This window comes from Microtus pennsylvanicus, chromosome 12, assembly GCF_037038515.1.
Source record: "Microtus pennsylvanicus isolate mMicPen1 chromosome 12, mMicPen1.hap1, whole genome shotgun sequence".
Classification (NCBI taxonomy): Eukaryota; Metazoa; Chordata; class Mammalia; order Rodentia; family Cricetidae; genus Microtus; species Microtus pennsylvanicus.
In genome coordinates, this window is record NC_134590.1 from 92874173 (window position 1) to 93003655 (window position 129483).

Sequence of the window (129483 nt, forward strand, 5' to 3'; positions counted from 1 at the left end):
CAAGGAAGAAAATACAAACTGAGGACGAGCCGGATATGGAAAATCTAGGTCAATGAGCAGAGTCTACAGAAACAAGCATAATCAATAGAATACAAGAGATAGAAGAAAGAATCTCAGATGCTGAGGACACCATAGAGAAAATAAACGAACAGATCAGAGAAAACAGCAAAGCCAACAAATTCTCAACACAAAACATTCAGGAAATATGGGACACAATAAAAAAACCAAACTTAAGAATAATAGGAATAGAAGAAGGAGAAGAGTCACAGCTCAAAGGCCCAGAAAATATTTTCAACAAAATTATGGAAGAAAACTTTCCCAACTTAAAGAAAGATATTCATTTAAATATTCAAGAAGCATACAGAACACCAAACAGACTGGATCAAAGAAAAACATCTCCTCGCCATATAATAATCAAAACACAAAATATACAGGTTAAAGAAAAAATATTAAGAGCTGCAAAGGAAAAAGGGCAAGTAACTTATAAAGGTAAACCGATCAGACTTACACCTGACTTCTCTATGGAAACTATGAAAGCCAGAAGGTCCTGGATAGAAGTACTGCAGAAGCTAAGAGACCATGGATGCAAACCCAAACTACTATACCCAGCCAAGCTATCGTTCATTATCAATGGAGAAAACAAGACATTCCAGGATAAGAATAAATTTAAACAATACGTAGCCACAAATCCAGCCCTACAGAAAGTAATAGAAGGAAAATCACAACCCAAGGAATCCAACACTGCCAACACTGCCTACAATAACCCAGGCATCTAGTGACCCTTCACCAACACATCTCAAAGAAGGGAGACACACAGTCTCTACTACCAAAATGCAATAAGAATAACCAGAGTAAACAACCACTGGTCATTAATATCACTTAACATTAATGGGCTCAATTCACCTATAAAAAGGCACAGGCTAAGAGATTGGATACAAAAACAGGATCCAACATTCTGCTGTTTGCAAGAAACACATCTCAACCACAAAGACAGGCACCTACTCAGAGTAAAGGGTTGGGAAAAGGTGCTTCAAGCAAATGGTCCTAAGAAAAAAGCAGGTGTGGCCATATTAATTTCTAACAAAACTGACTTCAAACTAAAATCAATCAGAAGAGACCGAGATGGACACTTTATACTCATAACAGGAACAATTCATCAGGATGACGTCTCAATTCTGAATATCTACACCCCCAATATAAAAGCACCTACTTATGTAAAAGAAATATTACTAGAACTCAAAGCAGATATTAAACCACACACACTAGTAGTAGGAGACTTCAACACACCTCTCTCTCCAAGGGACAGGTCAATCAGACAGAAACCTAATAGAGAATTAAGAGAATTATTGGAGGTAATGAAGCAAATGGACTTAACAGACATCTATAGAACATTCCACCCAAATAGGAAAGAATATACCTTCTTCTCTGCAGCTCATGGAACCTTCTCGAAAATTGACCATATACTTGGAAACAAAGGAAACCTCCACAGATACAAAAAAATATCAGTGTCCACCTGTGTCCTATCTGATCACCACGGATTAAAGTTAGAAGGCAACATCAATGCTACCTACAGAAAGCCGACAAACTCATGGAAACTGAACAGTCAACTACTGAACCACAACTGGGTCAAGGAAGAAATTAAGAAAGAAATTAAAGTCTTCCTTGAATTTAATGAAAATAAAGAGACAACATACTCAAACCTATGGGACACAATGAAAGCAGTGCTAAGAGGAAAGTTCATAGCACTAAGTGCCCACTTAAAGAAAACGGAAAATGCATACATTGGGGACTTAACAACACACCTGAAAGCTCTAGAAAAAAAGAAGCAGACGTGCCCAGGAGAAGTAGAAGACTGGAAATGATAAAACTGAGGGCCGAAATCAACAAAATAGAAACACAGAAAACAGTCCAAAGAATCAATGAAACAAAAAGCTGGTTCTTGGAGAAAGTCAACAAGATCGACAAACCCCTATCCAAACTAATTAAACGACAGAGAGAGAACACACAAATAAATAAGATCAGAAATGAAAAGGGGGGCATAACCACAGACACAGAGGAAATTCAGAGACTCATTAGATCTTACTACAAAAGACTGTATAACACAAAATTGGAAAATATAAAAGAAATGGACACTTTTTTAGATAAATACCATATACCAAAGTTAAACCAGGACCAGGTGAACAATCTAAACAGACCTGTTAGTCGTGAAGAATTAGAAGAGGTTATCAAAAACCTCCCTACCAAAAAAAGCACAGGACCAGATGGTTTCAATGCGGAATTCTACCAGAACTTCCAAGAAGAGCTAATTCCTATACTCCTTAATATATTCCACAATATAGAAACAGAAGGGTCATTACCAAACTCCTTCTATGAAGCTACAGTTACTTTGATACCAAAACCACACAAAGACTCAACCAGGAAAGAGAATTACAGGCCAATCTCAGTCATGAACATCGACGCAAAAATCCTCAACAAAATACTGGCAAACCGAATCCAAGAACACATTAGAAAAATTATCCATTATGATCAAGTAGGCTTCATCCCAGAGATGCAGGGCTGGTTCAACATACGAAAATCTATCAATGTAATCCACCATATAAATAAACTGAAAGAAAAAAATCATATTATCATTTCATTAGATGCTGAAAAAGCATTCGACAAAATTCAACACCCCTTTATGATAAAGGTCTTGGAGAGAATAGGGATACAAGGATCCTACCTAAATATAATAAAAGCTATTTACAGCAAGCCAACAGCTAACATTAAATTGAACGGAGAAAAACTCAAAGCCATCCCACTAAAATCAGGAACACGACAAGGATGTTTAGTCTCTCCATACCTCTTCAATATAGTGCTTGAAGTTCTAGCAATAGCAATAAGACAACATAAGGAGATCAAGGGGATTTGTATTGGAAAGGAAGAAGTTAAGCTTTCGTTATTTGCAGATGATATGATAGTTTACATAAGTGACCCCAAAAATTCTACCAAAGAACTCCTACAGCTGATAAACACCTTTAGTAATGTGGCAGGATACAAGATCAACTCCAAAAACTCAGTTGCCTTCCTTTACACTAAGGATAAGGAAGCAGAGAGGGAAATCAGAGAAGCATCACCTTTCACGATAGCCACAAATAGCATAAAATATCTAGGGGTAACCCTGACCAAGGAAGTGAAAGACCTATTCGACAAGAACTATAAGTCTTTGAAGAAAGATATTGAAGAAGACACCAGAAAATGGAAGGACCTCCCTTGCTCTTGGATTGGGAGGATCAACATAGTAAAAATGGCAATTCTACCAAAAGCAATCTATAGATTCAATGCAATCCCCATCAAAATCCCATCAAAATTCTTCACAGATCTGTAGAAGACAATTATCAACTTTATATGGAGGAACAAAAAACCCAGGATAGCCAGAACAATCTTATACAATAAAGGATTGTCTGGAGGCATTACCATCCCTGTCTTCAAACTCTATTACAGAGCTACAGTATTGAAAACAGCCTGGTATTGGCATAAAAACAGAGAAGTCGACCAATGGAATCATATAGAAGACCCTGACTTTAACCCACAAACCTTTGAGCACCTGATTTTCGATAAAGGAGCTAAAAGTATACAATGGAAAAAAGACAGCATTTTCAACAAATTGTGCTGGCAAAACTGGATGTCAATCTGTAAAAGAATGAAAATAGATCCATATCTATCACAATGCACAAAACTCAAGTCCAAATGGATTAAAGACCTCAATATCAGTCCGAACACACTGAACCTGATAGAAAAGGAAGTGGGAAATACTCTACAGCACATGGGCACAGGAGACCACTTCCTACGTATAACCCCAGCAGCACAGACACTAAGGGCATCATTGAATAAATGGGACCTCCTGAGGCTGAGAAGCTTCTGTAAGGCAAAGGACACTGTCACTAAGACAAAAAGGCAACCCACTTACTGGGAGAAGATTTTCACCAACCCCGCAACTGACAAAGGTCTGATCTCCAAAATATATAAAGAAATCAAGAAACTAGACCATAAAAGGCTAATCAACCCAATTATAAAATGGGGCACTGAGCTGAACAGAGAATTTTCAACAGAAGAACTTCAAATGGCCAAAAGACACTTAAGGTCATGCTCAACTTCCCTAGCAATCAGGGAAATGCAAATCAAGACAACTTTAAGATACCATCTTACACCTGTCAGAATGGCTAAAATCAAAAACACCAATGATAGCCTTTGCTGGAGAGGTTGTGGAGAAAGGGGGACACTCACCCATTGCTGGTGGGAATGCAAACTTGTGCAACCACTCTGGAAATCAGTGTTTCGGTTTCTCAGGAAATTCGGGATCAACCTACCACTGGATCCAGCAATACCACTCTTGGGAATATACCCAAGAGAGGCCCTAAATATGACATAAGCATTTGTTCAACTATGTTCTTAGCAGCATTATTTGTAGTAACCAGAACCTGGAAACAACCTAGATGCCCTTCAACGGAAGAATGGATGAAGAAAGTATGGAATATATACATATTAGAGTATTACTCAGCAGTAAAAAGAAGGACTTCTTGAATTTTGAATACAAATGGATGGAAATAGAAAACACTATCCTGAGTGAGGTAAGCCACCCAAAGAAGAACATGGGATGTACTCACTCATATTTGGTTTCTAGCCATAAATAAAGGACATTGGGCTTATAATGCATGTTCCTAGAGAAGCTAAGTAAGAAGGTGAACCCAAAGACAAACACATAGGCATCCTCATGAATATTAACCTTCATCAGGCGATGAAAGGAGACAGAGACAGAGGAGCACGGGACAGAAATCTCAAGGTCCAAATCAGGAGCAGAAGGAGACGGAGAACAAGCAAGGAACTCAGGACCGCGAGGGGCACACCCACACACTGAGACAATGGGGATGTTCTATCAGGAACTCACCAAGGCCAGCTAGCCTGGGTCTGAGAAAGCATGGGATAAATCCGGACTAGCTGAACACAGAGGACAATGAGGAATACTGAGAACTCAAGAACAATCGCAGTGGGTTTTTGATCCTACTGCACGTACTGGCTTTGAGGGAGCCTAGGCAGTTTGGATGCTCACCTTAGGAGACCTGGATAGAGGTGGGTGGTCCTTGGGCTTCCCACAGGTCAGGGAACCCTGATTGCTCTTCGAGCAGATGAGGGAGGGTGACTTGATAGGGGGAGGGGGAGGGAAATGGGAGGCGGTTGCGGGGAGGAGGCAGAAATCCTTAATAAATAAATAAATTAAAAAAAAAGAAAAAAAGGCAGAAAATCGGGCCAAAGGAAAGGGTCTTATGAATACAGGCACTTGCATGCCAAACCTGAAGACCTTAGTTCCACCCACTACCTCCATGGAAGGAGAGAACAGCCACCCCACCACATATATCTGTGTAGACAGTACACACAGAGAGAACCAGAAATGGGTGTAAGTTATGCAGGATTGGGCAAATTACTGAACCACATTGAGCATGTCTCTTCTTTTATACAACATACCTGTTTGCAAGAAGTCATTTTATCTGAAGAAAAATTAAAATACCCCTGGGAGAATTCTGTCCCTCCTGCACCTCTCAGCATACCCACTCCAAAGAAACCTACTGACCAGCACATATAATCTTTAACACTGGACACTGACCACTCAATCCTTGGCTGCTATTCCTTTCATACACAGAAAAATCTTTCTGTTTTAAATCAAAACTCCTGTCACCATCAATATACAGATGACCCAAGAGCCTCTAAATGCTCTTAAAGCCTAGAGGGTTTGTTTGTTTTTGTGTTTGAAGACAGGGTTTCTCTGTGTAACAGCTCTCCCTGTCCTGGAACTTGCTCTGTAGACCAGGCTGCCCTCCCACTCACCTGCCTCTGCCCCTAGAGTACTGGGATTGCGGGCATGCTCCATCACTGCATCCCCAGCTCCATCAGCGTCACTGGTTTACTCAGCATCCAGGGCATCGCAGCATTCACTACATGGTCAGCATTCTGGGCTTTTACAGCATCCTCAACCCTCTCAGTGTCCAGCTTTGTAGCACCCCGACTTTCAGAGTCCAGGGCTTCACAGCATCACCGTCACAGTCAGTGCCCTTGGCTTTGCAGCATCCCAGAATCACATCATCCCCTATTTCACAGCGTCCCCAACGAGGTCTGGGTCCTTGACTTAGCAGCATCCCCTGTCCAGCCCAATCCTCTCTCTGCCACCACTCACCTCTGGAACCCTCGCTCTCCATAGTCAGCAGCTCCCTGGACACCAAGACAGGCATGCAGTCCCCAGAAGATGACAAAGTTGTGGGAAGAGACAGGAGTTGGTCAGCTTTGGAGATCCTCACTTCTAAAGCAGCAGGAGAGAAATGAACCCAGGTGGAGGAAAACACGGGGGTGGAGGGGGGAGGGACCAAGGGGGTTGAAACTCTGAGGTGGGCGGTGACAATGGGGGAGGGGGGCAGAATCTCGTGCAGTGGGCGTGTCTGAAACCTGGGTTGACTGAGGAGAGATGCAGGGGTGGACACTGGGTGAGCGGAACACTACAGAAGTTCACCTGGGACCTAGTCCACCCCCATGGGGATCCAGAACACAGCACAAAGGTCTCCCTTGTTATTGATGGAAAAGTATCCATGAGGGCCTCGGTTTAACAAACAAATTCTAGTTGAACAATGTCCTGTGAGGTCTTTGTGATTCTATTTTTGTTCTTGTTTGGGGAAGTTTCTATAGTCTTGAGTTTGTGGCAATCCTGCTTGTCTCCAAAATTCCGGAATTATAAGTGAGAACCAGCACACCAAAGTTCTCTATCAAGTTGTGTGTGTGTATATGTGTGTGTGTGTGTATAATACGTATATATGATACATATGTATGTTTACACATACATACATACACAAACGCACACACAAGCACACACACACACACATACACACAACCTCAAGACTACAGAAAGAACAAGGCCTCACAGGACAGTCTTCATCTTGAGTTTGTTTTGCTAAACCAAGCCCCTCATGGACTCTTCCAGCAATAACAAGGGAGACCTTTGTGCTGGATCCTGGTGGGGGTGGACTAGGCCCACAGGAGAGCTTCTGAAGTGTTCTGCCCAAGCTGTGTCCTACATCCAAGACACCTCCTAAAGGAATGCCTCATCTTCATAAAAATGCTCTATTCTTTTATGCCTCTGCCATTTGCTAGCCCTGATAAAACAATTAAGACTGTCGAGTCAGAGCAGGTACCCAAGTCACCCTCAATCTGCAAGCAAACTAACTGGAGAACCAGAGTGATTCTTTAAGCTACTGGTACCATTACAATTTGAAGACAAGGTTTACACGAATTCATAATCGTACAGAAACACAATGATAGAGCACACAGAGATCCGTTAAAACTTAACTTCTTTACAGCAAGAACAAAAATCAATCTCCCCTTACAGAAGGTCAAATGCTGTCAGTTGCAAATCTTTAGAATGCAGCTTGGCTTCTTTGAATAAAATATGGCCACCATGGTACTTTAAATGGCAGGGCCCCATTATCCTGGGCTGCTCGCTAGTACCCAGTTCCTATAGAACAAACTGAACACACCTTGGTACAGGAACAAACCAAAACCAATGTACCCTGTGTAACCAAAGGTCTGATTTTAGTAAGGATGAGCTTCCCTGAGTCACAAGCCACACTGCTCAGAATACACCAACTTGGGTAAATGGCTGCATGTAACCAATTGATTTATTTCTTCCGTATTTACCTTTTCAGTATTTAAGTACACAATCCTTTCTGCAGTCTGAACACTTTCTATTTAGAAGATGCCCAGATTCATCAATTTTCCTTTTTAACACTTAAGAAATAGAACAGGAACAAAGCAGCTCCTCACCTAGGGGACTGACTTTCCCCATAAGCCACAGGTGTGGAGCACATGTCACTCAGGCAGTACATTATTTACAGTTTCCAAAACAAGGAAAAATGCGTTCTGAAGAAAGAACTGCAGGCAGTGGTGACTATGGAAATCCTACTCCTGAGACAATGTCTTACACAGTGTAAGACTGCAGGCAGGAGTGACTATGGAAATCCTACTCCTGAGACAATGTCTTACACAGTGTAAGACTGCAGGCAGGGGTGACTATGGAAATCCTACTCCTGAGACAATGTCTTACACAGTGTAAGACTGCAGGCAGGAGTGACTATGGAAATCCTACTCCTGAGACAATGTCTTACACAGTGTAAGACTGCAGGCAGGGGTGACTATGGACATCCTACTCCTGAGACAATGTCTTACACAGTGTAAGATTGATGTATTTGACTCTACATTTTGACATGAATCATGATGACAGTCTCTCCCATCAAACAAGGAATTAATTAGCGTAACGTGGGGAAACATCCCCTGTAAACGGAAAGGCAGTACTTACAAGGGCTCCTTGCATCTGAACTCTAAAAGGAGAGGTCATCCTGGACCGAGGCGTAGAGCTGATAAGCAACTGGTCCCAGATACCTGAAAACACACACACCATTTACACCATAAATCCAGCTGAACCAGGAGTACAACTCAATGATGGGACCATTTACACCATTAATACAGCTGAACCAGGAGTACAACTCAATGATGGGACAACCCTAGCACTTCAGAATTGTGAGAGGAGACCATCGGTAACATTTAATGGGGCTGTCTTCAATCTGGACCATTCCATACCCTGACGGAGAAGGGACAAACACCCTCTCTACAGCACTGTGATTCTTTATGTACATTAATCTCCCTCTGTTCAGTCCACCTCACTCACCTCCATTACTCATCTGTAACAAAGGTACATCAGGTCCCACCTTCTGAATTGATAGTAACAATAATAAATAATAAGCTGGCACGGTTGGCCAGACCTCTCATTCTGGCACTCAGAAGACAGGCAGGTGAATCTCTGCGCTCTAGGATAGCCAGGACCACACAGGGAAACCTTTTTAGCACTAGCTGCTCTTGCAGAACAACAGGGATTGCTTCCTGCAACCCACATGGTAGCTCAAAATTGGTCTGCATCTTTAGTTCCAGAGGATCAGACACCTGGGACCTCTTTGGGTATCAGGCATGCACAATATACATTAAAGTTTAGACAAAAAAAGTTAACAAAATGTGGACCTGTAATGATAGTCTTCACAGAGTTTATTAGGTAGGTTAAGAAAATCAGAAATGCCAGGAGGTAGTGGAACATGCTTAATACACAGAAGCAGGTGGATTTCTCTATTCAAGGCCAACCTGGTCTATAGAACAAGTTCCAGAAGAGACAGAACTTCAGAGAAACACTGTCTCATGACACCAAAAGAAAAAAAGGCAGAAAATCGGGCCAAAGGAAAGGGTCTTATGAGTACAGGCACTTGCATGCCAAACCTGAAGACCTTAGTTCCACCCACTACCTCCATGGAAGGAGAGAACAGCCACCCCACCACATATATCTGTGTAGACAGTACACACAGAGAGAACCAGAAATGGGTGTAAGTTATGCAGGATTGGGCAAATTACTGAACCACATTGAGCATGTCTCTTCTTTTATACAACATACCTGTTTGCAAGAAGTCATTTTATCTGAAGAAAAATTAAAATACCCCTGGGAGAATTCTGTCCCTCCTGCACCTCTCAGCATACCCACTCCAAAGAAACCTACTGACCAGCACATATAATCTTTAACACTGGACACTGACCACTCAATCCTTGGCTGCTATTCCTTTCATACACAGAAAAATCTTTCTGTTTTAAATCAAAACTCCTGTCACCATCAATATACAGATGACCCAAGAGCCTCTAAATGCTCTTAAAGCCTAGAGGGTTTGTTTGTTTTTGTGTTTGAAGACAGGGTTTCTCTGTGTAACAGCTCTCCCTGTCCTGGAACTTGCTCTGTAGACCAGGCTGCCCTCCCACTCACCTGCCTCTGCCCCTAGAGTACTGGGATTGCGGGCATGCTCCATCACTGCATCCCCAGCTCCATCAGCGTCACTGGTTTACTCAGCATCCAGGGCATCGCAGCATTCACTACATGGTCAGCATTCTGGGCTTTTACAGCATCCTCAACCCTCTCAGTGTCCAGCTTTGTAGCACCCCGACTTTCAGAGTCCAGGGCTTCACAGCATCACCGTCACAGTCAGTGCCCTTGGCTTTGCAGCATCCCAGAATCACATCATCCCCTATTTCACAGCGTCCCCAACGAGGTCTGGGTCCTTGACTTAGCAGCATCCCCTGTCCAGCCCAATCCTCTCTCTGCCACCACTCACCTCTGGAACCCTCGCTCTCCATAGTCAGCAGCTCCCTGGACACCAAGACAGGCATGCAGTCCCCAGAAGATGACAAAGTTGTGGGAAGAGACAGGAGTTGGTCAGCTTTGGAGATCCTCACTTCTAAAGCAGCAGGAGAGAAATGAACCCAGGTGGAGGAAAACACGGGGGTGGAGGGGGGAGGGACCAAGGGGGTTGAAACTCTGAGGTGGGCGGTGACAATGGGGGAGGGGGGCAGAATCTCGTGCAGTGGGCGTGTCTGAAACCTGGGTTGACTGAGGAGAGATGCAGGGGTGGACACTGGGTGGGCGGAACACTACAGAAGTTCACCTGGGACCTAGTCCACCCCCATGGGGATCCAGAACACAGCACAACGGTCTCCCTTGTTATTGCTGGAAGAGTCCATGAGGGGCTTGGTTTAACAAACAAATTCAAGATGAAGAATGTCCTGTGAGGTCTTTGTGATTCTATTTTTGTTCTTGTTTGGGGAGGTTTCTATAGTCTTGAGTTTGTGGCAATCCTGCTTGTCTCCAAAATTCCGGAATTATAAGTGAGAACCAGCACACCAAAGTTCTCTATCAAGTTGTGTGTGTGTATAATACGTATATATGATACATATGTATGTATACACATACACACGCACACACACGCACACACGCACACATATACACACAACCTCAAAACTACAGAAAGAACAAGGCCTCACAGGACAGTCTTCATCTTGAGTTTGTTTTGCTAAACCAAGCCCCGCATGGACTTTTCCAGCAATAACAAGGGAGACCTTTGTGCTGGATCCCGGTGGGGGTGGACTAGGCCCACAGGAGAGCTTCTGAAGTGTTCTGCCCATGCTTTAGCCTCCCCTACCCCCACACCCGGCCTCTGCCAACCTAGGTTTCAAACCTGCCCCCTGCAAGAGTTTCCCCCTCTTCCCCCATTGTCACCGCCCACCTCTTAGTTTCCACCAATTCCCTGCATTAGTTGCGTGCCCTTCCCCTGCCCCCCTTGCTTTTTCCCTCCTGAGTTCATTTCTCTCCTGATGTTTTGGGAGTGAGGATCTATGTCCAAGGTGATCTAACTCTATTCTGTTTCCACAGCTTTGTCTTCTGGAGACTGCAAGCCTGTTTTGGTGTCCAGGGAGCTACTGACTGCTGTGAGCGAGGGTTACAGAAGTGAGCTGCAACTAAGAAAGGGTTGGACTGGGGATGCAAAGGGTGGCTGGACCAGGGACACTGCTAAGCCAAAGAGACTGACCTTTTTGGGGATTCTATGAAGACTGGGATGCTGATGGTGTTGGGGTTGCTGTGAAGCCCGGAATGTTGACAGTGTCGCGGATGCTGCAAAGCCTAAGACACAGACAGTGTCTGGGATGCTTCAGAGCCAGAGATGCTGCTAAATCCAGGATGCTGAGGATGTCGGGGATGCTGTGAAGGCAGGGAAGGTGACTGTGTCAGGGATGCTCCAAAGCCTTGGATGCTGACAGTGTTGGGGATACTATTAAGCCAAGGATGGTGAATTTGTCAGGGATAGGGGACACTGCATAGCCCAGGATGGTGATGGTGTTGGGGATGCTGGGAAGCCATGGACGCTGGTGGTGACAGGGATGCTATGAAACCGGGGATGCTGACAAGCCCTGGACACTGATGGGATTGGGGATGCTAGCAAACCATGGATGCTATGATCCATGGATGTTGGTGGTTTTAGGGATGCCTCAAAGATTTGGAATAAAACACTGTCAGGGATTGGGGATGAGATGCTGTAAAACCCAGGATACTGATGGTGTCCAGGATACTACAAAGCCCTGGTTTCTGACGGTGTTGGGGTTGCTGCAAAGCCAGGGATGCTGCAAAGTCTGGAACTCTAAAAGTGTCAGAGATGCTGCAGATTTAGGGATGCTGTGAAGCCCAGGTCACTGATGATGTCAGGAATGCTGTGAAGCCCAGGATGGTGACTGGGTTGGGGACAAGGGATTCTGTGAAGCCTAGGACTTGATGGTGTTGGGAATGCTGTGAAGCCCTGGATGTGAATGTGTCAAGGATGCTTCATCCAGGTCAGTGATGGTATAGGGGATGATGGAAAGCCAGGGCAGGTGGCTGAGTCAGGGCTAAGGGATCTGCGATGCCCAAGATGTTTATGGTGTTATCCAGGGATGTTGTAAAGCCCTGGACGCCTGGATGCTGATATTTCGAGAATGCTGTGTAGCCCACAATGGTAAAGCTGTTGGGAATGTTGCAAACCCAGGGATGCTGTGAAGCCCAGGAAGGGGAATGTGTAAGGGGGTTGGAGATACTGCAAATCCAAGGATGGTGATAGTGTCAGGGATGCTGTGAAGCCCTGGACGAGGATGATATCAGGGATACTTCATAGTCCGGGACATTGATGGTATGGGGTATGATGGGAAGCCAGGGAAGGTGACTGTGTAAGGGCAATGCTTCAAATCCCAGGATGGTGATGGTGCCAGGGATTCCCTGAATCCAAGGATACTGTGAAGCCATGCATGTGGATGATGTCGGGGATGCTTCATAGTCTGGGACATTGATGGTGTGGAGGATGCTATGAAGTCAGGGAAGGTGACTGTGTAAGGGGAGCAGGGATACTGAGAAGCCCAGAGTGTTGACTGAGTTGGGAAGAAGGGATTCTATGAATCCCAGGATGCTGAGAGTTTTGGGGTTCAAGGAAGTTATGAAGCTCTGGGCATTGATGGTGGTGAGGATGCTGTGAAGCCCTGCATGCTGAAGGTGTCTGGGATACTGCAAAGTCAGATACCCTGAAGGTATCAGAGATGCTGAGAATCCAGGGATACTGTGATCCCTGACCCTGATATTTTGGGGATGCCGTGAAGCCCAAGATGGTGAATGTTTTGGAAATGCTGCAAAGCCAGGGATACTGTGCAGCACGGAGGGGTGACTTTGTGAGATGATGGAGGATGCTGCAAAGCCCAGGACGTTGATGGTGTCAGGGATGCTGTGAACTCATGCAAGATGTGAAGCCCAATATGTAGATGATACTGGAAATGCCACATAGCCCCAGACATCGACAACATGTGGGATGCCGTGAAGCCAGGGAAGATGATTGCGTAAGGAGATCAGGGATGCTGCAAAGCATAGGATGGCGACTGAGTGAGGCATAAGGGATTCTGGGAATTGGAGGACACTGATAGTTTTGAGGTTCAGGGATGCTAGGAGGCCCTGCACACTGATGGAGTGAGGATGCAGCAAAACCCTGAATGCTGAAGTTGGCCCTCAGGCTGCAACACCATGGATGCCACAAGGCCTGGTACTCTGAAGGTGTCTGAGATGCTGCGAATCCAGGGATGCTGGGAAGCCCTGTAAATTGATGATGTTGTGCAACTGTTAGCTCAGGACAGTGACTGAGTCATGCATGATAGATTCTGCATAAGCCAGAACTAGGATGGAGTTGGGAATGCTGTGATGCCAGGAATGATGTGATGCCCCAGACCTGGATGATACTGGTGGTGCTTCCTAGCTTGGGACATTGACGTATAGGGGATGCTGTGAAGCCGGGTAAGGTGTCTGTGTAAGAGGATCAGAGGTACCGTGAATCCCAGGACTGTGACTGAGTTGGGGATAAGGGATTCTTTGAATCCCAGGACATTGAAATTTTAGGGTTCAGGGATAGAATGAAGCCTTGAATGCTCATGGGATTGAGTATGCTGACAAGACCCTCACTGTGATGGTGTCAGTGAGGCTAAAATGCCAGGAGTGCAGCAAAGTGAGGGACTCCGAAGGTGTCACAGATGCTGGTAATCCACAGATGCTGCAAAGGACTCAACGCTGAAGGTGTCATGGATGCTGCCATGCCAGGGATTCTGCAAAGCCTGGGACTCTGAAGCTGTCAGAGATACCGTGAATCCAGGGATGCTGTTTGCCCTGTACAATGATATTTTAGAGATGTTGTGATGCCCAGGGTGGTGAAGGTGTTGATAATTCTGTGAAGCAAGTGATGGTCTGCATCCCGGGAAGGTGACTGTGCAAGAGGATTGGGATGCCTCAAAGCCCAAGATGGTAATGGTGTCAGGGATGCTGTGAAGACAGGCATACTGTAAAGCCCACTAAGTGGATGATGTCTGGGATGCCACATATCCTGGGATATTGACAGTATCAGGGATGCTTCGAAGACAGAGAAGGTGACTGTGTAGATGGATTGGGGATGCTGCAAAGCCCAGGACAGTGACTGAGATGGGGATAAGGGATTCGGTGGATCCCAAAATGCTTAGAGGTTTGGGGTTTAGGGAGACAACAAAGCTCTGGAAGCTGATGGTCATGAGGATGCTGAGAATTCTGGCATACTGAAGGTATCAGGGATGCTGCAAACCAGAGATGCTGCAAAGCCTGGGATCTGAAGCTGTCGGAGATGCTGCAAATCCAGGGACGCTGTAATTCCTGAACACTGATATTTGGGGATGCTCAGGAGCCAAGGATGGTGAAGGTGTTTCAGATTCAGTGAATTTTCCTGTAGTAATCTTTGAAGTTTCCAGGAAGAAGATGGGGTCTGACAACAACAACTCCACCTGGTTGATATGATGTCATGATGCTGATAGCGCTACTTTAAGACCTGTTTTGGGTACCAGCTGCTCAAGATGTTTCCATCTTGGTTAGCTGAAATGGTGCACTTTTTTTTTACAATGTTCTGACCAGACCTCAAAATAGGAACCTCAGAAAACCCCTACCAAATACTCAGAGACTATTTACAGTTATACCAGACAGTAATCTTGGAACTGTACCATCATTTTTGCCTTCACAGGATCCCATAGAAAGAACATTGCCTCCATGACAGCTGGAAGTAATTCTACAAGACAACATTCCCTCTCCCAACAAAGTTTGTCCTCAGGGTTAGGGACATTATTTAGGGGTTGACTATAATTGGTAAGGGTTGGGGGTTGGGGTAAAATCTTAAATGCTCAGGGACCTCTTTGAAAAAAAAAGATAATAGATTAGTGTGAGCTTACACTAATAATAGTAGTGAGTAATAGAGTGAATACTTGTGAGTTATTATTTATAGGCAATTACATTGGTATAGATTCTTGTATATTGATACAAATTAATTTACATTGAATGTTGTATGCATGCTTTTATCTTTGCTTAAAACATTTTATATATATTAAAAATATATATAATATATATTGATATATATCATATTGCAAGGTACATTTCTACTTCTGATCAAGATACTTCTACATTTTGAGGTCATTGTTCTCATTTGTTGCACAGTTGTGAATTGTATAATATTCTAATATGAACTCTTAGTCTTTAAGTTGCTTAGGTACTAAGAATTATAGATCAATAGTCATCTACATTTGTCATACTTATTGTTAGACTAATCAGGATCTTTAGATACATAGAGATTATATTCTGCATAGATAGGTAAGCTTCAACCACTTCAAAGAGCTGTAGGATATGGCATTTAAATAACTTAAGGTTCTGTTGAAGTGAGACACAATTGCTCCCTGGCCGCACTGTTCTATTTCTGAGAGAATGTTGAGCACTGAAACACTCCATTCGGAGTTTGTTTTCTTCTTGGCAAGACTGGCCTTTGGAAAAAAAACAAAATGCCCATGCCTAAACCACTGACAAGGTACATGGTATCTGGAAATGGATAAGCAGGACTGTCAGATCTTGCCAAGACAGGGTAAGACAGTCTTGAAAAATTTCATGCCTCTGAAAATGGTCTGTCAATTATTCTAGACCTTAGCCCAAGTTGATTGCTTCAACATTGCCAATGAATTTTGGGTGATTGCCCAGGTAGTCAGTTGTCTCTGTCATTTGTTGCACATTTTCAAAGTTGCTTGATGGCATTTACTACTTACTCAAGTAATATTATTTCCCTTCTTGGGTCTTCGATGGGGTTGAAGACTAGACAGTTGCAGTTACATTCTTCTCATGACTTGGCGGCCAAGTTATTTATTATAAAAGACTTAAACTAGCTAGGATAGGATAATTATTGAATTTATTTGTTCTTATTGTATATAATTTTTATTAGACTTAGAACTCTCTTATTTAAACAAAAGGAGGAGGTGTTATAGGAAGTCTTACAGACAGTGGATACACACCCCACTGGGGTGTGGCCTCTTATACTATTTACGACTATGTAGAACATTCATTAAGTCTCTTTTCCAGCTGTGGGATTCAGTTTCTGTTCTCCATTCCAGCAGAGGATTCTAATTTGTGAGTCTACCCCTAAATAAATGTCTATTTTTCTCAATTCTGAGCTAGTGTAGGATTTCTCTTAAGCATCCTTCATCATTATGTTGTGTAGTGTCTTATTGCTGCAATGAAACACCATGACCCAAAGCAAATTGGGGTGGAAGAGGTTTATTTGACTTACATTTCTGCATTGCTGTTCATCCCTGAAGGACGTCTGGACAGAAATCCAAGCAGAGCAGGATTGGAGAGGCCTAGGAGCTGATGCAGAGGGCATGGAGTGGAGATGCTTATTGACTTTCTTCGCATAGCTAGCTTTTTGTTGAGGTCTTTGATCCATTTGGACTTGAGTTTTCTGCATGGTTATAGATAAGGATCTATTTTCATTCTTCAACATGTTGAAACCCAGTTATGCCAGCACCATTTGTTAAATATGCTTTCTTTTTTCCATTTGATATTTTTTGCTTCTTTGTCAAAAATCAGGTGTTCTAAGGAGTGTGGATTAATATCTGTGTCTTCTATTCAGTTCCATTCATCCTCCTGTCTGTTCTTATATGAATAGCAGACTGTTTTCAGTATTGTGTTCTGTAATAGAGTTTGAAGTCAGGAATTTTGATGCCTCCAGAAGTTCTTTTATTGTACAGGATTGATTTGGCTATCCTGGGTTTTTTGCTTTTCCATATGAAGTTGAGTACCATTCTTTTGAAGTCTGTGAATAATTTTGCTGGAATTTTTATGGGCATTGCATTGAATCTGTAGATTGCTCTTGGTAAGATTGCCGTTTATTTATTTATTTATCTATTTATTTATTTATTTATTTAAGATTTCTGCCTCCTCCCCAACACCGCCTCCCATTTTCCTCCCCCTCCCCCGATCAAGTCCCCCTCCCTCGTCAGCCTGAAGAGCTATCAGGGTTCCCTGCCCTGTGGGAAGTCCAAGGACCACCCACCTCCATCCAGGTCTAGTAAGGTGAGCATCCAAACTGCCTAAGCTCCCACAAAGCCAGTACATGCAGTAGGATCAAAAACCCATTGCCATTGTTCTTGAGTTCTCAGTAGTCCTCATCGTCCGCCATTTTTACTTTGTTATTGCCGCCTATCCAAGATCTTTTCACTTTCTGGTGTCTTCTTCAATTTCTTTCTTCAAAGATTTAAAGTTCTTGTCATACAAGTCTTTCACTTGTTTGGTTAGAGTTACTCCAGGATATTTTATGCTATTTGTGGCTATTGTGAAGGGTGTTGTTTCTCTGATTTCTTTCCCAGCCCTTTTATCATCTGTGTACAGGAGGGCTACTGATTTTTGAGTTAATCTTGTATCCTGCTACATTACAATAAAAAGTATTTATGAGTTGTAGAAGTTCCTTGATAGCATTTTTTAGATTGCTTACATATGCTATCATATTATGAGCAAACAGTGAGAGTTTGACTTCTTCTTTTCCGATTTGTATCATCTTGATCTCCTTTTGTTATCTTATTGCTCTAGTGAGGACCTCAAGTACTATATTGAATAGATATGGAGAGAGTGGACAACCTTGTCTTGTTCCTGATTTCAGTGGAACCGCTGGGAGTTTGTCTCCATGTAGTTTGATATTGGCTGTTGGCTTGTTGTATATTTCCTTTATTATGTTTAGGTATGTTCCTTGCATCCCTGCTCCCTCCAAGACCTTTATCATGAAGGTTTGTTGTATTTTGTCAGAAGCATTTTCGAAATCTAATAAGATGATCATGTAGTTTTTATTTTTCAGTTTGTTTATATGGTGGATTACATTAAAAGATTTTCATATGTTGAACCATCCCTGCATCTCTAGGATGAAGTTGACTTGATCATGGTGGGTAATGGTTCTGATGTTTTCTTGGATTCGATTTTATTTAGTATTTTTGCATCAAGTTCATGAGTGAGATTGGTCAGTAATTGTCTTTCTTAGTAATGTCTTTCTGTGGTTGGAGTATCAGGGTAATTGTAGCCTCAAAAAAGAGTTTGGCAATGTTCCTTCTGTTTCTATTGTGTGGAAAAATTTGAGGAGTACTGGTATTAGTTCTTCTTTGAAAATCTTGTAGAATTCTGAACTGAAACCATCTAGTTTTGGCCTTCTTTTTTGTTGGGTGATTTTTGATGGGTGTTTCTATTTCTTCAGCAGTTATAGGTCTGTTTAATTTGCTTATCTGGTCATGATTTAATTTTGGTAAGTGATATTTATCCAGAAAGTTGTTCATTTCTTTTAAGTTTTCCAATTTTGTGGAGTCCAGGTTTTCAAAATATGACCTGATGATTATCTGTATTTCTTCTCTGTTTGTTATTATGTCCCCATTTTCATTCCTGATTTTGTAAATTTGGATATTCTCTCTCTACCTTTTGGTTAGTTTGGATAAAGGTTTGTCTATTTTGATGATTTTCTCAAATAACCAACTTAGTCTCATTGATTCTTTGTATTGTTTTCTTTGTTTCTATTGTTTTGATTTCATCTCTCAATATTATTATTCCCTGCCATCTACTTCTCTTAGGTGAGTTTGCTTCTTTTTGTTCTAAAGTTTTCAAATGTTTTGTTAATTCACTAGTGTGGGATTATTCCAGCTTCTTTATGTAGGCTATTAGTGCTATAAACTTTCTTCTTAACATTGTTTTCATTGTGTTCCATAAATTTGGGTATGTTTTGCGGTCATTTTCATTGAACTTTAGGAAGTCTTTAATTTCTCCCTTTATTTCTTCCTTGACCCATTGATGATTCAAGTAAACATTGTTTAATTTCCACAAGATTGTGGGCTTTGAAATTAGTGTTGCTGTTGACCTTGAGTTTTAAACCGTGGTGATCTGATAAGGTACATTGGGTTATTCTAATTTTTTTGCATTTGTTGATGTTTGTTTTGTTATTGAGTATGTTGTCAACTTTGAGAAGGTTTTATGAGGTGCTGAGAAGCAGGCGTATTCTTTTCTGTTTGGATGGAATATTATATAGATGTCTGTTATGGACATTTGAATCATAATATCTATTAGTTCCCTTATTTCTCTCTTAATTTTTTGTCTGCTTGACCTGTCCAGTCATGAAAGTGGAGTGTTGAAGTCTCCCACTATTAGTGTGTGGGGTTTAATGTATGATTTAAGCTTTAGAAGTGTTTCTTTTACATATGAGTGTGCTCTTGTATTTGGGGCATAGATGTTCAATATTGATATTTTTTCTTGACGAATTGTTCCAGTGACTAATATGAAATGACCTTCTTTGTCTCTTTTGATTGATTTTAGCTTGTAGACTATTCTGTTAGATATTAGGATAGCTATACCTGCTTGTTTCTTAGGTTTATTTGATTGGGATACTTTTCCCAACCTTTTATTCTGAGATGATATCTGTCTTTGAAGTTGAGATGTGTGTCTTATATGCAGAAGAAGGATGGATTCTGTTTTTGTATCCATTCTGTTAGCCTGTTCTTATTTATAAATGAGTTGAGTCCATTTATATTAGGGATATTAATGACCAGGGTTTGCTATCTCCTGTTAATTTAGTTTTCATTGTTGGTGATGTTAATTTGTGTGTTTTTCCCTTCTGTGTGATTTGCTATGATGAGACCATCACTTGTCTGTGTTTTGTTTGTGTAGTCAAATTCCTTGGGTTGAAGTTTTCCTTCTAGCATTTTGTAGGGCTGAGTTTGTAGCTAGGTATTGGTTAAATATGGTTTTGTCATGTAATATCTTGTTTTGTCCTTCTATGGTGATTGAAAGTTTTGCTGGGTATTGTAGTCTGGACTGGCATATGTGGTCTCTTAATGTCTGCATAATGCTTGACCTTGACTTTCTGGTTTTCAATGTCTCCAATGAGAAGTCAGGTGTAATTCTGATAGGTCTGCCTTTATATGTTACTTGGCCTTTTTCCTTTGAAGCTCTTATTATTTTTTCTTTGCTCTGTATGTTTAGTGCTTTGATTATTATGTGGTGAGGGGACTTTTTTGGATACAGTCTATTTGGTGTTCTGTAAGCTTCTTGTATCTTCATAGGCATATCTTTCTTTAGGTTGGAAAGTTTTCCTCTGTGATTTTGTTAAATATATTTTATGTGCTTTTGAGTTGAACTTCTCCTTCTTCTATACCTATTATTTGATTTGACCTTTTCATCATGTCCCATATTTTCTGGATATTTTGTGTTAAGCTTTCATTAGATTTAATATTTTCTTTAACTGATGAGTCTATTTCCTCTATTGTATCTTGAGCACTTGAGACATTTTTCTTCCATCTCTTGTATTCTGTTGTTTATGCTTGTGTTTGTGGTTCCTGATTGTTTTCTCATGATTTCTGTTTCTATAATTCCCTTGGTTATTTATTGTCTCTATTTTAGTTTTCAAGTCTTGAATAGTTTCTTTCATATGTTTGATTGCTCTTGGTTTTCTTTAAGGAATTTGCTGATTTGTCTTTTCCTCCATTTCTTTGAGGGAATTTCTCATTTCCTCTTTAAGAGTTTCAAACATTCTCCTGAAGTTATTTTTAGGTCATTTTTTTCTGCTTCATTTATAGTTGGTTGTTCAAGTATTGTTGTTGTAGGGTCTTTAGGTTTTACTGGTGTTGTGTTGATCTTTGTAGCGTTGTGTGTGTTCTTTCCTTTTCTACTCATCTTTTCCTCTAATGGGCGTGGTTGGGACTGTCTGAGATTCTGTTGATTCTTTTAGTTGCCAGTGAATCCAAATCTCAGATGGTTGTTCCTCGTGGTACGGTCAGTGCCACAGTTCCAGTTACCTTATTGGTTATTCTGTATTCTTAGAGATAGCTCAGCACTCCTGGGCTTTGCTCCACTCCTTTGGAGTTTTCTGTCTCAGGCTTACTTTGGCCTAGGTTACTGGCTTTGACCTATTTCTGCAAATCCTGGTGGGCAACCCCTCCTGCAGAATTCCCTGGCTTGGAGTTGGTCGTGCAAGGGTCTCTGGCTCTGGTCTACTGCTTTGGAGTTCCCAGGCTTGGGTGCGCCCAAACCCAAGGACCTGGCTCTGGCTTTCTCCCTCAGAGGTCCCAGACTCATGCTCAGATACACAGAGGTTTCTGGTTCCTGCCTATTTTCTTGATGTCCCAGACCAATGCCCAGACTCACAGAGGTCCTGGCTCAAGCCTACTCTCTCTGAGGTCCCAGACGTATACCTGGCCCCAAGAGATCTCTGATTTCTGCCTACTCCCTCGGAGGTCCTAGATTCATACCCAGACTGGCAGAGGTCCTGGCTCAGTCCTAGTTCCATGGAGGCCCTAGACTCACACCCAGACCCACAGGGGTCCTGGCTTAGGTCTACTCCCTTGAAAGTCCCAGAATTGTGTCTGTACCCTCAGTGGTCTCTGGCTCTGGCTCACTCAGTGGTTACTCCCCTGTACCTGTCCCAGTAAAATTTGGTGTTTCCTGTCTTCTATGGACCAAGTCCCTGGCTCAGCCCTGGTCAACCAGTGTCTTAGGACTGGATTGGCTCCCTGCTCCCATTCCAATGGAGTGTCTGCTCTTAATAGCTGAGCTTTCTCAGCAGTCAGAAATTCAAATATTAAATCTCTGTAATCATTTTTTTATTAAAAATTTCTGCCTCCTTGTTGCCTCCCATTTCCTTCCCCATCTCTTCACTCCCCTCCCCCTCACTCTCCAGTCCTAAGAGCAGTCGGGGCTTCCTGCCCTGTGGGAAGTCCTAGACCTCCATCCAGGTCTAGGAAGGTAAGCATCCAAAGAAACTAGGTTTCCACAAAGCCAGTACATGCAGTAGGATCAAAACCCAGTGCCATTGTCCTTGGCTTCTCAGCAGCCCTCATTTCCCGCCATGTTCAGAGAGTCCGGTTTTATCCAGTGTTTTTTCAGTCCCAGTCCAGCTGGCCTTGGTGAGCTTTCATTAGATCAGCCCCACCGTCTCAGTGGGTGGGTGCACCCCTCACAGTCTTGACTTCCTTGCTCATGTTCTCCCTCCTTCTGCTCCTCATTGGGACCTTGGGAGCTCAATCTGGTGCTCCAATGTGGGTCTCTGTCTCTATCTCCATCCATCGCCAGATGAAGGTTCTATGGTGGTATGCAAGATATTCATCAGTATGGCTATAGGATAGGGCCATTTCAGGCTCCCTCTCCTCAGCTGCCTAAGGATCTAGCTGGGGACATCTCCCTGGACCCCTGGGACCCCTCTAGAGTCAAGACTCTTACCAACCCTAAAATAGCTCCCATAATTAAGATATTTTCTCTCCTGATCACATATCCACCTTTCCTTTATCCCAACCATCCCACTCCCCCAAGCTCTCCCCTATCCTCCCCTTCTCACTTTTCTCTCCCCATCTCCCATTTCCCCCATCCCACCCCACACCCAAGTTCCCAATTTTTGCCCGGCACTCTTGTCTACTTCCAATATCAAGGAGAATAACTATATGTTTTTCTTTGTGTTCATCTTCTTATTTAGCTTCTCTAGGATCACAAATTATAGGCTCAATGTCCTTTATTTATGGCTAAATACCAATTATGAGTGAGTACATCCCATGTTCATCTTTTGGGGTCTGGGTTACCTCACTCAGGATAGTGTTTTCTATTTCCATCCATTTGCATGCAAAATCCAAGATGTCATTGTTTTTTTTTTACCGCTGAGTAGTACTCTAATATGTATATAATCCACACTTTCTTCAACCATTATTCTCTTGAAGGGCATCTAGGCTGTTTCCAGGTTCTGGTTACTACAAATAATGCTGCTAAGAACATAGTTGAACAAATGCTTATGTCATATTTAGGGCATCTCTTGGATATATTCCCAAGAGTGGTATTGCTGGGTCCAGGGGTAGGTTAATCCCGAATTTCCCGAGAAACCACCACACTGATTTCCAAAGTGGTTGCACAAGTTTGCATTCCCACCAGCAATGTATGAGTGTACCCCTTACTGCACAAGCTCTCCAGCAAAGGCTATCATTGGGGTTTTTGATTTTAGCCATTCTGACAGGTGTAAGATGGTATCTTAAAGTTGTTTTGATTTGCATTTCCCTGATCGCTAAGGAGGTTGAGCATGACCTTAAGTGTCTTTTGGCCATTTGAATTTCTTCTGTTGAGAATTCTCTGTTCAGCTCAGTGCCCCATTTTATAGTTGGGTTGATTAACCTTTTATGGTCTAGTTTCTTGAGTTCTTTATATATTTTGGAGATCAGACCTTTGTCTGTTGTGGGGTTGGTGAAGATCTTGTCCCAATCAGTGGGTTGCCTTTGTGTCTTAGTGACAATGTCCTTTGCTTTACAGAAGCTTCTCAGATTCAGGTGGTCCCATTTATTCAATGTTGCCCTTAATGTCTGTGCTTCTGGGGTTATACATAGAAAGTGGTCTCCTGTGCCCATGTGTTGTAGAGTGCTTTCCACTTTCTCTTCTATCAGGTTCAGTGTGTTCAGACTGATATTGAGGTCTTTAATCCATTTGGACTTGAGTTTTGTGCATGGTGATAGATATGGCTCAATTTTCATTCATCTACAGGTTGACATCCAGTTGTGCCAGCACCATTTGTTGAAGATGCTTTCTTTCTTCCATTGTATACTTTTAGCTTCTTTATCAAAAATGAGGTGTTCATAGGTTTGTGGGTTAAAATCCGAGTCTTCTATTCGATTCCGTGGTTCGACTTCTCTGTTTTTATGCCAATACCAAGCTGTTTTCAATACTGTAGCTCTGTAATACAGTTTGAACTCAGGGATGGATATACCTCCAGAAGTTCCTTTATTGTATACGTTGTGGCTATCCTTGGTTTTTTGTTTTTCCATATAAAGTTATTGTCCTCTCAAGGTCTGTGAAGAATTTTGTTGGGATTTTGATGGTGATTGCATTGAATCTATAGATTGCTTTGGGTAGGATTGCCATTTTTACTATGTTGATCCTCCCAATCCAAGAGCAAGGGAGATCCTTCCATTTTCTCGTATTGTCTTCAATTTCTTTCTTCAAAGACTTAAAGTTCTTGTCAAATAGATCCTTCACTTCCTTGGTCAGAGTTATCCCAACATTTTTTATGCTGTTTGTGGCAATTGTGAAAGGTGATGCTTCTCTGATTTCTCTCTCTGTTTCCTTATCCTTTGTGTATAGGAGGGCAACTGATTTTTTGGAATTGATCTTGTATCCTGCCACATTACTAAAGGTGTTTATCAGCTGTAGGAGTTCTTTGGTAGAGTTTTTGGGGTCGCTTATGTACACTATGATATCATCTGCAAATAATGAAAGTTTAACTTTTCTTTCCAATTCGAATCCTATTTATCCCCTTATGTTGTATTATTGCTATTGCTAGAACTTCAAGCACTATATATATTGAAGAGGTATGGAGAGAGTGGACAGCCTTGTCGTGTTTGTGATTTTATTTAGATGTCTTTGAGTTTCTCTCCGTTTAATTTGATGTTAGCTGCTGGCTTGCTGTAAATACCTTTTATTATATTTAGGTAGGATCCTTGTATCCCTAATCTCTCCAAGACCTTATCATAAAGGGGTGTTGAATTTTGTCAAATTCTTTTTTAGCATGTAATGAAAGGATCATATGGTTTTTTTTCTTTCAGTTTATTTATATGATGGATTACATTGATAGATTTTCGTATGTTGAACCAGCCCTGCATCTCTGGGATGAAGCCTACTTGATCATAATGGATAATTTTTCTAATATGTACTTGGATTCGGTTTGTCAGTCTTTTATCGAGAATTTTTGCGTCGATGTTCATGAGTGAGATTGGCCTGTAATTCTCTTTCTTGGTTTTGTCTTTGTGTGGTTTTGGTATCAGAGTAACTGTAGCTTCATAAAAGGATTTTGGCAATGACTCTTCTGTTTTTATATTGTGAAATACATTAAGGAGTATAGGAATTAGCTCTTCTTGGAAGTTCTGGTAGAATTCCGCATTGAAACCATGTGGTCCTGGGCTTTTTTTTGGTAGGGAGGTCTTTGATAACAGATTCTAATTCTTCATGACTAACAGGTCTATTTAGATTGTTCATCTGGTCCTGGTTTAACTTTGGTATATGGTACTTATCTTAAAAAATGTCCATTTCTTTTACATTTTTCAATTTTGTGTCATACAGGCTTTTGCAGTAAGATCTAATGATTCTCTGAATTTCCTCTGTGTCTGTGGTTATGTCCCCCTTTTCATTTCTGATCTCTTAATTTGCGTGTTCTCTTTCTGCCATTTGATTAATTTGGACAGGGGTTTGTCAATCTTGTTGATTTTCTCCAAGAATCAGCTTTTTGTTTCATTGATTCTTTGGACTGTTTTCTGTGTTTCTATTTTGTTGATTTCAACCCTCAGTTTGATTATTTCCAGTCTTCTACTTCTCCTGGGTTAATCTGCTTCTTTTTTTCCAGAGCTTTCAGGTGTGTTGTTAAGTCTCCAATGTGTGCTTTCTCCATTTTCTCTAAGTGGGCACTAGTGCTATGAACTTTCCTCTTAGCACTGCTTTCATTGTGTCCCATAGGTTTGAGTATGTTGTCTCTTTATTTTCATTAAATTCAAGGAAGACTTTAATTTCTTTCTTTGTTTCTTCCTTGACTCAGGTGTGGTTCAGTAGTTGACTGTTCAGTTTCCATGAGTTTGTAGGCTTTCTGGGGTTAGCATTGTTGTTGAATTCTAACTTTAATCCAAGGTGATCCGATAAGACAGAGGTGGTTACTAATATTTTTTTGTAACTGTGGAAGTTTGCTTTGTTATGAGTATGTGGTCAATTTTTGAGAAGGTTCCATGAGCTGCGGAGAAGAAGGTATATTCTTTCCTATTTGGGTGGAATGTTCTATAGATGTCTGTTAAGTCCATTACCTCCAATAATTCTCTTATTTCTCTGTTAGGTTTCTGTCTGATTGACCTGTCCATTGGTGAGAGAGGTGTGCTGAAGTCTCCTACTACTAGTGTGTGTGGTTTGATATTTTCCTTGAGTTCTAGTAGTGTTGCTTTTACAGAAGTTGGTGCTTTTATATTAGGGGCATAGATATTCAGGATTGAGACTTCATCCTGATGAGTTGTTCCTGTTATGAGTATAAAATGTGCCTCTCCATCTCTTCTGATTGATTTTAGTTTGAAGTCAACTTTTTTAGAGATTAGTATGGCCACACCTGCTTGTTTCTTAGGTCCAGTTGCTTGAAAAACCTTTTCCCAACCTTTTACTCTGAGTAGATGTCTGTCTTTGTGGTTGAGGAGTGTTTCCTGTAAACAGCAGTATGTTGGATCCTGTTTTCATATCCAATCTCTTAGCCTGTGCCTCTTTATAGGTGAATGAGTCCATTGATATTAAGTGATTTTAATGACCAGTGGTTGTTGACTCTGATTATTCTCTTTTTTTTGTAGTAGTGTTTGTGTGTTTCCCTTCTTTGAGTTGTGCTGGTGAAGGGTCGCTTGATGTCTGAGTTATTGTAGGCAGTGTTGGCAATGTTGGATTCCTTGAGTTGTGATTTTCCTTCTATTACTTTCTGTAAGGCTGGATTTGTGGCTACCTATTGTTTAAATTTCTTCTTATCCTGGAATATTTTTTTTCCTCTGTCTGGGCTTGCATCCCATGGTCTCTTAATTTCTGCAGTACCTCTATCTAGGACCTTCTGGCTTTCATAGTTTCCATGGAGAAGTCCGGTGGAAGTCTGATCGGTTTACCTTTATAAGTTACTTGCCCTTTTCCCTTTGCAGCTCTTAATATTCTTTCTTTAATCTGTATATTTTGTGTTTGATTATTATATACCGAGGGAATTTTTTTTGATCCAGTCTATTTGGTGTTCTGTATGCTTCTTTTTTTTTGATTATTTATTTATTTATTTATTTATTTATTAAGGATTTCTGCCTCCTCCCCGCAACCGCCTCCCATTTCCCTCCCCCTCCCCCAATCAAGTCACCCTCCCTCATCTGCTCTAAGAGCAATAAGGGTTCCCTGACCTGTGGGAGGCCCAAGGACCGCCCACCTCTATCCAGGTCTCCTAAGGTGAGCATCCAGACTGCCTAGGCTCCCCCAAAGCCAGTACGTGCAGTAGGATCAAAAACCCACTGCGATTGTTCTTGAGTTCTCAGTATTCCTCATTGTCCTCTATGTTCAGCTAGTCCGGATTTGTCCCATGTTTTTTCAGACCCAGGCCAGCTGGCCTTGGTGAGTTCCCGATAGAACATCCCCATTGTCTCAGTGAGTGGGTGCACCCCTCGCGGTCCTGAGTTCCTTGCTCGTGCTCCGTCTCCTTCTGCTCCTGATTTGGACCTTGAGATTTCTGTCCCGTGCTCCTCTGTCTCTGTCTCCTTTCATCGCCTGATGAAGGTTAATATTCATGAGGATGCCTATGTGTTTGTCTTTGGGTTCACCTTCTTACTTAGCTTCTCTAGGAACATGCATTATAAGCCCAATGTCCTTTATTTATGGCTAGAAACCAAATATGAGTGAGTACATCCCATGTTCCTCTTTTTGGGTCTGGCTTACCTCACTCAGGATAGTGTTTTCTATTTCCATCCATTTGTATGCAAAATTCAAGAAGTCCTTGTTTTTTTACTGCTGAGTAATACTCTAATATGTATATATTCCATACTTTCTTCATCCATTCTTCCGTTGAAGGGCATCTAGGTTGTTTCCAGGTTCTGGCTATTACAAACAATGCTGCCATGAACATAGTTGAGCATATACTTTTGTTGTATGATAGGGCCTCTCTTGGGTATATTCCCAAGAGTGGTATTGCTGGATCCAGGGGTAGGTTGAGTCCGAATTTCCTGAGAAACCGAAACACTGCTTTCCAGAGTGGTTGCACAAGTTTGCATTCCCACCAGCAATGGGTGAGTGTACCCCTTTCTCCACAACCTCTCCAGCAAAGGCTATCATTGGTGTTTTTTATTTTAGCCATTCTGACAGGTGTAAGATGGTATCTTAAAGTTGTCTTGATTTGCATTTCCCTGATCACTAGGGAAGTTGAGCATGACCTTAAGTGTCTTTTGGCCATTTGAAGTTCTTCTGTTGAGAATTCTCTGTTCAGCTCAGTGCCCCATTTTATAATTGGATTGATTAGCCTTTTACGGTCTAGTTTCTTGATTTCTTTATATATTTTGGAGATCAGACCTTTGTCAGTTGCGGGGTTGGTGAAAATCTTCTCCCAGTAAGTGGGTTGCCTTTTTGTCTTAGTGACAGTGTCCTTTGCTTTACAGAAGCTTCTCAGCCTCAGGAGGTCCCATTTATTCAATGATGCCCTTAGTGTCTGTGCTGCTGGGGTTATACGTAGGAAGTAGTCTCCTGTGCCCATGTGTTGTAGAGTACTTCCCACTTTCTCTTCTATTAGGTTCAGTGTGTTCGGACTGATATTGAGGTCTTTAATCCATTTGGACTTGAGTTTTGTGCATGGTGATAGATATGGAACTATTTTCATTCTTTTACAGATTGTCATCCAGTTTTGCCAGCACAATTTGTTGAAAATGCTGTCTTTTTTTCCATTGTATACTTTTAGCTCCTTTATCGAAAATCAGGTGCTCATAGGTTTGTGGGTTAAAGTCAGGGTCTTCTATTCGATTCCATTGGTCGACTTCTCTGTTTTTATGCCAATACCAGGCTGTTTTCAATACTGTAGCTCTATAATAGAGTTTGAAGTCAGGGATGGTAATGCCTCCAGACAATCCTTTATTGTATAAGATTGTTCTGGCTATCCTGGGTTTTTTGTTCCTCCATATAAAGTTGATTATTGTCTTCTCCAGATCTGTGAAGAATTTTGATGGGATTGCATTGAATCTATAGATTGCTTTTGGTAGAATTGCCATTTTTACTATGTTGATCCTCCCAATCCAAGAGCAAGGGAGGTCCTTCCATTTTCTGGTGTCTTCTTCAATTTCTTTCTTCAAAGACTTATAGTTCTTGTCGAATAGGTCTTTCACTTCCTTGGTCAGGGTTACCCCTAGATATTTTGTGCTATTTGTGGCAATCGTGAAAGGTGATGCTTCTCTGATTTCCCTCTCTGTTTCCTTATCCTTAGTGTAAAGGAAGGCTACTGATTTTTTGGAGTTGATCTTGTATCCTGCCACATTACTAAAGGTGTTTATCAGCTGTAGGAGTTCTTTGGTAGAATTTTTGGGGTCACTTATGTATACTATCATATCATCTGCAAATAACGAAAGCTTAACTTCTTCCTTTCCAATACAAATCCCCTTGAACTCCTTATGTTGTCTTATTGCTATTGCTAGAACTTCAAGCACTATATTGAAGAGGTATGGAGAGAGTGGACATCCTTGTCGTGTTCCTGATTTTAGTGGGATGGCTTTGAGTTTTTCTCCGTTCAATTTAATGTTAGCTGTTGGCTTGCTGTAAATAGCTTTTATTATATTTAGGTAGGATCCTTGTATCCCTATTCTCTCCAAGACCTTTATCATGAAGGGGTGTTGAACTTTGTCGAATGCTTTTTCAGCATCTAATGAAATGATCATATGATTTTTTTCTTTCAGTTTATTTATATGGTGGTACATTGATAGATTTTCGTATGTTGACCCAGCCCTGCATCTCTGGGATGAAGCCTACTTGATCATAATGGATAATTTTTCTAATGTGTTCTTGGATTCGGTTTGCCAGTATTTTGTTGAGGATTTTTGCATCGATGTTCATGAGTGAGATTGGCCTGTAATTCTCCTTCCTGGTTGAGTCTTTGTGTGGTTTTGGTATCAAAGGAACTGTAGCTTCATAGAAGGAGTTTGGTAATGTCCCTTCTGTTTCTATACTGTTGAATACATTAAGGAGTATAGGTATTAGGTCTTCTTGGAAGTTCTGGTAGAATTCCGCATTGAAACCATCTGGTCCTGGGCTTTTTCTGGTAGGGAGGTTTTTGATAACCTCTTCTAATTCTTCGCGACTAACAGGTCTGTTTAGATTGTTCACCTGGTCCTGGTTTAACTTTGGTATATGGTATTTATCTAAAAAAGTGTCCATTTCTTTTACATTTTCCAGTTTTGTGGCATACAGGCTTTTGTAGTAAGATCTAATGATTCTCTGAATTTCCTCTGTGTCTGTGGTTATGTCCCCCTTTTCATTTCTGATCTTATTTATTTGTGTGTTCTCTCTCTGTCGTTTAATTAGTTTGGATAGGGGTTTGTCGATCTTGTTGACTTTCTCCAAGAACCAGCTTTTTGTTTCATTGATTCTTTGGACTATTTCTGTGTTTCTATTTTGTTGATTTCAGCCCTCAGTTTTATTATTTCCAATCTTCTACTTCTCCTGGGCGTGTCTGCTTCTTTTTTTTCTAGAGCTTTCAGGTGTGTTGTTAAGTCCCCAATGTATGCATTTTCCATTTTCTTTAAGTGGGCACTTAGTGCTATGAACTTTCCTCTTATCACTGCTTTCATAGTGTCCCATAGGTTTGAGTATGTTGTCTCTTTATTTTCATTAAATTCAAGGAAGACTTTAATTTCTTTCTTAATTTCTTCCTTGACCCAGGTGTGGTTCAGTAGTTGACAGTTCAGTTTCCATGAGTTTGTCGGCTTTCTGTGGGTAGCATTGTTGTTGCCTTCTAACTTTAATCCGTGGTGATCAGATAGGACACAGGTGGACACTGATATTTTTTTGTATCTGTGGAGGTTTCCTTTGTTTCCAAGTATGTGGTCAATTTTTGAGAAGGTTCCATGAGCTGCAGAGAAGAAGGTATATTCTTTCCTATTTGGGTGGAATGTTCTATATATGTCTGTTAAGTCCATTTGCTTCATTACCTCCAATAATTCTCTTAATTCTCTATTAGGTTTCTGTCTGATTGACCTGTCCCTTGGAGAGAGAGGTGTGTTGAAGTCTCCTACTACTAGTGTGTGTGGTTTGATGTCTGCTTTGAGTTCTAGTAATATTTCTTTTACATAAGTAGGTGCTTTTATATTGGGGGCGTAGATATTCAGAATTGAGACGTCATCCTGATGAATTGTTCCTGTTATGAGTATAAAGTGACCATCTCGGTCTCTTCTGATTGATTTTAGTTTGAAGTCAGTTTTGTTAGAAATTAATATGGCCACACCTGCTTTTTTCTTAGGACCATTTGCTTGAAACACCTTTTCCCAACCCTTTACTCTGAGTAGGTGCCTGTCTTTGTGGTTGAGATGTGTTTCTTGCAAACAGCAGAATGTTGGATCCTGTTTTTGTATCCAATCTCTTAGCCTGTGCCTTTTTATAGGTGAATTGAGCCCATTAATATTAAGTGATATTAATGACCAGTGGTTGTTTACTCCGGTTATTCTTATTGCTTTTGGTCGTAGAGATTGTGTGTCTCCCTTCTTTGAGATGTGCTGGTGAAGGGTCACTAGATGCCTGGGTTATTGTAGGCAGTGTTGGCTTTGTTGAATTCCTTGCGTTGTGATTTTTCTTCTATTACTTTCTGTAGGGCTGGATTTGTGGCTACGTATTGTTTAAATTTATTCTTATCCTGGAATGTCTTGATTTCTCCATTTATAGTGAACGAAAGCTTGGCTGGGTATAGTAGTCTGGGCTTGCATCCATGGTCTCTTAGCTTCTGCAGAACATCTATCCAGGACCTTCTGGCTTTCATAGTTTCCATAGAGAAGTCAGGTGTAAGTCTGATCGGTTTACCTTTATAAGTTACTTGCCCTTTTTCCTTTGCAGCTCTTAATATTCTTTCTTTAACCTGTATATTTTGTGTTTTGATTATTATATGGCGAGGAGATGTTTTTCTTTGATCCAGTCTGTTTGGTGTTCTGTATGCTTCTTGAATATTTAAGTGAATATCTTTCTTTAAGCTGGGAAAGTTTTCTTCCATAATTTTGTTGAATATATTTTCTGGGCCTTTGAGCTGTGACTCTTCTCCTTCATCAATACCTATTATTCTTATGTTTGGTTTTTTTATTGTGTCCCATATTTCCTGAATGTTTTGTGTTGAGAATTTGTTGGTTTTGCTGTTTTCTTTGATCTGTTCGTTTATTTTCTCTATGGTGTCCTCAGCATCTGAGATTCTTTCTTCTATCTCTTGTATTCTATTGATTATGCTTGTTTCTGTAGACTCTGCTTGTTGACCTAGATTTTCCATATCCGGCTGGTCCTCAGTTTGTATTTTCTTCCTTGCCTTCATTTCAGTTTTCAATTCTTGAACTGTTTCCATTACCTGTTTGATCGTTTTATCTTGGTTTCCCAGGGTATCATGTACATATTTACTCATTTCTTCAAACTTTTTGTTATACTTCTCATCCATTTCTATAAGGGCATTTTTTACATGTTGTTTAAGGGACTCTATTGCGTTCATAAAGTCAATTTTTTCCACTTCTTCTGTGTTAGATTGCTCAAATACTTCTGTTGTAAGATCCTTGGGTTCTGGTGTTTTCATGTTGTTTTTCAGATTATTGGGTGAGTTCTTGCCTTGGCGTCTGCCCATCTCCTCCTATTAATCCTATCTAATGGGTCTTTTAAAAACCGGATCAGGTTTCCCTGCTGGCCCAGGGCTCCACTTACAAAATGCCCTTGCTCTGTTTCCTGGTTCCTGCCACAGGCCAAGAACCCTCTCACCCCTCCGAAGGGTCTTCCGGACAGGACCAGGCTCCCCGTTTGCCAGTGACCTGGCCAAACAAAGGCCTACCTCTTTGATTTGATTGTAGTAGGGCGATCTGCTCTCCTTATTGCCCGCCTGACCCTGCCGCTTGCTTCTGCTGCTGCGCTGGTCTCCCAAAGCCTCTTCCTGAATGTGGTGTCGCTCCGCCGCGTCTGGGCGCCGCTGCTCCGCCGCGTCTGGGCCTCTGTATGCTTCTTGAATATTCATAGGAATATCTTTTTTTATGTTGGGAAAGTTTTCTTCCATAATTTTGTTAAATATATTCTGGGCCTTTTAGCTGTAATTCTCCTTCTTCTATCCCTATTTATCTTAGGTTTGGTCTATCTATTGTGTCTCATATTTCCTGAATGTTTTTTGATGAGAATTTGTTGGATTTGCTGTTTTCTTTGATCAATGCGTTTATTTTCTCTATTGTGTTCAGAGTCTGTGATTCTTTCTTCTATCTCTTGTATTCTACTGGTCATGCTTGTTTCTATAATCTCTGTTCATTGACCTAGATTTTCCATATCCAGCCAGCCCTCAGTTTATGTTTTAATCCTTGCCTCCATTTCGGTTTTCAATTCTTGAACTGTTTCCATTAACTGTTTCAGTGTTTTTTCTTGGTTTCCCAGGGTATCATTTACCTATTTATTAATTTCTTCAAACTTTTTGTTAAACTTCTCATCCATTTCTATAAGGGCATTTTTTACATGATGTTTAAGGGACTCTCTCTTTCATAATGTCAAATTTTCCCCTTCTTCTGGATTAGGGTGTTCAAGACCTTCTGTTGTAAGATCACTGGGTTCTGGTATTTTCATGTTGTTTTTCAGGTTTGTGGAGAAATTCTTGCCTTGGCGCCTACCCCATCTCTTCCTTTAAATGCTTTCCAGTGGATCTTATGGAACAGGATCAGCTTCCCTTGCTTGCCAGGAACCTCAGTGACAAAAGGCCTACCTTGTTGCAGGCAGGCTATTGAAGCAAAGGAACTCCCGCCCACCCTGTTGCCCTCAGCAACCCATCCCAGCACCCAAACAGGCTGAACTGGAGGATCTTGTGGCCCCGTGGAAGGGAGAAAGAAGGGAGGAGGTTCATGGGTGCAAGCTGGGATGGGTTAGGGAGAGAGAGGCCTTAGCAGAGGGGAGCAGCCCCTGCCGAATGACTGAGGAGTGAAGGGGGTCCCAGGCTCCTGCCATGGGTCAAGAACACACTCACCCCTCTAATGGGTCTTCCGAAACCTCTCTGAATTATTTATAAAGGGAAAATTGAGATTTTGCCAACTAGCAGGGATAGACCCAGCAGAGATTATACTACTTTTTAATACTGGTATAATTTTAAAAATTATTTGAAGACAATGAACGATAGCAAGGAGAATGTGCTATATTTTGAGAGAAATTAATAGCAATTATCCCAAAAGTGGTAGAATTAACCTTATAAAGAGAAAAACCTGGATTCTTCCCAAATTGTATGTAATGCACCAAAAACTGGAGCCTGTACATTTTATACAGATTAAAATAAATCAGGAAAGGCAAGTTACAAACCAGAAGAATTAAGTAAGGTGGAACAAAGCCCTTATAATTCTGTCCAAAAGGCAGACTTATATGCTATTTTCATAGTATCAAAGAATTTTAAATAAACTCTCAATATAGTTAATGATTTGCAATATGCAGAAAGAGTTGTCTTGCATATTGAAACCACTAAATTTATACCAGATGATACAGAATTGACTTCATTATTTATTCAGGTTGAAGATATAATCAGGAATAGGCTTTGTCCCATATACATAACACACATCTGATCCCATTTGATCTGCCAGGTTCTCTAGCTCAAGGCAATGCATAAATTGACTGATTATTGATTGGAATTGTGAAGAAGGCCTCAGAATTTCATAAAAAACATCATGTCAATAGCAAAGGTTTAAAGAAATAGTTTTCTATTACATGGCACAACCTAAGAAGATTATAAAGAGATGTCCTAATTACTCTTTCTATAACCAAATACTATTACCTGCAGGGAGTAACCAAAATGATACTCAAAGGAATGAGATCTGGCATATGGATGTGTTTCACTTTACAGAATTTGGAAAATTAAAATATGTACACCACAGCATTGACACTTATTCAGGTTTTCAATGGGAAACTGCCTTGAACTCAGAAAAAGCTGATTCAGTAATCACACATTTATTAGAAGTTATGGAAATCATAGGTTGTAGATTTACAGATAAAGACAGGCAATGGTCCAGCATGTTTCTAAGAAAATGAAAAAGGTTTTTGTTTATTATAATATAAAGCATATTGCAGGCAGTTATAGAAAGAGCAAATCGAACTATAAAGGATTTGCTAAACAAACAGAAAAAGATAAAAAAATAGTCCCATAAATAGATCGCATAATGTTTTATTAATATTGAATTTTCTTAATGCTAATGAGAAAGGAACAATGGTAGTGGAGAGACATTGAATAATAGAAAAAAACTTCTGAATTAAATAAGCCAGTACATTTCAAGGATGTGTTGATCTCACAATGGAAACCAGGAGATCTCTATGTTAGGGAAGGGATCTTGCTCTTGTTTCCACAAGAAAAGAAAAGCTATGGATATCATCAAAATTAACAAGTATTTGTTTTGGAAAAGAGGAAACGCCTAAGAAAGAGAAATAACAGTTCATTCACAGAGATGACAATCATACAGGTGGTAAGGAAAACTCATAAGGGTTGGGGCAGGGTTCTGTTCTTGTCTTTGCAGAAAAATACTCATCTTCAAAGAGTTGAGAGACCTTGGCCATCTAGATGACAAAAATGAAAAGATAGCTATCCAGAAAGAATCAACAAGCTAAGAGAAATCTGACTTATTATTCTGTATCATCTGCACAGCAAAATTTGATTATCTAGACATGTATACATCTCTGCTTAAAAATCAAAGCTGGCTTTGGATTTGGACAATGACTATCCTCCTTTAAATCAAACAAGTTGTTAAAAGAAAAATTCAAAATTTCTGTCTCATGTCAGGGTTCATCTGGTATGGAACAGAAAAAAAAGATAGATTATAAGGAAATATTTTATTTTTCCATATCATATCTTTCATTGATTACATGACTATATGAATAATGTTTAAGTTTTCAACAATGAATAGTAGATTTTACTGCAGTAATCTTTGAAGCTTCCAGGAAGAAAATGGGGCCCCACAACAATGACTCCACCTGGTTGATATAATATCATGATGTTGATAGTGCTACTATGAGCCTGGTTTTTGAGTACCAGATGCAGAAATGGTGCACCTTCTTACAATGTTCTGGACAGAACTCCAAGTAATAACTTCTAAAAATCCCTACTGACTACTCAGAGACCATTTGCAATTATACAAAACATCAATCTTGGAACTTAACCATCATTTTACTTTTACACGATCCCATAGAAAGAACGTTTACCCCATGACAGCTGGAAGAAATTCTAGAACATGACGTCCTCTCTTCCAACAAAGTTTGTCCTCAGGGTTTGGGACACCATTAAGGGTTGATTATGACTCATATAGGGTTGGGATGGAAATTATGTAGGCCCAGAGATAAAAAAAGAGGGAAAACCAAATGGGATAATAGGTAGATTAGTGTAAACTTACACTAATAATAATAATGAGTAATAGCGTGATTACTTGTGAGGTATCATTTATGGACAATTTAGATTGGTATAGATTTTTGTATATTAATACAAGTTCAAATTATATTTCTTATATTGAATATGTGCCTAATTCTGTTTACAATATTTGTTCACCTAAGTAAATTTATTTTGCCAGATTGTATGCATTCATGTTTCTACCTCTGTTTAAGACATTTTGTATATTGATACAATGTTAGGATATATTTATCATATTGCCTTATATATTTCTACCTCTAATCAAGGTATTTATATATTGTTTACATTTTGAGGTTATTGTTCTCCTTTACTGCACAGTTGTTTAAAGCTTGGTTAACATTCTGATATGAAGTCTTAATAATCTTTAAATTATATAGGTATTAAGTATTATAGGTCAATAGTTATTCATGTTTGTTATATTTTCGTCAGACTAATGAGGTTCTTTAGATACATAGAGATTATATTCTGCATAAATAGCTACTCTTCAACCACTTCAAAGATATGTAGAACATGGCATTGAACTAACTTCAGATTTTGTTGACATGAGACATGATTGCCCTTGACAATACCAAACTATTCTTGAGAGAGTGTTGAGAACCAAAGACACTCCACTTAGAGTTTGCTTTCTTCTTGGCACAACTGCCCTTTGGGCAAGGAACTGTCCATGTCTTGCCCATTGACAAAGTACATGATGTCCAAACTGGATAAGCAGGATACAAGAAAAAAGACTGCCAAAACTTGCCAAGACAGAGTAAGGTGGTTTTGAAATTTTTTCTGTCTCTGAAAATGGTCTGTGTGTTACTCTTGGTTTTAGTCAAAGTTGGTTGTTTATACATTGCAAATGAAATTTTGGGTGATTGCTCAGGAAGCCAGTTGTTTCTCTCATCTGTTGCACATTTTGGAAGCTGCTTGATTGCACTTCCTGCCTACTCAAGTAATATTACCTCCCTACTCAGGCCTTTGATAAGGTTGAAGATTAGATAATCATAGTTACTGTACTCTTATGATCTAGCCAAGCCATTTCCAATACAAGACATAGACTCCTTGGGATAGAATGTTTATTAAAACAGGATATATTCCTTGCTTAATATTGTTTATGCTGGTTGTAATTCTAAATTTATACTTGATATCTGCTTCTAGTATGCATAGTTTTGTATTGGGTTTGGAACTCTCTTATTTAAAGAAGGGGGAGGTGCTGTGGGAGCTCCTTCAGCCAAGAGCCTTTAAGATACCAGCCCACTTTTACGTGATCTCTTATATTATAAGTGTAGCTGTAGTGTGTGTTTGCTCTCTTGCTTCCACCTCTCACTTACTGTTGCTAGATTTGGTTCCTGTTCCCTATTCATGCAGAGGACTGTGATCTAGTACTGTGATATGTGAGTTTATCCCTAAATAAATAACTCTTTATTATACATAATTCTGAACTAGTGTGGGATTATTTTGAAACTTTCGGCATCAAAGAGCCCAGGCCACAGCATGGCACATGAAAATAGTCCTCCAACATTCCCACAGTTAGGTCTGCCTGGGGTTCCTGATTGTCAGAGTGAAGCTTGAGACACAGAAGCAGCTTCCTTAAAGACTAGAGTGCAGTGAAAGGACACAGCACTTCCAGTCCAGGCACAGAACTTTTCCAGACCTGCAGAAATTAGCTCTGCCCTAGGACTTGCTCCTGGCCTCGAAGAGTCAGCCCTTTAGTCTTCCTGAACTCAAACATCTTCCTCCTGCAGACACTATCTCTAAAATACACAGACCTTTACTTATTGTGCAGTGGAAATGTCCACGTGCCTCACAGTGGAATTGGCATCCAGCCTATTCAGGTCAAATATAAACCACCTGATTGATCAGTAAGAGACAGACAATTTCTATATGCGCACCAAGGATTGCTCACACCTCTCTTAACTACACATTGATAACCCAAACATGAACACTCTTCAAGACTTCTGTGGTGGTTCAAAGATAGCATGCCAGAAAGCAGGAGGTGGAGGGAGGGCATCAAAATTTTAGAATAGGCTGGTCTATGACAAAATACCAACAATTATGCTCTTTTTTTTTTACCAGTAAAGTCTAAGGAGCCAGATGCTGGAGTGAAAGCCTGCCAGCACAGAGAGGCAGAGAAATCACCTAGCTGACCTTCCTTCTCCACTGATGTCCCTGAGAAAGTTCCATTTCTTCTCCTCTATCTCATATAAACAAACGGAATACTCCTCCATTCTACTTCCCCATGCATCTTTCTATCTGACCTCCTGACTCCCTCTTACTCTCTATGGTTCTTTTTTCTTTTTCACTTCCTGTCAACTGGTTGCTTGCTTCACCTTGTGAACTATGTTTGACTTTATTTAATACTATTTACAACAATCAGAAAACATATGGAGTGTAACCCTACCTGCACCTGGAGGATATTAGTATCTGGGCTTCTGACCAGATGGTGCTACTGTCTAGTCCCTAGCTACCAGTGGCACATCCTGAGCCCCACTCCCACACACTGAAGACTCAGAGACCTATCAGCAGCCTATCTACATTCTCAAGATGTCCCACAGCATCAGAGACCACTGGAGACGTTGCCATGCCTGCACCTAGAGGAGGTGAGTGTCTGGGCTCCCAGCTGAACGGGGTCCTGCTCTCTAGGCCTAGACTCTGGGGTAACATCCCATGTTCCCCAAAGCACTGAATCCCCGGAGAAGTGGCAGCAGCCTCCCCACAAACAAACCATCCCCTTCTACATCAGCAAGCACTGAAGGCCCTGTCTGCACCTGAGGGAGTGATCACCAGAGACACAGGCCACATTGCATCCTGTAATTTCTTTTCTCTCTCAGCCTCAGCTGATAATTTTCTTGGACTATTTAAGTCTTTATCACATGGTAAGATTTGAAACAATTTACTTACCTCTTGAGTAGTCAATCCAAATTTGTGCTATAGCCAGTTAATATCACCCAGCAATTTTTGAAAACCATTAAGAGTTCATAATTCATTTCTTCTGACTTGTACTTTTGTGGTTGAATTTTCTCTAAATCTAATTCATAACCTATAAAACTGAGAGAATTTCCTCTTTGTGTTTTCTCATAAGCAATTTATAATTCCCATTAAGGCAAAGATTTCTTCATCAAATAGATTGCTAAAGTGTGTGTCTGACTCAACAAATAAGATATGATACACAAATTGATAAATTTTAAATTGAGGAAACTTTTTAGGAATTATTTCCAGTGGCTGTTTTACAAAATGTTACCACAAGGTTGGGCTGTGTAACATTCCCTGTAGAAGTTTCCACTGATACCTTTTAACAGGTTGAGAATTTTTTTATTAAATTTATTTATTTATTAAGGATTTCTGCCTCCTCCCCACCACCGCCTCCCATTTCCCTCCCCTCCCCCGATCAAGTCACCCTCCCTCATCTGCTCGAAAAGTAGGCACTGTAAAGGCAAATTTTTCTCTGTCCTGTTCTTGTAGATGTGTAATCAAAAAGCAGTCTTTTAAACCAATCACTATAATAGATCATAATTTATGCAATAAGGAAGGCAAGTGAATTCCAGGCTTTAAAGAGTCCATTGGCTGGATCACCTTAAGTTTAGCCCTTAAACCCGTTAACATTCTCCATTTTCTTTTTAATGAAAAATGTAGGAGAATTCCAAGGACTAGACTGTTTTGCAATATGTTCAGCATTTAGTTGCTTTTATATCAGTTGTTCTAGTGTTTGTAATTTTTTCAGCTATCAAATGTCATTGTTAGACCCAGACAGGTTCGTCAGATGTTTTAAAGTTAGGGTGGTGGGCACCCTTGAAATACTAAGTTATTTCACCCTACGTTTGTACAATATGAAAGGTCTGATTTTTCTTAATATTTTTCTCAGAAGCATTTTTATGGATTGTTTGTGAGATTGGAGAATTGCTAATCTGTGTTTTCCATTGCTGCAACAAATCATTCCCACATAAATTCATAGCTATCTTAGCCACATGTGAATTTAATTTTTCTATGTATACTTCTGGCCCATCTTGCACTTTGTTGTACCTGGCATAAAGCTCTGATCCCTCAAAGCTGAATGTTTATCTCCTGAAGAGGTCAATCAGAATGCAAAAAAAATTTTCGTGAAATTACTATTACATCTGCTTCTGTGTGTACTAAACCTTTAAATCCAAAGCCGTTTATACTTTTAGTCTGTCTCTCCTTAATTTTTTGTTTTCTCTACTGAACTTTGAATACATTGTGCCCTTGAATATATCCAAGGCAGTGCTCTTTTTAACAGGAATTAAATGTTTTCATTGATCTATGGATGATTTTCTCTGATGCAGATAGGGTACTATCTGATTGAATTTGATATGAGGCCTCCAGATCCCTCAGGGAATTTTTTTAATGGAAAAGGGTTATCTTGCCTGTCCCTTGTTGATCTACATTCATTAGTCCAAAGTCTTTTCCAAACTTTCTGCATGCTTTGGAAGACTGGGCCCTTTGTTATGAATTATCTCTTGAAAAAAATTTTTTTCTAGGAATGTTTTGCCTACAATCCCTTTTCAGAGGACCTTGCTTACCACAATTAAAGCATCTGACATTTTGATTTTTCTTTTAAAACCTTTGAGAAATTACATCTACCAGAGTAGTATCATAACTGTTTGATCCAATATCAGATGGATTTCTAATCCACTCATCTATTATTGCTGATGTTTCCTTTAAAGGACTAATCACTATTTTGCATTGTAAATTAGCATTTTCAAAAACCAAATATTCCATTAATATTTATCTAACTTCTGGATCTGATGCCATTTTATTTACAACTGATGACAATTTTTATACAACATCAGAAAAGTCTTCTTTTAGGCCTTGTATACTTTAAGTAAGTGACTCAGGCCTCTGTCCTGAATTTTCAATGTTGTCCAAAGCATTTAAAGCTGCTAAACAATATAGCACCAAGGAGTGGTTATGAAGTTCAAGCTGCCCTTATAACTGAGCATATTGACCTGCAACTTGAAAGTGATGTTGGGAAATACTATTACCTCTAACCCTAATTCATTGTTCTATGACCTTAGTTTCTTCTTTTAACTATGCTAGTCATTGTAAATGAGGACCAGCTTCTAATAATGCTGTTGAAATATTGGGGGGCAATTCCCTTCTGAGTTGCCCATGAACTTATATGATTCACATGGTAAGAATACATACCATGTGAAATGACTGCTTGTTTAAATCTCATCAAATCTAACATTTCTATAGGATTCCATTTAACTTCTTCATAAACTTGGGAGTACCTTTCATTTGGTGGTAGTTCTTATATGAGTTAAACTAAGGTAGGTTCTTGCATAAATTCCACTGTGTGTCTGAGTATTTTTATTTTTGAGGCTTGTATCTTATCAATTCATTTTTTATATTTGGCACAAAAATCACCATGGCTATTAAGAATAAAATATGAATTATGAGACTGATAGTAATTATAACTAATATTGTGTCAATCTCCTTTAATACATGGCGATAGAAAATTAAGGCATAAAATGAAAATATAAATTATCTCAAAGTTCACTGTGTGATCAAATATCCTCCAACACAATTAGGGTCTAAAAAGAGTGAAGTGTCCAAACTGAGAAACTGCAATGAGAAGATAAATATAGAAAGTTTGGGATCAGTAGATTAGGGTCTAAAAAGAGTGGAGTGTCCAAACTGAGAAACTGCAATGAGAAGATAAACATAGAAAGTTTGGGATCAGTAGATTTTGCATAAGCTTATGACTCATACTAGTCAGAACATGGTCCAGACATGGAGTCATGTGGAAATTCAAAGTGTGCGTGAGAACTTGCAAAGAAAACAAGACAGGAGTCTGTATTGCAGATTCTTCAAAACACATGTAGTTGAATGTGTTTTTGTGCTCCTGCCAAGTGACTAGAAGAGAATTTATTTCAAATTATTATTGATTGCTGCTATTATTCAATCAAATGGTTATGGCCCTATAGAAGAAAACATAGTTTTGACACTTGGGGCTTATCCTTGAGTGTATACAGCTTGAACTCAAAAGAACTTTACTCCTGTGATAGTTCTTGACCCTCAGAGTATATACTCTCTGGTACTGCAAATGTTGCTGACTATTGTATACACTTTAGTGCACCTCAAATGTCAGCTCCATTGTCTTAGGTGCCACTGCCTGGAGAGCAGTGACAGGGTTCCACCCCTGTACCCATCATGGAGAGATTCTACATAGGAGCTCAGTGCCTAAGGCATGCCCCCAACAACCTCATTGGGAAATCTAGTCAGAGGCATCACCCCTAACAAATGCCAAAAGATCTACATTGGGATTTACTAGTCAGGGGCTTAGCCCTAAGCCACAATAACTTTTCCTTATTTTTAAAAAATACTGCATTGTACTCATGTATATTGCCATAACTTGTTTTGGGTACAAAAGCTCAAACTATCTTCTGAGTCAATCTACCCACTTCCTGTTCTTAACCAGTGTTGCACACTGATAATGAATCACTTCTGCAGTGAGGATATACTTATGGTGGATGGTTTGATGTAGGTGGCATAACAGAAGTTGTAACATGTTACAAGTTGGAGAGTCATGGGAACAAGAGGGCCACAGTGTAAGGAGCACTGATACAGGATGAGCAGGGTACCACTGGTAAGGTCCAGGCTAATCTCCCAGTGAATGATAAGTCTCATTCATCACCCTGTAGCTAGGGAAGATAGTACCTTAGGGTTAAGCTTGCAGAGGTGAAGGATGGAGTTTGAAAAGCACATCTGTGTCCTCAGCAGCCCTGGGCCCACATTAGCTACACTTACAGCTAGATCTACCCATACCACACTGCTGCACCAGAATCAAAACCCTCGTTCATTGGCTGAAGATGGTTGAAGAGGCCACCCTGAGCCAGGGAGGAACCAGAGACCTCTTCACTTGGCAGCTTGGTACAGTGTCATAGATTCAAGACGAGGCTAAACCAAATCAGAAATTTTATTTGTATACCCCAGGTACTGAAAATCTTCCTCATATTTTTAAATGTTTAGGGAGAGAAAAATCCAAGGAAATAATTATTTTTTGACCCTGGAAAGGATTAAAGATCATCTTTTGATGCTTATAAGTAAAGCTTTAGTTATTCATAGCTCTGTCTATTCACTACACAGAGACTATTGTGTGGCCTGAATGTCAGCAAATACTGCATAGAAAGCCACCAGGCCTACCCTGTTCTCTGGGTTTTTTTTTTTTGGCACATTCTGGGAACATTAGAGTATAGAAATTCCTGGTTATGCCCAGTAACCCATAAAGTCAACTTGGAAGTCTAGCTATGACTTCCTTCCTTCTGTGTGTCAGTTTTCCATGTGAGAGGAGGGGGGATTTTACAATATCTTGCTATCTGGGAGGTTTGTCAGTTTTGTCTAACCTTGGCTTAGGGAGTTTCAACATTGAAAGAGGGAACTTTCCTATTTGTTATTCTCCTTGTCCTTTTTTCAGGGACTCCTGGGCACAGCTGTGGCTCACTAAGACTCTATATGAAGCCACTGGAGCTGCAACCTGGCCATGACCTCAAGCTACATTTGTTGCTCTAGTACACATATTATAAATCCAGCTATAAAGGATATTCAGACCACAAAGAGCATTAAATCCTGGCCCTCTTCCCATCCTCTGACATGTGACTGATGGCATTCAACACCAGAGAAGTTCTGCATTCCAACCCAATCCTAGGATTATTCTGATCTTGCCCAAGCATGTCTGGCAGCTAGCTGTGTCCCCAGACATATAGTTAAGCCTCTTTGTGCCATGACTTCCTTGTGCAGTAATGCAGGCTTGTTTTCTTGGTACTTAAGAGGCTGAGGTCAATAACAGCATTAAAAACTTTCTCTCTCTGTCTCTGTCTCTGTCTCTGTCTCTGTCTCTCTCTCTCTCTCTCTCTCTCTCTCTCTCTCTCTCTCTCTCTCTCTCTCTCACACACACACACACACACACCGACAATTTTTAACAAAAAGGTTTTGTGATTTTTGCTTTTAAGAGAGGGTCTCAGTGTACCTATGTATCACTAAGGGGGTTACAGCAATGTTTTCAGCTCATATGTGTCTCATTGGTTAGAGTGCTAACCTAGAATGTACCAGGCATCTGCATAAACAGGGCATGATAGTAAAACCTGTCACCCCAGTAATTGGGGGGGAGAGGCAGGAAGGTCATGATTTAAAAGTCAGCCTGAACTTCATGATCCTGTTTTAAAAACAAAATCCCAAAACAATGATTAATAAAAATGACCAGGGTTCACTGTAACAATCCTTTTGTACACCATGAAAATGTGTTTCTCTCATTGTTAATAAGAAGTTGATTGGACAATAGCAAGGCCAGATTTTAGGGGCAGAGAGAGTACTGGTAAAGACAGTCTGAGTACTCTCAGGAGAAATGCTGAAAGAAGGTATAGTCATGTGGCAAATGATAAAAGCAATGTATTAATTTAAAATGTAAGAGCTAGTTTTAATAATAAGCCTGAGCTATTGGTCAACCATTTATAATTAGTAATATGTATCTGAGTGGTTATTTGGGAAGCAGTTGGTTGAACAGAGCTGATTGCAGACCTAACTAAAACCAAAACTCCAGTTATAATCAGGGCTCAGTGGATATCCTGGTATGGTTTAACAGGTAAAGGTGTTTGCAACCAAACCTGTGGATATAGTTTAGCCCGTAAGACTGATATCGTAGAAGGAGAGGACCAAGTCACATAGGCTGTCTTCTGAGTTTTGAACAAAGATGAGAATAATAAATTAAATCTTAGAAAAAATAAAATAGGATGAGAGATGGTTCAGGCTTTTAATATCTGGCATGAACTGAATGGTGACCATTGCTGCTTGACAAAGTTTTAGCATTTTAACATTGCAGATCGCAATTCTCTAGCATCTTTTGTCTTTCAGTTTTAATATTTCTAACTATGTGTTATGGAAGTTTCCTTATAAGTTTTCCTTTGGAAAATTTTGTGTGGGCTTCATTGGAGGATGAGGATGTATACATTGGTAATATCTTTAAACAAAATAAATCTTTGGATAAGATCCCGTGACCATGGAACCATATCTAATGAAAATTCTGCCTACTCACACACAAGAATCCCCATTGTGTCCCCTGATTACACTAAGAATAGAGTATTTAAAGGTTTACTACCTGGACACACCTGGTACCAAAGATGAAAGCACGCCATATGTAGGGGAATGTATTACAGTTGTAGTGTTGCAGAGATATCTTGACTTATTGGGAATCCAGGCTATATTTAGAGCTGCAATAGGACATCTCTGGAGGCTAGAGTCATGATAGTACAGCTCAGCCCTGGAGGACAGAGTCACAATAAGACCGCTGTGGAGGCTGGAACCACAATAGGACAGCTCAGCCCTGAAGGACAGGTGTCATGACTATTGGAAGACAGGATACCTGAAGCTGGGGTGCAGTGGGGAATGGTTTGCAGGATGTAGTGGTCTTGCTCTTCTCCTGGAGAGTGGCTACAGATGTGTGCTGCTCTGTCCCTTTAAGGGAACATCCTAGCAGAGATATCTGCTTCTTCTTCAGCCTAAGAGGTTTCTTCTTTTGCTAACACTCTGCTAAAGGGGAAGCCCCCTGCAGAAATGTAACAATCTCCTCTGGTTCCAGCAAAGTTTTACTCTTTTCTGCCCAGCCTTGCTCAGTTCCCCTTAAGGAACATCCTAGCAAGGTTCATTTGTTCTGCTCTGTCTTGCTCAGGCCTACTAGGGGAGTATCTCAGGAAGGTTTTTCACCTCTGTCCCCTAAGGGAGGTCTCAGCCAGGTTCTTCTAGTCTGCACTGACAAACTAGTTGAAGGTCTAGTCGAAAGTCATCACCCAACACTCCTTTGAGTGTAGTAATAGGAGGAGTGGCGGCGGGGCTACGTCCCCAAAACCCCAGCCGCCCGCCCGGCTAGCTTATGCCCCGAAATAATTACACGGACACTGTATTCATTTATTTATTTATTTATTTATTTATTTTTTGGCATTTTGAGAGTTACTCTGTGTTTCTTTTTTTTTGTTTTTATTTTTTTTATTTTTTTTAATTTATATATTTATTAAAGAATTCTGTCTCTTCCCCGCCACCGCCTCCCATTTCCCTCCCCCTCCCCCAATTAAGTCTCCCCCCAGCCCGAAAAGCAATCAGGGTTCCCTGTCCTGTGGGAAGTCCAAGGAACCCCCACCTCCATCCAGGTCTAGTAAGTTGAGCATCCAACCTGCCTAGGCTCCCACAAAGCCAGTGCGTGCAGTAGGATCAGAAACCCATTGCCATTGTTCTTGAGTTCTCAGTAGTCCTCATTGTCCGCTATGTTCAGAGAGTCCGGTTTAATCCCAGGCTTTTCCAGACCCAGGCCAGCTGGCCTTGGTGAGTTCCCAATAGAACATCCCCATTGTTTCAGTGTGTGGGTGCACCCCTCGTGGTCCTGAGATCCATGCTCGTGCTCTCTCTCCTTCTGCTCCTGATTTGGACCTTGAGATTTCAGTCCTGTGCTCCAATTTGGGTCTCTGTCTCTGTCTCCTTTCATCGCTTGCTGAAGGTTAATATTCATGAGGATGCCTATATGTTTTTCTTTGGGTTCTCCTTATTTAGCTTCTCTAGGATCACTAATTATAAGCTCAATGTCCTTGGTTTATGGCTAGAAACCAAATATGAGTGAGTACATCCCATGTTCCTCTTTTTGGGTCTGGCTTACCTCACTCAGGATAGTGTTTTCTATTTCCATCCATTTGTATGCAAAATTCATGAAGTCCTTGTTTTTTATTGCTGAGTAGTACTCTAATATGTATAAATTCCATACTTTCTTCATCCATTCTTCCATTGAAGGGCATCTAGGTTGTTTCCAGGTTCTGGCTATCACAAACAATGCTGCTATGAACATTGTAGAGCATATACTTTTGTTGTATGATAAGGCCTCTCTTGGGTATATTCCCAAGAGTGGTATTGCTGGGTCCAAGGGTAAGTTGATCCCGAATTTCCTGAGAAACCGCCATACTGCCTTCCAAAGTGGTTGCACAAGTTTGCATTCCCACCAGCAATGGATGAGTGTACCCCTTTCTCCACAACCTCTCCAACAAAGGCTATCATTGGTATTTTTGATTTTAGCCATTCTGACAGGTGTAAGATGGTATCTTAAAGTTGTCTTGATTTGCATTTCTCTGATCGCTAATGAAGTTGAGCATGACCTTAAGTGTCTTTTGGCCATTTGAAGTTCTTCTGTTGAGAATTCTCTGTTCAGCTCAATGCCCCATTTTATAATTGGGTTGATTAGCCTTTTACGGTCTAGTTTCTTGAGTTCTTTATATATTTTGGAGATCAGACCTTTGTCAGTTGCGGGGTTGGTGAAGATCTTCTCCCAGTTGGTGGGTTGCCTTTGTGTCTTAGTGACAGTGTCCTTTGCTTTACAGAAGCTTCTCAGTCTCAGGAGGTCCCATTTATTCAATGAGGTCCTTAATGTCTGTGCTGCTGGGGTTATACGTAAGAAGTGGTCTCCTGTGCCCATGTGTTGTAGAGTACTTCCCATTTTCTCTTCTATCAGGTTCACTGTGTTCAAACTGATATTGAGGTCTTTAATCCATTTGGACTTGAGTTTTGTGCATGGTGATAGATATGGATCTATTTTCATTCTTCTACAGGTTGACATCCAGTTTTGCCAGCACCATTTGTTGAAGATGCTTTCTTTTTTCCATTGTATACTTTTAGCTCCTTTATCGAAAATCAGGTGGTCATAGGTTTGTGGGTTAATTTCAGGGTCTTCTATTCGATTCCATTGGTCAACTTCTCTGTTTTTGTGCCAATACCAAGCTGTTTTCAATACTGTAGCTCTGTAGTAGAGTTTGAAGTCAGGGATGGTAATGCCTCCAGACGCTCCTTTGTTGTATAAGATTGTTTTGGCTATCCTGGGTTTTTTGTTTTTCCGTATAAAGTTGATTATTGTCTTCTCCAGATCTGTGAAGAATTTTGATGGGATTTTGATGGGGATTGCATTGAATCTATAGATTGCTTTTGGTAGAATTGCCATTTTTACTATGTTGATCCTCCCAATCCAGGAGCAAGGAAGATCTTTCCATTTTCTGGTGTCCTCTTCAATTTCTTTCTTCAAAGACTTAAAGTTCTTGTCAAATAGATCTTTCACATCCTTGGTCAGAGTTACCCCAAGATATTTTATGCTATTTGTGGCTATCGTGAAAGGTGATGCTTCTCTAATTTCCCTCTCTGTTTCCTTATCCTTAGTGTATAGGAAGGCCACTGATTTTTTGGAATTGATCTTGTATCCTGCCACATTACTAAAGGTGTTTATCAGCTGTAGGAGTTCTTTGGTAGAGTTTTTGGGGTCGCTTATGTATACTATCATATCATCTGCAAATAACGAGAGCTTAACTTCTTCTTTTCCGATACGAATCCCCTTGATCCCTTTATGTTGTCTTATTGCTATTGCTAGAACTTCCAGCACTATATTGAAGAGGTATGGAGAGAGTGGACAGCCTTGTCGTGTTCCTGAGTTTAATGGGATGGCTTTGAGTTTTTCTCCATTTAATTTAATGTTAGCTGACGGCTTGCTGTAAATAGCTTTTATTATATTTAGGTATGACCCTTGTATCCCTAATCTCTCCAAGACTTTTATCATAAAGGGGTGTTGAATTTTGTCAAATGCTTTTTCAGCATCTAATGAAATGATCATATGGTTTTTTTCTTTCAGTTTATTTATATGGTGGATTACATTGATAGATTTTCGTATGTTGAACCAGCCCTGCATCTCTGGGATGAAGCCTACTTGATCATAATGGATAATTTCTAATGTGTTCTTGGATTCGGTTTGCCAGTATTTTATTGAGAATTTTTGCATCGATATTCATGAGTGAGATCGGCCTGTAATTTTCTTTCTTGGTTGGGTCTTTGTGTGGTTTTGGTATCAGGGTAACTGTAGCTTCATAAAAGGAATTTGGCAATGACTCTTCTGTTTCTATATTGTGAAATACATTAAGGAGTATAGGTATTAGCTCTTCTTGGAAGTTCTGGTAGAATTCTGCATTGAAACCATCTGGTCCTGGGCTTTTTTTGGAAGGTAGATTTTTGATAACGGTTTCTAGCTCTTCGCGAATAACAGGTCTATTTAGATCGTTCACCTGGTCTTGGTTTAGCTTTGGTATGTGGTACTTATCTAAAAAAATGTCCATTTCTTTTGCTTTTTCTAGTTTTGTGGCATACAGGCTTTTGTAGTAAGATCTCATGAGTCTCTGAATTTCCTCTGTGTCTGTGGTTATGTCCCCCTTTTCATTTCTGATCTTATTTATTTGCGTGTTCTCTCTCTGTCGTTTAATTAGTTTGGATAGGGGTTTGTCGATCTTGTTGATTTTCTCCAAGAACCAACTTTTTGTTTCATTGATTCTTTGGACTGTTTTCTGTGTTTCTATTTTGTTGATTTCCGCCCTCAGTTTTATCATTTCCAGTCTTCTACTCCTCCTGGGCACATCTGCTTCTTTTTTTTCTAAAGCTTTCAGGTGTGCTGTTAAGTCTCCGATGTATGCTTTCTCTGTTTTCTTTAAGTGGGCACTTAGTGCTATGAACTTTCCTCTTAGCACTGCTTTCATAGTGTCCCATAGGTTTGAGTATGTTGTCCCTTTATTTTCATTAAATTCAAGGAAGACTTTAATTTCTTTCTTGATTTCTTCCTTGACCCAGGTGTGGTTCAGTAGTTGACTGTTCAGTTTCCATGAGTTTGTCGGCTTTCTGGAGGTAGGATTGTTGTTGAATTCTAACTTTAATCCGTGGTGATCTGATAAGACACAGGTGGACACTGATATTTTTTTGTATCTGTGGAGGTTTCCTTTGTTTCCGAGTATGTGGTCAATTTTCGAGAAGGTTCCATGGGCTGCAGAGAAGAAGGTATATTCTTTCCTATTTGGGTGGAATATTCTATAGATGTCTGTTAAGTCCATTTGCTTCATTACCTCCAGTAGTTCTCTTACTTCTCTATTAGGTTTCTGTCTGATTGACCTGTCCATTGCTGAGAGAAGTGTATTGAAGTCTCCTACTACTAGTGTGTGTGGTTTGATGTCTCCTTGAGTTTTAGTAATATTTCTTTTACATACGTGGGTGCTTTTATATTAGGGGCGTAAATATTCAGGATTGAGACGTCATCCTGACAAATTGTTCCTGTTATGAGTATAAAGTGTCCATCTCGATCTCTTCGGATTGATTTTAGTTTGAAGTCAGTTTTGTTAGAAATTAATATGGCCACACCTGCTTTTTTCTTAGGACCATTTGCTTGAAAGATCTTTTCCCAGCCCTTTACTCTGAGTAGATGCCTGTCTTTGTGGTTGAGATGTGTTTCTTGCAAACAGCAGAATGTTGGATCCTGTTTTCGTATCCAATCTTTTAGCCTGTGCCTTTTTATAGGTGAATTGAGACCATTAATATTAAGTGATATTAATGACCAGTGGTTGTTTACGCCAGATATTCTTATTGTTTTTGGAAGTAGAGTTTGTGTGTCTCCCTTCTTTGAGTTGTGCTAGTGAAGGGTCGCTAGATGCCTGAGTTATTGTAAGCAGTGTTGGCAATGTTGGATTCCTTGGGTTGCGATTTTCCTTCTATTACTTTCTGTAGGGCTGGATTTGTGGCTACGTATTGTTTAAATTTGTTTTTATCCTGGAATGTCTTGATTTCTCCATTTATAGTGAACGAAAGCTTGGCTGGGTATAGTAGTCTGGGCTTGCATCCATGGTCTCTTAGCTTCTGCAGTACTTCTATCCAGGACCTTCTGGCTTTCATAGTTTCCATAGAGAAATCAGGTGTAAGTCTGATCGGTTTACCTTTATAAGTTACTTGCCCTTTTTCCTTTGCAGCTCTTAGTATTCTTTCTTTAACCTGTATATTTTGTGTTTTGATTATTATATGGCGAGGGGATGTTTTCCTTTGATCCAGTCTGTTTGGTGTTCTATATGCTTCTTGAATATTCAAAGGAATATCTTTCTTTAAGTTGGGAAAGTTTTCTTCCATAATTTTGTTCAAAATATTTTCTGGGCCTTTGAGCTGTGACTCTTCTCCTTCTTCTATTCCTATTATTCTGAGATTTGGTCTTTTTATTGTGTCCCATATTTCCTGAATGTTTTGTGATGAGAATTTGTTGGCTTTGCAGTTTTCTTTGATCAGAGCGTTTATTTTCTCTATGGTGTCCTCAGAATCTGAGATTCTTTCTTCTATTTCTTGTATTCTATTGATTATGCTTGTTTCTGTAGGCTCTGCTCGTTGACCTAGATTTTCCATATCCAGCTGGTCCTCAGTTTGTGTTTTCTTCCTTGCTTCCATTTCAGTTTTCAATTCTTGAACTGTTTCCATTACCTGTTTGATCGTTCTTTCTTTGTTTCCCAGGGTATTATGTACGCATTTACTCATTTCTTCAAATTTTTGGTTATACTTCTCATCCATTTCTATAAGGGCATTTTTCACATGTTGTTTAAGGGACTCTACAGCTTTCATAAAGTCAATTTTTTCCACTTCTTCTGTGTTATGGTGTTGGAGACCTTCTGGTGTAAGATCATTGGGTTCTGGTGTTTTCATGTTGTTTTTCAGATTATTGGGTGAATTCTTTCCTTGGTGCCTGCCCATCTCCTCCTATCGATGCTATCTAAGGGGTCTTTTAAAACTGGTTCAGGTTCCCCTGCTGGCTAGGGGCTCCTCTTACAAAATGCCCTTGCTCTGTTTCCTGGTTCCTGCCGGGGGCCAAGATCCCTCTCACCCCTCAGAAAGGTCTTCAGGAATAGGACCCGGCTCCTCCTTTGCCAGGGACCTCCCCAATCGAAGGCCTACCTCTTTGGTTTAATTGTAGTGGGGCGATCTGTTCTTGGTGTTGCGCGCGGTCCCTGCAGCCTGCTTCTGCTGCTGGGACGGTTCCCGCTGCCAGCAGCCTGTGTCCTCTGCTGCCGCTCTGGTCCCAGTGGGTCCCCGCCGGCTGCGCTGGGCATCCTCCGGCCGCGTTCCGCCGCCCGGTGTTCCGGCCGCGTTCCGTTCCGCCGCCCGGTGTTCCGGCTGCGTTCCGTTCCGCCGCCCGGTGTTCCCCACTGTATTCATTTAAACACTGCTTTGGCCCATTCCTATCTAGCCTCTTCTAGGCTAACTCTCGCACCTGGACTAGCCCATTTCTTATCATCTATATAGCACCGGTCTTACCGGGAAGATTCTAGCCTAAGTCCATCCTGGGTCAGAGCTTCATAGCGTGCGTCTTCCCTGGAGCAGGTAGCATGGCGTCTCTCTTGCGTCTGCTCCGGAGAGGAGAGCTGTGGAGTCTGACCTCACTTCCTCTTCCTCCCGGCATTCTGTTCTGTTTACTCCTCCCACCTATCTCCTAACCAATGAGATGGGCCAAAGCAGTTTCTTTTAATTTAACCAATGACCTTCCTCCATCATTGAGAAAGAGATTTATTTGGGAAGGAAGGAGTCCAGGAGAGTGGCTGCCTCTGCCAGAGAGGGATAAATGGTGGCCTCTAACTGAAGGAACACAATGGCTTATATAGGGCTTCTTAGGGGCAGAGTTTTCCCAGGGAAAGAAGGGATTAGTTAGTTTTTCCCTGCCCAGAGATTGCTAGTTTAGTTGGTCAGGGGAAGAGAGGACTCTGATTTTATGGCAAAACTGTTTATTTTGCTAGTTCTTTTTATCTTTTTGACTCTACTCTTAGGATCAGGATATATTTCTTTAACTGGCTCTGATTCTAGGAACAAAGTGTGTTTCTTTGACACTAGTTTCAGAGTTAGGACACATGTCTTTAGTCCTGGGTTCAGGGATAAAAAATATTTCTTTCCCTTGCCCAGGTCTCAGATCCAAGGTGTTTCTTTTACTGACTCTGGGTTCAAAGTCAGGGTGCTCGGTGATTGATTGGTTTCCTGCTCCAGCTTTTCCTTTTACCCTATACCACAGAGGGAAACAACAGACTCCAGGTAGGTATTTAGATTCTTGATGAAATCATCACCACGTGCCTCCGAAAAAAAATGCTGTGATAAAGTTGGTGGCTATTTTCATCTGGGAATCATTAAGTTTGCTTTCAATCTTGCTTATGGCTAAACTTTTGTGTAATTATGGAGTGTTCAAAATATAGCTTCTATTTTCAATAAAGCAGCAGCTATCCTGATTCACACTCAGATCATTTCAATATCCTTCCTTCACTGACTCCACAACTTCCCTTTGAGACCTGATGCCTGTTGGAGCTGGTCTCTGGCAAGTACTCTTGTATAAAACATAGTTCAGTTCCCAACACCCACTTGGCTGCTCCCTTCTGTAACACCAAAGTTACAGGGGAACCAACCAATTCTTCTGACCTAATGGCAGTGTTCTTATAAGAGGACAGATATACAGATATATATGTGCAACTATACCTGAAGGAGACCCTATTGGGAGGAATCATTCATGTGAAAAAACTCACTCTTGTGTTCTAATGTCTGGATCCCAGATACACCAGCTGCCTCTGGAGCTCAGTCATGTGTTCGGGTAGGGGAACATTGGAACAAGGTATGAATAAAGCTACCCTCTCCCAACAGATGAGTATTTCATCATGTTTCTGTAGTTATGTACTTCTAAAGATATTTTGTCACATTTTATTTCTTTGGGGTGCATCTATAAAATGTGGGGAAAAAAGTACACTAGTGACAGAGAACACCTTGAGAAATGGTTTTCTCCTTCCATTATGTGAAGAACAATTCATGTAAGTAGGGTTATAAGGAGCTATTCTCTACATTGACAGTTTTCAAATAATGATATGGAGACATTTATGACTTAAAAGCTTGCCCTTAGCATAGACTTTTCAGCCAGCTCTTGTAACTTAAATTAACCCATAATTTTAAGTCTACCATGAGTCATGTGCTCTAGTACCTCATCTCCACACTGTTCATACTGCTTCCTCTGCTTCTGACTGGTGACTTCATGTTTCTTCTTCCCATTGTCCCCTCTCTCCCCAGAAATCCTGGCTAGATTCTCCTGCCCAGCTATTGGTCATTTATTTTTTAATTAACCCAATAACAGCAGCACATCTTCACACAGTGTAAATAAGAAGGAAAGGTTTTAACTCTAACATAGTAGAATTAAATACAATTAGAACAATTGTCAGGTAAGAATTACATTTACAACATCCAGTCCATTTGTATCTGCCAAACTCAGAGAAAGTGCCGTATTGCCTATCCTATCTTAGTGACTCCAAAGTTTTATGCCTAAACTACTTTCTACCATAATTTGTGTTACCACTTTAAAAATTGTTTTAGAATTTAAAGCATCATACACAAACAACTTAAGATTTTATGTTCTTCAATCTTATAAACTTTACATCTCTTATGTAAACTTTTTTATTGGGTAACAAAAAAAATCTGCAACAATCCAGTTTTCAACCCTATCAAAGACCCAAGAAAGATATATTACCTGAGTGCAGATCCAGCTACTTCATAAAGTATAGGAATGACAGAAACAGCTGTCCCAAGGTTCCTCTGCAGTTCTGAGGCATTCAGACTATCTGACAGACCTTTTTAAGAATTGGGATATTTTAAAGGACTATCCCACCTTGTCTTGGCAGAGTTTGGACAGCACACTGTCAGCAGCTGAAGCAAAGGCAGTTCTTCACCCACTGGTAGCTTTGCCGCAAAGGACACAAACTCCATATGGGGGTTCTTTGATCCCCATCATCCTTTCTTGAAATAGTCTGGTACTGCCAGTAGCAGATGTGTCTCATATTTTCTGCTATTAAAACATTTTCAATTTCATATTCTGTAGGTCTCTGAAGTGTTTGAAGTCATTTAAAATATTTCTGTCTAATTTTGAAACCATACCTAACATTCACTCAAACTTTGATTGTTATAGATGACTAACTACTGTCTTTCTGTATTAACCTAAATAGATATCAAGGACTAAAAGTTCACACTACATTTTTAAACAAGCTTCATAGGTACAATACCTTAAAAAGTATAGAAACATACCCATAACAATAAAAAATATTTGAAATTATTAATTGCTTCTTAGTTTAAAGCAGATCCATCTACACCTGTTTTTCTATCATTTCTAAATACCATCCATTTCTTTTCAGAAAGAGATCTCTGAATATAAGCTCCCTTGCTTAGTTTCCTCCCTTATCAAAACCAGTAACAATTTGCAACCAACCCCCCAAAACATGATAAACATCCATAATCCATTGAAGGACAAAGATCCACCCACCTCAACTCTCGGAAATGTGGATGTTGTGTTCTTTAAATTACTTTTTATTGCCTGGGGCAACAAATCTTTAGGGAATCCTGAGAAAATTGCAATAATGGTCAAGTCCTGGGAAAACTAAGTGTAACATTTATTGTCCAGCCTCTGTGTAATAGAACAGTGCAGGGCTTATCTAAAGTCTTGACTGGGTAATCTGTGAGACTGAATCATCTCAGTTTGATTTTGGATGTATATATTTTTTCTTTTTTTTTTCCAGCTGGCCTGGGTCTGAAAAAACCTGGGATAAAACTGGACTCGCTGAACATAGCGGACAATGAGGACTACTAAGAACTCAAGAACAATGGCAGTGGGTTTTTGATCCTACTGCACGTACTGGCTTTGTGGGAGCCTAGGCAGTTTGGATGCTCACCTTACTAGACCTGGATGGAGGTGGGTGGTCCTTGGACTTTTCACTGGGCAGGGAACCCTGATAGCTCTATGGGCTGACAAGGGAGGGGAACTTGATTGGGGGAGCGGGAGGGAAATGGGAGGAGGTGGCGGGAAAGAGACAGAAATCTTTAATAAATAAATAAACGAAAAAAAATTAAAAAATATACATTCATTTCTTCTGTTGAGAGCTGAACAGAGAATTATCAACAGAGGAAATGGATGCATATTTTTTGAATAATCTGTAATAGGGGCATTTTAGGAGGCTGGATCACCCGGGCTACTTGTATTCATTGGTATCTGGTCATTTTTTCTGAAAACATACAATATTTTTAAAAACACACAAACTTTTAAACTTAAAATACATATCTGCATTAAGACAAGCATATAAAATGTGTGTTGTAAACAAGTCAACTGAAGATGATTTTTTGTTCGATATTTGAGCAGATAAAGGCATTTGTCAACTTTATAAGTCTATTTGTACTATATAACCAAATTGTAATGTCATTATGGCATTTTTGGCCCCCATACTCTCATAGGGAGTGCCATTATTAGGAAGTGTGGCTTTGTTGGGGTGGATATGCCTTGTTGGAGGGAATGTGTCACTGTAGGGGTAGCCTTTGAGGTTTCCTGTGCTCAGGACACTGTTGAATGTCTGTTGACTTCCTGTTGCCTGCAAGATGTAGCACTCTCAACTCCAGTACCACATCTGCCTACACACCACCATGCTCCATCATAAAGATAATGGATGAACTTCTGAAACTATAAGAAAGTCATCTCAATCGAATGTTTTCTTTATAATAGTTAGTGTAGCCATAATATCTCTTCACAGCAATGAAAACCCAAACTAAGACAACAGCAAAAATAGCATTTTGCACTGGTGAGATAGATAGGAAAAATGTATGTGGACTGCAAGGCTATACCTCATGGGGATTTTCATGACTGTGAATTTGTTTTAATTTTGAATGCTACTGCAATATGCAAAAACTCTGTTACTTTAACGTTCATAGGATTTCTATCTAGTATGACTTTTTTCATGTCTATAAAGATTACACTTATCTGCAAAAACTTTACTACATTGATTACATTTATAGGGTTTCTCTCCCCTATGACTTCTTTCATGACGGTAAAGATTGTACTTCTGTAAAAAGGCTTTACCACATTGAATACATTCAAAGGGTTTCTCACCAGTATGCCTTCTTTTATGCATGTAAAGAGCACTATTACATGCAAAAGCTTTACCACATTGATTACATTCATAGGGTTTCTCTCCAGTGTGAATTCTTTCATGACTGTGAAGATTGTTCTTCTGTGCAAAGGCTTTTCCACATTGGTTACATTCATAGGGTTTCTCTCCTCTATGACTTCTTTCATGATTGTAAAGATTATTCTTTTGTGCAAAAACTTTACCACATTGATTACATTCATGGGGTTTCTCTCCAGTATGACTTCTTTCATGCCTGTGAAGATGACTTTTATGTGCAAATGCTTTACCACACTTATTACATCCATAGGGTTTCTCTCCAGTATGAGTTCTTTCATGACTGAGAAGATGACTTTTATGAGCAAAGGATTTACCACATTGATTACATCCATGGGGCTTCTCCCCAGGATGATTTTTTGTATGTATTTGAAGATAAGGAGGCAATGCGAAGTCTTTACCACAGCAAAGATATCCACACCTTTTCTCTCTAACATGAGTTCTATGTACTTGCTGAAGACTATGACATTCATAGGTTTTATCACTGTTATCATATTCACAGGGATTTTTTTCCAAATGAGTTCTTTCATGTACATCTAAAGAGGAATCAGATATAAAGGTTTTACATTCATAGAGATCCTCTTCAGTATTGGTTGTTTTGTGTGTTTGGAGACATTTGTAACAGCTGAAGTCTTTAGGAGATGGTTCACATTTATTATTTCCTCTTCCCATATGAGTTTTTAAATGCCTTTGAAGAGAACTGGAAGGACTCACAGTCTTACCACACTGATTGCATTCATAGCATTTTCCTATCATATGAGTCACATGACCTGTGCAAAGTGATCCAGTATAGACAGACACATTTTCATATTCCTTGTACTCAGAAGGTTTTTCTTCAATATGAGTTTGTTGATATATTCCCACTGAAGTTGGAATACCAATTACTTGTAAGCTTATTTCACAGTCACCATGTCTTTTCATAGAGGGAACTATTACACATCTTTTATTTGTTCTGAGAGAGACAGGAGTGCCATGTTTCTTTCCACATCCCATATGCTCACATGGCTTGCATCCACAGTGACAGATGATAAACCTATTAACAAGAGAATAACCAAGAATTTTACATTGCATTCACATAGTCTAATGTTTTGTGTCTCATACAGATGTAGTATAGGGATTCAGGTTTCTACACCACAATAAATTTCTTGTCTCTCATCAACTGCTCCTTTTACTGAACTATGGTAAGTCATTCTATGACTTATGAGGAACACTAGCTTTAATATGGAAGACTTGTTTATGAAAGGTCTTGGACGTTCACTAATCCACCTATCAATGTGAATAACCTTTATGATAATTGAATGGTATGCAAGCAAGTAGATACATAGATCTACAACATGCCTTTCATATGCCTATGATTAAAACTGTGACACCTTTTAGGACATTGATTTCTTGTCTTATTCTTAATAGAAGGCTTTGCAAACAATGATCAGCTACTTAACATTGGAGTACAGGATGTTGTGGGAATTTAATAATTGTCACAGAGCTGTGCTTGTTTACACTGCTGCTTTTCATTAAAACTTCACGGTATATTAACATCTCTCTAGAGGTACATATGTATCAGCTTGAACATGAAGATTACCTTCCAGGTCTTCCAGAACTTTGAAAATGTTCTTCAGTATTGTGGTCTTCCCATTTGTACCCTAAAATACAGTACCAGAAAATGTATATGATATATCACCCAAAATTAAGCACAACTGAAATTACTCTCTTTTGTGAACCTTAGAAAAATGCTTGATTTATTTACTTGATTATACCTCTTTTGCATTTGAAATTACATAATAGCAATGATCTCAAAGAAAGGCATGACTCCTTAAGTTAAAAAGTGACATAAAGCTCACATTATTACCTATAGAAGTGAGGTTCCAGTAGGTTTCCAGCATCACATCTTTGTAGAGACTCTTCTGAGATGGATCCAGCAAAGTCCACTCTTCATGAGTGAAGTTCACATGCACATCCTCATAGGTCACTGCATCCTAAAGTATCCCAAATATGTATATAATAGAAAGGTTGAGACAAACTGTATTTCAAATGTCCACTTCATTGAAAATATAGTTACATAATTCTGTATACTCAATGCATTCTATGAAATGGAGCATAGAATTTCAAATGCAGCCACCAACTTATTTCATAAGAAAATAGAAAAGGAGAATGATGTTTTTTATTTCTGTGCTCACCAAATAGAATATGGCATTGAAAGAGAAATAATATATTATTCCTATATAGTAATATATACAGGGAGATATACAAACAGTTTAACACTATTTATAATATATCAGAAAAATTGTATCCAATTTGTTAACTACAAAAAAGGGTAGACAATATGGACATGGTGGTACACACCTTTAACCCCAAACCTCAGGAGGCAGAGATAGAAACTATTATTCCATGCCAGCCTAATCTATGTAGACATTTCCAGGACAACCAAAGTTACATAGTGAGATCTTGTCTGAAACAACAACAGCAAAAAAAAAAAAAAAAAAACCAGGAAGCACTCAAGGGCTTCTTCAAAATTGCTCCATAGTGTTAAACATTCCTTCCAATTCTGTATTGGTGTATTACAAACTGGAGTGACCTCTTGTAAATTGTAAGGCTAATAAATCCTAGAAAGGTAATTCTTTTTAATAAGTTATAGACTGACAGATCAAAATTTCTCAAGAATATTAGCAAATGCTTATCCTAAAACAATAAAACAATAACAATAAAAATGATGAGGTATATAAAGAATAGTCATCAGATAAGATCACCTTTTGCTTTTGAAGAGATCCCAGATCAATCCCTATCACTCACTGGAGGCACTAAAGTGCTCAACTGAAGGACCTGGTTTTAGCTCTGAGCACCCATATTGCTCAAAATGACCTGTAATTCCAGTTCCAGATGATTTTCTAGTCTCCATGGGTATCAGTCATACACACTATACATATAATTAAAATTCTATTAAAACAAAGGGGCACAACTCAACCTCAAGACAGATATAACCTCAGAGTAAAAAATTGAGAAAAGATTTTCCAATCAAATGAACCTAAGAAACAAGCAGGTGTAGTTATTGGACTATCTAATAAAATAGACTTCAAACTAAATTCAATCAAAAGAGATGGAGGAGGACAGTTCATATTCATCACAGGGAAAATCCATAAGATGAAGTCTCAATTATGTACATATATGCCCCAAATACAAGGACACCCACATTTGTAAATTAAACATTACTACAGTTTAAATCAAACCCCCCACACTAGTAATAGGAGACTTCAATACCTCAACTCACCAATGGACAGGTCTGCAAGACAAAGTTTAATGGAGAAATAAGGGAAGTAACAGATATTATGACTCAAGTGGACCTAACAGACATCTATATATCATTTGACCCAAACACCAAAGACTATATCTTCTTAGCACCTCATGGATCCTTCTCTAAAAGTAACTACATACCCGGTAACAAAGCAAACATCAACAGATACAAAAAAAAATGGTATAACTCCCTGATTCTTAAGAAATCACCATGGCTTAAAGTTATAATTCAACAACAACACTAATGGCAGAAAGCCTACAAACTCATGGAAACTGAACAGTGTTCAACTAATTCATAGCTGGGTCAAGAAAGAAATAAAGAAAAAAATTCGAAAATTCCTAGAATTCAACAAAAATGAAAAAACAACATATACAAATATATGGGATGCTATGAAAGCAGTGCTAAGATGAAAACTCCAAGCACTAAGTGCTTACATAAATAACATGAAGAAAGATCACACTAGTAACTTTTTATTTCATTGTATGGGCTGCTAAGTTAAACCAACATAAAGGTATCTTGCTTCCGAAATTTGAGTTTAAGGATATGTTGCATTGGAAAATAGATTCTTCTTTTGTCTCCACAGAGGATGAGAACCTGTGGATTGCTTCCAGACCAATGTGGTTTGATGCAACAAAGGCAATTTATAGATTCAATGCAATCCCCATCAAGGTCCCATCAAAATTCTTCACAGATCTTGAGAGGTCAATAATCAACTTTATATGGAAAAACAAAAAACCCAGGATAGCCAAAACAGTCTTATATAATAAAGGAACTTCTGGAGGCATTACCATCCCTGACTTCAAACTCTACTACAGAGCTACAGTATTGAAAAAAGCTTGGTATTGGTATAAAAACAGAGAAGTCGAACAATGGAATCGTATAGAAAACCCAGATTTTAACCCACAAACCTATGAACACCTCATTTTCGATAAAGGAGCTAACAGTATACAATGGAAGAAAGAAAGCATCTTCAACAAATGGTGCTGGCACAACTGGATGTCAACCTGTAGAAGAATGAAAATTGGCCCATATCTATCACCATGCACAAAACTCAAGTCCAAATGGATCAAAGACCTCAATATCAGTCCGAGCACACTGAACCTGATAGAAGAGAAATTGGGAGGTACTGTACAAAAGATGGGCACAGGCGATCGCTTCCTAGGTATAACCCCAGCAGCACAGACATTAAGGGCAACATTGAATAAATGGGAACTACTGAAACTGAGAAGCTTCTGTAAAGCAAAGGACACTGTCACTAAGACAAAAAGGCAACCCACTGACTGGGAGAAGATCTTCACCAACCCCAAAACAGACAAAGGTCTGATCTCCAAAATATATAAAGAACTCAAGAAACAAGACTTTAAAATGCTAATTAACCCAATTATAAAATGGGGCACTGAACTGAACAGAGAATTCGCAACAGAAGAAATTCAAATGGCCAAAAGACACTTAAGATCATGCTCAACCTCCACAGCGATCAGGGAAATGCAAATCAAAACAACTTTGAGATATCATCTTACACCTGTCAGAATGGCTAAAATCAAAAACACCAATGATAGCCTCTGCTGAAGAGGTTGTGGAGGAAGGGGTTCCCTCATCCATTGCTGGTGGGAATGCAAACTTGTGCAACCACTTTGGAAATCAGTGTGGCGGTTTCTCAGGAAATTCGGGATCAACCTACCCCTGGACCCAGCAATACCACTCCTGGGAATATACCCAAGAAATGCCAGATCATATGACAAGGGCATTTGTTCAACTATGTTCATAGCAGCATTATTTGTAATAGCCAGAACGTGGAAACAACCTAGATGTCCTTCAATGGAAGAATGGATGAAGAAAGTGTGGAATATATACACATTAGAGTACTACTCAGCGGTAAAAAACAATGACTTCTCAAATTTTGCATGCGAATGGATGGAAATAGAAAATACTATCCTGAGTGAGGTAACCCAGACCCAAAAAGATGAACACGGTATGTACTCACTCATAATTGGTTTCTAGCCATAAATAAGGGTCATGGAGTCTACAATTTGATATCCTAAAGAAGCTAAATAAGAAGGTGAACCCAAAGAAAAACATATAGTTATTCTCCTGGGTAGGGGAAGTAGACAAGATTGCCAGGCAAAAAATCGGGATCTTAAGGGTGGGGTGGGAGGGGGTAAGGGGAGATGGGGAGAGAAAAGTGAGAAGGTTAGGATGGGGAGAACATGGGGGAAAAGGATGATTGGGATAAAGGAAGGTTGGATAGGGGAGCAGGGAAGCACATATCTTAATTAAGGGAGCCATCTTAGGGTTGGGAAGAGACTTGGACCTAGAGGGGCTTCCAGGTGCCCAAGGCGAGGTCCCCAGTTAGTTCCTGGGGCAGCTGAGGATAGGGAACCTGAAATGATCCTATCCTATAGCCATACTGATGAATATTTTGCATATCACCATAGAACCTTCATCTGGCGATGGATGGAGATAGAGACAGAGACCCACACTGGAGCACTGGACTGAGCTCCCAAGGTCCCAATGAGGAGCAGAAGGAGGGAGAAGATGAGCAAGGAAGTCAGGACCAAGAGGGGTGCACCCACCCAATGAGACAGTGGAGCTGATCTACTGGGAGCTCACCAAGGCCAGGTGGACTGTGACTGAAAACGCAGGGGATAAAACCGGACTCTCTGAACATGGCGGACAATGAGGGCTGACGAGAAGCCAAGGACAATGGCACTGGGTTTTGATCCTACTTCAAGTTCTCGCTTTGTGGGAGCCTAGCCAGGTTGGATGTTCACCTTCCTAGACCAGGATGGAGGGGGGAGGACCTTGGACTTTCCACAGGGCAGGGAACCCTGACTGCTCTTCAGACTTGAGAGGGAGGGGGAGAGAAGTGGGGGAAGGGGGAGAGGAGTGGGGGAATGGGGGGAGGAGTGGGAGGCTGGGAGGAGGCAGAATTTTTTTTTTCAATAAAAAAAAGATAAAAAAAAGAAAATACGCAGCCAAGAGGAGATGAAAAAAAAGGAAGAGGAACTGAGACAGCTTCCAGAAACACAAAATGCATTACAGGGGCAAATAACCAGGTGACTGGAAATCAATAGGGCCATGAGACCATCTAGCGGCTTGGGACCCTTTTCCTCCTGCTGGGTTGCCTTGTCCCACCTTGATATGAGGGGTTATGCCTAGTATTATTCTATATTGTGTTCAGTTAATATTCCTGGTAGGCCTGTTTTTTTTTATTTTTAATTTGGAAAATGGAAGAGGAGAGAGAAACCGGGAAGAGTGGAGGAAGGGGAAACTGTAGTCGGGATGTAGTGATTGGGATGAATTATATGAGGAAAAAATACATTTAAAAAAATCACTGAATGAATTTGAGCTTTGAATTAAAATAGAATTCCCAACAATTTATAAAATGTCCCTAAATGTACTGCTTCCATTTTGTACTTTATATTTATGCAAAGTGGTGCTTTCAGTACTGGCAACTATAAAATCAAAATATTGGTGCTGGGTGGCCCACAGCTTGAAACATTCAGTCAAGATATACAAACATACTTATGCAAATAATAAATATACTTATGCAAATAAAAAAAGATTACCTCACTCAATAAACAGCAGGAAGAACTTTGGAGATAACTACACCCATATTCCCAAATAATGACTATAAATGTTTATTTATACTTAAAGGGGGATATGATATAGATATGAATAATTTGCATTGGTATAGATCTTGATTTATAGATACAAATTTAAGGTCAATTTTGTTATATGTATATTTCTGCTCTTGATTAAGATATTGCATTTGTCTAGCTCATTTTACAATGTAATGTATAATTTAAAAATATAGGTTAATAGATAATCAACTATAATAGTCAAGCTTGTCGTCATGATAGATTTGTTAGATTTTCTAGGTGTATAGAAATATATTTCAGTTAGATAAGTATTCTTCAAATCTTTCAGAGACCTTCAGAATATGGCATTTAAAATGTTTAAGAACTTAAGACTTTTCGTGACAGTGAGACACATCTGCACCTGGCAGCACAAGCAACTTCAAGAGAAAGATGGGCATCAACAAGGCTCCTTATGGAGTTGGCTAGCCGTTTGGGCAGAAACTGCTATTGCCTGGACATGCAGGGCCTGCAGAAAAATGACTGCTGAACTTACCTAAAGGTGAGAACATTTTTGGGGGTTCTTGCTACATGAAAAAGTCTGCTAGACATTCTGCAGAACACAGAAAAAAATGTTACGGACAAACTGCCAATATAGGCAAAACTTTCTTTGAAATTTCCTGCTTCAGGGAAAAGTCTGTTCCATACTATGGGCCTGTAGGCTGAAGATGGATGTCCCACTGGTACAGAAAAACATTTGGTGACTGTCCAGGCAATGAGATGTCTGTCAATTCTACAGTTTTGGAAGTTGCTTACAATGCACTTCCTGTTTACTTAGGTACTATTATATCCTTCTGCAGTCTTTGATGTACTTGAAATTTATAGTTATAGTTTTACTTAGTTCTGATAAAAGATAAAGTAAGTAAAAATATTGTAACTGTAATTCTTGCTTGATAATTGTTTTGTTATATGTAATTTTACTGTTAAAGTTAAAACCTTCCTTTTTATTTAAACAGAAAAGGGGAGGTGATGTGGTAGTCCCCTCTGTGTGCTGTGACTACCATTAATAAGTAAAGAAACTGCTTTGAACCTATAGCAGAGCAAAACTTGGGTAGTCAGGAAAGATGAAAGTGAATGCTAGGAGGAAGAAGGCAGGGTTGGGGAGATGCCATGGATCCACCACCTGAGACAGACATGCTGAAACTTTGCTGGTAGGCCACAACCTCATGGTGATACACAGATTAATGGAGATTGGTTAAATTAATATATAAGAGTTAGTCAATAAGAAGTTAGAGCTAATGGGCCAAGCAGTGATTTAATTCATACAGTTTCCATGTGGTTATTTTAGTTCTGGGCAGCTGGGATGAACAAGCATTTCCTCCTACAACAAAGCACACATAATATGACACACCTTAACAAACAAGACACGACTACTCACAAAAGGGCACGACACTTACTTTTACACAATTACTAACTGGAGACCAGGCATTCAAAGATGGGAGCCTTGGGGTGTTGAGCAAATATAAACCATGACAAGAACATAACCTAAGAAGAAAGAGCTCTGCTATCAGGTTCAATGTGTTCTGACTGATATTGAGGTCTTTAATCCATTTGGACTTGAGTTTGGTGCATGGTGATAGATATGGGTCTATTTTCATTCTTCTACAGGTTGACATCCAGTTGTGCCAGCACCATTTGTTGAAGATGCTTTTTTTCTTCCATTGTAGACTTTTGGCTCCTTAATTGAAAATGAGGTATTCATAGGTTTGTGGGTTAAAATTCGGGTCTTCTATATGATTCCATTGGTCGATTTCTCTGTTTTTATGCCAGTACCACACTGTTTTCATCACTGTAGCTCTGTAATAGAGTTTGAAGTCAGGGATGGTAATGCCTCCAGAAGATCCTTTATTGTATAGGATTGTTTTGGCTATCCTGGGTTTTTTGTTTTTCCATATAAAGTTAATTATTGACCTCTCAAGATCTGTGAAGAATTTTGATGGGACCTTGATGGGGATTGCATTGAATCTATAAATTGCCTTTGGTAGAATTGCCATTTTTACTATGTTGATCCTCCCAATCCAAGAGCAAGGGAGGTCCTTCCATTTTCTGGTATCCTCTTCAATTTCTTTCTTCAATGCCTTAAAGTTCTTGTCAAATAGATCTTTCACTTCCTTGGTTAGAGTTACCCCAAGATATTTTATGCTATTTGTGGCTATTGTGAAAGGTGAAGCTTGTCTGATTTCCCTCTCTGCTTCCATATCCTCTGTGTATAAGAGGGCGACTGATTTTTTGGAGTTGATCTTGTATCCTGCCATATTACTAAAGGTGTTTATCAACTGTAAAAGTTCTTTGGTAGAGTTTTGGGGGTCGCTTATGTACACTGTCATATCATCTGCAAATAACGAAAGTTTCACTTCTTCCTTTCCAATTCGAATCCCCTTGATCCCCTTATGTTGTCTTATTGCTATTGCTAGAACTTCAAGCACTATATTGAAGAGGTATGGAGAGATGGACAGCCTTGTCGTGTTCCTGAGTTTAGTGGGATGGCTTAGAGTTTCTCTCCGTTTAATTTGATGTTAGCTGTCGGCTTGTTGTATATAGCTTTTATTATATTTAGGTATGACCCTTGTATCCCTAATCTCTCCAATACTTTTATCATAAAGGGATGTTGAATTTTTTAAAATGCTTTTTCAGCATCTAATGAAATGATCATATGGTTTTTTTCTTTCAGTTTATTTATATGATGGATTACATTGATAGATTTTCGTATGTTGAACCAGCCCTGCATCTCTGGGATGAAGCCTACTTGATCATAATGGATAATTTTTCTAATGTGTTCTTGGATTTGGTTTGCCAGTATTTTGTTGATGATTTTTACGTCGATGTTCATGAGTGAGATTGACCTATAATTCTCTTTCTTGGTTGAGTCTTTGTGGGGTTTTGGTATCAGAGTAACTGTAGCTTCATGAAAGGAATTTGGCAAAGCCTCTTCTGTTTCTATATTGTGAAATACATTAAGGAGTATAGGTATTAGGTCTTCTTGGAAATTCTGGTAGAATTCCGCATTGAAACCATCTGGTCCTGTGCTTTTTTTGGTAGGGAGGTTTTTGATAACCGCTTCTAATTCTTTGCGAGTACCCTACAACAGATGAGCACAGGAGATCACTTCCTATGTATAACCCCAGCAGCACAGACATTAAGGGCAACATTGAATAAATGGGACCTACTAAAACTGAAAAGCTTCTGTAAAGCAAAGGACACTGTCACTAAGACAAAAAGGCAACCCACTGACTGGGAGAAGATCTTCACCAACCCCCAAACAGGCAAAGGTCTGATCTCCAAAATATATAGAGAACTCAGGAAACTAGACTTTAAAATACTAATTAACCCAATTAAAAAATGGGACACTGAACTGAACAGAGAATTCTCAAGAGAAGAAGTTCAAATGGCCAAAAGACACTTAAGGTCATGTTCAACCTCCTTAGCGATCAGGGAAATGCAAATCAAAACAACTTTGAGATATCATCTTACACCTGTCAGAATGGCTAAAATCAAAAACACCAATGATAGCCTTTGCTGGAGAGGTTGTCGGGTGAAAGGGGTACACTCATACATTGCTGGTGGGAATGCAAACTTTTGCAACCACTTTGGAAATCAGTGTGGCGGTTTCTCAGGAAATTCGGGATCAACCTACCCCTGGACCCAGCAATACCACTCCTGGGAATATACCCAAGAGATGCCCTATCATATGACAAGAGCATTTGTTCAACTATGTTCATAGCAGTATTATTTGTAATAGCCAGAACCTAGAAACAACCTAGATGCCCTTCAATGGAAGAATGGATGAAGAAAGTGTGGAATATATACACATTAGAATACTACGCTGCGGTAAAAAACAATGACTTCTCGAATTTTGCATGCAAATGGATGGAAATAGAAAACACTATACTGAGTGAGGTAACCCATACCCAAAAAGATGAACATGAGATGTACTCACTCATAATTGGTTTCTAGCCATAAATAAGGGTCATGGAGTCTACAATTGGTGAACCTAAAGAAGCGAAGTAAGAAGGTGAACCCAAGGAAAAACATATATTTATCCTCTTGGCTATGGGAAGTAGACAAAATTGCTGGGGAAGAAATTGGGATCTTGGGGGTGGGGTGGGATGGAGGTAAGGGGAGATGGGGAGAGAAAAGGGAGAAGGGGAGGATGGGGAGAACTTGGGGGAAAAGGATGATTGGGATAAAGGAAGGTTGGATAGGGGAGCACGGAAGCACAATTCTTAGTTAAAGGAGCCACCTTAGGGTTGGCAAAAGACTTGAACCTAGAATGGCTCCCAGGAGCCCAAGGCGATGTCCCCAGTTAGTTCCCTGGGCAGCTGAAGATAAGGAACCTGAAATGACCCTATCCTATAGCAATACTGACGAATATCTTGCATATCACCATAGAACCTTCATCTGGTGATGGATGGAGATAGAGACAGAGACCCATATTGGAGCACTGGACTGAGCTCCCAAGGTCCCAATGAGGAGCACAAGAAGGAAGAACATGAGCAAGGAAGTCGGGACCACGAGGGGTGCATCCACCCACTGAGACAGTGGAGCTGATCTATTGGGACCTCACCAAGGCCAGCTGGACTGTGACTGAAAACGCAGGGGATAAAACCGGACTCTCTGAACATGGTGGACAATGAGGGCTGATGAGAAGCCAAGGACAATGGCATGGGGTTTTGTTCCTATTTCATGTTCTGGCTTTGTGGGATCCTAGCTAGGTTGGATGTTCACCTTCCTAGACCTGGATGGAGGGGGGAGGACCTTGGACTTTCCACAGGGCAGGGAACCCTGACTGCTCTTTGGACTGGAGAGGGAGGGGGAGAGGAGTAGGGGGAGGGGAAGAAGGGTGGGAGGAGGGGGAGGGAAATGGGTGGCTGGGAGGAGGCAGAAACTTGTTTTTTTTTCCTTTTCTCAATAAAAAAATGAAAAAAAAAGAAGAGCTCTAAAGGAAAAGAGTGAATGCTATTAAGGCAAAGAGAGATAGGAAGAGAGAGAGAGAGAAAGAGACAGGAAGGGGGGGATATTTCCAAAAATTAGAGGGAGCCAAGTTCTCTGGTTGGATTACGGGCTTTTTAAATACAACCTTCCTATCACATCTAAAAAGAGACCAATGCATTTCATACCACTCAGGCCATCTGGTAAGGGCTGCTCAAATGAAGCGATCTCATTGATGGAAACTGTGCAGATTTACCTATGAAAAATTATATAATTGCAGGAACCCATTAAGCATTGCATTTACATTGTGATTTGCTCATTCAAACACTCTTTGTCTTCAAGTTTCTGGCACAAGAAATTCCCTTGTTCAGAAAACAGAGGGAAACCAGTAAAACTGATATACTTCCACGGGTATTTAAATGATAATTTATCAGATACTCCTAGTGAAATCAAAGATGTGGTTGACTGTTTTGATGATTCTGGAGATGATTCTCTTAATTCTACTGACAGTAAAATTATTAGATCTGGAGAAAAGACAAAGTGGTGATGTCCTGAAGTGATTATAGCACTGATGAAGCTACTGATAATCGTTGGTCTGAAATTGACATACAACCATGCTTACAGATGGTTTTTTTTTTTTTTGCATTTTTCCCTTACAGATGTTTTAAGGTCATGCTTGGATCACTACATTCTGTCACAGTGTGACTCTGTATTCTCTTTTTGGTGAAGAATTGTTGAGGTGTTGTGGAAAGAGCTGTCCAACTACCTCAATTAAATTGCAATGAATCATAGAACACCATCTAGAACAAAAAACATGTCTCCAGTTACAGAGAAGGACATCAAGAAATTTCTTGGCCTAATTATTCTGATGGGTCAAACAAGAAAAGATAGCCTGAAAGATTACTGGTCAACAGATTCTTTCATATGTATCCCACTATTTCCACAGATAATAAATCACCATAGGTTTGAGCAAATAAGGATATTCTGGCATTTTAATAATAATGACAAAATGGACAGTTGCTTGGGAAGATGTTTCAAGATCCAACCTGTGCTGGATTTTCTGCAAAAAAAAATTGAACAATATACAGACCAAAGCAAAGCAACAGTTGTCTTTGGACAAGATAATGATACCATGGAGACGACATTTAAATTTTCACATGTACAACCCAACAAAACGAACAAATGTTACCTTTTAAGATGGTGTGTGAGAGTGACACTGGCTGTATCTGCAATATGGAGATATACATAGCGGAAGGAAAGAAATTTGAGAAATTTTTCTTTTTGTTCTTGGACCCTGTCTTGGCATAGGACACCATACTTATCAGGATAGTTATTACAATGCCGCATCTACTTCTGAGTTACTGCTACAGAGCAAAACTACAGTCTGTGGGACTGTTATGGAGAGTAGGGATTTAACACCAAATTTGAAAATGAAAACATCAAGAATGAAGATAGGTGACATACTTTCCAGAAAAGGTAATATTTTTCTCCAAACAGGGAAATACAAGTGGATTGTCCAAATTATATATCAATGATCCATGACACTTCTGTCTTGACAACAGGAAAAAAATAAATTAATTTGAGAGAATATTGTAAAAACTACCTGCATCAAGGAATACAATGCTTATATGAAAAGCACTGACCAGGTGGATCAATTCCTTTTGTGTTGTTCAGTTCTAAGGAAAATCATGACATGGACAAAAACGGTAATGTTGTACCCTATGAACTGTGGACTTTTCAATTTCTTAAACTGTACAATTTCCTCAATACATAGGCAAAAATGACGTATAAAGTTTCTGTCAGAGAACAGCTTCGATAAGAATATCACTTATAATTATTGAAAAACAACACCTAAAGTGCATTATAATGTGCAATTATGATTATTTAAGTAAGGTGAAGTTTGCCCCAAAATATGCAGTTCCTGGCATATGTATTAGAGATTTCTATGCAGTACGAAGTATGTTAAAGAATTTGAGGCTTCCAAAATTAGGTTTCAGTCCATATCTTTTCTCTCAGTGCGTGGCATTTTCCCTTGTTTCTCTCCCTACCCAACTTCCTCAGAGAACCTGGAAAACTTTGGATCAGATCTGGTGGAAGCAAAAAAGGCAGTCTTTTGGTGTGGTTATGTGTGACTGTTATAGATAATGCCATAAAGAAGCTGTATTTCATACTGGGTAGAAAGCCCATGCAAGGCTTCTAAGGTTGGAAATTTTGCTATGGGAGCACATTCTGTTCCTGAAGCCAATAGCCTTTAAGACACCAGCCCACTTGGGCAAGGTCTCTGATACTGTAAAAGCAGCTGTAAAGCATGCACTCACTCTCTTGCTTCCGGCTCCAACTTCTGGCTGCTAGACACTGTTCCTGTTCACTCAGAAGACTGATATCTAGAACAGTGATCTGTAAGTTTTCCCTTATAAATAATAACCCTTTATTATTCATAATTATGAACTGGTGTGGGATTATTTTGTAACTTCTGTCATCAAAATTTGCTTTTACTATTTTAACAAGTTGAAATCTTAAAGTCTTCTATTCCAGACTTTTCTGGATAATCATCAGCAACATCAGGATAAGTATATCTCTGCTCCACACATTGTATCAATTGAACTTCAATTTCATCCTGTGAGGAAAAGAAACACAAGCATGTCCTCTCTCCATACCAAAACAGTGTCAGGACCAGAAAAACCAGAGTGAGACCTATTGTGCCCTTTACTGATCTACTTATTTTAAACCCTGTTGTGTGGGAAGGAAAAGAAATTGTGGTGACAGTCAGCAATACACATCTTTTAGGTTGACCTGCCACACAAGAAGTCCTGATGACTTAAAATTTTTCTTATGTTGGGTATGGTAAATTAATTCCTGTATGTTTAGCAAAGAATACTGCTTTGTAGGGATGTCTTGGAGTGTTTCTAAAAGTAATTATGGGACATGATAAACATTGTACTTATTTTACAAAGTTATTGCTTCCTCAAGGTAATTCAGTAAATGATACTTCACCCCCTCGACAATTTCCTCCAGACATGAAGAAACCGCAAGAATTTAATAGAATTGTGTTTTGAAGACAATGTACTGGCATTATTCCATTAAAGTACAACATCAGAGGGACATCACAGTAAATTCTTGACTGGTCTGAAAATCAAAAAGATTATAGTGACTCTTATGCTTTGTTTACAGCAGAATCTTGGGACCAAGGACTGTCCACTGTAATTTAGTATTCTAGTACAAAATTCTCACAGACATACATTTGGAAACTTGTTCAGCCATAGGAACAGTGGCAGGACAATCCAGTTCTTCAAAACTATTTACCCCTGAAAGGAACTGTCTTGGCTTGTGTTCTTTTGGTGGGGGAGATAAAACTCTATTTGTAAGGTTTTGTGTTTAATGTATCATGTCTGGGTTGTATTTTGACTAACTGTATTTCTCAAGTGGATGATCATACCTGTATATTAGTGTTGAAAGAACCTTCTTTTGTAATGTTGCCTATGATGTGAATGATCCATGGTTTGATAACAAAGCATTGCGAGTAATTGAAGAAATCAAGAAATCTTTAAGTAGACAGAAAAATGTTTCTTGATTAGTTGAAACAGCGACTTCATCTCCTGTTGTTAGGCTTACTACAACTGCAGTTGCTTCAGGGCTTTGTCTCAGTCTATTCAAAACACAGGATTTGTCAATTATCTAAGAATGTTTCTATGACATTGGAGACATAAGAAGATAGTGAATTAAATTAGAACATAAGTTGAATGCCTTATGTGATGTGATACAATTTTGGGGAGAAGAGCTCCAGATCCTAAAAACTAGAGTACAGTTGAAATGACATGTTACTTACGAATGGATCTGTGTTACATCTTCTATGTATAATGAAAGTGTCATCGGCTAGGATAGAATTAAAGCACATCTCGAGGAAATCTGGCATGATTTTAATGAATCCTTAGATTTGACTAAATTATATCAAGAAATTTTTGAAATAAAGACTAAATTGAATTTTGATGCAGCAAAAGAAGTTGAAGATATTTTGAACAATTTAAAAAGGCTGTTCTATCATGGTTAGCATTTACCTCACTTCTTAGTAGTAAGGGAATTATTGGAGCTTGTGTTCTATTGGGCATAATTTGTTTACCTATAATTTTCAATGTTACTTTGAACTTGATGGAGATAGTGGGCTCAGAATTTCCTAGAGAATAGCTCTGCACACTTTCCTAAACTTATAATATCAGAGACTGACAGTCAAAGATGGGTAAGTTTTCTTTGCCTTCTTTCAAACTAAAATGGAACATAAACCTTTGGTATTCATGCTCTTAAGACATATAAGGCTGGAGAAAGGAATCCTCAAGGCATATGCAGTCTTCTGAGGGATTCTGAGGGGTCTTTAAAAAATAAATGAAAGGGGTAATGTGTGGGAACCCATGAGCGACTCAGTTTCAATCTGGAGATATCACTGGCTTAAAGAGTCATTTGAGTTCAAGATTGCCTAGTCTGCTTGCTCCAAATATCCTTGAAGACTGTGAGAAAGTTCTGATTAAGCCCATGAGGAAGAGCATTTTTGCCCAGATGAAAGCACACATTATCTATAAAGATTTGGGCTGGTATACGCCACTCTGGGGCACTCCTCCTCAGTGATTGGTAGCTGCTTGCTACTAGCTGAATTCTTGTATTGAGATAATGCACCTACTTGAGCTTCCTCCCAAGGACCATGAAGGGAGACACCTAGCTGACTGTACTGTCCTTTGTTCTGCTTTTGCCTATAATTAGTATGGATGCTGGCTGAGAAATAAACTGTGGCTATTTGGTATTTACCTTCAGTCTATTCCGGTCTATTCTATGTTTTTGTCTTTGTTTCTCATAATCTGCCATTTCCTATAACCTCATGCCCTGCTGTGGAATAATGGTCTCATCCTCTGGAAAGTTTTGTCACTTGTACTGGTTTAATAAAATGTTAATTGTTCAGTAGCCAGGAATGAAGTACATGTTTGGAGACCAGAACAGGAGAATTCTGGGAAGAGGAAAGGCTCAGTCTGCAGTTGTCACCCAGACACAGAGAAAGAAAGATGAGAATGCCCTACTGATAAAAGATACCAAGCCACATGACTGACAAGAATTATGATTAAGATGTAAAGATTAGTTAATAAGAAAGCTTGAGCTAATAGGCCAACCAGATTATAATTAATGTAGCTCTCTGTGTGTTTCTTTGGGACTGAATGGCTATGAGATGGTGTGGAACAGAAACTCTGTCAACAAACGTCACCAACGTGGACAACTATATCCATTTAAAACCTGAGAGAGCTTGGGAAGTAATTCGAGACAAAAGAACAGAGGTAAGCATGGTTTCTTGATAGCAGTATTTTCTCATGTGGACTCTGCTAGAGGCAAGCATGTCTCATTTAAGAGACGTTTCCTGATTCAGATTTAGCTGCAAAAACCTTGCATCCCTCTTAAGAGGCCCTGCCACAAAACACTTAAATGCTGTTTATGAATAGCCAACAGCATACTTCTTGGTGGCGGCAGAGACCTTGAAACTATAGAGTTGTGGCAATAAACATGGCTCCTGCTGAAGGTGTAAGTCATAAAACAATCCCACACCAGTTTAAAATTATGATTAATAAAAGGGTTATTTATTTAAAGGGAAAACTTACACATCACCGTCCTAGACAACAGCCCTCTGTGCGACCAGGAAAGGAGTCTAGTAGCTGGAGGCAGAGCCCAAAGCAAGGGAGAGAGTGCACAGCAATGGCTGCTTTTTAAAGCAAAAAAGACCACACCCAAGTGGGCTGGTATCTTAAAGGTTATTGGCTGAAGGAGCAAAAAAAGCTCCTGCAGCACCTCCCCCTTTTGTTTAAGTAAGAGAGTTCCAAACCCAATACAAAATAATATACACTAGGAACAGATATCAAGTATAAGATAAGAATTACAATCAGCATAAACAAATTAAGCATGGAACATATGCTAAATGTTTTAATAAACATTCTATCCTATGGAGTCGAAGTCTTGTATTGGAAATGGCTTGGCTAGATCATAAGAGGACGGTAACTACAACTATCTAATCTTCAACCCTACTGAAGGCCTGAGAAGGGATATAATATTACTTGAGCAGGCAGGAAGTACAATCAAGTAGCTTCCAAAGTGAGCAATATATGACAGAGACAAGTAGCTACGTGAGCAATCACTCAAAGTCTCACTCATTTGCAATGTTCAAGCAACCAACCTTGGCTATGGCCTAGTGTAATTGACAGACCATTTTCAGAGGCAGGAAATTTTTCAAAACTGTCTTATCCTGTCTTGGCAAGATTTGAAAGTTCTGTTTACCCATTTCCAGATATCAAGTAACCTGTCAGTGGTTGAGGCATTGTTCAGTTCCTTGCCCAAAGGCCAGTTTTTCCAAGAAGAAAATAACCTCCAAGTAGAGTGTCTTTGGTGCTCAACATTCTCTCAGGAATAGATTGGTGCTGTCAGAATCAGTCATGTCTCATGTCAACAGAACCCTAAGTTATTTAAATGCCATGTTCCACAGATCCTTGAAGTGGTTGAAGATTACCTAACTGGACAGAATACAATCTCTATGCATCTAAAAACCTAATTGATCTAACTGTATGTACAGCAAGCATGAACAACTATTGACCTATAATAGTTAATAACTGTATAACTTAAAGACTAAAACTTCATGTCAGACTATTAAATAACCTGTAAACAAATATGCAACAAATGAGGACAATGACCTCAAAATGTAAACAATATATAATTATTTTGATCAGAGGTAGGAGTAATATATAATGCAATATGAAAATATATCTTAAAAATTGTATCAATATACAAAATGTCCTAAACAGGGATAATAACATACATATACACAATCTGACAAAATAACTTCGTATAGGTGTACAAATAATGTAAACATAACTAACAAATATAATTTGAACTTGTAGCAATATACAAAAACTATACCAATGTAAAGTATCCATGAATAATAGCTCACAAGTATTCACCCTATTACCCACTATTACTATCCCCCCTTTTTTTCTTTTTAACAAACATAGTTTTCACACCACCCCTCTATCTAATACAAGTAATAATCAAGAACCCCTAAACAGTGTTCCAACAGTATGGACAAACTTTTTTGGGATGGGAGCGTCATCTTCTAGAATTGCTTCCTGCTGTCATAAGGATGATGTTCTCTTAATAGGATCCTGCAAAATTAAAGTGATGGTTAAGTTTTAAAATTACTGTCTAGTATAGTGCAAACAATTTCTGAGCAGTAGATAGATAGTTTTTTTTTCAAAGTTCTTATTTGGAGTTCTGGCCAGAATGTCATGAGAAGGTACACCATTTCAGCAGCTGATACCCAAAAAGAGACGGTCTTAATAGTAGCTCTGTCTGCATCACAATGTCATCTCAACTAGGTAAAGTTGTTGATGTGGGACCCCATCTTCTTCCTGGAAACTTCAAAGATTACTGCCGGAAAACAAACATCCAAGGTCTTTTGAATTTTTTGAAAATGAGTGTTGTCCTGCAAAGACAAGAACAGAACCCTGCTCCCATCCTATGTGATTTTCTTACCACTTGTATGGTTATCACCATTGTGGATGAGCTGTCATTTCTCCTTTTCAATAGGTTTTTCATTTTCAAAGCGAATCTTTATTAATTATGATGGTATCCATAATCTCCTGTGGAAGCAAGAGCAAAACCCCTTCCACAGTACATCTCCTAGTTTCTATTGTGAGGTCAACACATCCTTGAAATATACTGGTTGATTCAATTCAGAAGTTTTTTCCATTATCCAAAAATTGGCATTTGTAGACTTCTGTCTCAAAAGTGATCTGCAATTCCAGTACTTGGAGGCTGAGGCAGGATGATTACACGCAAGATCAAACTGTTCCTGGCCAGCTTGGGCTACAAAGAAATTTCAGCATATATATCTGAAAATCACAGGGTCTTTTAAAAAGATAATAGTGGACTAGTGATTTGGCTTAGTGGGTACACATGCTTGACATGCCAGTACAAGCCAGAAGAGATGAGTTTGAACCCAGGTATGCATATGAAGGTGAAAGAAGAAAACAATTTCAGAAAATTTGTCCTCTGACCTCTCCTTACATTCATGTGCCCTGTTGCCTATGACAGACCCAGAGGATTGTATATACTAGCAAGTATCTTAAAGTTTCTAAGAATTAAAATTAGGAATTAGCTTTGTTTATCATATTATATCATAACTTTGTTTTTCATATTATGTCCTGAAGATAATGATTTGATAACAGAGCCAAGAATGATGCACTTTTAGCAATGATGCAGTCTTTACAGAGTAATAATAAACAGCTAGCTAAAAAATTAATACCATTGAAAAAGATAATATTAATTTGACAAACAAAATTTCATCCATGTCAAAGGGTGCTGAGAAATTATCTGAAAGAAGTCATACCATTGAATTTAACAATTGAAATTAAAAAGTTATGCTAGGTTAAAAGATAGGTATCTCTCTAGGAAGACATTTTGCACACCATTCAAATAATGTACAAGGATCAGATCTTATTATTACTGGAAAAATTTCTTACCTTGAAATCATATGTGCAGAATAAGGAGCAGATGCTAAATGACTCTGTGAAAGCACTAGATTATACTCAGGTGAAGAGATTCAGGCTTTACAAAAGGCAGTGGTAAAAAGATTTTAAATGACTGAGGAAATTACTGGAACTAATAAGCAGGGAGAGAAGGTACAAGAACAGGATTTAGCCTCGCCAGTTCATGTTAGGGTCAGAGATAACTTACCCAGGTTCTAACTACATACACTGTCATTTTCTCTAACAAGCCATCCAGTACTTAATACCCAAAAGGATTCAAAGAATGAAAATTGCAACATATGGGTATGAACGATCTAAAAGAAATCAAGCAAGCAATAGTATCTTATGACTTGCTTCACCATTTGCGAGAGAAATAGTGAAAACATGGACTTCAAGCAATAAGGATGCCCTACATGACTGGCTACAACTAGTTTCAGCAGTCATTGAAAATGGCTCCAGCTCCTATGAATATGCTACTGGTGAGAAGAGGCAAAAATTTCAGAACAAGGAAGAGCTAAAGGATTTGAGGCTTCCCAAGATAAAATTCTTGGTTGAGGGCTATTACACGAATCAACAGGACCAGTCTCTTTATAATGAACCTCCCCAGCAAAGGCTATCATTGGTGTTTTTGATTTTAGCCATTCTGACAGGTGTAAGATGATATCTCAAAGTTGTTTTGATTTGCATTTCCCTGATCGCTAAGGAGCTTGAGCATGACCTTAAGTATCTTTTGGCCATTTGAATTTCTTCTCTTAAGAATTCTCTGTTCAGTTCAGTGCCCCATTTTTTAATTGGGTTAATTAGCATTTTAAAGTCTAGTTTCTTGAGTTCTTTATATATTTTGGAGATCAGATCTTTGTCTGTTTTGGGGTTGGTGAAGATCTTCTCCCAGTCAGTAGGGTGCCTTTTTGGACCCAGCAATACCACTCTTGGGAATATACCCAAGAGATGCCCTATCATATGACAAAAGCATTTGTTCAACTATGTTCATAGCAGCATTATGTGTAATAGCCAGAACCTGGAAAAAACCTAGATGCCCTTCAATGGAAGAATGGATGAAGAAAGTGTGGAATATATACACATTAGAGTACTACTCTGCCATAAAAAACAATGACTTCTCGAATTTTGCATGCAAATGGATGGAAATAGAAAACACTATACTGAGTGAGGTAACCCAGAGCCAAAAAGAGGATCATGGGATGTACTCACTCATAATTGATTTCTAGCCATAAATACAGGTCACTGAGTCTGTAATTTGTGATCCTAAAGAAGCTAAATAAGAATGTGAACCCAAAGAAAAACATATAGTTATTATCCCTGCTATGGGAAATAGACAAGATTTCTGGCCAAAAAATTGGGATCTTGGGGGTGGGGTGGGATAGAGGTAAGGGGAGAAGGGGAGAGAAAAGTGAGAAGGGGAGGATGGGGGGAACATGGGGAAAAAGGATGATTGGGGATAAAACAAGGTTGGATAGAGGAGCAGAGAATCACATAACTTAATTATGGGAACCACCTTAGGGTTGGGATGAGACTTGGACCTAGAGGGGCTTCCAGGTGCCCAAGGCGAGGTCCCCAGTTAGTTCCTGGGGCAGCTGAGGATAGGGAACCTGAAATGATCCTATCCTATAGCCATACTGATGAATATTTTGCATATCACCATAGAACCTTCATCTGGCGATGGATGGAGATAGAGACAGAGACCCACACTGGAGCACTGGACTGAGCTCCCAAGGTCCCAATGAGGAGCAGAAGGAGGGAAAACATGAGCAAGGAAGTCAGGACCACGAGGGGTGCGCCCATCCACTCAGACAGTGGAACTGATCTATTGGGAGCTCACCAAGGCCAGCTGGACTGTGACTGAAAAAGCAGGGGATAAAACCGGACTCTCTGAACATGGTGGACAATGAGGGCTGATGAGAAGCCAAGGACAATGGCATGGTTCTTGTTCCTACTTCATGTTCTGGCTTTGTGGGAGCCTAGCCAGGTTGGATGTTCACCTTACTAGACCTGGATAGAGGGGGGAGGACCTTGGACTTTCCACAGGGCAGGGAACCCTGACTGCTCTTTGGACTGGAGAGGGAGGGGAAGAGGAGTGGAGGGAGGGGGAGAGGGGCAGAAGGAGGGGGAGGGAAATGGGAGGCTGGGAAGAGGCAGAAATTTTTTTTCAATAAAAAAATAGAAAAAGAAAAAAATGACAAATGTTTTAATTGTGGTAGACAAGGAAATATGAGAAGGGATTGTAGACAAGGCATTCCTAGAAATAATGTCTCCTCTGGGGATAGCAAAAATAGAAGGTCTCAGCCTTCTGGATTATGTAGACAATGTGGCAAAGGCCAACATTGGATCAATGAATGTAGATCACCAAAAGACAGACAAGGCAATCCAATACCGTTGGGAACCTCATAGGCCCCCAGGTCAAACATGGTCCAGCCATTCCCAGTTACTATCGAAGACATGTCTGACCAAAAATTTAAAAAGCCATTGCCTGCTGTAAAAAAAGAAAAAAATACTGTCCTGGATGACATAATAAACATGGAGGATAAATCAAAAATTACAATAGGAAATAAGAAACATATAATTTGGCAGACTTCTATAAATAACCAAATACCAAAGCTAAGAGTATGTATAAATAACATTGTAATTGAGGGAATATGGGACACAGTTGGGGATGTGACTGTCATTACTCCAGAATCTTAGCATCTGAATTGGCCTCTTTAAGAGGAAGATGTTCAGTTCCTAAAAATTGGAACCATATCTCAAGTGAAACAAAGCACAAGATGGGTTGAATGAGTAGGGGCAGAAGGACAGAGAGAGAGACCAAAGCCAAATGTGGCTAATATCACAGAAAATTTATTGGGTTTTTACCTGCTGCAGCAATGAAATACCTAGATTAACATTCCTGCAGTTCCAGAAACAAGAGTTTCTGTATATTTCTTGGAAGGGTATTATAAAGTTTAATGAAAAGGAGACATTCAGGCTGTACAAAAACACACACACAAAAAAACTAACAAACCTTCAGAGGTACCAGTGTCCCTACCTTTAAAATAATTAACTAAGAAGCCAATACCAGTTAAACAATAGCCTTTAACAAAAGAGAATCTGCCGGTTTTAGAACAGTTAGTACAGGAGTAACTAGATGCTCTCTATATTGAAGAATCAACCAGGCCTTGGAATTCTACTGTATTTGTTACTAAAAAGTAATCTGGAAAATGAAGAATGGTGCCAGATCTAAGAGCTGTCAACAAGGCAATTCAACCTATGGGCCCTCTATAATCGGAAATTCCTCTGCCTTCCCTATTACCTAAAGGATGGCCTCTTATAGTTATTGATTTAAAAGACTGTTTCTTCACTATACCCTCATAAGAAAAGGACAGAAAAGAAATTGCCTTTACAGTGTCTACTAATAATAATTCTCAGCCTACTAGGAGATACCAGTGGATGATCCTCCCACAGGGAATGCTCAATAGCCCTACCCTGTACCAATACTTTGTAAATCAGCCATTGCAAATAACAACACATAAGCAATTTCCCAAATCTATAATACATGGATGACATTTTGGTATTTTATTCAGATGCAGATACCTTAGAAAGAATTTTTAAAGAAGTAAAGAAAGTTTTACCTTAATGGGGATTACAAATTGCTCTTGAATAAATACAAAGAGGAAATTCTATTTACCTAGGTTGTAAAATATTTACCGAAAATTATAACATAAAAAGCTGAAACTAGGAGACACCAATTGCAGACTCTTAACGACTTTCAAAGATTGCTAGGAGATATTTCTAATCTATGACCTGCTGTTGGGATAAAACTTGATCTAATAATTCATTTAAACAGAAGCTTAAATGGTGAGAAAGGCTTAAATAGTTCCAGGGAATTAACAGCTGAAACTGAGAAAGAATTAACTTTGGTTCAAGAGAAGTTTACAGAAGGCACAAGTGGATTGGGTATATCAAAATCTTAACAATATTCTAGTCATACTGCCTTCCAGAATTTCTGCTATAGAAATTTTAATGCATAGGGAAGATATTACCTTAGAATGTATCTTCTTACCACATAAATGGAGTTAAAAATTTAAAAGTTATATGAAAATGTTCTCAGAACTATTTATAAAAGGAAAATTGTGACTTCATTAACTAGCAGGAATAGACCCAGCAGAAATTATAGTGCCTTTTAATAGTAATGAAATAAAAAAAACTATGGGAATACAATGAATGCTGGCAAAAAGGTTATGATAATTATTTTAGGAGAGATTCATAGTAATTATTTCAAAAACAATAGAATTAACCTTATAAAGCAAATACTTGGATTCTTACATGAACTGTATGTGAGACACCAATAACTGGAGCTCGTACATTCTATCTATACTGGTGCAAATAAGTCAGGAAAAACAGGCTAAAAATCAGAAGATTTAAGTAAGGTGGAACAAATCCCTTATAATTCTGGGGTGGGAGGTCTATGTGTTGTTTTTATTGGTTAATGAATAAAGAAATTACCTTGTCCTGTTGATAGGGCAGAAATTAGGTAGGCATGAAAATCTAGACTGAATGCTGGAAGGAAGAAGGCACATTCGGAGAGACACCATGGAGCCTCCGCCAGAGTCAGACATGCCAAAACTTAGCCAGTAAGCCACTGCCATGTGGCAATACAGAGATTAATAGAGATGGGCTAAATTAAAACGTAAGAGCTAGCCAGTAAAACATTAGAGCTAATAGGCCAAGCAACGTTTTAAATAATATAGTTTCTGTGTGATTATTTCAGGTCTAAGATAGCCAGGTAGCTAGGAAACTACATAATTCTTCTTAATACATAATTCTGTCCAAAGGACAGAGTTATATGCTATTTTCATGGTACTAAGGGATTTTGAAGAACCTCTCAATAGTTACTGATTTGTAAAATACAGAAAGAGTTGTCTTGCATATTAAAATCAATGAATTCATAGCAGATAATACATAATTGACTTCATTATTCATTCGGGTTGAAGACATAATCAGGAATAGGTTTTGCCCATATACATTATACACATTTGATCTCATACAGATCTGTCAGGTCCTCTAGCTCAAGAAAATGGAGAAATTGACTGAATATTTATTGGAAGTTGCTGAAGATCTCAGAATTTCAAAAAAAAATATGTCAATAGTAAGGGCAGGGAACCCTGACAGCTCTTTGGACTCGAAAGGGAGGGGGAAAGGAGTGGGAGGAGGGGGAGAAGGGTGGGAGGAGGGGGAGAAGGGTGGGAGGAGGGGGAGGGAAATGGGAGGCTGGGAGGAGGTGGAAACTTGTTTTTTTTCTCATTTTCTCAATAAAAAAAAAAGATAAAAAAATAAAGCTTCAAAGAAAGAGTTTTAAATTACATGGCAACAAGCTAAGATTATAAGAAGATGTCTTACTTCCTCTCTAGAGCCAAACACCAATACCTATAGGGAGAAACCCAAAGAGTACTCAAAGGAATAAAATTTGGCAGATGGATGTGTTGCACTTTACAGAATTTGGAAAATTAAAATATGTTCACCACACCATTGACACTTACTCAGATTTTCAACAGGTAACTTCCTTGAGCTAAGAAAAGTCTGATTCAGCAATCACACATTTATTAGAAGTTATGGACATCATTGGTACATTGGTATACCTGCACAAAGACAGATAATGGTTCAGTCTATGTCTATAAGAATAAAACAGCTTTTGCTTATTATAATATAAAACATATAACAGGCATACCAAAAATTTCAAGAGATCAAGCAGTTATAAAAAGATCAAATTGAAGTATAAAAGATATGCTAGGTCTCCACACTTCCTCCCTTTGCAGTGTGTCAAGAGTATGGAATTGGGCACAGGCCCCAAGCGGTGGAGACCGGCGCGCAAGCCGGAGCGGCAGAGACCAGTGCGCAGACACAACAGATGCAGGATAGTCCAAGCATGAAACAGTGAAGCCCACACTAAGAGCAGATCGCCCCACTACAATTAAATCAAGTACGTTTTTTGGGGCCAGGCCTGCAGAGTGGTAGGCCTTTTATTGGTGAGGTCCACGGGTGAAAGAGGAACCTGGTCCTGTCCCTGAAGACCCTCCTGAGTGGGGAGAGTATTCTTGGCCCCGGCGGGACACAGGAAACGGAGTGGGGGCATTCCCTGACTCCCTTGACCCCCCAGTTAGTCAGTGAGGGCCGGTACCCTCTGCTGGGGCTGCTCCTCCTCTGCTGCTACCTCTCTCTCCCTGACTCATCCCAGCTTGCGACCAGGGGCCTCCCTCACTCCCCCTGCCTTCTGAGGGGCCGTGGGATAACCCAGTTTAGCCTGTTTGGGTGCTGGCTCAGGACTCGGGGCAAAGAGCAGCGGGAGTTTCTCTGTTTTGGTGGCTGGCCTGCAGAGTGGTAGGCCTTTGGTTGGCGAGGTCCCTGGAGAACGGGGAGCCTGATCCTGGTCCTGAAGACCCTTCTGAGTAGTGAGAGGGATCTTGGCCCGTGGCGGGAGCCAGGAAACAGAGCTAGGGCATTTTGTAAGCGGGGCCCATGGCCAGCAGGGAAACCTGATCCTATTTTAAAAGACCCATTAGATAGCATCGATAGGAGGAGATGGGCAGGTGCCAAGGCAAGAATTCACCCAACAATCTGAAAAACAACATGAAAACACCAGAACGTAATGATCTTACAACAGAAGGACTTGAACACCCTAACACAGAAGAAGTGTAAAAAAATGACTTTATGGAAGGAATAGAGTCCCTTAAACAACATGTAAAAAATGCCCTAATAGAAATGGATGAGAAGTATAACAAAAAGTTTGAAGAAATGAGTAAATACATACATGATACCCTGGGAAACCAAGAAAAAAAAATGATGAAACAGTAATGGAAACAGTTCAAGAATTGAAAACTGAAATGGAAGCAAAAAAGAAAACACAAACTGAGGAACAGCTGGATATGGAAAATCTAGGTCAACGAGCAGAGACTACAGAAACAAGCATAATCAATAGAATACAAGAGATAGAAGAAAAAATCTCAGATTCTGAGGACACCATATAGAAAATAAACGCACTGAACAAAGAAAACAGCAAAGCCAACAAATTCCCATCACAAAACATTCAGAAAATATGGGACACAATAAAAAGACCAAACATAAGAATAATAGGGATAGAAGAAGGAGAAGAGTCACAGCTCAAAGGCCCAGAAAATATTTTTTAAAAAAATTATGAAAGAAAACTTTCCCAACATAAAGAAAGATATTCCTATGAATATTCAAGAAGCATACAGAACACCAAACAGACTGTATCAAAAAAAACATCCCCTCGCCATATAATAATCAAAACACAAATTATACAGATTAAAGAAAGAATATTAAGAGCTGCAAAGAAAAAAGGGCAAGTAACTTATAAAGGTAAACCGATCCGACTTACACCTGACTTCTCAATGGAAACTATGAAAGCCAGAAGGTCCTGGATAGAGGTACTACAGAAACTAAGAGACCATGGATGCAAACCCAAACTACTATACCCAGTTAAGCAATCGTTCACTAAAATGGAGAAAACAAAATATTCCAAGATAAGAACAAATTTAAACAATGCGTAGCCACAAATCTAGCGCTACAGAAAGTAATAGAAGGAAAATCACAACCCAAGGAATCCAACATTGCCAACACTGCCTACAATAACTCAGGCATCTAGCGACCCTTCAACAGCACATCTCAAAGAAGGGAGACACACAAATTCTACTACCAAAAAAAAATAAGAATAACTGGAGTAAACAACCACTGGTCATTAATATCACTTAATATTAATGGGCTCAATTCACCTATAAAAAGGCACAGGCTAAGAGATTGGATACAAAAACAGGATCCAACATTCTGCTGTTTGCAAGAAACACATCTCAACCATAAAGACAGGCATCTACTCAGAGTAAAAGGATGGGAAAAGGTTTTTCAAGCAAATGGTCCTAAGAAAAAAGCAGGTGTGGCCATACTGATTTCTAACAAAACTGACTTCAAACTAAAATCAATCAGAAGAGATCGAGATGGACACTTTATACTCATAACAGGAACAATTCATCAGGATGAAGTCTCAATCCTGAATATCTATGCCCCTAATATAAAAGCACCCACTTATGTAAAAAAAATATTAATAAAACTTAAGGCAGACATCAAACCACACACACTAGTAGCAGAAGACTTCAACACACCTTTCTCACCAATGGACAGGTCAATCAGACAGAAACCTAATAGAGAATTAAGAGAATTGTTGGAGGTAATGAAGCAAATGGACTTAACAGACATCTATAGAACATTCCACCCAAATAGGAAAGAATATACCTTCTTCTCTGCAGCTCATGGAACCTTCTCAAAAATTGACCACACACTAGGAAACAAAGTAAACCTCCACAGATACAAAAAAATATCAGTGTCCATCTGCACCTTATCAGATCACCACGGATTAAAGTTAGAAGGCAACAACAATGCTACCCCCAGAAAGCCGACAAACTCATGGAAACTGAACAGTCAACTACTGAACCACAACTGGGTCAAGGAAGAAATTAAGAAAGAAATTAAAGTCTTCCTTGAATTCAATGAAAATAAAAAGACCACATACTCAAACCTATAGGACATGATGAAAGCAGTGGTAAGAGAAAAGTTAAAATAAAGAAAATGGAGAAAGCATACATCGGGGACTTAACAGCACACCTGAGAGCTTTAGAAAAAAAAAGAAGTGGACATGCCCAGGAGGAGTAGAAGACTGGAAATAATCAAACTGAGGGCTGAAATCAACAAAATAGAAACACAGAAAACAGTTTAAAGAATCAATGAAACAAAAAGTTGGTTCTTGGAGAAAATCAACAAGATTGACAAACCCCTATCCAAACTAATTAAACGACAGAGAGAGAACATGCAAATAAATAAGATCAGAAATGAAAAGGGGGACATAACCACAGACACAGAGGAAATTCAGAGAATCATTAGCTCTTACTACAAAAGCCTATATGCTACAAAACTGGAAAATGCAAGAGAAATGGACATTTATTTTAGATAAGTACCATATACCAAAGCTAAACCAGACCAGTTGAACAATCTAAACAGACCAGTTAGTCACGAATAATTAGAAACTATTATCAAAAATCTCCCTTCCAAAAAAAGGCCAGGACCAGATGGTTTCAATGCAGAATACTACCAGAACTTCAAAGAAGACCTAATACGTATACTCCTTAATGTATTTCACAATATAGAAACAGAAGAGTCATTGCCAAATTCCTTTTATGAAGCTACAGCTAACCTGATACCAAAACCACACAAAGACCCAACCAAGAAAGAGAATTACAAGCCAATCTCACTCAAGAACATCTTCGTAAAAAATTCTCCACAAAATACTGGCAAACCGAATCCAAGAACACATCCGAAAAATTATCCATTATGATCAAGTAGGCTTTATCCCAGAGATGTAGGGCTGGTTCAACATATGCAAATCTATCAATGTAATCCACCATATAAATAAACTGAAAGAAAAAACCTATGATCGTTTCATTAGATGCTGAAAAAGCATTCGACAAAATTCAACACCCCTTTATGATAAAGGTCTTAGAGAGATTAGGGATACAAGGGTCATACCTAAATATAATAAAAGCTATATACAGCAAGCCGACAGCTAACATCAAATTAAACAGAGAGAACCTCAAAGCCATCCTGCTAAAATCAGGAACACGACAAGGCTGTCCACTCTCTCCATACCTCTTCAATATATATAGTGCTTGAAGTTCTAGCAATAGCAATAAGACAACATAAGGGAATCAAGGGGATTCATAATGGAAAGGAAGAAATTAAGCTTTCGTTATTTGCAGATGATATGATAGTGTAGATAAGCGACCCCAAAAACTCTACCAAAGAACTCCTACAGCTGATAAACACCTTTGGTAATGTGGCAGGATACAAGATCAATTCCAAAAAATCAGTTGCCTTCCTATACACTAAGGATAAGGAAACAGAGAGAGAAATCAGAGAAGCATCACCTTTCACAATAGCCACAAATAGCATAAAATATCTTGGGGTGACTCTAACCAAGGAAGTGAAAGATCTATTTGACAAGAAATTTAAGTCTTTGAAGAAAAAAATTGAAGAGGACACCAGAAAATGGAAGGATCTCCCTTGCTCTTGGATTGGGAGGATCAACATAGTAAAAATGGCAATTCTACCAAATAGATTCAATGCAATCCCCATCAAAATTCTTCACAGATCTGGAGAAGACAAAAAACAACTTTATATGGAAAAACAAAAAACCCAGGATAGCCAAAACAATCTTATACAATAAAAGATCGTCTGGAAGCATTACCATCCCTGACTTCAAACTTTATTACAGAGCTACAGAATTGAAAACAGCTTGGTATTGGAATAATAACAGAGAAGTCGATCAATGGAATCGAATAGAAGACCCTGGCTTACCCCACAAGCCTATGAACACCTGATTTTTGATAAAGGCGCTAAAAGTATACAATGGAAAAAAGAGAGCATCTTCAACAAATGGTGCTGGCAAAACTGGATGTCAATCTGTAGAAGAATGAAAATAAATCCATATCTATCACCATGCACAAAACTCAAGTCCAAATGGATTAAATACCTCAATATCAGTCGGAACACACTGAACCTGATAGAAGAGAAAGTGGGAAGTACTCTACAACACATGGGCACAGGAGACCACTTCCTACGTATAACTCCAGCAGCACAGACACTAAGGGCATTATGGAATAAATGGGACCTCCTGAGACTGAGAAGCTTCTGCAAAGCAAAGGACACTGTCACTAAGACAAAAAGGCAACCCACTGACTGGGAGAAGATCTTCACCAACCCCACAACAGAAAAAGGTCTGATCTCTAAAAATATATAAAGAACTCAAGAAACTAGACAGTAAAAGGCTAATCAACCCAATTATAAAATGGGGCACTGAGCTGAACAGAGAATTCTCAACAGAAGAAATTCAAATGGCCAAAAGACACTTAAGATCATGCTCAACCTCCTTAGCGATCAGGGAAATGCAAATCAAGACAACTTTAAGATACCACCTTACACCTGTCAGAATGGTTAAAATAAAAAACACCAATGATAGCCTTTGCTGGAGAGGATGTGGAGTAAGGGGTACCCTTATCCATTGCTGGTGGGAATGCAAACTTGCGCAACCACTTTGGAAAGCAGTGTGGCGGTTTCTTAGGAAATTCGGGATCAACCTACCCCTGGACCCAGCAATACCACTCTTGGGAATATACCCAAGAGATGCCCTTTCATATAACAAAAGTATATGCTCAACTATGTTCATAGCAGCATTTTTTGTAATAGCCAGAACCTGGAAACAACCTAGATGCCCTTCAATGGAAGAATGGATAAAGAAAGTATGGAATATATACATATTAGAGTATTACTCAGGAGTAAAAAACAATGATTTCTTGAATTTTGCATACAAATGGACGGAAATAGAAAACACTATCCTGAGTGAGGTAAGCCAGACCCAAAAAGAGGAACAAGGGATGTACTCACTAATATTTGGCTTCTAGCCATAAATAAAGGACATTGAGCCTATAATTCATGATCCTAGAGAAGCTAAATAGGAAGGTGAACCCAAAGAAAAACATATAGGCATCCTCCTGAATATTAACCTTCATCAGGCGATGAAAGGAGACAGAGACAGAGACCCACATTGGAGCACAGGACAGAAATCTCAAGGTCCAAATCAGGAGCAGGAGAGAGAGCAAGAGCAAGGAACTCAGGACCGCGAGGGGTGCACCCACCCACTGAGACAATTTGGATGTTCTATTGGGAACTCATCAAGGCCAGCTGGCCAGGGTCTGAATAAGCATGGGATAAAACCGGTCTCGCTGAACATAGCGGACAATGAGGACTACTGAGAACTCAAGAACAATGGCAATGGGTTTTTTATCCTACTGCACGTACTGGCTTTGGGGGAGAGCCTAGGCAGTTTGGATGCTCACCTTACTAGACCTGGATGGAGGTGGGTGGTCCTTGGACTTCCCACAGGGCAGGGAACCCTGATTGCTCTTTGGGCTGACGAGGGAGGCGGACTTGATCAGGGGAGGGAGAGGGAAATGGGAGGTGGTGGCGGGGAGGAGGCAGAAATCTTAAATAAATAAATAAATAAGATATGCTAAACAAACAGGGATGAAAATATCCAAAAAAATAGATTTCATAATGATCTGTTAAACTTAAATTTTCTTAAGGCTATTGAGAAAGGAACTATGACATCAGAGAGACATTGGATAATAGAAAAGATTTCTGAATTAAATCAAGGATGTGTTGACCTCAGTATGGAAACCAGGAGATGTCCTAAGTTGGGGAAGAGGTTTCACTCTTGTTTCCACAGAAGAAAATCTATGGATACCATCAATATTAATAAAGATTTGATTTTAATAGGAGAAATCTCTTGAGAAAGAGAAATGACAGATCATCCACAGAGGTGGCAATCATACAGGTGGTAAGAAAACCTAATAAGGGTTGGAGCAGGGTTTTGTTCTTGTCTTTGCAGGAAAATGCTGAACATCAAAATGTCAAGACACCCTGAACATTTGGATGCCTAAAGAAAAAAATAACTATTCAGAAAAGATCTCTGAGGAAAGAGAAACAGGTCATCTACAGGGAAAAATTTCATTATCTGTATGTACGTACATACATACATACACACACATATGTGCACATGCACAAATACTACCCAGTAAAATAATAGACTCACTTAAAAATCAAAGCTGCCTTTGGAGTTGGACAATGGCTATCCTCTAAATCCAAGCATGTTGTAAAAAGAAAAATTCAGAGTTTCTGTCTTATGTCAGGAGCTATCTGGTATGGGACAGAAAGAAGAAAGAATTTAGGGAAAATTTTACTTTTCTCAATACCTATTTTTGCCTCTGTTGTAACTTTTGTTGAATATATGTCTATATAAAAAATGTTTACATTTTCTGCAATAAACAATAAATTTTCCTGCAGTAATCTTTGAAGTTTCGAGGAAGAAACTGGGGCCCCATAACAATGACTCCACCTGGTGGATATGATGTCATTATGCTGATAGTGCCACTAAAAGACTGGTTTGGGTACCAGCTGCTCAAGATGGTTCCAACTTGGTTAGCTGAAATGGTATACCTTCTTACAATTTTCTGGCCAGAACTCCAAATAAGAACTTTAGAAAAACCCTATTGACTACCCAGAGATTATTTGCACTTAAATCAGACAATAATCTTGAAACTTAACCATCGTTTTAGTTTTACAGGATCCCATAGAAAGAACATTGCCTGCATGACAGCTGGGTGTAATTCTAGAATCGATGGCCCTTCTCCCAACAAAGTTTGTCCTCAGGGTTAGGGACATCAAATAGGGGTTGATTATTATTGGTATAGGATTGGGGATTAGGATGAAAGTATTTTTAGGCTCAGGGAACTCACTTAAAAAAAACAAGAAAATTGGAAAAGATAATAGGTAGATTAGTGTGAACTCACTAACAATAATAATAGTGAATCATAAATAGTTTTGAACTATTATTTATAGACAGTTTACATTGGTATAGATTCTTGTATATTGATACAAATTCAAATTATATTTGCTATATTGAATATGCTCCTATTTCTTAGACAGTATTTGTACACTTATGCAGTTATTTTTTCATATCGTATGCATGCAAGTTTCTATGTGTTTAAGACATTTTGAATATTGATACAATTTTAGGATATATTTATCATATTGCACTACACATTTCTACCTCTGATCAAGATACTTATACATTGTTTACATCTTGAGGTCATTGTCCTCATTTGCTGCACAGTTGTTTACTGTTTAATATTCTAATATGAAGTCTTAGTTTTAAGCTATACATGTATTAAGTATTATAGGTCAAAAAGTTATCCATGTTTGTCATACTGATTAGTAATACTAATCAGGTTATTTAGACACATAGAGGTTGTATTCTGCATAGATAGGTAATCTTCAACCACTTCAAAGAGGTATAGAATATGGCATTTAAATAATTTAGGGCTCTGCTGATGTGAGACACAATTGCTCCTGGCAGCATAGATGTATTCCCAAGAGAATGTTGGGCACCGAAGACACTCCACTTGGAGCTTGTTTGCTTTTTGATAAAACTGGCCTTTAGGTAAGGAACTGCCTATGTCTTGACCACTGATAAAATGCATAGTGTCCAGATAGGACAAGCAGGATACAAGAAAAAGACTATCAAACCTTTCCAAGACAGGGTAAGACAGTTTTGAAAATTTTCCTACCTCTAAAAATGGGCTGTCAGTTATTCTAGGCCTTAGCCCAAGTTGGTTGCTCCAGCATTGCAAATGAGACTTTGGGTGACTGCCCAGGCAGCCAGTTGTCTCTGTTATTTATTGCACATTTTGGAAGCTGCTTGATGTTACTTCCTGTAATATTATTGCACTTAGGAAATATTATTTCCCTTCTCAGGTTTTTGGTGGGAAGACTAGATAGTCATACTTACTTTTCTCTCATGACTTAGCAAAGCCATTTCTAATACAAGGCTTAGACTCCTTAGGGTAGGATAATTATTGAAACAGCATATGCTTCTTGCTTAATGTTGTATATGCTGGTTGTAATTTGAATTTTTATACTTGATAACTGTTCATATTATATATAGTTTTGTATTAGTTTGGAACTCTTATTTAAATGGCAGTCAATGCCATTTGAAAGGCTGGACCAGGAAGGGTGTGGTCTTGGGTACCAAAAAGGTTCATGCTCTCTGCTCACTTTCCCTTGTCTCTCTTGCCTGGATGCTGGATTCAGACCAGTGTGGTTTGATGGAAAAAGAACCCCCAAAGGTCACCATGAACACCCATAAAAATGACTATATCCAACAATCAGCAGAAAGCAGTATGGAGAAAACTACGCCTATATTCCCAAATATTGTCTATAAATGTTTGTTTACATTTAAAGGGGGATATGATATAGATATAATTTGCATTGGTACAGATCTTGGTTTATTAATACAAATTCAAGGTCAATTTTGTTATATGTATATTTCTGCTCTTGATTAAGGTATCATGTTTGTGTAGCTTATTTTAAAATGTAATGTATAATTTAAAATATAGGTTAATAGATAATCATCTATAATAGTCAAGCTTGTAGTCATGTTAGATTTCCTAGATGTATAGACATATATTTCAGTTAGATAGGTATTCTTCAAATCTTTCAGAAACCTTCAAAATATGGCATTTAAAATGTTTAAAAACTTAAGACTTTTCATGACCATGAGACACACCTGTTCCTGGCAGCAAAAACTACTTCAAGAGGAAGATGGGCATCAAAGAGGCTCCTTATGGAGTTGGTTAGCCATTTGGGCAAAAAAAAAAACTGCTCTTGCTTGGACAACTGTATGAACTGAGCATGCAGGTCCCACAGAAAAATGACTGCTGAAGTTGTCTAAAGGTGAGACCATCCTTCAGGGTTCCTGCTTCATGAAAGATTCTGCCAGACATTCTTCAGGACACAGAAGAAAATGACTGACAAACTACCAATAGAGGTAGAACTGTCTTTAAAATTTCCTGCTTCATGGAAAAGTCTGCTCCATACTATGGGCCTGTAGGCTGAAGACGGATGCTCCAACAGTAGAAAGGAACTTTGGGTGACTGTCCAGGTAGTGAGATGTCTCTGTCAATTCTAGAGTTTTGGAAGTTGCTTACAATGCATTTCCTGCTTACTTAGGTAATATTATATCCTTCTGGAGTCTTTAATGGAGTTGAAGAATTTATAGTTATAGTTCTCCTTAATTATGATAAAAGATAAAGTAGATATAAATAGTGTAACTGTAATTCTTGCTTGGTAACAGTTTTGTTATATGTAATTTTACTATGCTAAAGTTAAAACCTTTTTATTTAAACAGAAAAAGGAAGGTGATAAGGGATTCCCCTCTGTGTGCTGTGATTATCATTAATGAATAAAGAAACTGCTTTGGACCTTTAGCAAGGCAGAACTTAGGTAGGCAGGGAAAGCTAGGCTGAATGGTAGGAAAATGAGGGGAGGAATCAGAGAGAAGCAATGGAGCCATCTCCAGAGTCAAACATGCCAAAACTTTGCCAGTAAGCCACTGCCACGTGGCAATACACAGATTAATAGAAATGGGTTAAATTATTATGTAAGAGTTAGCCAATAAGCTAGAGCTAATGGGCCAAGCAGTGATTTAAATAATACAGTTCCTATGTGATTATTTCGGGTCTAAGCTAGCCAGGCAGCCAGGAACCAACAAGTGGTCCCTGTTCCTTTCAACACACTCTTCCAGGATATGACACAGAGTCATGGTTTCTGTTCAAGGCAGGGAAGAGAAACTGGATTTGGTCCAGGTGATCAGATTCCCAATATGGTGCTAATGTCTACAGTACCTGAATATTCTCAAAGCTCCATTCCCCCGAGGGTAACTGTTCTGGTCATCTACAAAGGGCAGAGTAAACCTACAGGGGCAGATAGCTTGCTCAAGGTCACACAATGCAAGAATGCCTCAACAATCCACCAAAAGTCAAATTCATCAAATATGTACTCATTCATTTATTCTTGATACTATCCTTGGCCATATAGCCAATATATTTTCAAGCTCATGATCTTCCTGCCTCAGTGTGCCAATTATTGGCATTTCAGGCCTGTGTGACCATGCCAGGTCAAGAAATGTTGAAGTAGTGCATACCAGAACACAGGACTTGGACTGGTTGCTTATGAATATGACTATGAGGCTGAATGTGCTGCTACTGTGTGGATAGTTAGTGAAAAACAGATCAGGACAGCAAAGAGGTTTTGTTTTATTTATTTATTTTTGCAAAAGAGGGGTATCTGATTATCTTAGGATTTCTATAGTTGTATTAAACACAATGACCAAAAGAAACTTGGGTAAGAAAGGGTTTATTTGACTTACACCTTCATATCACTGTCCATCACTGAGAAAAGTCTAGACAGGAACTGAAGCAGGGCAGGAACCTGAGCCAGGAGCTGATGCAGACACTATGGAGGGTGCCACTTACTGGCTTGTTCCTCGTGGCTTGCTTAGATTGCTTTCTTAATGAACCCAAGACCACCAATTCAGGGATGGCACACCCATAATGGGCTGGGCATCCCCATTAATCATGAAGTAAGAAAATACCCTATATTTGCTTATGTACAACCTGATCTTATGGAGGCATTATCTCAATTGAGGCTCCCTCTTCTCAGATGACTACAGCTTTGGAATAAAACTATCCAGACACTGATTAGTCACCTAAACTGGATTAAATGAAATCCTGCATGAGTGACCCCTGAAGTGGGGGAGAACAGAGAGGAGATCCCAGAGTCTATGTCATGTTGGATTTAATTCCTGGGGCTAGAGGATGATAAATGCATTCTGCTCTTACTACTTCTGTTTGATTAGGCAATCTTTACCCAAACTCTTCAAGAGACTTTTAAACAATATATCAAGCTGATTAAGCGTTACATGCCTGTTATTCAAGCAGTCAGACTAGTATGGGATACACAGGGAAATACAGGAGATCAGGGACTATATTGAAAGATTCTATCTCATGTAATATGTTTTTGTGAAGTGCTACAATTGGACACAGAGCTTTTTATATGCTAGGGCAACTGAGGTACCCCTCCCCTACATCCCCCACACATTGGTTTTCATGTTTGGTGGCATAAATATTACACATATTTGAAAGTCCACTTGTATTCTTTTTTTCACAGTTTATGACATCATGCATTATTTTGTTGTTGGGGACAAGGTCAGGATTGATCTGGAACCACATGCTAACACTTGGTTGAACTTATTTGCATTCTTCTGCCTCTGCCTCCTGAGTCCTAGTATTACATTTGTGCACCACGATCCACAGTTGTTTTTGTTTTGGGAAAACAGGTCTCAACTAGTCCAGGTTGGCCTCAAGGTCAATAAATAGCTGGGTAGTCTTGCATTTCTTCCCTACCAAGCTACATCCTCTAGGTAGTGACACTTTCATACTAAACACTGGGGCTAGACATAATGACATGCACTTTTAATATCAGCAGTGGAGGACATAACAGACACTGAAGAAACCCAGAGGATCATAAGGACATACTTGAAAATTTTCTCAGTCAAATTGGAAATCTAAGACAAATTGATAATTTTCTTGATAGGCATCACTTGCTAAAATTAAATGAAGATTGGATAAACAACTTAAATAGACATATAACCCCTACGGAAATTAAAAACAATCATCAAAGCCTCCCAACCAAAAAAAAAAAAAAAGCCCAGGACCAGATGATTTTAGTGCAAAATTCTACCAGACTTTCAAAGAAGAGTTAATGCCAATACTACTCAAATTACTCCACAAAATAGAAACAGAAAAATAGCTAGGCAGTGGTGACCTATGCCTTCAATCCCAGCACTTGCAGAAGCAGGTAGATATCTCAGAGTTCAAAGTCAGCCTACTAAACAAAAGCTAGTTCCCTGACAGCCAGAGCTGTTGCATAGCAAAACACTGTCTCAAAAAGTCAAAATAAATAAATAAACAAATAAATAATAAAAGAAGGAAAAGAACAAGGATATAGAAGGAACACTGCCAAATTCATTTTATGAGGACAGTTACCCTGAACCCAAACCACATAAATGAATACCCAACAAGGAAAGAGAATTACAGACCAGCTTCCCTTATGAACATAGATGCAAAGCTTGTCAATAAAATACTCACAAATCAAATCTAAAAACACACCAAAAAGATCAAAAGATCATCCACCCATGATCAAGTAGGCTTCATCTAAATTCAGAAATGGTCGGCATACAAAAATTAAGAGAAGTAACCACCATATAAATAAACAGAAAGAAAAAAATTAAGACCATCTCATTAGATGCAGAAAAGGCCTTTGACAAAAATCAAACAACTCTTCATGATAAAAGTCCTACAGAGATGAGGGATACAGGCAACATACCTAAACAAAATAAAGGCAATTTCCAGCAGGCCTACATTCAACACCAAATTAAATGAAGAGAAACTCAAAGTTATTTACCTAAACTCAGGAACAAGACAAAGCTGTCCAGTCACACCATATCTGTTCAATATAGATATGGAAGTCTTAACTAGAGCAGTAAGACAAATGAATGAGATCAAGGAAATAAAATGGAAAAAAAAAGAAATGAAAGTATTTTTATTTGCAGGTGATGTAAATGACCCCCTAAAAAAATTTACAGAAGAATTTCTACAGCTAATAAACACATTCAGCAAAGTAGCTGGATATACAATTACCTCGCAAATCAGCAGCTCTCATATGTACAAATGACAAAAGAACTGAGCAAGAAAACAGGAAAATAACACCATTCAAAATTGCTCAAATTATATAAAATATCTTGGGGTAACTCTAAGCAAGTGAAAGACTTTATAATAAAACTTCAAGTCTTTGTAGAAAGAACTGAAAAGTTATGAGAAGATGAAAAGATCTCCATAGCAAAAATGGCAATCTTACTAAAAGTAATCTACACATGTAATATCAGTCCCATCAAAATACCAACACAATTGTTTACATACTATGAAAGGAAAATTCTCAGCTTTGAATGGGAAAAAGAAAATGCCCAGGATAATAAAAACAATTTGGACCATAAAAGAACTGCTGGAGGTCTCACTATTCCAAATTGCATGTTGTACTATAGAGGTATAGTAAAAATTAATTAATTAATTAATTAACAAATTAATTAAAAACATACATAGTATCAGAAACAATGATCAATGAAATTGATGTCCCAGAATGAACCCACACTCCTATAGACCCCTGGGTTCTTTTGTTTGTTTGTTTGTTTTTTGTTTTATAAAGAAGCAGAAATTCATCCTGGAATAAAGACAGCATCTTCAACAAATAGTGCCGGTCAAACTGGATGTGTGCAGGTAGAAGAATGCAAATAGATCTATACTCATCATCCTGTACAAACTCAAGTCCACATTTATAAGACAGTGTATGACCCTGCCCTGTGTAAAATGTTAGTTGCTGAGTTGAAGGCTGAAACATAAGCCACAGCCAAATGCCTTGTGTCTCAATCTTGTCTCCTGACTGAATGGGTCAACCAGGTTTGCACTTACCAATATGAGAGAGTGTCCCACCTGGAAATTTCAGTGGCTCAAGTTAACCTCCCCAAATTATCACATACCAATTTGGTTTCCTTTCATTTATATAGTATGAATTAATGCATACTGGGAAAGTACACAGAACTCACCCTGCCCAATCAGATCCTTCTTTATAACAGAGACACCTGTGGGTCAATGACTTAAACAACCTCTAATCTAGCTATGGCCTAGTCTTTTTTTCCCCTGCAGTATATACAATAAATTATTCCTTCTATTCTAATCTCAAATCATTTTCCTTCTAGTATAAAGGACAGCCTACTCTGTGACTCAAGTGGAGTCTTTAAGAACTTTGTGCTCCTACAAACCTTTCATCAGCCATTGAAGAGGTTGAGTCAGGAGAACAGCAGGGTCACTGTCAAGGAGCCTAAACACTGAGGGATCTAGGCAAAGAATGTCAACATAACAAACCTTGACTCAAAATAATTTTCTGAAAGCTTCAAGGTGCAATTGTTCTAGAATTAATGTGCCATGACAATGAGAAATCATGCCACACACTTAGAGAATTACCAGAGAAAAAAGTCTCTTCAGTAATTACAAGTCTCCAGATCTACCTAACACACAAAGAGGATCTGTCCAGGAACAGATCTGCTAGCTCATATACACCACAACCTGGAGAAATGCTGCTGACCGCACTCCTGCTATCATGGCCTGCTCAGTTTGCTTCCTTAGATAACTTGGAATCACCTGCCCAGGGTGGCACCAACCACCCTATGGAATGGACCCTATTACATCAAGCACTAATCAAGAATACATATACCTTATAGATTTGCCTACAGACCAGAGTGACTCTAGCTTGTGTCAAGTTGAACAAATCTAACCTGGATACCTACTGAGTCATATCCCAAACACCAATGACAGAGTGTTAAGCAAATCTCAACTCTCTTAACACTTGCTTTTCAGCATATATTTATGGGTGCATACACACGCCTTTAATCCCACATTTGGGAGGCAGAGGCAGGCAGATCTTTGTGAGTTTGAGGCCAGTCTGGTCTACGGTCAGGCTCCAGAAGCTACACAGAGAAACCCCATCTCAAAAAATAAAAACCTAAAAAAAAAAGGTAAAGTAAAATAAAAACAAAAAAAAAATCTGTCAAGTTCAGGATTGGAGAGATGACTCAGCAGGTACCACCACTGTTGCCCTTGTAGAAGTCCTGGGTTTGGTGCCCAGCACTAACATGGTGCACACAATCATCCCTAGATGCTGCTGCAGGGGATCTGATGCCTCCTGCTGTCTTCTGTGGACACCAAACACACACGAGGTCAACATACACATATGCAAGCAAAGCATTCATACACATGAAATAAAATAATAAAGGAAAATTAAAAGTATCATTATATCTCTTATAAGTCAGAAATAAACCAGAAATGTAACAAATCTCTGTAGCAAAAACTATAAATTTGTAATTAAGAGATTCAAAGGATTGTAAGACAAAAAGATTAAGTATTATTTCAGTACAGAATTTAAGCTATAGATTCAGCAACAGTCCAATATAACGTCTAAGATTTTTTTCCTATCAGTAACAGAAAACTGCTTTCAAAAGACATCATCAACGAAAAAATGATCAACACAACACTGAGTAAATAGCACACCCAGTAACACACTCTGGTTCAAAACGTCTCACACAACAATGACTTAAGCGTGGAAAAGAACAAAGAGATCAACAGAACATGAGAGCAAACTTTGACATAGAAACATAATGAATATAGTCAATTTTGACACATAAGGTCAGGAAACCCAGTAAGTGGGGCCTAACACAGGTGACTGGTCCACCCTGTCATCTCCATGCAGATGTGTTCATGACACAGACTTTACAACCTGCACAGAACTAACTGCAGAAGGATCTTACACCTGAATGTTCAGTGCCAAGTGCAGAACTTCTAGAAGACGCTAGCGGGACAGGGCTCTGCGAGTTAGCAAGTCTGCCTCCCAGTAGACAATGAAAGCCTCACAAGGCGCTAGTCATCAATAAAGACAATGCACACAGTCACCCCACAGACACCCTCAGCCTCTGTGTTCTGCGCAGCCGCAGCCCGCACGGGTGTCATTCGGAGGCCGCAGGACCCGACAGAGGACAGCGGAGACCCCGGGGAACTCGCGGACCTCACGGGGCGCGCGGCCAGCCGTTGTCTGCCACAGTCCCGGGAGGACCCCACACCGGCTCTTCCTCACGTGGGGCGGCGGCCCTCGCTCACCATGGCGGACTCTGAGCTCGCCCCGCTCTCCCCACAGCTCCCGAAATACGGGTCACAGCGCTACACAGGGAACGAGTGTCTCCCTCAGCCCGGGAGATGCAGCAGAGCCTGCTGCACGGCGGGCCGGAAGTGCCCGCCCTTATTCTGAAGAGCAGTACGTTTGGGAGCCCTGATTGGCTAGTGTGGCTTGAGTGGCAGGAGCAGCCCCCTTAGCGACTCTTTACGGTGAAGAAACTCAGCACAGTGGTTCCCAGCCGTAACTTCCACCCAGGCACAGAACTGCTCCAGGCCTGCAGGCATGCAGATGTTAGCATATCAGCAGAACACGCGCCTGGACTATAAAGTCGTTCCTGCACTAGTAGGCACTTCCCCTTCGTCCTCCTGGGCACAGATCTCAAACCTGGGACCAGCTGCTGAGAAGCCTATTTAACATATCAGAGCAGACACTGGCGGCCTGATTCTCCACGCAGCCCTCTACCCCAACCTGTTACCGGATAAGACTTGCATACCCCGCCCTCTCTCCTGAACTTCTCCAGTCCAAAATCTGACCAGACCTTCCTCCGAGGTGCCCTTCCCTACATAATCCAACCATTTTGGTAACCTCCCTCACTCTCCCCCCCCCCCCCCCAATCTACCCTTTACCTTCCTGACCTCTTGGTCTGGTTCTCTGCTCTCCCCTAGCACCTCACATGGATCAGGATAATGTCCCCTCTGGACTCTCCCAGATGTCTCTGCCTCTCTCTGCATTCCGCCTTTTATCTACAATAAACCTTTTATTCCGCCATACCTAGAAACAGTCATGTCCTTTCCTTTTTCGTTTCTTAGAGCCTCCGTATTCTTATGTCTTAAAGCCTCCATATCCTGGACATTTAAACCCCAGGTAAGGGCACCCCTTCCTGTGGACTGTGCACGTGAGCTACTCAGGTACCTTCTTACAGGGCAGAGGCAGTGCTGCATCACTCTTTTCCCATCCCAGCTTTGCTCCTAGGCCTGTGTCCCAACCTCTGACTATGGGAGATCTGGACTGGCTCCGTGATGAAGGCTTCCTAAGGACCTGCGATCTAAGGAAAAGGTACCTGAACTCAGATGTTACCCTGTAGGACCAGAGGAAGTTTGTACTCTGCCAAGGCCAACCCTGCCTCCAAACACTTTATAGCAACATGGCAGCCTGCAGAGTTGGGTGAGGGGCTCCAACCATCCCAGCTAGAGGAAGAAGTGTGATGTTTTGAACCTCTACAGGCACCATCCACATACTGAGTCAGACCTCATCTCTGACCAGTTTCTTGGAGCTGAGGACTCATTCCTGGGGCACTAGTCAGGTTTTGTTGTGAAACTGAGAAAGGACAAAGGAAATCTGCTAAGTTCAAAGCTAGCCATACCCAATGACATCTGTGGAAAACGTGCTGATTTTCATTTTTTGTAAAAGAAAATTTGATTTAAAAATATGCACCAAAACTCTGCAGTCTCTTAAACTATTATTCTGTAGAAAAGACCCAAAAATTTAAATAAAAGATTTTAGTTATCTAAATCCTATGGGGTCAAAGTGAGTATTTTTAATTAATCACTCCATATTTACTATAGAGCATTAATATTTTGATGACTAAATTATACTTACTTTAACTGCCCACTTGAAATAGGAGTCTAAAGATTTATTTTTCTCTCAATTCTGCATCATTAGTGAAAACAAGTGAAGCAAATTAAGAATACTTACATTTCCTTTATGCTCCTAGTGTTTCATTTTCTTTGTCAGGGTCTCACTCTGAAGACCCAGTATGAACAGGACCTCACTATGCAGACCAGGCTACCCTCAAGATCATAAATTCAAGACCTGCACCACCTTGCCCGGATTCTATTAATTCTGCAAGTTACTTGTGAAATAAACAAAAGCTATGTGTGGCACACAATTGTACTCTGGACTGGAGGCATTGGCAGAAGGATCACTATGAGATTTAGGCAAGCTTGGGTTACAAGTGAGGTCCTATCTGAAAAGAGCAAATGGCATAGGATGTGCAGACTCTGGACGACTGCTTTTGAACCATTAGTGTCAATTTTTGTCCTGGTGTTCCTTTGGGTCTGTGGCACCCTGGTCTTTGCCCACATGTCCACAGTCCATTTTTTGACATGCCTGCTTGGAATCTGTGATGGTGTTGGAGCAGCAGCTAACAGCAGTGACAATGGCAGGAAGATCCCGTGTCCAGCTGCTTTACTGCTGTGGGGAGGAATTCCATCCCGTGTCCTGCTTGCAGGCCTTCCACTTATGATTCTTTAAAGTCACACTAACACTTGACTGGCATGTTCACTCTGGTAAAATATGCAATTTCTAGCGCAGGTAATCTATTTTCGCAGGGTATTCCTTTCTATCTGACCTTGGAAAACAGCAGGTGCGGTCACATGCTAATGGCAATTACAGAAGTGTTTTGCAGTATAGGATAGTTGTAATAGGATAGTTGGTCACACCATGAACACCAAATGTGCATTTTTTACTATGTAAAGATGTGTTGTTGTTTTACCTTGAGTGCCTACGACACTTAATTGGTCTAATAAAAAGCTGAAAGGTCACTAGCTAGGTGGAAGAGGGATAGGTGGACAGAGAGAAAGGAGGAAAGAAGAAAGGGGAGTCAGACAGACAGACACAGAGGAAGCATGGAGGCAGGATGGACAGAGCATATATGAAGTAAGTGAGCCTCGGGCAACTTAAGTGGAGCCTGACCAGTTAAGGTTTTCTCAAATAGTCAGAAAAGACAGCAGACACACATTAAAGACAGGTTCAGCCTGAAAAATCCTTTAAACAAGTTATTGTGTGCATAAAGTGTGCTTAGGCAATTAGGAATGAAAAGAAAGTGGGTATAGACACTTAAATCTTTAAAGAGAGAGTAAAGTAAAAGAAAAAAAGCCATATAAAGATGGAAAATACACAGGGATATTGTATCCTGTAAGGTATTGTGTTGATGTTGAATTTTTGAATGCTGATGGGCAAATGACAGCTGCAGAGAGACACTGAATTGATGAGTCTAGATATGTAAGGGATGTCTTAACTTTAAAATGGAAGTCAGAAAATGTATTATGTAGTGGGAGAGGTTGTGCTTTTGTGGATTCCTTCAAAATTAATAGAGATCAGGTTTGATCAGGGGAGAACCCCCTGAAAATGTTGACTAGAGACATAAAGAAATAAACCAGAAAGAACTACAAGACAAGTCACTATTGTTAGTTTTTATTTTTTTACTCTTTTATTCTTTTGGCTCCTTATGGGACACACCACCTAATTCCCAAATCATGACAGGAAGGCTTATTCTTAGTTATAAACACCCAGTATTAGCTTGGCTTATTTTGAGCCAGTTTTCCGGAACTTAAATTATCACATCTACCTATTTCATTTTCTTCCATATATCTTACTTTCACTCTTACTTCATGTCTGGGTTTGTAGCCGGAGGGGGGGAGTGCTGTCCCCTAGCATCCTCCTCTCCTTGTTCTCTCATTCCTTCTTCCTCTCTTGCTTGCTCCTTCACTTTTTCTCAGATTTCTCCTCCTATTTATTTCTGTCTTCCAGCCCTGCCCATTCTCCCTCCTGTCTCACTATTGGCCTTTCTAATGGTCTTTATTAGACCATCAGGTGTTTTAGACAAGCAAAAGATCACAGCTGCACAGAGTTAAACAAATGCAAAATGAAAGAATACAATACATCTTTGCATCATTAAACAAATATCTCAAAGCATACACAAATGTAACACACCTTAATTAATATTCCACAACAGAAGACTGTACTAGAACAGTTCTAAGAATTGATGAGACATAATAAATTTTATTGGCTACAGAATCTTCATAGTAGTTTGACTATACAGTCCAAACATACTTTTAAATTTGACAGATGCTTGCCGGGCGGTGGTGGCGCACACCTTTAATCCCAGCACTCGGGAGGCAGAGGCAGGCGGATCTCTGTGAGTTCGAGACCAGCCTGGTCTACAAGAGCTAGTTCCAGGACAGGCTCCAAACCCACAGAGACACCCTGTCTCGAAAAACCAAAAAAAAAAAAAAATTGACATCTGCCTTTTACCTGATCAAATATAAAACAAAAATTATATTTACCTAACTTGTACATATCATACATTCCATACTTGTGTTAATACAGATAGATATATTACCTTTAAATTTTTGTGTTCTTTCAGAAAAAAGGACAAAACACAAATAAGGACAAGTAACTCAGTCCAGCCACTCAGAATGCCCCTGTTATACTGGAGGAAGGTCATTGGTTAATTAATAAAGAAACTGCTTAGCCCTGATAGGTTAAAACATAGGTGGGTGGAGTAAACAGAACAGAATGCTGGGAGGAAGAGAAGTGAGGTAAGATGCCTCAGACAGATGCCATGCCGCTGCTCCCCAGGCAAAACACGATGAAGCTCTGACCCAGGATGGACGTAGGCTACAATCTTCCTGGTAAGTGCACCTCGTGGTGCTACACACATTAATAGAAATGGGCCAAGCAGTGTTTATATGAATACAGTTTGTGTGTTGTTATTTTGGGGCATAAGCTAGCCAGGCGGCTGGGAGCTAGGTGGCAGGAATGCCAGCCTGCACCTCCTTTCAACACTGTTAAAGTTTTCTCAAAAATCTGCACCTAAAACAACTTCAAAGCTGCTAGCTGAGATGGTCCAACCTCACAAACAACTCCAACAAGAATTTAGATAAGCCCTACACTTTCTCGTTATATGGAGATTGGACATCAAATGTTACAACTAGTTCTACCAGGACTTGACCATTATGTTAATATTCTCAGGGTAGCCTAAAGATGATGCTGACCCACAACAACAGCAAACAGTCTTGAGAACACAATGTCCATATTGCCAAGAGGTGGTGTGGGTGATTTTTGGTCTTTTTGTGGGTTGTGGATGCTTTCCATCATTTAGGGGTTATAAAGGAATCTAGTATAGAAGGATAACTATAAATCTCAGATATTTTACATTGCTATGGATTTTGGTATATTGATACAAATTTAAAGTTATTTTTGTTATACTATATGTATGTTTCTCTTGTTTGGAGTATTGTGCTTATGCAGCTCATTTAAAAGTATAATGTGTCATCAGCCCTCATTGTTCACCATGTTCAGAGAGTCCAGTTTTATCCCATGCTTTTTTGGTAGCCAAAGACAATGGCACGTGGTTTTGATCCTACGCAATCTGCTGGCTTGGTGGGAGCCTAGCCAGTTTGGATGTTCACCTTCCTAGATATGGACGGAGGGGGGAGGACCTAGGACTTACCACAGGACAGGGAACCCTGACTGCTCTTTGGACTGGAGAGGGAGGGGGAGAGGAGTGGGGGGAAGGGGAGAGGGGTGGGAGGAGGGGGAGAAGAGTGGGAGGAGGGGGAGAAGAGTGGGAGGAGGGGGAGGGAAATGGGAGGCTGGGAGGAGGTGGAAATTTGTTTTTTTCTTTCTTTATTGTCCTTTTATCAATAAAAAAACAAAAAAAAAAACAAAAAAAAGTATAATGTGCCAGGTGGTGGTGGCATATGCCTTTAATCCCAGCACTTGGGAGGCAGAGGCAGGTGGAAATCTGTGAGTTTGGGGCCAGTCTGGTATACAAAGCAAGTTCCAGGACAGGCTCCAAAGCTACACAGATAAACTAGAGAAACCCTGTCTCAAAAAAACAAAAATAAATAAATCAATTAAAAGTATAATGTAGAGTTAAGACATACAGGTTAGTAGTTAGTCATCTATAAAAACCAAAGTTGCAATTATATTAATTCTGCTTTCAAAGCTAAATAGGTATATTTTAGATAAATAGTGGATATTCAAAAACTTCAAAGACCTACAGAATATGGCATTTAAAATATTTTCATAGCATAAGGTTTTTCATGAGAATAAGACATATCTGCTCCCAGAAGTACCAATTTATGTAAAAAATAAAAAAGGATGATGAAAATCAAAGAACTCAATATGGAGTTTGCTTTAAATGTGTCAAAGTTAGCCACTGGGGCAAGAAACTTCCTTGTCCTTGACTGCTGACAGTATTCCATCCAAATTGATCTTGCAAGACACAAAGAAAAGCAATGCTGAACTTTACCAAGATAAGATGAGAAGTTTTTCAAAGTTTCTGCTGCATAGAAAAGTCTGCCAGATATTCTAGGAATGTAGGTCGAAGATGGATACACCAGCATCACAGAGGAAACTTGGATGACTGTCCAAGAAGTCAGATGTTTTTGTTGTTTCTTCAGTTTAGGAAGTTGTGTGCTCTGTGCTTCATGTTTACACAGGTAATATTATCTCTTTGTGGGGGTCTTTTATGGAGTAGAAGACTAGATAGTTGCAGTTTTTCTTAGTTATGATAGAAGGTAAATTAGGTACAAAACTTTGAACTCACCAAAACAAAATAGATTAGTTTTTCTGAATTTGCCAAATACGAATGCATTGGAAATTGTGACCATAATCCTTATTTTATAGTTATTCTTGTTGTATATAATTCTTCTGTATTAGAGTTTAAAACCAAAATGTAGTGGGATATTTGATCACATTGTGAACCCCAAGTTTACATTTTTAACTATGTAAAGGTGAGTTCCTTTTGTAACTATGTAAAGATGTGTGGTGTTACCTTACCTGCCTAAGGCACCTGAATAGTCTAATAAAAAACTGAATAGCCAATAGCTAGGCAGAGTAGGAATAGAAGGGGCTAGTGGCCAGAGAGAAAAGGGGGAAGAAGAACAAAGTGAGAACGCCAGCCAGACAGGGAAGAAGAAAGAAGGATAGAGAGTATTAGATGAGGTAAACCAGCCTTGGAGCAGCATATAGATTAATAGAAATAGGCTAACTGAGGTGAAAAAACTAGCTAGGCATGAGTCAAAGCTGAGGCCAAGCATTCCTAACTAATAGTAATCTCTGTATCATGATTTGGAAACTGATGCTCCAAGAAAACCTGCTTCAGAAGTATATTGTCATATTGTGAGCAATTGGTAAAAAGACTGAAAGCACTGGCTCCATTCATCTTGATGATGGCCCCTCCCCTTCAATGTGCCTGCCTTCTGCAGACCTTCCAGTTTCTGTCTCCTTCCAAGGCTTCAGCTGCACCAAGTCTCTGGTCCAGCCTCCAGTCTCTGGCCCCATGCCCCATGCCCCATGCATTGCATACTTCCATAAAACTATTGCTGTATACTTGGACACATGCTCTTATCATAGCATTCACTAATCTTCTAATTCTATGACCAATGTCAATCAATTAATATATTCTTTGATCAATGTATATCAATTATATTATTGTATCTTTTACCTGAATCTATTAAGATTCATACACAATCACATGCTAAATGAAATGCCTTAAATTTTTCCTTTATTTCAACAAATGACAAAGTTAATAATTTCACATTGTGAAATTTGTCAGTTTTCATAGGCCTCAATTGCCTTCTGCTAAGTACCCCAAAATTAATATATCAAATGAGATACAGCAAATGGATGTAATAAATGTTTTAAAAAATTGGTAGCTGGGTTATGGTGGCCCAAGCTTTTAATCCCAGCATTCTGGAGGCAGAGGCAGTGGATTTCTGAGTTCAAAGCCAGTCTGTTCTACATCATGAGTTCCAGTACAGCCAGAGCTACACACAGAGGAATCCTGTCTTAAAAGAAAGTTTTTGATAGTTTTAATGCATACATCATTATATTGATATATTTTCAAATTTCATTTGACCACTGCTTTTAGTAATAAAAAGGCTTCATCAGTTATACTACATTTTTGAGTAGCTTATAATATCATGGGTATTCTTCAACAAATTAAATGGATGATGTTCTAGTTTGTATGTCACAAAATTTCAAGATGTTTTATAACATTGAAATATTAAACAGACCGCTGATGTCCCTTATATTCCTCGATGACAGGCCATCATTGGAAGATCTATCAAAATATTAAAGCATGTTAATTAAACAAAAAGATGGAAAAACAACCATTAATTCTATGAACATTTTATTCTACTGATTATTTACTTTAACATTCTTAAGTTGTAATGATAATTATTTTATGCCTACTGAAAGAATCTTTACAATGGAAAAAATGGAATGTTAAAATAGGGGAAAGGGTATGATTATGTTTCCACAAATGGAGGTGCATGTTGGCTTTTCAGAAAGATAGCTGAAATTGAGAGATGAGCAAGTGACCATCCACAGTCCTACCCTGAGTGGCCTGAACAAATGGCTCCATCTGACTTTGGGTCAAACTCCCAAAACAATTATCAAACAATTACTGTGCATAATGAATGGTACCTTTCCTACCTGGAGGTAGCTGAAAAATTAGCCAAAGAAATAGAAGAGATGCTTCATTATATGGGGCAAAATAAAACACCTAAATTCTTATTCATCACCACTGTCCAAGTAAGTGAGGCAAAGATTAATTTTTACTCGGCTTACACCTAATACTTCATTGAAGGGATCCCAGTTTTTTGATTTATACTAATAACTCTAAATTCCAGGACCCTATGACATTTGGGGTTCTTTGTTCCCCAATGAAGAGGGCTTAAATTAGATTTCATCTTATGATATGGAATAGAATGGCTTCCTATATATTTTGGGAATGAAGTTCATGTTGTGAAAGTGATTTCTAGGGGAGAGTAACCAATTATTCATAATGTAATAAAAAAATGAAGGGAAAAAGTACATGTTTATTTTAGTAACTATAAAGCTTAAAGTAAGTATTATTAATGATATTTTTCACTCCACCTACTTTCCTCCCTCACAACACTCCTGTTGTATCAGAGTTAAGTGAATAAATACATTGGGAATAATGTAGAGGACCAGAGGTGCAAGGTCTTATTAGTACTTCCTACTGTAGCATCATAGATTGGAACCATGTATTTTCTGCTCACACCAAATAGAGAAGAATTAAAATCCTTCTGTAATAATAATGCCATCGCCACTCATAGTAATGGTTGTTCTGAAGTGTTAGTAATAGCGTAGGGATGGGATGTTGCCTCTCTCTCATAAAGAAGGAAGAGCTACTCAAGAACGTCTATGGAAACTAATATCAGCATTGGATGACATTTAGGCTTGGAAGGGGAATAAATGGAAAAAATACTTCTAACAATGAGACTATGTCCCCTTGTACCAAAAGTATTGCTCATATTATTATGGCATGTGTTTATCTTCTTCATTTATAATGGAAAAACTATATGTCTTGTTCCAATTTTTCTTTATACACATGTTTAAATGCTAGTACTCCTATTACTTTGAGCTCCCAGAACATTTATGTATGTTGATCCCAGATTGGTGTTTGGATGCCTGTATAGATGGACAGAGCCTGGAAAGAATCTTTCTCAATTCTATGCTTCAATATTTATTGGATCAAATAAAGAAAAGGACTAGGAATGGTTTGAGTACTTATTGCCATTGTATTGAGAACTACTGCTGTTGCTGCTGCTGGAGTTGTTATAAGCAAGTGTTACAGCTCCGGAGGTGTTGTAATAGGGAAGTGGGCTGCTTTTTGTCCTACCCTGCCACCCGACTAGCTTTACCCAAAATAATTACATGGAAACTCTATTCATTTAAACACTGCCTGGCCCATTATTTCTAACCAAATATTGGCTAACTCTCAAATCTTAATTAACCCATTTCTATGAATGTGTATTGCCACTTGACTGTGGCTTACCGGCATGAGTCTAACCAGTGTCTGTCTCGGAGAGGAGAGCCATGGTGTCTGCCACACTGCCTTCTTCCTCCCAGAATTCTGTTCTGTCTACTCCACCCACCTAAGGGCTGGCCTATCAAAAGGCCAAGGCAGCTTCTTTATTTAACCAATGAAAGTAACACATAGGCAGAAGACCCATGGAGGGAAAAGTATCCTGACTCATCAGGAAGTCAGGAGATACATGGAGCTGCAAAGAGGCAGCTATGGAGGGAAAGGTGTCCAACCTGGTGGAGAAGTCAGATATTCCTGAAGCTGCGGTGTGGCCAGGGATGGTCTCCATGCAGCATGCAGCAATGCTGCTACTCTCAGAGAGAGATCCAGTAATGGCTGAACTCTGCTCCATTCTCCTTAAGGAAGCATCCTGACAGAGCTATCTGTTTCTTCTTCTGCTCTGCTCAGCTCCAGCCCAAGCTGGTACTTCATCTGCTTTACTCTGCTGAAGGGAAGCCTTTGTAGAAATGTAGTGATTTCCTCTGGCTCAGGCAAAAAGTCACTTTTCCTGCGCTACTTCTATGGGAGTTTCCCAACAAATGTCACTGTTTCTTTTGTTTTATTTTTTTTTTATTTTTCCTCAGACCCGCTAAGGGAATGGTTCAGTAAAGGTTCTTTTTTTCAGCTGAGGCCCCCTAATGGAAGATCTCAGAAAGGTTCTAAGCTCTGCACCAGCAAAAGACAACCTTCACCCAAAACTCCTTTAAGAAAGAGATTTATTTGGGAAGTAGGAGTGGCGCCTCTGGCTGCTGTGTGTCCCCAGACACATAGTTCGGCCTCTCTGTGTCCTGGCTTTCTCCCTTGGTAGCCTATGCCTATTCTTGAGATACAAGGCTGTGGCAAAGAGGCAGGAATTTAAGTGCTATAGTGTGGGTTCTGGGTGAGTCTATACAACTGAGAAAGACTGTCTCAACACACACACACACAATATCTTTTAATAAATTTTTTGTGTGGAGTTTTTGTTTTTGAGATAGAGTCTCAGTGTGGACCTGTATATCAAAATGCCAACTACATCAATGTTTTCAGCTAAGATGGGTCTCATTGGGAGAGCATTGGCCCAGCATGCACCAGACCTCTGCATAAACAGGGCATGGTGTTGAAACCAGTTATTGTAGTAAGTGAAGATGGAGGCAGGACAGTCATGGTTTCAAGGCCATCTTGAACTTCATGGGCCTGTTTTAAAAACAAAACCTCAAAAGCAATGCCTATCAAAAAAGATCAGGGCTCAGCAGGTAAAGATGCTTGTAGCCAAGACTGATGAACATGGTTTGGTCCTTAGGACCCACCTGGTAGAAGGAGAGGACTGGGTCCCAAGGCTGTCATCTGATTTAGAATTATACTATTCATGTGCATGCACAAAGACAAGAATAATTAATTAAATATAAAAAGAATTAAAAAGAGGTACAAGATAGTTCCCCAGTTTAGTACCTGGCATGGACCAGACAGTGACCATTGCTGCTTGACAAAGTTCTGGTATTTCAACATAGCATTTCAATAGCAGAACACAATTCTCTAGCATCTTTTTACTTTCAATTTTAATAATTCTCCCCCCAGAAAGCCTACAAACTCATGGAAACTGAACAGTCAACTACTGAACCATACCTGGATTAAGGAAGAAATAAAGAAAGAAATTAAAGTCTTCCTTGAATTCAATGAAAATAAGGAAACAACATACTCGAACTTATGGGACACTATGAAAGCAGTCCTAAGAGGAAAGTTCATAGCACTAAGTGCCCACTTAAAGAAAACAGAGAAAGCACATATTGGAGACTTAACAGCCCACCTGAAAGCTCTAGAAAAAAAAGAAGCAGACTCACCTAGGAGGAGTAGAAGACTGGAAATAATCAAACTGAGGGCTGAAATCAACAAAATAGAAACACAGAAAACAATCCAAAGAATCAATGAATCAAGAAGCTGGTTCCTGGAGAAAATCAACAAGATTGACAAACCCCTATCCAAACTAGTCAAACGGCAGAGAGAAAATTTGCAAATTAATAAGATCAGAAATGAAAAGGGGGACATAACCACAAACACAGAGGAAATTCAGAGAGTCATTAGATCTTACTACAAAAGCTTGTATGCCCCTAACCTGGAAAATGTAAAAGAAATGGACGCTTTTTTAGATAAATACGATTTACCAAAATTAAATCAGGACCAGGTGAACAATCTAAACAGACCTGTCAGTCGCGAAGAACTAGAAGTTGTTATCAAAAACCTCCCTACCAAAAAAAGCCCAGGGCCAGATGGTTTCAATGCGGAATTCTACCAGAACTTCCAAGAAGACCTAATACCTATACTCCTCAATGTATTCCACAATATAGAAACAGAAGGGTCATTACCAAATTCCTTTTATGAAGCTACAGTTACTCTGATACCAAAACCACACAAAGACTCAACCAGGAAAGAGAATTACAGGCCGATCTCACTCATGAATATCGACGCAAAAGTCCTCAACAAAATACTGGCAAACCGAATCCAAGAACACATCCGAAAAATTACCCATTATGATCAAGTAGGCTTCATTCCTGAGATGCAGGGCTGGTTCAACATACAAAAATCTATCAATGTAATCCATCATATAAATAAACTGAAAGAAAAAAACCATATGATCATTTCATTAGATGCTGAAAAAGCATTTGACAAAATTCAACATCCATTTATGTTAAAAGTCTTGGAGAGATTAGGGATACAAGGGTCATACCTAAATATAATAAAAGCTATATACAGCAAACCGACAGCTAACATCAAATTAAACGGAGAGAAACTCAAAGCCATCCCGCTTAACTCAGGAACACGACAAGGCTGCCCACTTTCGCCATACCTCTTCAATATAGTGCTTGAAGTTCTAGCAATAGCAATAAGACAGCATAATGGGATCAAGGGGATTCGAATTGGAAAGGAAGAAGTTAAACTTTCGTTATTTGCAGATGATGTGATAGTGTACATAAGCGACCCCCAAAATTCCACCAAAGAACTTTTACAGCTGATAAACAGCTTTAGTAATGTGGCAGGATACAAGATCAACTCCAAAAAATCAGTCGCCCTCCTATACTCAAAGGATATGGAAGCAGAGAGGGAAATCAGAGAAGCTTCTCCATTCACGATAGCCACAAACAGCATAAAATATCTTGGGGTAAATCTAACCAAGGAAGTGAAAGATCTATTTGACAAGAACTTTAAGGCATTGAAGAAAGAAATTGAAGAGGATACCAAAAAATGGATGGACATCCCTTGCTCTTGGATTGGGAGGATCAACATAGTAAAAATGGCAATTCTACCAAAGGCAATTTATAGATTCAATGCAATCCCCATCAAGATCCCATCAAAATTCTTCACAGATCTGGAGAAGACAATAATCAACTTTATATGGAAAAACAAAAAACCCAGGATAGCCAAAACAATCCTATACAATAAAGGATCTTCTGGAGGCATTACCATCCCTGACTTCAAACTCTATTACCGAGCTACAGTAATGAAAACAGGGTGGTACTGGCATAAAAACAGAGAAGTCGACCAATGGAATCGTATAGAAGACCCGGACTTTATCCCACAAACCTATGAACACCTCATTTTCGATAAAGGAGCTAAAAGTATACATTGGAAGAAAGAAAGCATCTTCAACAAATGGTGCTGGCACAACTGGATGTCAACCTGTAGAAGAATGAAAATAGACCCATATCTATCACCGTGCACAAAACTCAAGTCCAAATGGATTAAAGACCTCAATATCAGCCCGAAAACACTGAATCTGATAGAAGAGAAAGTGGGCAATACCCTACAACAGATGGGCACAGGCGATCGCTTCTTAGGTATAACCCCAGAAGCACAGACATTAAGGGCAACATTGAATAAATGGGACCTACTAAAACTGAGAAGCTTCTGTAAAGCAAAGGACACTGTCACTAAGACACAAAGGCAACCTACTGACTGGGAGAAGATCTTCACCCACCCCGCAACAGACAAAGGTCTGATCTCCAAAATATATAGAGAACTCAAGAAACTAGACTTTAAAATGCTAATTAACCCAATTAAAAAATGGGGCGCTGAACTGAACAGAGAATTCTCAACAGAAGAAGTTCAAATGGCCAAAAGACACTTAAGGTCATGCTCAACCTCCTTAGCGATCAGGGAAATGCAAATCAAAACAACTTTGAGATATCATCTTACACCTGTAAGATTTGCTAAAGTCAAAAACACCAAGGATAGCCTTTGCTGGAGAGGCTGTGGAGGAAGGGGTACCCTCATCCATTGCTGGTGGGAATGCAATCTTGTGCAACCACTATGGAAGTCAGTGTTTCGGTTTCTCAGGAAATTCGGGATCAACCTACCCCTGGACCCAGCAATACCACTCTTGGGAATTTACCCAAGAGATGCTCTATCACATGTCAAAAGCATTTGTTCAACTATGTTCATAGCAGTATTATTTGTAATAGCCAGAACCTGGAAACAACCTAGATGCCCTTCAATGGAAGAATGGATGAAGAAAGTATGGAATATATACACATTAGAGTACTACGCTGCGGTAAAAAACAATGACTTCTCGAATTTTGCATGCAAATGGATGGAAATAGAAAACACTATCCTGAGTGAGGTATCCCAGACCCAAAAAGATGAACATGGATGTACTCACTCATAATTGGTTTCTAGCCATAAATAGGGCTCACGGAGTCTACAATAGGCGAATCTAAAGAAGCGAAGTAAGAAGGTGAACCCAAGGAAAAACATATAGTTATCCTCTTGGATAAGGGAAGTAGACAAAATTGCCTGGGAGAAAAGTGGGATCTTGGGGGTGGGGTGGGATGAGGGTTAGGGGAGATGGGGAGAGAAAAGGTAGAAGGGAAGGAGGGGGTACTTGGGGAAACAGGAGGATCGGGATAAAGGAAGGTTGGATAGGGGAGCACGGAACCACAATTCTTAGTTAAGGGACCCACTTTAGGGTGGGCAGGAGACTTGACTCTAGAGGGGCTCCCAGGTGCCCAAGCTGAGGTCCCCAGTTAGTTCCCTGGGCAGCTGAGGATAGGGAACCTGAAATGACCCTACCCTAGAGCAATACTGACGAATATATTGCATATCATCCTAGAACTCGCATCTGGCGGTGGATGGAGATAGAGACAGAGACCCACACTGGAGCACTGGACTGAGCTCACAAGGTCCCAATGAGGAGCAGAAAGAGTGAGAACATTAGCAAAGATGTCGGGACCACGAGGAGTGCACCCACCCACTGAGACAGTGGAGCTGATCTACTGGGAGCTCACCAAGGCCAGCTGGACTGTTACCAGAAAAAGCATGGGATAAAACTGGACTCTCTGAACATGGCGAACAATGAGGGCTGATGAGACGCCAAGGACATTGGCACGCGGTTTTGATCCTACGCAATGTGCTGGCTTGGTGGGAGCCTAGCCAGTCTGGATGTTCACCTTCCTAGATATGGATGGAGCGGGGAGGACCTAGGACTTACCACAGGGCCGGGAACCCTGACAGCTCTTTGGACTGGAAAGGGAGGGGGAGAGGAGTGGGGGGAAGGGGAGAGGGGTGGGAGGAGGGGGAGAAGAGTGGGAGGAGGGGGAGAAGAGTGGGAGGAGGGGGAGGGAAATGGGAGGCTGGTGGGTGGAGGTGGAAATTTGTTTTTTTTTCTTTTCTTTATCCTCCTTTTATCAATAAACAAAATCTGAAATACAAAAAAAAGAAAGTAATTTTAATAATTCTCACTATGTGTTTGTAGAGGATTAAGAAAAAATGCTGCAAGATCCCTGGTGATTACAACAGCAGAAATGCTGCAGGTCCCTGAGCAGTGGCAGCAGGCCATGAACAGCAGGTCCTGAGAGTAGCCAGTCCCAGGCAGGGATAACACAGTTCCCTGAGTGACTGTAGCAAGCCACAGGAGAGACAGACAGATGGGCATGCCACAAGACCATGCCACAGGTTTCTGATGGTAGCTGGTCCCAGGCAGGGTGACACGGCGGCGGGTGAGAGACAGAGACATGGATGGATAGGCACGCAGAGTGAGGTTGAATATTTATTTAGTGGGTTATGAAAGGGAAGAAGGAGAAGGGGAGAAGAGGAGAGAGAGAGAGAGAGAGAGAGAGAGAGAGAGAGAGAGAGAGAGAGAGAGAGAGAGAGAGGGAGAAATGGGAAGAGGAGAAGCGGAGAAGAATGGAGCAAGGCAGAAACTGCCTCTTCAGGGGAGAGACAGAAAAGGAAGAGATTCAGGATGGAAGCTGAAGATCAGCTTGCCTCAGCAGATGGGGGAGGGAGTGGGCGTGGTTTGTCTCTTAAAGAGACAAGACAGACCATCACATTAGCTAAAATTGTGTTTGGAATGGCCTGGGTCCGATCAACCATGACTGGGGCACAGTGTCCCTCAGATTCTTCTTTCTCTTTTTTTCCTTCCCTTTTCTTTCTTTTTTCCTCACCGTGAAAACTCATAAGCGGGTTTATTCTGTGTTCCCTGTTTCCTTCTCCAGGTAATTTCACTGGGATGGGCACACGAGACCCCCTGCCCACTTCCTGCTCCTGACTGGGGGCCTGTGGCATGGTCTTGTGGCCCACTGCAGCCACTCAAGGACCTGTAGCATTTTACTTAATCCATTACATTGGTGCCATGACTTACAGTGTTATGGGAGTTTCCTTATGTCTTTTCATTCAGGAAATTTTGTGTGGGTTTCAGCAGATAATAGAGATATATAAAATGAAAGTCTCTTAAAAAAACAAATCTTTGGAAAAAAATCCTCACCACTATGGAATCTTATAGCAAGATAATTCTGCCTACTCCCACACAGGAAACCACATTGTGTCCCCTGGTTACAGAAAGAATAGAGAAATGGACACACCTGGTCCCAAGGATGAAAGTAAACTATGGACGGAAACAATGGGCTCACATCCAGATAGGCATTTAGATGCTTTCTGAATGTACTGCTTTTGCCTCAGGACAAATACTGTGATAAGGTTCATGGCTGCGTTCATCCAAGAATCATTAAATCTCCTTTCAGTCTGGCTTGTGGCTAAACTATTGTACAATTATAGAACACAAATGATGTAGTCTTTTTTTTCTTTATTTTTTCAAAAAAAACCCTATATTTTCTCATTTTGCATACCAATCCCAGTTCCCACTCCCTCCCTTCCTCCCATTTGCTCCACCTTTCCCCCCACCTTAGCCCCCATCCACTCCTCAGAGATGGTAAGGCTTCCCATGGGGAGTCAATGATGTCTAGCACATTGCTTTGGGGAAGTTTCAAAGCTCACCGTATTATATCTAGGCTTAGCAAGATATAGTAGCTTATCCCTCCAGAGAAAATGGCTTCCAAACAGCCAGTAGAAGCAGTAGGGATAAATCCTGTCCCCACTACCAGTGGTCCTGCACTCTGCCAAACAACTGTCACCCACATTCAGAGGGCCTAGTTTGGTTCTATGCTGGTTCTTTCCCAGTCAGGTCAGAAATGGTGAGCTCCCATTAGCTCAGGTAAGCTGTTTTTCAGTGGGTGTCCCCATCGTGGTCTTGACCTCTTTGCCCGTATTTTCACTCCTCCAACTCTTCGACTGGACTTTGTGAGCTCAGCCCAGTGCTCCACTGTGGAGCCCTACCTCTGCTTCCATCAGTTGCTGGATGAAGGTTCTATGGTGACATTGAAGATAAAGCATCAGCTATCCTGATTCACCCTCAGATCCTGTCAGTCTCTTTCATTTTCTGACTCAACACCTCTTCTCTGGGACCTGAACCCTCCTGTAGATGGATTCTGCCAAGCACCACTTGCATAAAACACAATTTAGTTTCCAAAACCTGCATGGCACCTCACATCTGTAACTTCAAAGCTCCAGGAAATCCAAACACCTCTTCTTGCCAGACAGAAAATGTTCTTAGATGTGGACAGAAATACTAACAGATACCCATGCTCATGGGGAAATACCCCACAAGGCAGCCTAGTAGCAGGAGCCATTCATGCAGAACTTTCAGCTGTCTTCTCATGACTGGATCCAAAGTGCAGTAGCTCTCTTTGTAGCTGGGTTTTGTGGTTTGGCAGAATGCCCAGACCATGTGCTCCAGTCCCTACGTGTATTCCAGGTTGAGCAAGGTATGATTAAGGCTCCCACCACCTTCCAATTAGATGATCATCTCTATGCATGTTTGTGTAATTACATACTGTATTTTTATTACATTTTTTCTTTTGTGTGTATATTAGGCAGGTACACAGATGTGCATAGGTGGCAGGCACAAGACAACTTGAGAACTGGCTCTAACCTTCCATCAAGTGGGGAGCAAACTTAGGTAAGTAGGTGTGGGAGCAAGCAATATCATTACCTGCTTCATCTTGCTGACTCTGACTATACAGTTTGAGAAATATGGAGTATGTTTGTGGTAGGTATCTGAGAATCATTAGCACATTTATACACATAGAGAATGTGTGATGTGTGTGTCAGCATGGTTGCCATCTTTGCATGTGTGTTTGAGGTCTTCATGAGTATTTGGGCTTGTGGGAGTCATTGTGTCAGAGGTGTTGTGAATAAACAAGGTTGCCCGTGTGAAGCTCTAGCATGTCGGGGTTGGCCTGGCACTGACTGATCTGGCCAAAATCATCAAGCCCAGCTCCAGTGTCTTTGATTCTGTCCACTGCTGCACTTGTAGTTTTAATTCTTTACCTGGCCCAGCCTCTGTCCTGAGTGTGGCCTCGCCAAACTGGCCATTGGCAACACTGGCCATTGGCAACACTAGCCATGTCTTTTCCTTGGGTGTGGCCTTGACAAACTTGCCATTGACAGCACCAGCACACACCACTATGCTCCAATAAACCCTGTCCAAATGCTTCCCCAACTTTCCCCAGACTTCAACTCAATCCAAGTCTCCAACCACACTTAGCATTTATTCCCATCACCAGCTTCTAACCCAACCCTGACCAGCCGCCATCTCTGTGCTCACAGCAATACCCAATGTCCCCTTCTGGCATCAACCCTTCTAGGAATCATTCACATTCATGTCCCTATAGGTAAATACTTGGCAGCAGGGGAATTATATTGGGTGTAGAAACCTTAATGTAACTTGCTTGTGCCTTCAGGACATTACTTGGCAAATCACAAATATATCACTTTCATTTGATAAAAGATTTCTGCTGTCAACGTCCACATTTGTGAAATGATGGGACAGATAACACCAAGGTCATGATGGGAATGCAGGTCAGGTTGCATGTAACTCAGTGACCTAATATCAAATGATCATTTTCCACTAAGGTTTAATAATATGCCAATAATTTTCTCTAAAATGGAGAATACTTAACTGCAGATGGTTTTAGAGCCTTGCCCCTAATGTCCAAAGATCTCTTGTTTGATACAACTACAGGGTACCAGCAAAGGCTCCTAAGAGCCTCCCTATCTGCCATTGAAATTTCACCTACCATTTGTATATCAAGTCCAAGTATAGAAGCCTGCACACCAGCCTGTACCTGTTGTAGAGTCTTCTTTTGTTCCAGGCTCCACAAAAAGCTGGGAGCTTTCCATGTCACTTCATATATGAACCAAAATAATACACCTAAGATCTAAGATCTGTGCAGTCTCCAGATCTAAACAGGCACACCAAACATAAATATTATGCTTCTATCTTGATGGTGGAAGGAGGAAGATGTAATGACTTGTCCTTTACATTAGAAGAAATATCTCTGCATGTCAACAACCAGTGAACTTGTAAAAATTTCTTTTTTAAATTGTTTTTATTGAGCTATATTATTTTCTCTGCTCCTCTAACATTTTCCCCTCCCCATCTACCCTCTCCCATAATCCCCATGCTCCCAATCTTCTCAGATCTTGTATTTTTCTACTTCCCATGTAGATTGGATACATATATGTCTCACTTAGGGTACTCTTTGTTGTCTAGGTTCTCTTGGATTGTGAATTGTAGGCTGGTTTTTCTTTGCTGTATGTCTAAAAGCTACTTATGAGTGAGTGCATATTATATTTGTTTTTCAGGGTCTGGGTAATCTCACTCAATATGTTTTCTAGATCCATCGATTTGGCTGCAAATTTCAAGATATCATTTTTTTCCACTGTGTGAATTTTAGGAAGTCTTTAATTTCTTCCTTTATTTCTTCCTTGACCCATTGATGATTCAGGTGAGCATTGTTTAATTTCCATGTGTTTGTGGGATTTCTGGAATTAGTGTTGCTGCTGAATTCTAACTTTAAGCTATGGTGATCCAATGATACATGGGGTTATTCCAATGTTTTTGTATCTGTTGAGGTTTGCTTGTTACCTAGTGTGTGCTCATCATTTTAGTATGTTTCATGAGGTGCTGAGAAGGTATATTCTTTGATGTTTGGATGGAATGTTTATAGATGTCTATTAAGTTCATTTGAGTCATAACATCTGTTAGCTCCCTTATTTCTCTGTTAACTTTGTCTGGCATAACTGTCCAGTGTTTAGAGTGGTGTGCTAAAAGTCTTCCACTATTATTGTGTGGGGTTTAATGTACAATTTAAACTTTGGTAGTGTTTCTTTTACATATGAGGGTATTTGTATTTGGGGCATAGATGTTCTGTATTGAGATTTCCTCTTGATGATTTTTTTCTGTGAGCAATATGAAATGTCCTTCTTTGTTTCTTTTGATTGATTTTAGTTTAAAGTCTATTTTGTTAGATACTAGGATAGCTACACAAGCTTGTTTCTTAGATACATTTAACTGGAAATTTTTTTCCCCAATCCTTTACTCTGAGGCAATGTCTGTCTTTGAGGTTGAGGTATGTTTCTTGCATGCAGCAGAATGGATTCTGTTTATGTATCCAATCTGTTAGCCCGGGTCTTTTTATAGGTAAGTTGAGTCCGTTTCTATTAAGGGATATTAATTACCAGTGATTTCTAGTTATACCTGTTATATTATTCCTGTTATTTTTTTGTTAGTGGTGATGTTATTGTGTGTTTTTACACTTCTTTGGGATATGCTGCTGTGAGACCATCTATTGTCTGTGTTTTTGTGGAATTTTCTTCCAGTACTTTGTGTAAGGCTGAGTTTGTGGCTAGATATTGGTTAAACCTGGTTCTGTCATGCAACATCTTGTTTTGCCCACCCCTGTGGTGATTCAAAATTTTCTTGGGTATAGTAGTCTGGGCTGGCATCCATGGCCTCTTAATGTCTGCATAATGTGAGCAGGACCTTCTGGCTTTCATTGTTTACACTGAGAAGTCAGGTGCTATTCTGATGGGTTTGCCTTTATATGTTATTTGGCCTTTTTCCTTTGCAGCTCTTAATATTCTTTTTTTTATTCTATATGTTTACAGTTTGGGTTATTATGTGGAGACTTTTTTTATCCAGTCTATTTGTTGTTTTGTAAGCTTCTTGTATCTTCATATGCATATCTTTCTTTAGGTTGGGAAAGTTTTCTTCTTTGTTTTTGTTGAATATATTTTCTGTGGTTTTGATTTGGACTTCTTCATCTATCCCTATTATTCTTAGGTTTGGTTTTTCATGGTGTCACACATTTCCTGGATATTTTATGTTAAGATTTATTTTGTTAGATTTATTGTTTTCTTTGACCAATGAGTCTATTTCCTCTATTCTATCTTCAACACTTGAGATTCTTCCATCTCTGGTATTCTACTGTTGATGCTTGCATTTGTGGTTTCTGATCATTTTCTCATATTTCCATTTGTATAGTTCCCTCGGTTTGTGTTTTCTTTATTGTCTGTTTCAGTTTCAAGTCTTGAATCATTTCTTTCATTTGTTTGATTGCTTTTACTTGGTTTTCTTCAAGGGATTTGTTGATTTCTTCCAATTTTTAATTTGTCTTTTTCTCAATTTCTTTGAAAGAATCTTTCATTTCTTCTTTAAGTGCCTCAAACACTTTCCTATTTTTTAGGCCATTTTCTTCTGCTTCATCTACATTGGGGTGTTCAAAGTCTTGCTGTCATAGAGCCACTAGTTTTTGTTGTTATATTGCTCTATGTGGTGCTGGGTGTGTTCTTACCTGGTCTACCCATCTTTTCCTCTGATTGGTTTAGTTGGGACTGTGTCTCTTGTGATCAGTCTTTCAGGTGCCAGTGGTCCCATGGTTCAGATGGTTTCTCTTCGTGGTGCAATCAGGGTCACTGTTCCAGTTATCCTGGAGGTCACTCACTGTTCCTGGAAGCTGCTTGATGCTCCCAGGGGTCACTCTGCAATCCCAGAGGTCATTTTGGCAGCTCCCATGGAGGTCATTTGCTTGGGGCTGCTACTGCTGAGGTTGCTGCCTTGCACCTACTCAGGCATAAGTCACTGTCTTGGTCCTGCTCCGATGGAGTTCACTGGCTCTGGCCTGTTTTCACAGAGGTTCCCGGTTCATGCCTGGTCTCTGACTTGGGCCTGCTCCCTTGGTGGTCAATCCCTTGTACTTGTTCTTGTGGTGGTTGCTGCCAAGGGCCTGCTCTGGCAGATGTTGCTGGCTCAGGCCTTCTCTGGTTTGAGCCTGTTCCAGGGGATGTCCCTGGCTCAGGCCTACACCTACAGAGGTACCTGGCTTGGGACTGGTACCACAAGTCTCTGGCTCAGGTCTGCTCCCTTGGCTATCACTCCCTCATACCTGCTCCTGTTCCTGTGGAGGTCACTGCCTCTGGCCTGCTCTGGTAGAGGAGGTCCCTGGCTTGGGCCTGTTCCCACAGATTTCCCTGGTTTGGTCTTGCTCCCACAGAGATTCCCCTAACTTATAAGAATTTTAGTCAGGTGGAAGGCTCTTGAATTTTGGTTGGATTTATGAACCATCCTAGATAGCCATATTGTTACCAATGAGTTCAAAGTGGTACTCAAATGGTCCAATCAAAATAATACCATCAAAATAGTTCACCAATGTGATATTTCGTGGAAGACACAGGTGACTGAGATCCCTTCAAAGTTATGACATGTAGGCATGGAAAGGTAATATATCATTCATGTAAAACTCTGAAGAAAGACAGTCCAGTGCCATCTATCCTTCTATGATTTTAAACAGAGTGTTTAGTGCATAATTAGAGGTTAAACATTTTCATTTTGCTGAAATTACACTAGAAATAACAATCATAGTTCATGAGGATAGTTCAGGAAGGAATTGGTAAATAAGGTTAACTTTCCAACAGACTCTCCTACATCCTCATCAAAATGAAGAAAACTCAAGATTAGACTGATGAGTAAATTACTCAACCAACAGTTCAGGATCTTTTTCAGAAAACAAAGGATCTGCATCTAAGGAGGCTCCAGTAAGAGAGCTGAGTGAGCCTGCCACCGGTGCCCATGTCAGTGCGACTTTGCTCTCGATTTTGCCTGAATAAATAAAAATTCATCTTTGCCTCTTTTATCAATTTTAAAGTTTAGTCATGAAGTTTATATCCATTTCAAGAATTTGGTATCACTTCCTCAAGATTAATATCTTCCTTAATTATTGTGGCAACAATCCAAGTTAATGACCAAGTGACCCAAAATTGAACAGGGATCTTTTCCACTTCTTTATATGTTTTTTTCATTTTCCTTCTGAACTGTCCCATACTTCTCCACCTGAATCGACATCTTCGGGAAATCAGGAGTTAAAACCAATTCGCATAATGTATAATAGTTGTGCTTTTAATACTTGTGCTCATCCTTACGTTTAAAGTGATGCGCTCGTCCAAGATAAGGCAAAGCCTTTCTGGTTTCTGCACCATTACTCCTTACTCACCTCTTTCTCTGAGAGTCCTTACTCTCATCATTTAGCCAATTTCTGGTCCCTGTTCAAGAGCCACTTGTCACCACTGTAAATGAGGCACGCTAAAGACCCATGGAAGAGCCTACTTTATCCAGACCCCAAATAATTTATACTGGGAGGGTTAAGAAAGATTATGTGAGTAAAGTTCTAGTGTGCTGAAACTGTATACAATGAAAAAACAATCCACATGGGACAAAAACGTATTTTTCCATGAAGACATATAAAGCATAGTTTAATTGAACAAAAACAACAAGCAATAATGGGTAGTGTGAAGTAAACTCACTCCTAACTGCTATATTGTGAGGAACATAAAGACACTTTCCCAGAACAATTCTGCTTTGAAAAATCTTAAGTAACAATTACCTTCTTCTGTTTTCTTGATGTGCAAGCATAAGCACTCAAAATTCTCGTTTTTACATTATTTCAATCCAGGACAGTATTCCGACAATACACATGAAGAAAAGTGATTTTAAGAAAAAAAAATGACATCTACATAAAGAAAATTTTTTTGAAATATAGTCTCTCTCTTCTCTATCACATACATATACATACATACAGATATATGTGTATGTACATGTACATATCTGCCTTTATTCCATTAACATACTGGGTGCACAAGGAAGGCATGCAAGTGCATCAGACCTCCAAACCAGGATTTACAGGCACATCTGGTTCACCTGATATGGATGCTAGGAACCAAAATTGTGCGACCAACAGCAGCAGTGCTACTGAGTTAACTCTCCAGCCTCCAAAGATGTCATTATAATGCAGAAAATGAAGGTATCCCCGCCTCTTTATTTCTTCTGCCTTACATCACTTGCAGGTGACGAAAGTCTCTGCTACTTGTACAGGGAAAGAATGAGTGGATTTCAATCCCTTTGTAAATGGACTACGCACATTGCTTATTTTAACTGTTAACATAATTCTCTTGAAGTGAATGACCCCCACAAATGACTTAGCTGAGCAGAAATGAATCCACATTATACTATGGGGAAAAAAAATCACAAAGTGACATGTACTTTTGTCTTTTATAGGAAAAAGTGTTTGACTGAATGCATTTCTATATGAAGCTGTTGGATCCCCTAGAATTGGACTTACAGATAGCTGTGAACTTCTATGTGAGTGCTAAGAATTACACTTGGGTCCTGTGGAAATGCAGCCATCTTTCCAGATTCCCTTTTTTGGATTTTTCTTGAGAAAATATCTCACTATATAACTAAGGTCACCCTGAAACCCAGTATCAGGTAATCAGGGTTAGCAGCAATCACATTAACTGATAAAATTCTCTGCCATTCTTTTGTGTTGCTGAGAATATGACAGGAGTAAGTATTTCATCCTCAGAATAAAGTAACATGACCCCCGAATAATGTATGACAATATAACTAGCAGTTTCAATTCATTTTATTATTCAAAATATCATGTCTTTCTGTATTCTTGGAATGCAATATGTTTACTTGAAAAGAGACAATCTTTTAATTAAGGAGTAGCTCTACTAACCTTTCTCAAGCACCGGTGAGCTAGCATGGTGAAAAAAAAATGTATGTGGAATGTAAGGCTTGGCCTCATTTATTAGGGTCATGGGGATTTTCACCAGTGTGAAATTTTTCATGATTTTGAAGAACAATGCAACAGGGAAAGACTTTGCCGCACTGATTACATTCACTGGGTTTTTGTTGCATATGATTTCTGTCAAGATTGTGAAGAGGACTGTTTTGTGCAAAGTCTTTACTGTATTGATTACATTCATAGGGTTTGTCTCCAGTATAAGTTCTTTCTTTTATATGAATGGGACTGCTACATGCAAAGTCTCTACCAAATTGATTATATGTGTAGGGTACAGTATGACATCTTTCATGACTCTGAAGATGACTTTTACGTGCAAATGCTTTATCACATTGATTACATTCATAAGGTTTCTCTCCTGTATGACATCTTTCATGCCTGCGAAGGTTACTGTTGCACGCAAAAGTTTTACCACATTGATTACATTCATAGGGTTTCACTCCAGTATGAATTCTTTCATGACTGAGAAGATGACTCTTCCTTGCAAATGTTTTGCCACATTGCTTACATTCATAAGGTCTCTCTTCTGCATTACTAGTATGAATGAGAAAATTCTTCTCCAGTGCAAAGGATTGAGCAGGTTGATTACATAGATAGGGTTTCTCTTCAGTATGTCTTCTTTCATGACTAAGAAGATTACTCTTCTGTGCAAAGGCTTTACCACATTGCTTACATTCAAAGGGTTTCTCTCCAGTATGAACTCTTTCATGACTTCGAAGATTACTTTTCTGTGCAAAGGCTTTATTACATTGATTACATTCATAGGGTTTCTCTCCAGTATGAATTCTTTCATGACTGCGAAGATCACTCTTCTGTGCAAAGGCTTTACCACATTGATTACAACCATAGGGTTTCTCTCCAGTATGACTTCTTTCATGACTAAGAAGATTGCACTTCTCTGCAAAGGCTTTACCACATAGACTACATTCATAGGGTTTCTCTCCAGTATGAATTCTTTCATGAATGAGAAGCTTGTACTTGTGTGCAAAGGCTTTACCACAGTGATTACACTCATAGGGTTTCTCTCCACTATGACTTCTTTCATGTCTGTGAAGATGACTCTTTTGTATAAAGGTTTTACCACATTGATTACATTCATAGAGTTTCTCTCCAGTATGAATTCTTTTATGAATTTGAAGATAACTGGAACATGAAAAGGCTTTATCACATTGTGTACATACATAGGGTTTCTTTCCAGTATAAATTCTTTTATATATTTGAAGATAACTGGGACTTGCAAAGGCTTTATCATATTGGTGATATTCATACTTTTTCACATCAAAATGAGTTCTATGTACTTGATGAAGACTGTGACATGCAGAGACATTATCACTTTGATTATATTCATAGGGTTTTTCTTCCAAATGAGTTCTTTGGTGTACTTTCAAAGAAGAATCATATCTAAAGGCTGTATCATGCTGATTACATTGATAGAGCTCTTCTTCATTATTGGTTGTTTTGTGTGTTTGAAGATACATGGGATGGCTAAAGTCCTTAGTACAAAGATCAAGCTTATCAATTCCTATTCCCATATGAGTTTTTTCATGTCTTTGAAAAGAACTGGAATAACTCAGAGTTTTACAACACTGACTGCATGTATAACATACACCGTGAGTCACACTGCATGAGCAAAGTGAGCCAGGACAGACAGATGGATTTCCATATTCCTTGTTCTCATAAGGGTTTTCGCCAAAGTGAGAGTGTAAACTTGTATCACAGCCATCCTGTCTTCTCGCAGTGGGGACTACAACATATCTTCTAACTGTTCCAGGAGGAAAAGAGGAATATTGCTTCTTTCCATATCCCTGATGCTCATATGGCTTGTATCCAGAGTGACAGTTGATATGCCTATTAAAGGAACAATAGCAAATAAAAGGTTTTTCGCTTTACATTCATATAGTCTAACATTCTGTGCCTCAGACATGGTATATGGATTCAGGATTCTACACCAAGAAAAATTCCTTGTCTCTCCTAAAGTGCTCCTCTCACTAAACTATGGTAAGTCACTCAATATAAGTGTATGAGGACCACTAGCTTTAATATGGAAGATTTGCTTATAAAAGTCCTTGGACATACTCTAATCCCCTTATCAATGTGTATACTTTAAATGATGATTGAACAGCATAACAATTCTACAACATGCCTCTCGTATGGCTGATAAAAATTGTGACAGCTGTTTTAGCATTGTTTCCTTTCTTATTCATAAAATAATACTTTCCACACAGTGTTCAGCTTCCTGACATTGGGATACATGGTGTTGTGAGAATTTAATAGCCATCACACAGCTGTGCTAATTTATACTGTTGCTTTTTTTTTTTTTAAGTTCAGGGTACATTAACCTTTCTTCAAAGGTACATATGTATCAGCTTGCACATGAAAATTACCTTCCATTTCTTCTAGAACTTTGACAATGTTCTTCGATATTGTGGTCTTCCCATTTGCAACCTAAAACAGAGTATCAGAAAATGTATGTGATACATTACTGGAAATTAGGCACAATTGAAATTGCTATTTTTTGTGAATCTTTGAACAATGCCTGATTTATTCATTAGATTCTTCTTCTTTCACATTTAATATAACAGAAGAGCACCAATCCCCAAGAAAGGCTTTTCCCCTTAAGTTAAAAAGTAACAGAAAGCTCATTCTTACCTATAGAAATTAGGTTCCAGTAGGTTTCCAGCATCACATCTTTGTACAGATTCTTCTGGAAAGGATCCAGCAAAGCCCACTCTTCATGCGTGAAGTTCACATGCACATCCTCATAGGTCACGGCCTCCTAAAGTATCCCATATATGTACATAATAGAAATGTTGAGACCGACTGCATTACAAAAGTACGTTTCATTGAGAATATATTTACATAATTTACCATGTTCAATGTATACTATGATAGGGTCTTAAAGTAGCGAACGCAGTCCCCAACACATTTTAAAAGGAAACAGAAAAGGAGACTCATGCCTTTTACTTCTGTGGACACAAAATAGATTAGGGCATTGCCGGAAAAAAAAATGCCTAGTAAGATATACAGAGAGACATGCAAATAGATTAGCGCTATTTAGTATACATCAGCAAAATTTAATCAAAATAATTAACTTCAAAAAAAGATAGATTAAAGGTTGGTGGGGTGCCAACCTCTAATCCCTAAGCTCAGGAGGCAAAGACAAGTGGTACTCTTTGATTTCCAAGCCAGCCTGGTCTGTGCACAGATTTCCAGGACAGTCAGAGATACACAGTGAGACCTTGTCTCAAATAGACAAGCAAATAGAAAACACTCAGAGGTTCACTCAAAAGTCCTGCATAGAGTTAAAACATTCACTCCAGTTCGGTACTTCTCAATCATAAACTGAATTGACTCCTAGTAAACTGTAAGGCTAATAATTTCTAGGAATAAATGTATTTTTAGTAAGTTACTGGGTGACAGATCAAAGCGTTCTCAAAATATTAGTCAATACTGATCCTAAAAAAATAAAAAATAAAAATGATGGACTATATAAAGTTGTGTCATCACATAAGATCACTTGATGCTTTTGAAGAGGTCCTAGATCAGTTCTCAGCACCAACTATTCCTATCATCAGTTCAAGAGAATCCAATGCTCTCTTCTGACTTCAGTAAATATCAGGCAGACAAGTTCCAATTGCAAACACTTGCCAGCCAGCAGGAAAGCCTCCTGTGAGTAGGCAGCTCTACCACCACTTCCTATCTGCCCCCAAATCCACCCAACGCCCGCCACCTCCACTGTTCCCTGAGAAGCAGACACCACCTGCACCAATTGGACCAAGAGGTGAGTGACTGACCTCCAAGATGGACAGTTCAGTCTCTAGATCCTACACCCTGAGCATACCCTGTGCCCCTCCCCCACCAATCATGGCCACACTACCTTGCCAACAGAAAAGACTTCTGTGGGCTGGCTACTCCACCAGCTCCCACACTGGATCCTGTAAACTACAAGTCCCACTCTGTCCCCAAACCCATCCATCTCCTGTGACCTCAGGGGAACACTAGGACACAGACACCTCCTATACTGATTGGACCAAGAGCGTACACTGCCTACACTGATGAGACCAAGAAGCAAAGACACTGTCTGCACCAACTGGAGGAAGAAATGAGTAGATACCACTGCAAGAATACATCCAGAAACCTAAATAACAATATGGCACCCCCAGAACCTAGTTCTAAAACAGTAAGACCTGAACATCCCAATGCAGAAGCAGAAAAAAACGACCTTAAAAAAAACTTTATGATGATGATAGAGACCTTAAAAGAGGAAATGAAAGATTCCCTTAAAGAAATGAAGGAAAAGAGAAACAAAAATTGGAAGAAATCAATAAATTTCTTAAAGAAAGAAAGAAAAAACAAGAAAAAGCAATCAAATAGGTGAAGTAAACAGTTCAAGACTTGAACATTGAAATAGATGCAATAAAGAAAACACAAGTCAAGAGGATTCTGGAACTGGAAAACCTGGGTAAACAGACAGGAACTATAGATGTAAGCATAATCAACAGAATGTAAGAGTTGGAAGAGAGACTCTCAGGCATTGAAGATACAAAAAAGGAAATAGATTCATTGGTCAAAAAAAAAACCATTAAGGCCAACAAAGTCATAACACAAAAAACATCCAGGAAATCTGGGACACCATGAAAAGACCAAACCAAAGAATAATAGGGATAGAAGAAGAATACCAGCTCAAAGGCATGGAATATTCAACAAAATCCTACAAGAAAA

The 129483-nt window shown here is 39.7% G+C and overlaps 2 protein-coding genes across 6 annotated transcripts in view; both read right to left on the bottom strand.

Moving 5' to 3' along the window:
• Window positions 1–54237: 54237 nt before the first annotated feature.
• On the bottom strand, window positions 54238–100010 carry LOC142832298 (zinc finger protein 120-like). Of its 3 annotated transcripts, none has more exons than XM_075942694.1 (4): window positions 99891–100010; window positions 59073–59199; window positions 58806–58866; window positions 54238–58259 (listed from the first exon to the last, which is right to left on the bottom strand). In XM_075942694.1, the coding sequence occupies exons 1-4, from the start codon at window positions 99891–99893 to the stop codon at window positions 56981–56983; spliced, it is 1470 nt and encodes a 489-aa protein (XP_075798809.1). In that variant the 5' UTR covers window positions 99894–100010; the 3' UTR covers window positions 54238–56980. The 3 variants fall into 3 exon arrangements, with proteins under 3 accessions (XP_075798809.1, XP_075798810.1, XP_075798812.1); XM_075942695.1 differs by having other exon boundaries at window positions 99799–99930; XM_075942697.1 differs by lacking the exon at window positions 54238–58259 and having other exon boundaries at window positions 58802–58866.
• A 19284-nt stretch (window positions 100011–119294) lies between these two features.
• Window positions 119295–129483, bottom strand: part of LOC142832294 (uncharacterized) — a 26568-nt gene continuing 16379 nt past the window's right edge. For all 3 annotated transcript variants that reach the window (XM_075942689.1, XM_075942688.1, XM_075942687.1), the window contains 3 exons: window positions 127411–127537; window positions 127146–127206; window positions 119295–126609 (listed from right to left, as the gene is read on the bottom strand). In XM_075942689.1, the coding sequence (XP_075798804.1) occupies window positions 124761–126609; window positions 127146–127206; window positions 127411–127537 (2037 nt within the window). In that variant the 3' untranslated portion in view covers window positions 119295–124760. The remainder of the gene's footprint in view (window positions 126610–127145; window positions 127207–127410; window positions 127538–129483) is intronic.

Coding starts and splice junctions, on each gene's coding strand:
- LOC142832298 (XM_075942694.1), bottom strand. Junction 58,867..59,072: donor CTGGAACCTCACTTCTATAG/GTAATAATGTGA, acceptor ACTGTATTTTAG/GGTACAAATGGGAAGACCAC. Junction 58,260..58,805: donor AGTTCTGGAAGACCTGGAAG/GTAATCTTCATG, acceptor TCTTGTTAATAG/GTTTATCATCTGTCACTGTG.